The sequence below is a fragment of the Elephas maximus genome, chromosome 7, assembly GCF_024166365.1.
Source record: "Elephas maximus indicus isolate mEleMax1 chromosome 7, mEleMax1 primary haplotype, whole genome shotgun sequence".
NCBI classification, from domain to species: Eukaryota; Metazoa; Chordata; class Mammalia; order Proboscidea; family Elephantidae; genus Elephas; species Elephas maximus.
Window position 1 is genome coordinate 30,293,822 of NC_064825.1, and position 144,179 is coordinate 30,438,000.

Consider the following 144,179-nt stretch of genomic DNA (forward strand, 5'->3'; position numbering starts at 1 on the left):
GTACTATTTTCAAACCTCAGATGTTTTGAAATTAAAAGGAAGAGTTTTAATTAAAATATATAATAACGTCAGTCCTAAGTTTCTTAGAATTTTTGTATTTGTTTTGTCTGTGGTTGATGTGGTATTAAGAATTTACATTTGAGTAACACTGGTAACAGAGTTCTATTCTGTATGCGAGTAGAGTTTTATTTCACATACTATATGATAGTGTGTGTGTGCCAAATGGTGTTATATCTGTAGAATTTCTTTGTAGTTATCTTTTTTCCTTTCAATATTAAAATTTATGTTACAAATATAAATTCTGTCTGCAGTATAGTAAAATGGCACCCTCTAGAGGGTACCTAAGTCTTCTATAAAGTTCTTGAAGCTATCAACTGCAGGAACTTTTGGTTTGAGCATTTATTGGGCTTCAATAAGTTGGCATGAATACAAATGGCTTCTATTAAGCCCAGGTCACTTCTCTTCTTTCCTGATCCAAGGTTATTATTACCCGACCTCTGGGGCTTCTGAGCATGTGTGCATTAACAGAGGTTGCTTGTTACTCCTATTGTCTTGGGCTAAATTTAGGTCTACTTATTTTCTAAGCTCTGCCCATCCCATAATCAAAGCCTTAATAGGCATATTATAACTAACCCTCACAACAAGTATTGATTCAAAATTTGCACCTTCAGCCAGTTGGTATACCTCCTTCTCTATACCACAGAAGTGCCAGAATATTATGGAAAATATTCTCCCTAGTAAATCTGTTCAGGATGAGGCTATGACATTGTTATCATCAAAAATAAGCATTAAATCTTGGCATTCTTTGTAAATATTCAGGATAGCTCTGAGACTCATTAGTATCAGAGATCTTACCTGTTTCAGTTCACAAAAGTCTTTTAAATAGTCGATAAATAAAAGAAGAAAATTTTATAGCGTCTGTTTCCTTCAGACACTCCTTGCTTTGTTTATAAACCTACATATAATGTATCAGCAATAACTGATACTTCATATTTTATCTGCATTATATTTCAGAGTCCATTATCATTGCTTATTTGAAGTCATCATTTACAGGCCTTAGTAAATGTGTAATACCTGAAGAAAATGTATATAGAAATAACATTCCCAATAATGGTTACTACAGCAAGCACAAAAGAATCCATGTGGTCTTACAAAAGCGTTGCCTGGATTTTTAAAACAAGGCTTTTGGCTCAGCCTTTCATGGATCTGGTAGTTTGAGAATGAGCATATTTGACTTTTTCCTGGAGGTCTCTTATTTTAAAAACTTTTTTGGTGATTTCTTCAGAGCTCTTGGTTGCTAGACACAGTTTGGGGTAGCTTTGGCAGCTATGAGAACTTCTCTGTTAAAATGGTAACTATTGCTTTTCTTACCATTAAAAAACAAAACCAAACCCATTGTCACTGAGTCAGTTCCAACTCATACAGACCTATAGGACAGACTAAAACTGCCCCATAGAGTTTCCAAGGAGCACCTGGTGAATTTGAACTGCTGACTTTTTGGTTAGCAGCCATAGCACTTAACCACTCTGCCACCAGAGTTTCCTTCATACCATTAGGGGCTTTGAATTTTCCACTTTTTAAGTAACAAGAAACTGAGCTTCATCTGCTCTGGATGGAATCAAGGATTCTGCAAAGATTGACAGAAAAAAAAAAAAAAGCTCTGAGTAGGAAGATGAAGAGATGAGCTCTGGGTGATGTTTAAGAATAAGAACAGATTTTTTTTTTTTTTTTTAAACATAAGAATGAAAAATGTATCTTAGTGGATTTTACGTATTTGGTTTCTTTCTGCAAAAAATTCTTCTTCATTCTGTTCTATTTATTGCTCTAAGACCTGGCAGTACGGCACATTGTATGATTTCAATAAATGAATGAATCAAAGTATGAAACTTCAGCTGAACTTAGAAAAACACTCACCTACTTTTTTTTCCTGGACTCATGGAATAAGTGTGAGAAACTGAGCTTTCTTTTTCTGAGAACTTGTCTATTTCCTTGCATTTGCAATGCATGTGAATAAAGTCATTATCTACCTACCAGATTGTTAAAACCAGATCCTTAAATTTCTTAAAGAACTGTCTACCAAGAATTCTATGTCCAACAAACTGTCCTTCAAGAACGAGGGAAAAATTAAGACATTTTTCAGATAAATAAATGCTAAGGGACTTCATGGTGAATAGGCCCAGCCTATAAAAGACAAAGCTAAAAATGGAGTCCTTCAGATAAAAAAGAAGTGACGTTAGACAGTAACTCAAAGACCTCTATATATTTAAAAAAAAAAAATTCCTTTAAAGGTAAGTTCATGACCAAATATAAAGGCCAAATCAAAAACTAACCCCCCTTGCCGTTGAGTCGATTCTGACTTATAGTGATCCTATTTTTTTTATAGGGTAGGGTAGAACTGCCTCACAGTTTCCAAGAAACACCTGGTGGATTCAAACTGCTGACTTTTTGGCAGATGTAGCTCTTAACCGCTACGCCACCAGGGTTTCCAATATAAAGGCCAGTTATATGGTATTTTGGGTTGGTGTATCTAGTTATGCCTTACATACTTTATAACGATAAACACATAAAAATAAGTATAAATTTATGCTATTGGACATATGATATATAAAGACGTAATTGATGATAACAGTATAAACTGATGAGCGGTGGGGAGCAATAGCATTATAGAGTTTTTGTATGTTATTGAATTTAGTTGATATCAATTTAAATTAGGTTGTCATAAATTAAGGACCCTAAATATAATCCCCACGGTAATCACAAAGCAAATGTCTTTCAAAAAGTACACGAAAGGAAAGGAGAAGAAAATGAAAATGCTCACCACAAAAAATCAACAAAACACGAAAGATGACAGTATTGGAAAAGTGAGGGATGAAAATTATAGGGCTCACAATAAAGTAGCAAAATAGCGGAAGTTTTTCATTATCAGTAATTACCTTAAATATAAATGGATTAAACTCTCCAATCAAAATGAACAGACTGGCAGAATGAACAACAACAAAAAAAAAAAAAAACATGGTCCATCTATATGCTGTCTACAATAGACACAATATACTGAAAGACACAAATAGGTTGAAAGTGAAAAAGTGGGAGGATGGCTATACTAATATTAGACAAAATAGACTTTAAGTCAAAATCAGTTACAATGGACAAAGAAGGGCACTATACAATGATAAAAGGAGTAATTCATGAAGAAGATATAACAATTATAAATACATGTACATCTAACATCAAAGCCCCAAAATATATGAGCAAACTTACAAAGCTGAAAGGAGTAATCAAAAGCAGTAGACATTTCTACATCACTTAAATACATGACTTTTAATAATGGATAGAACATCTACAAAGAGAAATAATAGTAAATGGAGGATTTGATCAAGATTATAAACCAACTAGACCTAATAGACATATATAGAACTCTCCACCCAGCAACAGCACAGTGTACATTCTTCTCCAGTACACAGGAATCCTTCTCTAGGACACACCATATGCTAGGTCACAGGACAAGTCTCAATAAATTTAAATAATTGAAATCACAAAATGTCTTCTCTGACCACAATGGAATGAAACTAGAAATTAACAGCACAGGGAGAATTGATAATCACACAAATATGTGGATATTAAACATCACACTATTAGGCAACCAATGGATCAAAGAAGAAATCAAAAGATCATAAAGTGAATGACTGATCATGAAAGTACAACATACCAAAACTTAGGGGATACATCAAAGGCAGTGCACATAGAAAAATTTATAGTGGTAAATACCTATGTTGAAAAAGAAGAAAAATCTTGAATCAATACCTAACTTTACAACAACTTGATGGACTAGAAGACGAAGAGGAAACCAAGCCCAAAGCTACTAGAAGGAAGGAAAACACAAAGATTGGAATAGAAATAAATGAAAAAAATAAAAAGAACCAGAAGTTGGTTCTTTGAAAAAATCAATAAAATTGACAATACAACTGTATACCAACAAATTGGATAACGTAGATAAAGTGGACAAAGTCCTAGACACACATAAACTACCTAAATTGACTCAAGAAGACATATAAAATTTCAACAATCCAGTAACAAGGTATTGTATCAGTTATTAAAAGCCTCCCACCAAAGGAAAGTCTTGGATCAGATGGTTTCACTAGGGAATTCTATCAGATGTTTAAAGAATTGACACTAATACATCTTAAACTCTTCCAAAAAATAGAAGAGGAGAGAACACTACCTAGCTCATTCTATAAGGCTGGTATTACCCTGTTTCTAAAGCCAGGAAAATATAGTGCAACAAAACTACAGATCAATATTGCTTATGAATATAGATGCAAAAATCCTCAGTAAAATGCAAGCAAACTGAATCCAACAACATATTAAAAAAATAATACACTATGAACAAGTGGGATTTATTCCAGGAATGTGAGTGATTCAACATAAAAAAAATCAGTCAATACAATACACCACATTAACAGTAGAAAGAAGAAACACATGATTATCTCAGTTGATGCAGAAAAGGTATTTGACAAAACCCAACACCTTTTCAAGATAAAGACATTCAACAAACTAGGAGTAGAAACAAAATTCCTCAATATGATAAAGGACATTCATGAAAAACCCACAGCTAACATCATACTCAATCGTTAACAACCAAAAACTTCCCCATAAGATCAGGAACAAGACAAGGATGCCTGCTTTCATCATTGCTATTTACTGGAAGTTCTAGTAAGAACAATTACAAAAGAAAAATAAACACACCTACTCCTCACTTACCGACTGTCTTGTTATCTAACATTTCGCATTTATAAAGATAGTAAAAAATCTACTATTCTACTATTTTGCACATTAGTGACATACATCTGGCAGTATTGAACACTGAGGTACTAGAAGAGAATAATGCTGGCTGTGATGGTTAAAGCTATGTATCAGCTGGGCTGGGTTATGATATTCAGTGGCTTGACAGTTATGTAATAATGTAATTTTGTTGTTATATAATGATACAATTTGGCAGTTATGTGATGATGTAATTTGGCAGTTATGTAATGGTGTAATTTTGTACTTATGTAATGATATAGTAATCCTCCCTTTTGTGGTCATCCTCCATTTTTTCATATTGCTGATTTTCAAATTACAACCTGGTCTTTGAAACCTACCTCTGTCGATAAGTGAGGAGTGGCTGTAAAGAGTATCCAAAGTGGAAAAGAAAAAGGGAAAGTATCTCTATTTACAGAGGACATAATTTTATATACAGAAAATCCCAAAGAATGCACAAAAAAGCTAGTAGAGTTAATAAGTGAATTCAGCAAAGATGCAAGTAAAAGATCAACATACAAAAATTAGTTGTGTTCTTAAACACCAACAATAAATCATCTGAAAAAGAAATTTTAAAAACCATTCCATTAAAATAGCATCTAAAATAATAAAATATCTAGATATAAATTTAACCAGCGAGGTAAAAGACTTGCTCACTGGAAACTGTAGAACATTGCTAAAAAAAAAAAAAAAAAAACCTGTTGCCATTGAGTCGATCCTAACTCATAACAACCCTATAGGACAGAGTAGAACTGTCCCATAGGTTTTCCAAGGAGCAGCTGGTGGATTCAAACTGCCGACCATTTGTTTAGTAGTGGAGCTCAGGGAAGTGAAAGACTTGTTCACTGAAAACTATAAAAATTGCTAAAATAAATTAAATAAGACCCCAATAAATGGAAAAACATCCTACGCTCATGGAGGGGAAGACTATTTTGTTAAGATACCAATACTACCCAAAAAATGTGTAGATTCAGCACAATCCCTATCAAAATTCCAAAAGCTTGTTTTGCAAAATGGAAAAGACAATTCTCAAATTTATATGGAATTGCAAACAATCCCTAATAGTCAAAGCAATCTTTACAAAGAAGAGCAAAGTAGGAGGATCCACACTCCCCAGTACGAAAGGTATCTGTCTTAGTCATCTAGTGTTACTATAACAGAAATACAAGTGAATGGCTTCAACAAACAGAAGTTTATTCTCTCACAGTCTAGTAGGCTAGAAGTCCAAATTTAGGGCACCAGCTCCAGGGGAAGTCTTTCTCTCTCTGTTGGCTTCTGGAGAAAGGTAACTTGTCATCAATCTTCACCTGGGTTAGCAGCTTCCCAGCCCAGAAACCCTGGGTCCAAAGGATGCACTTTGCTCCCAGCACTGCTTTCTTGATGGTATGTGGTCCCCCTGTCTCTCTGCTTGCTTCTTTCTTTTATATTTCAAAAGAAATTGGCTTAAGACACAATCTTGTAGATTGAGTCCTATCTCATCAACATATCTGCCACTAATCCCATCTCATTAATATCATAGTGATAGGATTTACAACACATAGGAAAATCACAGCAGATGACAAAATATTGGACAATCATACAATACTGGGAATCATGGCCTAGCCAAATTTATGCACATATTTTGGCAGAGACACAATTCAATCTGTGACATTATTATAAGATATAGTAATCAAAACAGCCTGCTAGTGGTATAAGGGTAAACATATAAATGAATGATATAGAACAGAGAGTCCCATACATCTATGTTCAGCTGATTTTTTTTTTTTATAATAACTTTTATTAAGCTTCAAGTGAACGTTTACAAATCCAATCAGTCTGTCACATATAAGTTTACATACATCTCACTCCCTACTCCCACTTACTCTCCCCGTCTTGAGTCAGCCCTTTCAGTCTCTCCTTTCTTGACAATTTTGCCGGCTTCCCTCTCTCTCTATCCTCCCATCCCCCCTCCAGACAAGAGTTGCCAACACAATCTCAAGTGTACACCTGCTATAATTAGCTCACTCTTCATCAGCGTCTCTCTCCCACCCGCTGACCAGTCCCTTTCATGTCTGATGAGTTTTCTTCAGGGATGGTTCCTGTCCTGTGTCAACAGAAGGTCTGGAGAGCATGACCGCCGGGATTCCTCCAGTCTCAGTCAGACCATTAAGTTTGGTCTTCTTATGAGAATTTGGGGTCTGCATCCCACTGCTCTCCTGCTCCCTCAGGGGTCCTCTGCTGAGCTCCCTGTCAGGGCAGTCATCGATTGTGGCCGGGCACCAACTAGTTCTTCTGGTCTCAGGATGATGTAGGTCTCTGGTTCATGTGGCCCTTTCTGTCTCTTGGGCTCTTAGTTGTCATGTGGGCTTGGTGTTCTTCATTTTCCTTTGCTCCAGGTGGGTTGAGACCAATTGCTGCATCTTAGATGGCTGCTTGTTAGCATTTAAGACCCCAGACGCCACATTTCAAAGTGGGATGCAGAATGATTTCATAATAGAATTATTTTGCCAATTGACTTAGAAGTCCCCGCAAACCATGTTCCCCAGACCCCCGCGCTTGCTCCGCTGAGCTTTGAAGTGTTCATTTTATCCCGGAAACTTCTTTGCTTTTGGTCCAGTCCAATTGAGCTGACCTTCCATGTATTGAGTGTTGTCTTTCCCTTCACCTAAAGCAGTTCTTATCTACTGATTAATCAATAAAAAACCCTCTCCCACCCTCCCTCCCTCCCCCCGTCGTAACCACAAAAGTTTGTGTTCTTCTCAGGTTTACTATTTCTCAAGATCTTATAATAGTGGTCTTATACAATATTTGTCCTTTTGCCTCTGACTCATTTCGCTCAGCATAATGCCTTCCAGATTCCTCCATGTTATGAAATGTTTCAGAGATTCGTCACTGTTCTTTATCGATGCGTAGTATTCCATTGTGTGAATATACCACAATTTATTTACCCATTCATCCGTTGATGGACACCTTGGTTGCTTCCAACTTTTTGCTATTGTAAACAGAGCTGCAATAAACATGGGTGTGCATATATCTGTTTGTATGAAGGCTCTTGTATCTCTAGGGTATATTCCGAGGAGTGGGATTTCTGGGTTGTATGGTAGTTCTATTTCTAACTGTTTAAGATAACGCCAGATAGATTTCCAAAGTGGTTGTACCATTTTACATTCCCACCAGCAGTGTATGAGAGTTCCAATCTCTCTGCAGCCTCTCCAACATTTATTATTTTGTGTTTTTTGGATTAATGCCAGCCTTGCTGGTGTGAGATGGAATCTCATCGTAGTTTTAATTTGCATTTCTCTAATGGCTAATGATCGAGAGCATTTTCTCATGTATCTGTTGGCTGCCTGAATATCTTCTTTAGAGAAATGTGTGTTCATATCCTTTGCCCACTTCTTGATTGGGTTGTTTGTCTTTTTGTGGTTGAGTTTTGACAGAATCATGTTGATTTTAGAGATCAGGCGCTGGTCGGAGATGTCATAGCTGAAAATTCTTTCCCAATCTGTAGGTGGTCTTTTTACTCTTTTGGTGAAGTCTTTAGATGAGCATAGGTGTTTGATTTTTAGGAGCTCCCAGTTATCGGGTTTCTCTTCATCATTTTTGGTAATGTTTTGTATTCTGTTTATACCTTGTATTAGGGCTCCTAGGGTTGTCCCAATTTTTTCTTCCATGATCTTTATCGTTTTAGTCTTTATGTTTAGGTCTTTGATCCACTTGGAGTTAGTTTTTGTGCATGGTGTGAGGTATGGGTCCTGTTTCATTTTTTTGCAAATGGATATCCAGTTATGCCAGCACCATTTGTTAAAAAGGCTATCTTTTCCCCAGTTAATTGACACTGGTCCTTTGTCAAATATCAGCTGCTCATACGTGGATGGATCTATGTCTGGGTTCTCAATTCTGTTCCATTGGTCTATGTGTCTGTTGTTGTACCAATACCAGGCTGTTTTGACTACTGTGGCTGTATAATAGGTTCTGAAGTCAGGTAAGGTGAGGCCTCCCACTTTCTTCTTCTTTTTCAGTAGTGCTTTGCTTATCCGGGGCTTCTTTCCCTTCCATATGAAATTGGTGATTTGTTTCTCTATCCCCTTAAAATATGACATTGGAATTTGGATCGGAAGTGCGTTAAATGTATAGATGGCTTTTGGTAGAATAGACATTTTTACTATGTTAAGTCTTCCTATCCATGAGCAAGGTATGTTTTTCCACTTAAGTATGTCCTTTTGAATTTCTTGTAGTAGAGCTTTGTAGTTTTCTTTGTATAGGTCTTTTACATCCTTGGTAAGATTTATTCCTAAGTATCTTATCTTCTTGGGGGCTACTGTGAATGGTATTGATTTGGTTATTTCCTCTTCGGTGTTCTTTTTGTTGATGTAGAGGAATCCAAGTGATTTTTGTATGTTTATTTTATAACCTGAGACTCTGCCAAACTCTTCTATTAGTTTCAGTAGTTTTCTGGAGGATTCCTTAGGGTTTTCTGTGTATATAATCATGTCATCTGCAAATAGTGATAACTTTACTTCTTCCTTGCCAATCCAGATACCTTTTATTTCTTTGTCTAGCCTGATTGCCCTGGCTAAGACTTCCAACACGATGTTGAATAAGAGCGGTGATAAAGGGCATCCTTGTCTGGTTCCCGTTCTCAAGGGAAATGCTTTCAGGTTCTCTCCATTTAGAGTGATATTGGCTGTTGGCTTTGCATAGATGGCCTTTATTATGTTGAGGAATTTTCCTTCAATTCCTATTTTGGTAAGAGTTTTTATCATGAATGGGTGTTGGACTTTGTCAAATGCCTTTTCTGCATCAATTGATAAGATCATGTGGTTTTTGTCTTTTGTTTTATTTATGTGATGGATTACATTAATGGTTTTTCTGATATTAAACCAGCCTTGCATACCTGGTATAAATCCCACTTGATCAGGGTGAATTATTTTTTTGATGTGTCGTTGGATTCTATTGGCTAGAATTTTGTTGAGGATTTTTGCATCAATGTTCATGAGGGATATAGGTCTATAATTTTCTTTTTTTGTAATGTCTTTACCTGGTTTTGGTATCAGGGAGATGGTGGCTTCATAGAATGAGTTGGGTAGTATTCCGTCATTTTCTATGCTTTGGAATACCTTTAGTAGTAGTGGTGTTAACTCTTCTCTGAAAATTTGGTAGAACTCTGCAGTGAAGCCGTCCGGGCCAGGACTTTTTTTTGTTGGGAGTTTTTTGATTACCGTTTCAATCTCTTTTTTTGTTATGGGTCTATTTAGTTGTTCTACTTCTGAATGTGTTAGTTTAGGTAGGTAGTGTTTTTCCAGGAATTCATCCATTTCTTCTAGGTTTTCAAATTTGTTAGAGTACAATTTTTCATAATAATCTGAAATGATTCTTTTAATTTCATTTGGTTCTGTTGTAATGTGGTCCTTCTCATTTCTTATTCGGGTTATTTGTTTCCTTTCCTGTATTTCTTTAGTCAGTCTAGCCAATGGTTTATCAATTTTGTTAATTTTTTCAAAGAACCAGCTTTTGGCTTTGTTAATTCTTTCGATTGTTTTTCTGTTCTCTAATTCATTTAGTTCAGCTCTAATTTTTATTATTTGTTTTCTTCTGGTGCCTGATGGATTCTTTTGTTGCTCACTTTCTATTTGTTCAAGTTGTAGGGACAGTTCTCTGATTTTGGCTCTTTCTTCTTTTTGTATGTGTGCATTTATTGATATAAATTGACCTCTGAGCACTGCTTTTGCTGTGTCCCAGAGGTTTTGATAGGAAGTATTTTCATTCTCGTTGCTTTCTATGAATTTCCTTATTCCCTCCTTGATGTCTTCTATAACCCAGTCTTTTTTCAGGAGGGTATTGTTCATTTTCCAAGTATTTGATTTCTTTTCCCTCGTTTTTCTGTTATTGATCTCTAGTTTTATTGCCTTGTGGTCTGAGAAGATGCTTTGTAATATTTCGATGTTTTGGACTCTGCAAAGGTTTGTTTTATGACCTAATATGTGGTCTATTCTAGAGAATGTTCCATGTGCGCTAGAAAAAAAAGTATATTTTGCAGCAGTTGGGTGGAGAGTTCTGTATAAGTCAATGAGGTCAAGTTGGTTGATTGTTGTAATTAGATCTTCCGTGTCTCTGTTGAGCTTCTTACTGGATGTCCTGTCCTTCTCCGAAAGTGGTGTGTTGAAGTCTCCTACTATAATTGTGGAGGTATCTATCTCACTTTTCAGTTCTGTTAAAATTTGATTTATATATCTTGCAGCCCTGTCATTGGGTGCATAAATATTTAATATGGTTATGTCTTCCTGATCAATTGTCCCTTTTATCATTATATAGTGTCCTTCTTTATCCTTTGTGGTGGATTTAAGTCTAAAGTCGATTTTGTCAGAAATTAATATTGCTACTCCTCTTCTTTTTTGCTTATTGTTTGCTTGATATACTTTTTTCCATCCTTTGAGTTTTAGTTTGTTTGTGTCTCTAAGTCTAAGGTGTGTCTCTTGTAGGCAGCATATAGATGGATCGTGTTTCTTTATCCAGTCTGTGACTCTCTGTCTCTTTATTGGTGCATTTAGTCCATTTACATTCAGGGTAATTATAGATAAATAAGTTTTTAGTGCTGTCATTTTGATGCCTTTTTATGTGTGTTGTTGACAATTTCATTTTTCCACATACTTTTTTGTGCTGAGGCATTTTTCTTAGTAAATTGTGAGATCCTCACTTTCATAGTGTTTGACTTTATGTTAGTTGAGTCGTTACGTTTTTCTTGGTTTTTGTCTTGAGTTATAGAGTTGTTATACCTTTTTGTGGTTACCTCATTATATACCCCTATTTTTCTAAGTAAAAACCTAACTTGTATTGTTCTATATCGCCTTGTATCACTCTCCATATGGCAGTTCAATGCCTCCTGTATTTAGTCCCTCTTTTTGATTATTGTGATCTTTTACCTATTGACTTCCATGATTCCCTGTTATGTGTATTTTTTTTTAATTAATCTTAATTTGTTTGTTTTTGTGATTTCCCTATTTGAGTTGATATCAGGACGTTCTGTTTTGTGACCTTGTGTTGTGCTGATATCTGATATTATTGGTTCTCTGACCAAACAATATCCTTTAGTATTTCTTGTAGCTTTGGTTTGGTTTTTGCAAATTCTCTAAACTTGTGTTTGTCTGTAAATATCTTAATTTCGCCTTCATATTTCAGAGAGAGTTTTGCTGGATATATGATCCTCGGTTGGCAGTTTTTCTCCTTCAGTGTTCTGTATATGTCGTCCCATTCCCTTCTTGCCTGCATGGTTTCTGCTGAGTAGTCAGAACATATTCTTACTGATTCTCCCTTGAAGGAAACCTTTCTTTTCTCCCTGGCTGCTTTTAAAATTTTCTGTTTATCTTTGGTTTTGGTGAGTTTGATGATAATATGTCTTGGTGTTTTTCTTTTTGTATCAATCTTAAATGGGGTTCGATGAGCATCTTGGATAGATATCCTTTCATCTTTCATGATGTCAGGGAAGTTTTCTGTCAGAAGTTCTTCAACTATTTTCTCTGTGTTTTCTGTCCCCCCTCCCTGTTCTGGGACTCCTATCACCCGCAGGTTATCCTTCTTGATAGAGTCCCACATAATTCTTAGGTTTTCTTCATTTTTTTTAATTCTTTTATCTGATTTTTTTTTCAGCTATGTTGGTGTTGATTCCCTGGTCCTCCAGATGTCCCAGTCTGCATTCTAATTGCTCGAGTCTGCTCCTCTGACTTCCTAGTGTGTTGTCTAATTCTGTTATTTTATTGTTAATCTTTTGGATTTCTACATGTTGTCTCTCTATGGATTCTTGCAACTTATTAATTTTTCCAGTATGTTCTTGAATAATCTTTTTGAGTTCTTCAACAGTTTTATCAGTGTGTTCCTTGGCTTTTTCTGCAGATATCCTAATTTCATTTGTGATATCATTAAGCATTCTGTAAATTAGTTTTTTATATTCTGTATCTGATAATTCCAAAATTGTATCTTCATTTGGGAAAGATTTTGATTCTTTTGTTTGGGGGGTTGGAGAAGCTGTCACGGTCTGCTTCTTTAAGTGGTTTGATATGGATTGTTGTCTCCGAGCCATCGCTGGGAAACTAGTTTTTCCAGAAAATCCGCTAAAAAAAAACAGCAGTCAGATCCCTATCAGAGTTCTCCCTCTGGCTCAGGCTATTCAGATGTTAATGAAGCCGCCTGGGGAGGGTGGGGGAGGGAACAGAGAGATAGGAGAGTAGCACCTCAGAATATAGCCAGAGTTGCTTGTCTTGCTTGGAATGACTATTATATCTGAGATTCCCGCGGGCGCGTCGCCTATGTGTGCTGGCTGTGTGGAGATTGCCCCCAGGGAGTCTGGCCCGCTGGAGTCACGGTCAGATCCTCCGCTTCCAGCCCCACGCCCAGCGTCAAGGCTTCCCTACTGGGACGGTGCACTCTCGACTCCAAAATCAGTCGCTGCCTCCCGGGGACTTCTCGTCCCTCCAGCCGCGTGGCCGTGCCGCCCCCGTGAACCAGGTGGGCCCCCTCCCGGGGTTAGTTCAGATGGGTGGAGTAGCTCCCCGTGCTTGTGCTGCGACCGAGTGTCCCGGCTGGAACGCTGTTCTCCCCGCTCCAATACCAGTCGCTGCCTCCCGGGGACTTCTCCTACCGGCTGCGTCCCACGCCGCCCGCGCGACCCGGCTGGTCACCTTCCCGGGGTTAGTTCAGGGGGTGGAGCAACTCTCCGTGTTTATGGCGTACCTGCGTGCAGTCCAATTCTCTGCGGGATGGTTCCCCGGCTCGGATGCTGCTCTTTCTGCTCCAAGATCAGTCACTGCCTCCCGGGGACTTCTCCTAACGGCTGCGTCCCACGCCACCCGTGGAACCGGCTGGTCCCCCTCCCGGGGTTAGTTCAGGGGGGTGGAGCAGGTCTCTGTGCTTGTGCCGTACCTGACTGGTACGCTGGCTCCAGGCTCTGGAAACAATCGCTGCTTCCCCGTATTAGTTCGTTCTCCGTCTCTAAATCTGTGTTTGTTGTTCAGGGTTCGTAGATTGTTATGTATGTGATTGATTCACTTGTTTTTCCGTGTCTTTGTTGTAAGAGGGATCCGAGGTAGCGTCTGCCTAGTCCGCCATCTTGGCTCCGCCTCCTATGTTCAGCTGATTTTTAATAAGTTTGCCAAATCCATTCGATGGGAATGAAATAGCTTATTCAATAAACAGTCTATGACAAGTGGCTTTCCACATGCAAAATAATGAACTTGGACCCATACTTCACACAAATATACAAAAATTAACTCAAGATGGATCGGTGACCTTATTATAAAACTAAAAGCATAAACTCTTAGAAGAAAACATAGGGGTAATGCTGCAAAACCTACTTTTCAACAACGGATTTTTAGATGTAACACAAAAATCATGAGCAACAAAAGACAAAATAGATAAATTTGATTTCATCAAAATTAAAAACTTTTGTGCATCAAAACACTTTACCAAGAAAGTGAAGAGACAACGCACAGAATGAAAGTATTTAATAACCATATATCTGGTAAGGATTTAATATCCAGAATAAAAAAAAAAAAAAAAACACTGATAGCACAACAACAAAATGACAAACAACCCAATTTAAAAATGGCCAAAGGCCTTGAACAGACATTTCTCCAAAGAAAATGTACAAATGGCTAGTAAGCACATTAAGAGGTGTTTGATGTCATTAGTAATTACAGAAATGTAAATCAAAGCCACAATGTGATACTACTTTATAACCATTGGGATGGCTAATATTAGAACAATGGAAAATAAGACGTCCTGTCCAGGATGTGGAAATATTCCTAACGAAAAGTGCTGTTGAGGATGTGGAAATATTGTTGGTGAGAATATAAAATGGTGCGGCCATTGTGGAAAATAATTTGGCAATTCCTCAGAAAGTTAAACATATAATCACCATAGGAAACAGCGATTTCACTCCTAGGTTTATACCCAAAAGAACTAAAAGAAAGAACACAAACAGATACTTGTACACAAGCGTTCATTGCAGCACTATTCACAATAGCCGAAAGGTGCAAACAAACCAAGTGCCCATTAACAAAGGAACGGACAAATTGTGGTACGTACATACAATGGAATATTGTTCAGCCATAAAGAGAAATGAAGTTCTACTACATACTACAACTTGGATGAACTTTGCAAACATTATTCTAAGGGAAATAAGCCAGATACAAAAGAACAAATGCTATATGACCCCACTTATATGAAATATTTACAATATACAAATGCATTGAAACAAAAGTTTATTGGTGGTTGTTAGGGGCTAGGGTGAAAAGGGAAAATGGGGAGCTATTACTTAAGAGATTCTAAGTTTCTCTTTGGGAGACAAAAATATTTGAAAAAGTGATGATGGTTGCACAACATGGTGAATGTAATTAATGTCACTGAATTGTACACTTAAAAATGATTAAAATAAGTGTTTTATTATAATAAAAAAAAAAAGGAGGGAGCCAATGGAGCAGCTTTCCAGGGTACTTCTTGTTGTTTCTAAAATGTCATTGCAACAGTGATGATGCCTTTAAATAAAGCAACAACTCTGAGTAAAACTTAAAACCAAGAAGCAAACAAAGCAAAATCATTTTCAAAGACCTCTTTTCTAAAACAGACCAATTCCAGGAGGAAATCCTTGATATTTTTGCATTCCAACTTTTGAATTCCAATCGCCAGTAATTATCAATGCAGCTTGGTTGCAAGTATGATCAATTTCAGACTTAGAAGTTGGTAAAAATCTTCAGTTTCATCATCTTTGGCCTTAGAGGGTGATATGTAAATTTGAATAATAATCTTATTAACTGGTCATCCTTGAAAGTGTATGGATATTATCCTATCACTGATAGCATTATACTTCAGGATAGATCTTAAAATGTTTTTGATGATGAGTGCAACACAATTCCTCTTCAATTTGTCATTCCCTGTATAGTAGACCATATGATTGTCCTAGTCAAAATGGCCAGTATCAGTCCATTTCAGCTCACTAATGCCTAGAACAACAGGTATGTCTTAGTCTGGAAGCTCAGCTGAAACCTATCCACCATGGGTGAACATGCTGGTATTTGAATACTGGTGGCATAGCTTCCAGCATCACAGAAACAGAGAAGAAACCTAACACAACAAACTGACTGACTGACTGCGAAAGTTGGAAACAAAGAAGGATCAGCAGCTAGAAAATATGGCCTTGGTGATAGAAATGTTGCTGGAGATTGCACAATAGAATTTTGCAAGACCAACTACTTCTTCATTGCAAATACGTTTTTTCAACAACATAAACAGCCACTACACACATGGACCTTACCAGATGGAATACATAGAAATGAAATCAACTACATGTGTGGAAAGAGACAATGGAAAATCAAAATCTTCAGTCAGAAAAGGTGAGGGGCAACTGTGGAAGGACCATCGATTGCTCATATGCAACTTAAAGTTTAAGCTGAAGAAAATTAGAACAAGTCAACCAGAGCCAAAGTAGGGCCATGAGTGTATCCCACCTGAATTTAGAGATAATCTCAAAAAGGGATTTGACGCATTGAACACTCATGACCGAAGACCACATGAGTTGCAGAATGATATCAAGGACATCATATATGAATAAAGCAAAAGGTCACTAAAAAGAAAGAAAAGACCAAAATGGATGTCAGAAAAGACTGAAATTGCTCTTGAATGTCAAGTAGCTAAAGAAAAAGGAAGAAATGATGAAGTAAAAGAACTGAACAGAAGATTTCAAAAGGCGGCTCGAGAAGACAAAATAAAGTATTATAATGAAATGTGAAAAGACCTGGAGTTAGAAAACCAAAATGAAAGAATATGCTTTGCATTTCTCAAGCTGAAAGAAGTGAAGAAAAAATTCAAACCTCGAGTTGCAATAGTGAAGGATTCTATGGGCAAAATAATGAACGATGAAGGAAGCATCAAAAGAAGATAGAAGGAATACACGGAATCACTGGACCCAAAAAAAAAAAAAAATTGGTCAATGTTCAACCATTTCAGGAGGTAACATATGATCAAGAACTGATGGTACTGAAGGAAGAAGTCCAAGCTGCACTGAAAACACTGGTGAAAAACAAGGCTTCAGGAATTGAAAGAATACCAGTTGAGATGTTTCAACAATTGAATGCGCACTGGAAGAGCACACGTCTATGTGAAGAAAATTGGAAGAGAGCTATCTGTCCAAATGATTGGTCGAGATCCATATTAATGCCTATTCCAGAAACAGATGATGCAACAGAATACAGAAATTATTGAAAAATATCACTAATATCACACAGAAATAAAATTTTGCTGAAGATCATTCAGAAGCAGCTGTGGCGGTACTTCAACAGAGATTCAGAAGTAGTTCAAGCCGAATTCGGTACTACAAACTGGATTCAGGACAGGACATGGAACAGGGGATATCACTGCTGATGTTGGGTGGATCCTGGCTGAAAGCAGAGAATACCAGAAAGATGTTTACCTGTGTTTTATTGAGTATGCAAACTGTTTCGACTATACGCGTTATAACAGACAATGGAATAACACTGAGAAGAATGGAAATTCCAGGATACTTATTTGTGCTCATGAGGAATCTGTACATAGACTAAGAGGCAGTCGCTGGAGCTGAACAAGGGGATACTGTGTGGTTTAAAGTGAGGACAGGTTTTCTTCAGGGTTGTTTGCTTTCACCATACTAATCTGTATAATGAGCATATAATCCGAGAAGCTGGACTATATGAAGAAGAACAGGACATCAGGAGTGAAGGAAGACTTATTAAGAACCCGTGTTATGCAGATGACACAATGTTGCTTGCTGAAAGTGAAGAGGACTTGAAGCACTTACTAATGAAGATTAAAGACTACAGCCTTCAGTATGATTGCACCTCAACATAAAGAAAACAAAAATCCTCACAACTGGACCAATGAGCAACATCATGATAAATGGAGATAAGTTTGAAGTAGTCACGAATTTCGTTTTACTTGGATACACAATCAACACCCATGGAAGCAGTAGACAAGAAATCAAACGACATGTTACAATGGGCAAATCAACTGCAAAAGACCTCTTTAAAGTGTTCAAAAGCAAATATGTCACTTTGAGGACTAAGGTGTGCCTGACCCAAGCCATGATGTTTTCAATCGCCTCATATACATATGAAGAAAGACCAAAAAAGAATTGACACCTTTGAATTTTGGTGTTAGCAAAGAGTATTGAATATATCATGGAATGTCAGAGGAATGAACAAATCTGGCTTGGACGAAGTACCTCCAGAATGCTTCTTAGAAGCAAGGATGGCAAGACTTTGTTTCATATACTTTGGACATATTTATCAGCTGGGACCTGTCCCTGGAGAAGGGCATCATGCTTGGTAAAGTAGACGGTCAGTGAAAAAGAGAAAGATCCTCAAGGAGATGGATTGACACAATGGCTTCAACAATGGGCTTAAGCATAGCAATGGTTGTGAGGATGGTGGAGGATCGGGCAGTGTTTCCTTCTGTTGTACACAGGATTGCTATGAGTCAGAACTGACAACAACAATATTCTTGGTACAGGGTTACACAGTTCCCTTAAGCTAAATTCTGAAAGCAAATAAACACATACTGCTCTTTAGTTCAATTATGTGCTTTACTCTATTATCTATATTTTAAATCTTTAACGCACTTTCCCAGAAGATGACATTTTTAAAAATCCATAATTGAAAATGAAACCTAGAAGTAGATACACAGAAAAGAGGAAAATGTTTTACTTTTATAGAAAAATCTGTCATAATTAATATAAGTAGTGAAAACCATGCGGAAACTTTCAGATGAGCAATGAAAAGTATCATCAAAACTTTATGTTCAGGAGGTTTATTATTATACTAGAGAATCTATTAACTTTTTACATCTATTTTTAATAAAGGGAACGAGAGTGGGCACTAGTGCATGTGCAGAAAACCCATTGCCATCCAGTCTATTCCGATTCGTATTGACCCTACAGGACAGAGTAGAACTGCCTCATAGGGTTTCCAAAGGCTGTAAATCTTTAAGGAAACAGACTGCTAGATCTTTCTCCCATGTAGCAGCGGGTGGGTTTGAACGGCCAACCTTTTGGTTAGCAGACAAGCGTATAACCACTGAACCACTCAGGTTCCTATATTAAGGGTTATTTCTTCTTAAATCTCAGAAGATAGGGGTTACTAATATAAAATACCAAAATATGTCATATTTTAAATATTTGGCCTATATAATTTAAATGAAAAAATTCCAATGGAAGCAGCTAATCCATTTGAAATTTTACTATTTTTATGTTTCTGAAAAGGAATAGCAAAAATATTATAAAACAAAAATATTCACGATGGATTTCTTCTTAAAATACTCCTTGAGAACAATTAACATTCCATTTTTATTGTATGAATAAAAATTTTATAAATTTCCAAAAAACTGCATAGAATTACTTCTTTGGTTACTTTTAGTTATACACACACACACAGACAAAATCCTGGTTACTATTTTTGTGTAACAAACCACCCCAAAATGTAGTCACACAAAACAACTATTCTACTTTACTTTTAGATTCTGTGAGTCAGGACTGCAGGAAGATCTCAGCAGAGATGACTTGACTCTCTACTCTGTGATATCTGCATCCTTTGCTATGATGACTCCTTGGCTGAAAATGACTTAATGACTGGGCCGTTGGATCCATCTGGCAGCATCTTCATTCACATGTTTAGTAAACATGTTGATGTTGGCTGTTATTAGGAACCTCAGCTGACTCTTTCAACTAAAACACGTGCATGTAGTCTCTCCACGTGGCTCAGCTTCTTAGAGCATGATGGTTAAGTTCAGAGATGGGGCATGATGAGAGGGAGCTTCTGGAAAAAAAAGGACCCAATGCAAGTACATGACCTTTTCTGAAGTCATATGACATTATTACTCCTTTGGTTAAAGCAGTCACAAATCATCTCAGATGCAAGAAAAGAGGCCATAGATTTCATTTCTTGATGCAAAAACTGTTAAAGAATTTGTAGACTATGTATTAGAACCACCAGAGTCACACTATTGGAATGTACGTATTTATTTTTCTTCTTTCCATTCTTTCGCCATCCCAGGAATACAAAATTCCCATGTACCTGAACAGTATATTTTTTACCCTGATAATCTTGTTCTCTCTGATACTCCACCAAACTTGTAAATTTCTTTTAATGACCTAATATTATCTTGAAAGTGACCCTCTTTCACAACATGGAGGGATGCTCAATTTTCTCACCTTTTATAATTTTAAGTCCTCTCGTTTTTCCCTGGTGGCGTAGTGGTTAAGTGCTATGGCTGCTAACCAAAGGGTCGGCAGTTCGAATCTGCCAGGCGCTCCTTGGAAACTCTATGGGGCAGTTCTACTCTGTCCTATAGGGTCGCTATGAGTCGGAATCGACTTGACGGCACTGGGTGTGGTTTGGTTTGGATATTTCATTTTAAAGTTTTCTATTTCTTTGTAGTAACCAAGCGTCTTAACTAACTAGTTCCAGGACTTCCTTGGTTCTTTGACTTCTAGACAATCCTCACATGGTGTCTTTCTTACCTGTGTGTGTGCTTGTCTTTGTGTCTAACCTGTTCTTCTTATAACTCAGAAGTGATTCAGTTTAGGAAAACCCCTACAATGGTATGGGCTCATTAACATAAAAAAAATCCCTGTTCCCAAATGGGATTACATCCACAGGTATAGGGATTAAGACTTCAATAAGTATTTTGGGGAGACACAATTCAATCCATAACACCAAGTAAGGATCAGAATGAACAATTATTGACATTAATTCAAGCACATAAAATTTAATTGAGTTAATAGTGGTCTGACAGAGACTGGAGAAAACCCAAGAGTATGGCTCCCAGACACCCTTTTAACTCAGTACTGAAATCACACCTGAAGTTCACCCTTCAACCAAAGATTAGACAGGCCTATAAAACAAACAATAACACACATAGTTCAACCATGTATATAAGACTAAATAGGCACACCAGCACAAAAGCAAAGACAAGAAGGCAAGAAGGGACAGGAAAACTGGACAAATGGAAATGGGGAACCCGAGGTTATGAAGGGGAGAGTGTTGACACATCATGAGGTTGGCAACCATTGTCACAAACAGTATGTGTATTAATCGTTTAATGAGAAGCTAATTTACTCTGTAAACCTTTACCTAAAACAAATTTTAAAAAAATCTAATTGAGTTAAAATATCCACATAATTGGGAATGAGTAATCAGTATTGTATCCTTGAATTACTGAAATACTAGTTTTGGTTTAACAATTTATGTTGTTCTCATAATATATACATGAAATTATTTTTATAAATGCATGTAGATAACATAGATACTTTCTTTCATTTTTATGCCTGGGAGTTAAAAAGCTTGAGTGAGAGTGGCCCTGAAAAGTTTTGTATAATTAAACATTTTGTACAAAAAAATAACCTATAAGTTTCATTAATAAGGTTATTATTTGAAACAGTTCTATGTAAAATTTCAAACTCTTTGATAGAGTGAATCAATTGTTAAAACATGTTTCAATAATTAAATTTTAGTATTTTCATTTCGCTCACTGAAAAGTAGACCAGAATTTGTTTAACATCAATGCCATAATCATGTACACTCTATGTATGTTATTTTAGATGTTTGCATACATTGATGTCTTTTGTTTGGGGTAAGATATCAAATGCCAAAGGCCAGGTAATCTATTTTGCATAACACTATGTGTAGGAAGATAATTATTGCTTTTTGAACATGATGGATAATGATTATAATTACTGCAATGGGAATCATAATTAATATTTTGTGTAACACTATAAAATACACATTAAGCTTCACTAATTAAGGTCATGACTCAACAAATAAAGATTCAAGTTTTATAATCCAAGATCATGAGTTAGATGAGCCTAAGACAAATAAATTTTAATAACCCGTTGCCATACAGTCGATTCTGACTCATAGCAACCCTATAGGATAGAGTAGAACTGCCCCATAGAGTTTCTAAGAACCACCTGGCGGATTCAAACTGCTGACCTTTTGGTTAGCAGCCATAGCTCTTAACCACTAAGCCACCAGGGTTTCCATAAAAAGCATAGGTGTGCTAATTATTTAATGAACATATTCAATAATAGAGGTTCAAAAATTCTTTGAGAAGGTCTTTGCAATTTATAGGTGAGTCAGGTAGATAAAATGGGAATAGGCTGTGGGTTTTCTCCCTCTCTTCTTCCATGCCTTATCACATGGATAAAATAAAGAAAGCATTTAGAACGGATGCTGGAGATTAATAAAGTGAATTATAGTTGACGAGAAAGCAAATGAGGTCCAAGATTCCATTTGGAAAACACTTCAAAGAGTTTGGAAAGTGGAGCAGATTGTGCATGCTAGAAGGGCCAAGCCAAAAAAAAAAAACCAAACCCACTGCTGTCGAGTTGATTACGAATCATAGCAACCCTCCAGGACAGAGTAGAACTGCCCTATAGAGTTTCCAAGGAGCACCTGATAGATTCAAACTGCCGACCTTTAAGTTAGCAGCCGTAGCACTTAACCACCACGCCACCAGTGTTTCCAGGAGATCCAGTGAGGATGGAAATAAATTGAAGGTCTTTTTCAAGACTTGGCTCAAGTGTCTCTTACCACCTTAGGCTCTACCAAGTGCCTCTTCTAGGTGATAATTTAGCTCCCAATATATACATCTCTCCAGAGTTGGATCAAGATATGTGGAAACTTGGTGTCTTAGTTTGGATACCACTAGAAGCAGTGTCTGAGGATAGGATACTAATGCAAATGGTATATGTGGGAGTTGCAGGTAACATTGGTACTAGCTTAATGAAGTGAGGTAAACAAGGGAAGAAAGTGAATGAATGGTACATGATAAAGCCAACTAGCACTGTGTAACTGGAGCTTAATCCTATGGGCAAACCACTGGAAAATCATTGCAAAATTCACCTCTCAGAGTTATTGTACAAGGGCAATCATCACAGGATATTTATACCCTAACATCTCTCAGTCATTGGTTGTGTCCTTTTTGTAGATATAAGCACCTCTGATTTTTGGCCTGTTTGAAAGAAAGCTTTCAGGCACAGAGATGGGTATCCTGGCAGAGGGAATAGGCTATACACACTGAAGTAAGAAGTCATGATGGATATGGGATGGGCACTGATAAAACCTGATGCACCTTTGCAGGCTAAAATTTATTTGAATGAAAATTTATAATTTACTCCTTTTACTCATTTATTCACCTTTTTTTTTTTTAACAAGAGTCTAATGTATGCCAATGCTGTACTTTCTTCTGAGACTCAAGATGTGAACAAAATAAGTAAAGTGCTTGCTATTGTTAAGTGGGCGTATGCAGGTTGTACCCCATTGTCTAGAATACGACATGGTACTTAGCAGGCCGTATGCTTGTAGAATGACTGAATGAATGAGAAAGCAAATAATAAATCCATAAACAAAAAATAAATAAGTTAACTGTAATAAGAGCTGTAAAGGAAAACAAAACAAGCAAAAACAAACAAATAAAAAACAGGTGACGGAAAGGTGACTAAATGGGCAAGGTAACTGTGGATCCAGTGATTGGAGAAGACCATATTGAAGTAAGACATTTGAGTTTAGACTTTGTTAAAAACTCGCCCAAGTTAACTTGGCCATAAACAGTTATTCAATTATTTTTGGCTATTGGTACCTATCAAGATATAGATACAGGTGAGTGCTAGTTACTTCATCTCAAACTTTCTACCTGATCAAAATAAAACCAAGTCTCAGTTCCTATTCTATTACATAGAGTTGAATGCCAACTTTCCAAATACCACCAGCATAACAGGGGTAACATTGCTGATGTCAGATGGATCCTGGCTGAAAGCAGAGAATTCCAGAAGGATCTTTACCTGTGTTTATTGATTATGCAAAGACATAATCTGTGTGGATGATAACAAACTATGGATAACACTGCGAAGAATGGGAATTCCAGAACACTTAATTGTGCTCGTGAGGAATCTTTACATAGATCAAGAGGCAGTTGTTCGGGCAGAACAAGGGAACACTGATTGGTTTAAAGTCAGGAAAGGTGTGCGTCAGGGTTGTATTCTTTCACCATACCTGTTTAATCTGTATGCTGAAAAAATAATACAAGAAGCTGGACTATATGAAGAAGAACGGGGCATCGAGATTGGAGGAAGACTCATTAACAACCAGTGATATGCAGATGACACAACCTTGCTTGCTGAAAGTGAAGAGGACTTGAAGCACTTACTAACGAAGCTCAAAGACCACAGCCTTCAGTATGGATTACACCTCAACATAAAGAAAATAAAAATCCTCACAACTGGACCAATGAGTAACATCATGATAAATGGAGAAAAGATTGAAGTTGTCAAGGATTTCATTTTACTTGGATCCACAATCAACAGCCATGGAAGCAGCAGTCAACAAATCAAAAGATGCATCACATTGGGCAAATCTGCTGCAAAAGGCCTCTTCAAAGTGTTGAAGAGCAAAGATGTCACCCTGAAGACTAAGGTGTGCCTGACCCAAGCCATGGTATTTTCAATCACATCTTATGCATGTGAAAGCTGGACAATGAATAAGGAAGACTGAAGAAGAGTTGACGCCTTTGAATTGTGGTGTTGGTGAAGAATATTAAATATATCATGGACTGCCAAAAGAACAAACAAATCTGCCCTGGAAGAAGTACAACCAGAATGCTCCTTAGAAGCAAGGATGGCGAGACTGCATCTTACATACTTTGGACATGTTATCAGTAGGGATCAGTCCCTGGAGAAGGACATCATGCTTGGCAAAGTACAGGGTCAGCGGAAAAGAGGAAGATGCTCAACAAGGTGGATTGACACAGTGGCTGCAACAATGAGCTCAAGCATAACAACGATTGTAAGGGTGGCGCAGGACTGGGCAGTGTTTCGTTCTGTTGTGCATAGGGTCGCTATGAGTCAGAACCGACTTGACGGCGCCTAACAACAACGACAACCGAGCTTAATTTATTTCTCACCTCGGTAAAGGAGAACTCACCTCCTCTACAAAGCTTCCCCAGTATCTTGAATAGAAAAAGGCAGCTCGGATTTTATTGAGAACTTGAAGTTTTGTTAAGGCAAGTCTTTCAATGCAAGGATGGGGCTAGGAGCATTTTGAGGAGAAAAGATGATATGAAGTTAAATCTTAATATTTGTCCATTTTTTTTTTTTTATTTACAGGAGAGTATCTGCATAGTGGAGTCCCTAGGTGGTACAAATGGTTAACACACTTGGCAGTTAACTGAAAGGTTGGAGGTTTGAGTCCACCCAGAGTCACCTCTGAAGAAAGGCCTAGCAGATCTACTACCAAAAATCAGAAAATTCTATGAAGCACTATTCTATACTGACACATATAGTGTTGCCATGAGTCAGAATTGACTTGGGCTACTGGTATCTGCATAATATAGGGGAAGGTGTGACGGAAGAACACTTGTGGTTGCCCTCAGCCTCTTCTCCATCATTCAGACGAGTTTGTCTCTGGAACCTGATATGTATGCTTACACCCCAATTTAGAAGCCATTCAGTTCAAATAATATTCCTGTTGGCGGTCTTATCTCCACTCCTTTGGCTTATCAAAGCGTTTCTTCCAACTACCTTAATAGGTGGATTGACACAGTGGCTGCAACAATGGACTCAAGCATAACAACAATTTTAAGGATGGCGCAGGACCAGGCAGTGTTTCATTCTGTTGTGCAGAGGGTCACTAGGAGTTGGAACTGACTCGACAGCACCTAACAGCAACCTTAATAGTGACTCTGACTGGATGTACTGGTAAGTACAATGTTTTTATGCTTCTTATATTCTCAGAGGTGTTTTAACACTCCAGGTAGTTTATTTCCCAGTGCAGACTGATATCCCAGGGAATTTCCTGTCTCTTAATTTTTTTTTTTTAATTTAGGTTTGTCTCTCTCTGCAGTCACATTTTTTGCTTGACTCTCATTGCCTTTAAAATAAGCACTCTTCCAGAGTAAAGATTATCTCTTACTCATATTTATGGTTTTTACTAGAATGCAGTAGATTCTCAAAAAGGGCTTGCTGCACAGAAACACTCATTCAGGGAAAAATCAGTAGAAGGAGAATAGGCATAAGCAATTTGGTTAATTCAAAGAAAAACAATCATATTTAAAGCATTACACAGTATAATAACTTATTGGTTGTCTGAAGTTTTCCTTTTGTTCAGCAGAATTTGCTTGTGTGTATGGCATTTAGCCTAGCTCTGATTCAAAATTGAAGTCTGTGGGAGCTATAACCATGGTGGAACTAGAGTCTGATTCCAGCTGGGTTATAATTGGCACCGCTCCTGATTGACTTTGCTCCTCTGTGAGAGACAGACTGAGAGTCACTGCTGACAGCCAAGGCATTAGTCTGGGGAGCAGTAAGGATGATATTGACAGAAAGAGAGCAGGAAGATGGAAGGAAACTGGCACAACTGATTCTTGATTGATGTTCTCAGCGGAGCTGTGGGCAATATATTCCCAAGGAAATGTGGGTAATTCAATACCTCTCTTAGACCAGAGAAACAGCTTAGCACCATTTGACATCTTGCCAGACTACTCAGTAGGGCTTGAATAGCTCTGGGCACCATGTTTTAGCAAACTGGTAGGTCGTAGGTTTTCAATGAAAAGACAAATGTAGCTGGTATAGAATTAGTCATTTCCTTATTCCTGTATGGAAGCCCTGGTGGCACAGTGGTTAAGTGCTAGGGCTGTTAACCAAAAGGTCAGCAGTTTGAATCTATCAGGTGCTCCTTGGAAACTCTGTGGGGCAGTTCTACTCTGTCCTATAGGGTCAATATGAGTTGGAGTCGACTCAATGGCAACGGGTTTTTTTTTTTTTTTATTATTATTATTCCTGTATAGTCATAGTAACTACCAAAAGACTTTTACATAGTAGGTGTTCAACAAACACATGTCATTTCTTGTTCTCTTGCAAACCTAAATCTTACCTTTTCCAAGAGGTCTCTTGATAACTTTATTGTCTTTGTAACTCTGCCACATGCAATGTGAGCCTTTACGAATGAGTTTATAGTGCTATTATAGTGTTATACACATACATAATCACATAGAGGGAGAGAGAGAATACTTTCTCTGTGCTACACATTCTACTAAGCACTTTGCTTGTATTATTTTGTTTGTTATTATAAAATCTCTATGAAGAATGTGTTATTCTATTCATTTATAGATGATAAAACAGGAATGAAGATGGTAACTAACATGTCTGAGTTTATACTAGTAATAGGCGGTAGAATCTGAATTTGAACGAAAGCACCCTGACTGTGGATCCCTCATTGTTTTTCTTATGTAGTGATCATTTCCTTACATATCTGCCACTCTTTCTGTCCCCTCCGCATTTTCTTTATGCCTATAATCTACCCTGAAAACTAGCTCAGGATTCTTGGTGAAAATCCCTGGGAATTTATCTGGGGTCTTTATCTAACCCATCCCCCATTCCAGGTTTGGAGTCTTCCACTGAGATCCAAGCTTGCATTTGTGTCTTTTTTGTCCTACAGAAAGCTTTGGTGCAAATAGAAAAAAAAAAAGTCCCATATAGGCGAATGTAGTAAAAGACACTCACGTTGGGTTACCTAAACACAGGGCTTACTGCCATAAAACATCCATATACAAATTTTGGTAGGGACCTATATTTTAATTGGAAACCCTGGTGGCATAGTGATTAAGTGCTACAGCTGCTAACCAAGAGGTCAGCAGTTCGAATCTGCCAGGCGCTCCCTGGAAACTCTATGGGGCAGTTCTACTCTGTCTTATAGGGTCGCTATGAGTCGGAATCGACTCGACGGCAGTAGAGTGGTCATATTTTAATTGCTCTGGGATATATAACTAGGAGTGGTGGTGTTGGATAAATGATAACTTCATGTTTAACTTTCTGAGGAATTGCCAAATTGTTTTCCAGGGTTACTGTACCTTTTACATTGCACCTCCAGCTTTGTTAGAGAGCACTGATTTCTCCACAGCCTTACTTGCTATTATTGGCTTTTTAATTTTTATTCTAACCAGTTGCCATCAAGTCAACTACAACTCATAATGAACCCATGTGTATCAAGTAGACCTGTGATCCATAGGGTTTTCAATGGACAATTTTGCAGAAGTAAATGGTCAAGCCTTTCTTCCAAGGTGCTTCTGAGTGCACTTGAACTTCTAACCTTGGCTAGCAGCTGATACCATTAACGGTTTGCACCACCCAGGGGCTGTACTCATTCTAGTGAGTGTGAATTTGCATCTCCTTGAGGTTTTCAATTTGCGTTTCCCTGATGACAAATAATATTGGACTTTTTTATGTGCTTATTGGTCATTTGGTAATCTTCTTTGGAGAAATGTATATTCAGACACTTTGTCCAATTTTTGTTAGGTTACTTGTCTTTGCATTATTGAATTTTAAGGGCTCTTTATATATTCTATATACAATCCATTATCAGATACATAATTTTCAAATATTTTAGTCTGTTCCGTGGGTATTCTTTTCACTTTTTTTTTTATTGTACTTACATGAAGTTTACAGCTCAAGACAATTTCTCATATAAAATTTGATACACATGTTATGCGACATTAATTGCAATCCCTAAAATGGGACTGCACACTCCCTCTTTCCACCTCGGATTTCTTGTGTCCCTTCAACCAGTTCCTGTCCCTTCCTGCCTTCTCATCCTGCCTCCAGAAAGGAGTCGCCTGTTTGGTCTCTTGTACCTGGCTGAACTAAGAAGCACACTTTTCACAAGTATTATTTGTGTTTTACAGTCCAGTCTAATCTGTCTGAAGAGTGGGCTTTGGGAATGCTTTCAGTTCTGGGTTAACAGAGTGCCAGGGGAACATCCTTTCAGGGGTTCCTCCAGTCTCTGTCAGGCCATGAAGTCTGGTCTTTTTATGTGAATTTGAGTACTGCTCCACACTTTCTGGCCACTCCGTCTGGGCCTCTCTGTTGTGTTCCCCGTCAGGGCGGTCATTGGTGGTAGTCAGACACCATCTAGTTCTTCTGGCCTCAGGCTGATGAAGTATCTGATTTACGTGGACCTTTTGTCTCTTGAGGTAATATTTTCCTGTGTCTTTGTGTCATTCTCCTTTGTTCCAAGTGGGTTGAGACCATTTGAGGGATCTTATATGGCTGCTCACAAGATGAAGATCAAAGATGACAGCCTTCAGTATGGATTACACCTCAACATAAAGAAAAGTCCTTACAACTGGACCAATGAGCAACATCATGATAAATGGAGAAAAGATTGAGGTTGTCAAGGATTTCATTTTATTTGGATCCACAATCAACACTCATGGAAGCGGCAGTCAAGAAATCAAAAGACACATTGCATTTGGGCAAATCTGCTGCAAAAGACCTCCTTAAAGTATTGAAAAGCAAAGATGTCACCTTGAGGCCTAAGGTGCACCTGACCCAAGACATGATGTTTTCAATCTCCTCATATGCATGTGAAAACTGGACAATGAGTAAGGAAGACTCAAGAAGAATTGATGCCTTTGAATTGTGGCCTTGGCAAAGAATATTGAGTATATGGTGGATTGCCCAAAGAAAGAACAAATCTGTCTTAGAAGAAGTACAACTAGAATGCTCCTTAGAGGCAAGGATGGGGTAACTGCATCTCATATACTTTGGACAGGTTATCAGGAGGAATCCTTCCCTGGAGAAGGACATCATGCCTGGTAAAGTAGAGGAAGACCCCCAGTGAGATGGACTGACACAGTGATTGCAACAATGTGCTCAAGCATAACAACAATTGTGAGGTTTGCACAGGACTGTGTTGTACATACTGTCACTATGAGTTGGAACCAACTCAACAACACCTAACAACAATAACAACAACAATTTCACTCAGCATAATGCCCTCTAGATTAATCCGTGTTGTGAGATATTTCCCGGATTCAGCATTGTTCTTTATTTTTGCTTAGTATTCAATTGTGTGTATGTACCATCATAACTGGAAGCCCTGGTGGCGTAGTGGTTAAGTGCTACGGCTGCTAACCAAAGGTTTGGCAGTTTGAATCCACCAGGAGCTCCTGGGAAACTCTATGGGGCAGTTGTACTCTGTCCTATAGGGTCACTATGAATCGGAATTGACTCGACAGCACTGGGCACTGGGTTACCATCATAATTTGTTTACCCATTAATCTGTTAATGGGTACCTAGGTTATTTCTAACTTTTTACTATTCTGAACAGTGTTGCCATGAACAGGGATGTAAATGTATCTATTCCTGTGACAGCTTTTACCTCTCCAGGATGTACTCCAAGGAGTGAGGTTGCCGGGTCATATAGTACTTCTATTTCTAGCTTTTTAAGGAAGTGTCAAATCATCCTCCAAAGTGGTTGTACCATTTTACATTCCCACCAGCAGTGTGTAAGTGTTCCAGTCCCTCCACAACCCCTCCAACATTTATTTTGTGTTTTTTGGATTAGTGTCAGACTTGTTGGAGTGAGATGGTACCTCATAGTTTTGATTTGCATTTCTCTAACGGCTAATGATCGTGAGCATTTCCTCATGTGTTAGCCACCTGAATGTCTTTGGTGAAGTGTCTGTTCATATGCTTTGCCCATTTTTTAATTGAGTTATTGGGCTTTTGTTGTTGAGGTATTGCAGTATCTTGAAGATTTTAGAGATTACACCCTTATTGGATATGTCATAGTCAAAATTTTTTTCCCAGTCTGTAGGCAGTCTTTTTACTCTTCTGGTAACATCTTTTGGTGAGTATAAGTGTTTGATTTTTTAGAAGCTCCCAGTTATCTAGTTTCTTCTGTTGCTTGAGCACTGTTAGGTATGTTTTGTATTCTGTTCATGACATGTGTTAGGGCTCCTAGCATTGTCTCTTTTTTTTCTTCCATGATCTTTATTATTTTACTTTTTATATTTAGATCTTTGATCCATTTTGAGTTAATTTTTATATACAGTGTGAGCTATGGACCTTGTTTCATTTTTTTGCAGATGGATATCCAGTTATGCCAGCACCATTTGTTAAAGAGACTGTCTTTTCCCCATTTAATGGACTTCGACCCTTTGCCATATATCAACTGCTCATCGGTGGATAAATTTACATCTGGATTCTCAATTCTGTTCAATTGGTTTATATACCTGTTGTTGTACAGTACCAGACTGTTTGAACCACTGTGGAGGTATAACAGATTCTAAAATCAGGTAGTATGAGGTCTCCCACTTTGTTCTTCTTCTTCAGTAATGCTTTACTTATCCTAGGCCTCTTCCCTTTCCGTATGAAGTTGGTGGTTTGTTTCTCCATCTTGTAAAAAAATGCTGTTGGAATTTGGATTGGGATTGTATTGTATCTGTAGATCACTGTGGGTAGAATTGACATTTTCACAATGTTGAGCCTTCCTATCCATGAATGTGGTATGTTTTTCCACTTATGTAGGCCTCTTTTTGTTTCTTGTAGCATTGTCTTATAGTTTTCTTTGTATAGGTCTTTTACGTCTCTGGTTAGATTTATTCCTAAGTATTTTATCTTCTTGGGGGCTACTATAAATGGCATTGATTTGGTGATTTCCTCTTTGAAGTGCTCTTTGTTGGTATAGAGGAATCCAACTGGTTTTTGTATGTTTAGCTTGTATCCTGATACTTTGCTGAAATTTTCTATTTGTCCCAGTAACTTTCTTGTGGATTCTTTGGGGTTTTCTGTATATAAGATCATATCATCTGTGAATAGGAACACTTTTACTTCTTCTTTACCAATTTGGATGACTTTTATTTGTTTTTCTTACCTTATTGCTGTGGGTGGAACCTCCAACACAATGTTGAATAAGAGTGGTGATAAAGGGCATCCTTTTCTGGTTCCCGCTCTAAAGGGAAATTCTTTCAGACTCTCTCAGTTTAGGATAATGTTGGCTGTTGGCTTTGTGTACATGCCTTTACTATGTCAAGAAGTTTCCCTTCTATTCCTATTTTGCTGAGAATTTTTATCAGGAATGGGTGTTGGACTTTGTCAAATCTCTGTTCTGCATCAATTGATAAGATCATGTGGTTCTTATCTTTTGTTTTATTTATGTGATGAATTGCATTGATTGTTTTTCTAAAGTTGAACCATCCCTGCATACCTGCTATAAATCTCACTTGATCTTGATGTATTATTATTTTTTTTTTGATATGTTGCTGAATTCTATTGGCTAGAATTTTGTTTAGGATTTTTGCATCTATGTTCATGAGGGATATTGGTCTGTAATTTTCTTTTTTTTGTGATGTCTTTACCTGGTTTTAGCATCAGAGTTATGTTGGCTTCATAGAATGAGTTTGGGGTATTCCATCCTTTTCTACATTCTGAAATACCTTTAGTAATAGTGGTGTTAACTCTCATCTGAAAGTCTGGTAGAATTCTCCAGTGAAGCCATCAGGGCCAGGGTTTTCTTTGCTGTTGTTGGGAGTTTTTTGTTTTTTTTTTTTACCTCTTCAATCTTTTGTTTATTTATTTATTTTTTATTTCTGTTTGTGTTAGTTTAGGTACGTAGTGTGTTGCTAGAAATTTGTCTACTTCCTACAGGTTTTCAAATTTGGTGGAGTACAGTTTTTCATAGTATTCTGTTAAAATCCCTTTTATTTCAGTTTGGTCTATTTTGATTTTGCCTGTTTTGATATCTCATTTCTTATTCAGGTTATTTGCTTTCTCTTCTGTTTTTCTTTTGTCACTTTGGCCAATAGTTTATCTATTTTGTTGAAATTTTCAAAGAACAAGCTTTTGGTCTTGTTGACCCTTTCGATTGTTTTATTTCTCTGTTTCATTTATTTCTGCTCTAACTTTTATTATTTGTTTTCTTCCAGTGCCCGAGGGCTTCTTTTGCTGCTCTTTATTTGTTTGAATTGTAGGACTGAGGTTTTGATTTTTGGCCCTTTCCTTTTGGATGTGTGCATTTATTGCTATAAATTGACCTCTGAGCACTGCTTTTGCTGTGTCCCAAAAGTTCTGGTAGGATATGTTTTCCTTCTCATTTGATTCTATGAATTTTTTATTCCATCTTTGATTTCTTCTATAACCCAGTAGTTTTTGAGCAAGGTGTTGTTCACTTGCCATGTATTTGATTTTTTTTTTCTCCCTTACTTTTTCTGTTATTGATATATATTTTTATGGCTTTATGGTCAGAAAAGATGCTTTGTAATATTTCAATGTTTTGGATTCTATTTAGGCTTGCTTTGTGGCCTAAAATGTGGTCTATTCTGGAGAATGTTCCATGTGCACTGGAAAAGAAAGTACACTTGGCTGCTGTTGGGTGGAGTGTTATGTATATGTCTATGAAGTCAAGCCAGCTGATTGTAGCATTTAGATCTTCTGTGTCTTTATTGAGTTTCTTTCTAGATGCTCTGTCCTTCACCAAAAGTGGTGTATTGAAGTCTTCTACTAATATTTTAGAGCTATTTCTCTTTAAATGCTGTTAGTTTGTTTTATGCATTTTGGAGCCCTATTTTTTTTATAGTTGGGTGTGTATGTATTTCTCATGGTTATGTCATTATATAATGCCCTTTCTTATCCTGTCTGGTGGATTTTGCTTTAAGTCTATTTTGTCAGAGATTAATATTGCCACTCCTGCTCTTTTTTGGTTGTTGTTTGTTTGATATACTTTTTTCCATCCTTTGAGTTTATGTCTGTTTTTGTCTTTGAGTCTAAGATGTGTCTCTTGTAGGCAGCATATGGACAGATCATGTTTTTTTTAATCCATTCTGCCACTCTCTGTCTCTTTATTGGTGCTTTTAGTCCATTTACTTTCAGCGTAATTATTGATAGGTATTTTGGTGTCATTTTGATGTGTTTTTGTTGTTGTTGTTTGTTTTTTGTGCTGGTGACAGTCCCTTTGTTCACGTAATTTTCTGGGCCGAGTCATTTTTCTTTACATATTTTCTTTTCATCTTTTTCATTATTGTTGATTTTGTGCTTGCTGCATCTTTTTTTTTCTTCTTTTTTATTTTGATGGGTGGATTTGTTAGTTTCCTTTGGGGTTACCTTAAATTTTACCTCTATTTTTCTAAGTTTAAAGCAGTCTTTATTTCTTGATATCACCTTAACTTCCTCTACATATGAAATTTCTAGGACAACACTATTTATTCCTTCTTTTTTTTTTCTTAATGTTGTCATCATTTACATAATGCTCTTTCCCTATTTTCAGTCTTTTAGTTTTGACTTATTTTTGCAGCTTTCCTGTCTGGGTTGATATCTGGTTGTTCTGTCCTGTGTTCTAATCTTGGGTTGTTGTTTGACATTGTTGGTTCTCTAGTCTCTGGACTCCCTTTAATATTTCTTGTAGTTTTGGTTTGGTTTTTATAGATTCCCTTAACTTTTCTTTATCTGGAAATGCCCTAACTTCACCATCATATTTGAGATGCAGTTTTGCTGGATATATAATTCTTGGCTGGCAATTTTTTTTTTTTTCTTCAAGGCTTTATATATGTCATCACATTGCCTTCTTGCCTGCCTGGTTTCTGCTGAGTAGTCAGAGCTTAGTCTTATCAACTTTCCTTTGTAGGTGTCTTTTCGTTTATCCCTAGCCACTCCTAAAATTCTCTCTTTATCTTTGGTTTTTGTAAGTTTGATTATAGTATGTCTCGGTGACTTTCTTTTGGGATCTACCCTGTGTGGTCGTCAATGAGCTTCTTGGATAGATAGCTTCTCATCTTTCATGATATCAGGGAAGTTTTCTGCCAGCAAATCTTCAACAATTCTCTCTGTATTTTTTGTTATCCCCCCTGTTCTGGTATTCCAATCACTCATAGGTTTTTCCTCTTGATAGTAACCCAGATAATTCTTAGAGGTTTTTTTTTTTTTTTTTTTTTTTAAAAAATTCTTTTATCTAATTTATCCTCAAATAAATTGGTGTCCAGGGCTTTACTTTCAATCTCACTAACTCTGACTTCCATTGCCTCAATTCTGCTCCTATGATCTTCTGTTAACTTGTATAATTTTGAAATTTTATTGTTAATCTTTTGGATTTCTATTTTTTTTATCTCCCTAGAGTTTCTCACAGCCTGTTAAATTTGTTGTTGTCTTCTTGTATTGTTTTCCTAAATTCCTCAATTGCTTTGTCTGTGTGTTCCTTGGCTTGGTCTGAGTTTTGCTCGAGCTTCTTCCCAATATCTTGAAGAGCACTGTATATTAATCTTTTAAATTGTAACTCCAGTAATTCCAAGACCATCTCTTCCTCCAGAAAGTTTCTTGCTTCTTTGTTTTGGTTGCTTGTTGGAGCCATCTTGACCTGCTTCTTTATGTGATTTGATATTGACTACTGTTTCTGAGCCATCAATAAGTTATTATATTTATTTGTTGTATGTTTACTTACCGTGTCCTACCTTTTTGCTTTGTTTTGATATACACAAATAGGCTGGGCATGTGAGTTACTTTGGTTATTGGAGTCTTTGAAGCTCTCACATCCTGTTGCCAGGCGGCTGAAGCTCCTACTAGGTGCGTGAGCCTAGGAGTTTTTTTTATTTTCTTGTACAAATTCAGCTCAGGTGTCCAGGTCATCAGTCACAAAGTATGTGGTGCTGACTCTCACCTATAGTCTTAGATGGGTAGGGCTATGTAGGAGTGATTGGGGCATGCACAGATATCTGGCTATCTGGCTGCAGTAGGCAGCTACGTGCTGAGCAAGGTAGGGGGATAATGGCTGCTCCTGAGAGCCTAGGTGGAAGGAATGTCCTTGTCCCCTACTGCATGTAGGTGGGTGGGTTTTGCAGCCTGAATTTGGGCATCCAATGCTGTTGGCTGTAAGGACTAGGAGGCACCACTTGCTCTTGGACCCCTGTCGTGGATGGCTAGGTGGAATGGATGAAACCACCAGTCCTCAGGTCCTTGAAGTGAATGGGTGAGTGCCTTGCTTAATGGGCTGGTGGTGTCAAATGTCATGAGTCTGCAACCCACCCTTGGCTGCTGCAGTTGAAAATAGGCTTCAGGTATATATCAGTTGTTCTATGCTAATGAGGCCCTACACTGTTGAAATGGCCCACAAGTTCTAGGCAGGAGTAAAGGGCATTTGAAGTCCATGGACCCTTTATGCCGGTGCCTAGGCAAAGGGTCAATGCCTGCCTTGAGTTCTCAGCTTAGGGGGCATGGTGATTTTTTTAAGCCGCGGGGCTGGTTTGGGCACAGGAAATCCTGGGCCGCTGGCTTAGAGGGCTTGGCATTAATGAGGACCTGCAATGTTGAATCAACCCACACAGGTCTAAGGGTGAAGGGTGTTACATGTATGTGGACCCCTTATTCCAGTGCCTAGGCAAAAGGGCAGTACCTGTCCTGAGTTTCCAGCTTAGGAAGCATGGTGATTTTTTTGAAGCTGGGAGTCTGAGTTCCTGAGTTTTAGGCTTAGGGAACTTGGTGTTTTTTTTTTTTCCTTCTTCTAAAGCCAGGAGACTGGCTTGGGCTCAATAGCGGCTATTTCCAGCTTAGGGGGTGTGGCAACTGTTGAATACTGAGCGGGGAGGGGGGTGAGTGGAAAGCACCACTTCTCTGTTCCAGAGAGGGAGGAGCTCTTTTGACCACTTGTGGTAGGTTAGATGCTTACAGTTAACTTTTGCCAATCCAGCACCACTTCCCCCTGGCTCCAGAGGCTTGTGGAAACTCTCTAACATCCGGTCTCTTCCAATGTGATGAAACGTGTCCCAAGCACTGCTGCTTGCCTCAGCCCACATGTGCCAGCTGACCCAGCCCACAGAGTGCCAGCTACCTCAAAATTGGCACTTCTTTGCTGCTTCTGAACTATCTCTCCCTTCCCCTTCCACTCAGCCTGACTCCTCAACTTTCTCTTTGATGATCAGGGCTCCTAGATTGTCATATGTAACTGATTCACTTGGTTTTTCAGGTCTTTGTTGTAAGAGAGACCACAGGAAGTATCTGACTATTCCACCATCTTGGTCCCACCTCCCTCTTTTCACTTTCATGATAATGTCCTTCAAGCACAAAAGATTTTAATTTTGATAAAGTTCAATTTAGCTATGCTTGCCCAGCCCCACCCCAATTAGTTGCTTATACTCTTGGGTTACATCTAAAAAACCATTGTCAAATGCAAGCTCATGAAAATTTACCCCTGTGTTTTTTCCTTAGGGTTATATAGTTTTAGTTCTTACATTTAGGTCTTGAGTCTATTTTAAATTAATTGTTGTATATTGTGTTAAGTAGCAGCTCAACTTTTGTTTATTTAATTTAAAAAGTGTATCCTGGTATATCATTTCCCATCGTCAGTCCAAAAAGACAGGATACACTGTGTTATTAACACAAGCATAAATGTTGAAGAAGAGAATTTACATTTATCAAAACCTTTCTCTTATTTTTTTTTTTACTTTGAAACCTAAATGACCTGGATTTGAACTACACTTTCACTACTTATCAGCTTGATGACTTTGTAAAAATTAGGTTATTTCTCTGAGTTTAAAATTTTGCCTTTAAAATGTAAATTATAATAAATATATCGTAATATCACAATGAGAATTAGAAGAGGTATTTTCTGTCAAGAATGAAGCACAATTTCTATAAATAAATGTAAATATGACTATTTCTCATTTTCTACCCCATTTCTTGTTGTTAGTAGTTCCTATTCCACTTGCCTTAGATCCCTATTTGATTTGTTGCGCCAGCATCTTGCCTGCATGGCCAATCTTTGCTGACTCCCTCCTCACAGTTCTGATACATTTAATGTTCTCACACATGAATAGTGAGGTTAAAAATGTATATATATATATATATATATATATATATATATATTATTAACAACAAAGAAAAAGAAACTTCATAACTTCATAAAAAATGAAAATACCAAGATAAGTTGTCTTGAGAATAGAAGCAGAAATCCAATGACATGGCTTGGGAAAAGAGTATAAAACAAAATCCTAAACTGAAAACTAATCTGTTTTAATTCAATTCACATATGTTGAGCTCTCACGATGTTCCAGACTCTAGTAAGCACTGGTCATACATAATAAACAAAACAGGCGTGGTTCTTGCCCTCCTGGTACTGACACTTATTGCAGTGGGATTTTCCATCTAAATGATGGGTAGTTGGAAGTAGCATTTCCCAGCTCACTCTTATATCTCAGTTGTCTCTAGTGTTTTAAGGAATCTTGAGAAACAGACTGTTTTCACAACATAAATTCCTTGATGATCTAGAACCTTAAAAATAACCATGAGTAATTAAGTCATGTTGTTATTGCTAGGCACGGTCGAGTCAATTCCAACTCATAAGGACCCCATGTGACAGGGTAGAACTGCCCTGTAGGGTTTTCTTGGCTATAGTACTCATGCAAGTAAATTGACAGTGCTTTCTCCCATGGAGCTGCTGGCTGGGTTCTAACCACCAACTTGGGCAGTTAACAGCAGAGCGCTTAATCATTGCACAACCAGTTCTCCCTTAATTAAGTCATAAATAAGCAGAAACAGGTTATTCAAGTACCCTGTTACTCGGACAGGGAGCTGAGATGGTCAATGTGAAATTTCTAGTGTTTTCCTCTTATTACATCAACTCATAAAAGTCTGTGCTTCTCTCCCCATTCCCAGAAACACACACACTCAAACACACATGTAGCCACAACCTAAAAGAAATCACAAAAAAGAGGTTGAATTTCTCATTTAAGTTAACATAGAGCAATGAAAAGAGAGTAGCAGTGGGGCGAGATGAAAGTTAGGTCAAGAGCTCCATAGGTACAGGAGCTCGGAGAACATAAGACACTCTGGATTTGTAAACATATTCGGGAAGGAATAGGGATTTGTAAGAGATACAAGATAGAGCGTTTGAACTTTTAATTTTCAGAGGCTACTATGATTTCAGAGGAAGTCTGTTCAATCACTACCATTTTAAGCTTCACTTTTACCATCATGTTCCTTGGCCAGCAGGTTTTTATATTCTGCCTGTTATTCTCTGACTCACTGAATACCAGCAATGAGATCTCTGACTGAGACCACGTGCTCTCCACAGCCTGGCACTAGGAGGGAAGATAGAACGTTTTCACCACAGGTGTAAGACTCTTTAGAACTTACTTTAGTAAGTAAAAGTAATTACTTATTAAAGGAATCTTTATAGCCAATAATAATTAACATTGCTTAGAATTGTATCTGGTACTTGCTGTCTTCCTGTAGATTAAATGGAAGCTTTTTTGCTTTATTCACATGTTGTAAAAGTGAAGGCAATAACACATACATCTAGCATCATGATCTTTAACTGCTGCACCCAATAAATCCTTGCTTTCTCTATATGACTAAACTCACATGTATGTTAAGTAAATGCAAAGGAAGCAAGGACATGGTGGAGGGGGTTCTTCCTAAAAGGGGACTTGAATTGTTCATGAGTCACTGCCAACCAGTCTCCTACTGGACCCTGCAGGGACAGTGGCAGATGAGAAATTCCACCAGGCCTGATTTTTTGACATAGAAACTGAGAAAACAAGCAGCCTGGCATGGTGGAATGAGCCCTCTGGAGCCAGAGTAACAGAGCTTGAGTTCAGGCTCCACCCCTTACCAAATGTCCAACCTTGTGTAACCTGGTTTTGCCTCCATTCTCTCATCTCTAAAATGGGTATGTCAGTACTTTCTTCAAAGGCTAACTAAGGATTAATAGAGATAACACATATAAACCTACAGTATGATATTCTACATATAGAGTATTTTTCCTCTTTTTCTTAATGCATATCCTCTCCCATCCAATACAATTGAAAAGCCAAATATGGTGAGACCAAAATATTCAGTTGCTTTGGCTCTCTGAACACCTCCCTGCTAGCTGCAGAGTACAAGTGGTTTCTGTTTCTCACTTATCCACACTCATCACTTAGGCTCTATGAGGCCAAGTGAATCTTGGTTGTGCCTGATATATATACTTACAGTAGCAAGTTCAGGAAAACCAGTATGTGCAGAACCAAATTTAGAGGTGAACCATGGGAAAAACAAATGGAGTTATTTGGTTCCCACAACCACAGTTTGCTTTCTATGTATAAATATGTATATCTGCTTATTTGGCATTATTATTTATCTTATTGAAGTATTTGCCTGTTCACATACAGTGTACTTTAACTTAACCTGACAAGTCCTGTCAAGCCATAGAGAACTGTTGGGAATTACACTGGTACACATTTCCTTTGGAACAGTAAAACCATTTTCTGTATATTCATGGTTGGAAAATGCTTCTCTTAGCTGTGAAAGATATGCACTAAAGAGAACAACACCAAGGCTATCAGTTTTCAAGCTCTCAAAAGCTAAAAAATAAAATACCTGGTAGCAAGTATTCTGAGGACCCATTAAAACCAAACCTATTGATACCGAGTTGATTCCCACTCATAGTGACCCTATAGGGCAGAGCAGAACTGCCCCATAGGGTATCTAAGGAGTGGCTAGTGGATTTGAACAGCTGACCTTTTGGTTAGTAACCATAGCTCTTAACCACTGCACCACCAGGGCTCCATTGTGAGGACAGCCACGTGCATTTGCCAGGAAAAGTGTTTATGAATTAGCTGTGGTAGATATAAAGCCACTAAAGAGATCATTTAGCTTTAGATATTAATACTCCAAGGGATTTTATGATGAGACGTGATCTTGCTATCATGACCCGGGTATCTAATTTAACACTGGGACTTGAAAATCCTGAATTGTATAAACCTCTGTAAATTTTGCATATGGGTATTGAGGACTTGCTTCATTCTTGCTTGTGGAAATATAAAAATTGATACATGGCAAAAATACAATATGAACATTTCAACTACAAAATAAAAAAGGATTTAATTACCAAGTCTCTAGTCAAGAACACACCACAGATGTTCATCTAAAAATGCATATCTTTAAATTAGAATTTTCTACAAATAAAAGTGATTCATCTTCTACCCCAGGTCTTAGACAAATTGTTCCACTTTGTACATGATAATCAGCCACCATTTTAATTAGAAGTTGTCATTCATCCCAGCACACCAATCTCTGGAAAAGATCAAGTAACAGTTTTTACAGCTGCTCCCATGCTTTGCCTGTCGTCTTTGGCCTGACTTTGAATTTCTCTCCCCTACCTTTTCCCCTCCTTTAGCTAATCCCCCTCCTCCTTTTCCTCACTCCCACTGAGCTGTTGAGAGTCAAAGTACTCTGATAAGAAATCATTGCCTCTATGGCTCTAAAAAAAGGAGAGCTTACACTAGATTTTGATCAAAAGGAATCATTTATAAGATAGAGGTAGCACAAAACCTCAGGGAGAGGCTTTCCCCCCACCCCACCCAAACCATCAGGTTTATGTGAAATAACAAAGACAAAGAAACATTTTTTAAACATTTTCTTTCACCTAACTGCATGATTAAGGTTTATACTGTGCGATGTTTATCATTTTTTGCCTTGCTATTCAGCACCTCATATAAACTAAGAACATATAGCTCCAGTAAAAATGGGAAGGATGAGGGGTAGAATAATTACAGCTTTCACTTTTGTGGGTAACAATGGTTGGAGAATGAAAAGAAAGCCATGACTATTTTGCAGCGAAAGGAAGGGCTCAGGAGGAGACTTATAAGTTTGCCATCATCAGGTGATAATGAAAATTGGAACGACTTCTTAGCTGTTTTAAATTCTCCTTGCTGTCACTCTTACAAGGATGCATTTATGTTGTGCCACATCTTATTACAATCTTTTCCCCTAGAGTAAAACATGCAGTTGCTCATGTCCAGGTGAGAGAAGCAGGCCACTGCTCTCTGCCCTTTAAGGGAGGCTGTACAGTTACTAAATCCCTTCGTAGTCTTTGTTGTGAACACTTAAGTGAAAGCCTGCACACTGAGGTCATAGCCCTATCAAGACCCTATCCACCACTTTCCATGTCGAGCATCAAATATTAAAATTCTAATGCTTCCTTCACTTGTCAGGGTTATAACAATCAGAGAAAATGGCACAGAAAATCTATTTCCCAGAAGTGATGATAAAGAGAGTAATGGAAGCACTGGCCCTTTTTATCCTGAGTTTTTATGTAACACTCCTGTTGTCTTTATTGAATGTCGAAGGTGACATTTTAAAAATGTGAAGAATGTAGTTTGCATAATGGCACTCTGCACCCAGATTTAAAAATATTTATTTATATCCTGGTTTTGAACATTCCCTCAGTCTCTGGGCACATATACAGGAAATGATACTTTCATTTATAATTTATTCATTTAATTTTTTTTTAGTTTTATAAAAACGCACCCATTGTCATGGTCTCTGGGTGAATATCAAGCATGAAGGATACCATAACAAAGACCAAGCCAAATGATAAAAGTAAATTACAGAAATGTTATGGCTTTGAGATCTTGAAGGCCAAGGAGCTAAGATATTTTCAGATTGATAATATAAAGGCAGCAATATAAATTTCTACTTAAAGATTTTAAAATATATGTATTGAATCTAGGCTGAAAGCAAAGAAAGGAGGTAAGTAAAAGGAGACAGATGACTAGTAGGACGAGGAGAGGAAAGCCAGAGAAGTTGTTAAAATATGTAGACTTGGAAATTATCTAGTTTCTCCAACTTTGCCCTGTGTTTTTTTTTTTACTGGAGTGGGTTTGTCTGCATGCTCCAGATAGGACTGTTTTAAACATGTTAATGTAGGAGTCTGTGGGGCAGTTCTACTCTGTCCTATAGGGTCGCTATGAGTCGGTATCGACTCGACGGCACTGGGTTACTTCTGGGTTAATGTAGGAGTAAATCTGATTGGGGTGAGGTGCGGACCATGGGGAAAGAACTGGAGCGTGGGCTTCTTTTAAGAGACCACTCAGAGTACCACAAGCCATGGGGGACAACCAGGGCCAATTTGGATGAGAAAATTCAACGTTCAATCACTGGGGAGTGCAAGTCAAAATGCAAAGTTGACTCCATGCTGGAATCATGTTTGAGATCACAGAGCCAAGTGAGAACAAGATTTAGTAGAATAGGGAACTATGTCTGTTTTCTCACCAGCATTTTCCCAGAAACTAATAACTTGCTCAATATTTATTTCTAAATGAAAATGGATGGACTGTGAAGGTTGGTAACTCTTCTTTGTATGCCGGAAAGTTTCTGTTTTATAAATGGTTCAAGTAGAATTAAAGTGCTAAGGACAAAATATCCAAAGGCAAAAGTTTGAAGAGTTATAGCAGTTTAAAAAAATTGATTAGATTCAAAAATTAAAGACGTATGTTGGAGATGTAGGTACACAAATCTGTTCCAAAATGCAAAACAGTAAAGAGGCTATATGGTGATATATACACATTTTAGGAGATGAATACGTATTTTCTTAAAGTTTTGTTCCTGACTAGTATTATGTCCAATGATATGTGTTATTTCTCTTTACATATTGTTTTGCCCGAGGAAGAACCTTACACTTTAGTGGTGGGAGTGCAATTTGGATGGGGTCCCTGGGTGGCACAAACAGTTCTCGACTACTAGCCCAAAGGTTGGCAGTTAGAACACATCCAGAGGCTTCTGGTAAGACAGGCTTGGCAATCTACTTTCAAAAGGTCACACCCTTGAAAATCCTGTGGAGCAGTTCTACTCTGCACACATGGGGCTGCCATGAGTCGAAATTGACTCAACAGCAATTAACAACAACAACAATAAGAGTCACTGAGCCACTGCAAGGAATTTCTGCAAAGCTCAGCACTATTGTCCTCAGGGAGATAAAAGTAGCTGGCCTGAGATTAAGACCTAATATGATAATAAGAATACAGCATTACGAAAACACTACCAGATAGAAGTCAAAGTTGTTGTAGAGGTCACCCACTATCCTCCTATGCACTGCCTCCCAGTGGACCTTGGGCCCTGTCCTCTTTCACGGTCCAAAGAACAAAATAAAAGTATGTATTGGGGAAAAAAAGACAGCAAACTATTTTGTCAGTATTTTTTCAGAATATCAAGGCTCTTTACGTAAAACTCAATAACGGTATGTGTTTTATCGAGAGAACAGAAGAGAAGGATTCAGGCTAAAACTGTAAAATAGAAAGGTGAATTTTATAGCCATAAAGATTATTGAATGCTAAGTGATTAGTCAAAAGAGTATACAGAATAGCTTTCCTTAAATATCTTTACAATGATTTGTTTTGTCTTAATACTTCAAAAATAGTTTTGGATATAAGAAAATACTGTTAGTTGCCATCGAGTCTCTGACTCGTGGTGATCCCAAGTGTGTACAGTAGAACTGTTCTGCAGGGTTTTCAAGTTTGTGACCACTCAGAAGAAGATTATTATGTCTGTCTTCCAAGGTGATTCTAGGTCGGTTTGGACTGCCTACTTTTTGGCTAGCTGTGAATATATATATGTGTATATAAACACACATGAATATTATGAAATTACAGCAATTATCAATAAGTTAGTAGAAAAAAGTATCTATGATAAAACCTCTCAGAAAACTAGGAACAGAAGGAAACATCCTCCACTTAATGAAAGGTACCTACAAAAACCTGCATCTAATATAGTTAGTGGATAAACATGGAATGCTTTCTCCATAGATGCTACCACTTCTATTCAGTATTGTATCGAGGGCTGTAGATGGTGCAATAAATAAAAAAATATAAATTTAAAAATTAAATAGATTGGAAAGGAATACATAAATCTTAATTTGCAGATGACATGATGGTTTAAATAAAAATTCTGAATATTTTACATAAAAGCTATTATAATTAATAAGAGTATTTAGGAAGGTTACAGGATATTGAGATAAATACAGAAAATTATTTGTATTTCTATATGTCAGCAATGAACAATTTAAAATTGACTTAAAATAACAAAATTGCTGATAAATTTAACAAAATAAACATGTATGCTAAAAACAACAGAACATTCCTGAGAGAAATTAAAGAAAAAGTCAAGAGATATACTTTGTCCATGGCCCATCCTAAACAATATTGTTAAGATACAATTACCCAATATTGTCAAGCTGGCAAGCTGATGTATGAATTCAACTCAGTTATTATCAAAGTAATGTATTCACAGTTATATTACAATATCTACTGGAGCTAGGAGATATTGCAATATAAGTTACAGATAACAGAGATGAAAGGATGGTGGCCAAAGATGAAGCAATTAAAGATTTTTAGCAACTTCCACATTCTGATACTGATCAAATATACAATCAAAATGTATTGATAATTACTGGTGATTGGAATATGAAAGCTGGAAACAAAAAAGAAGAATCTGTAGTTCGAAAATACGGTGCTGGTGATAGAAATGACAGGGAGATTGCATGATAGGATTTTGCTAGACCAATGACTTTTTCATTCCAAATACCTTTTTTCAACTACATAAACAATCACTAGGAGTTACTAGGTGAAAAGCTCATTAAAAAAAAAAAAAAAAAACTATTGCCGTCAAGTCGATTCCAACTCCTATAACACAGAGTAGAATTGCCCCATAGGGTTTCCAAGGAGTGCCTGGTGGACTCGAACTGCTGATCTTTTGGTTAGCAGCTGTAGCTCTTAACCACTACACCACCAGCATTTCTAGACAGAATACACAGGAATTAAATCTACTACATCTGTGGAAAGAGGCAAAGGAAGAACTCAATATCATCAATCAGAACAAGACCAGGGGCTGCAGAACAGACCATTAATTGCCAATATGCAAGTTCAAGTTGAAGTTGAAGAAAACTTTTTAAAATCCACAAAAACCAAAGTACAACCTTGAGTATATCCCACCTAAATTTAGAGACCATCTCAAGAACAGATCTGACACATTGAACACTAATGTTAAGGACTAGAGAAGTCGAGGGATGATATCAAGGATATCATAAATGAAGAAAGTAAAAGGTCACTAAAAAAAAAAGAAAAGAAAATACCAAAATAGATGTCAGAAACGACTCCAAAATTTGCTCTTGAACATAGAGTAAAAAGAGTAGCTAAAGCAAATGGAAGAAATGATGAAGTAAAAGAGCTGAACAGAAGATTCCAAAGGATAACTCGAGAAGAAAAAGTAGTATAATGAAATGTGCAAAGCTCTAGAGTTATAAAACCAAAAGGGAAGAATATGCTTGACATTTCTCAGGCTGAAAGTACTGAAGAATAAGGAAAAAAAAAAACTAAGCCTTAAGTTGCAATAATTAAGGAGTCTAAGGGCAATATACTAAATGACGCAGGGAACATCAAATGAAGATGGAAGGAATACGCAGAGCTACTGTACCAAAAACAATTGGTCCGATGTTCAACCATTTCAGGAGAGAGCATATGATCAAGAACCGACGGTACTGAAGGAAGAAATCGAAGCTTCACTGGGGACATTGGCAAAAAACAAGGCTCCAGGAATTGACAGAATACTGAGAAGTTTCAACAAACAGCTGCAACACTGGAAGCAATCACTCATTTATGCCAAGAAAATTGAAAGACAGCTACCTGTCCAACTGATTGGAAGAGATCCATATTTATGCCCATTCCAAAGAAAGGTAATCCAACAGAATACGGAAATTATCGAACAATATCATTACATACAAGTAAAATTTTGCTGAAGGTAATTCAAAAACGGTTGCAGTAGTACATCAACAAGGAACTGACAGAAATTTAAGCTGGATTCAGAAGAGGATATGGAGTGAGGGATGTCATTGCTGCTGTCAGACAGATCCTGGCTGAAAGCAAAGAATACCAGAAATATGTTTGCCCATGTTTTATTGACTATACAAAGGCATTAGATTGCGTGGATCATAACAAATTATGGATAACGTTGTGAAGAAAAAGAATGGGAATTTCAGAATGCTTAATTGTGTTCACGTTGTTGTTGTTAGGTGCCGTTGAGTCGGTTTCGACTCATAGGGACCATATGCACAAGACAACGAAACATTGCCCAATCCTGCACCATCCTTACAATCACTGTTATGCTTGAGCTCCTTGTTGCAGCTATTGTGTCAATCCATCTCATTGAGAGTCTCCCTCTTTTCCGCTGACCCTGTACTTTGCCAAGCATGATGTCCTTCTCCAGGGACGGATCCCTCCTAATAACATGTCCAAGTATGTAAGACGCAGTCTCGCCATCCTCGCTTCTAAGGTGCATTCTGTTTGCACTTCTTCCAAGACAGATTTGTTCATTCTTCTGGCAGTTCATGGTATATTCAATATTCTTTGCCAACACCACAATTCACAGGCATCAATTCTTCTTTGGTCTTCCTTATTCATTGTGCAGCTTTCACATGCATATGATGAAATTGAAAATACAATGGCTTGGGTCAGGCGCACCTTAGTCTTCAAGGTGATATCTTTGCTCTTCAACACTATTGAAGAGGTTCTTTGCAGCAGATTTACCCACTGCAATGCATCGTTTGATTTGTTGACTGCTGCTTCCATGGCTATTGATTGTGGATCCAAGTAAAACGAAATCTTTGACAACTTCAATCTTTTCTCCATTTATCATGATGTTACTCATTGGTCCAGTTGTGAGGATTTTTGTTTTCTTTATGTTGAGGTGCAATCCATACTGAAGGCTGTGGCCTTTGATCTTCATTAGTAAGTGCTTCAAATCCTCTTCACTTTCAGCAAGCAAGGTTGTGTCACCTGCATAACGCAGGTTGTTAATGAGTCTTCCTCCAATCCTGATGCCCCGTTCTTCTTCATATAGTCCACCTTCTTGGATTATCTGCTAAGCATACAGATTAAATAGTTATGGTGAAAGGATACAACTCTGATGCACACTTTTCCTGACTTTAAACCAGTCAGTATCCCCTTGTTCTGTCTGAACAGCTGTCTCTTGATCTATGTAAAGGTTCCCCATGAGCACAATTAAGTGTTCTGGAATTCCCATTCTTTGCAACGTTATCCACAATTTGTTATGATCCACACAGCCGAATGCATTTGCACAGTCAATAGAACACAGGTAAACATCCTCCTGGTATTCTCTGCTTTCAGCCAGTTTCCATCTGACATCAGCAATGATATCCCTGGGTCCACGTCCTCTTCTGAACCTAGCCTGAATTTCTGGCAGTTCCCTGTTGATATGCTTCTGCAGCCACTTTTGAATGATCTTCAGCAAAATTTTGCTTGTGTGTGATATTAATGATATTGTTCTATAATTTCCACATTTGGTTGGGTCGCCTTTCTTGGGAATAGGCATAACTATGGATCTCTTCCAGTCAGTTGGCCAGGAAGCTGTCTTCCATATTTTTTGGCATAGATGAGTGAGCAACTCCAGTGCTGCATCCATTTGTTGAAACATCTCAATTGATATTCCATCAATTCTTGGAGCCTTATTTTTCACCAATATCTTCAAAGCTGCTTGGACTTCTTCCTTTAGTACCATTGGTTCCTGTTCATATGCTACCTCTTGAAATGGTTGAACATCAACTAATCCTTTTTGGTATAATGACTGTGTATTCCTTCTATCTTCTTTTATGCTTCCTGTGTCAATTAATATTTTCCCCGTAGAATCCTTCACTATTGAAACCCGAGGCTTGAATTTTTTCCTCAGCTCTTTCAGCTTCAGAAACGCCAAGCGTGTTCTCCCCTTTTGGTTTTCTATCTCCAGCTCTTTGCACATGTCATTATAATACTTTACTTTGTCTTCTCGAGACACCCTTTGAAATCTTCTGTTCAGTTCTTTTACTTCATCATTTCTTCCTTTTGCATGACATTCGTGAGCAAGTTTCAGAGTCTCTTCTGATATTCATCTTGGTCTTTTCTTTCTTTCCTGTCTTTTCAATGACCTCTTGCTTTCTTTATGTAGGATGTCCTTGATGTCATTCCACAACTCATCTGATCTTCGGTCACTAGTGTTCAATGCATCAAATCTATTCTTGAGGTGGTCTCTAAATTTAGGTGGGATATACTCAAGGTCATATTTGGCTCTCATGGACTTGCTCTGATTTTCTTCAGTTTCAGCTTGGACTTGCGTATAAGCAATTGATGGTCTGTTCCACAGTCGGCCCCGGCCTTGTTCTGACTGATGATATTGAGCTTTTCCATTGTCTTTTTCCACAGATGTAGTCAATTTGATTTCTGTGTGTTCCATCTGGCTAGGTCCATGTGTATAGTTGCTATTTATGTTGGTGAAAGAAAGTATTTGCAATGAAGAAGTCATTGTTCTTGCAAAATTCTATCATTCAATCTCTGGCATTGTTTCTATTACCTAGGCCCTATTTTCCAACTACCGATCCTTCAGTTTGATTCCTATGTGGTCCATCTGGCGAGGTCCATGTGTATAGTCACCGTTTATGTTGGTGAAAGAAGGTATTTGCAATGAAGAAGTCGTTGGTCTTGCAAAATTCTATCATTTGATCTCCGGCTTTGTTTCTAGCACCAAGGCCATATTTTCCAACCACTGATCCCTCTTCTTTGTTTCCAACTTTCACATTCTAATCACCATTAATTAATCAATGTATCTTGATTGCACATTAGATCAATTTTAGACTGCAGCAGCTAATAAAAATCTATTTCTTCATCTTTGGCCTTAGTGGTTGGTGCATAAATTTGAATAGTCATATTAACTGGTCTTCCTTGTAGGCATATGGATATTATCCTATCACTGACAGCATTGTACTTCAGGATAGACCTTGAAATGTTCTTTCTGAAAATGAATGCAACACCATTCCTCTTCAAGTTGCCATTCCCAGCATAGTAGACTATAAGCTTGTCCTATTCAAAATGGCCAACACCAGTCCATTTCAGCTCACTAATGCCTAGGATATCAATGTTTATGTGTTCCATTTCATTTTTGATGATTTCCAATTTTCCTAGATTCATACTTTGTACATTCCAGGTTCTGATTACTAATGGATGTTTGCAGTTGCTTCTTCTCATTTTGAGTCGTGCCACATCAGCAAATGAAGGTCCCAAAAGCTTTAGTCCATCCATGTCATTAAGGTCAACTCTAATTTGAGAAGGCAGCTCTTCCCCAATTGTCTTTTGCGTGCCTCCCAACCTGGAGGGCTCATCTTCAAGCACTATATCAATGTTCCGATGCTATTCATAAAGTGTTCACTGGCTAATACTTTTCAGAGTAGACTGCCAGGTCCTTCTTCCTAGTCTTAATCTGGAAGCTCAGCTGAAACCTGTCCTCTATGGGTGACCTTGCTGGTACTTAAATACTAGTGGCATAGTTTCCAGGAACATGCAAGCCCCCACAATATGACAAACTTACAGACGTGTGTTCATGAAGAACCCATATATACACCAAGAGACAATCATTTAAACAGAATAGATATTTCGTAGTTTAAAATTGGTTGTATATTTCACTGTATTTATTCAATCTGCATGAATAACCAATAATCAGAGAAGCTGGGCTGTATGAAGAATGAAGCATCGTGACTGGAGGAAGACTCCCTTAAAAAGCTAGAAATGGAACTACCGTATGATCCAGCAATCCCACACCTTGGAATTTATCCTAGAGAAATAAGAGCCTTTACATGAACAGATATATGCACACCCATGTTCATTGCAGCACTGTTTACAATAGCAAAAAGATGGAAGTAACCAAGGTGCCCATCAATGGATGAATGGATAAATAAATTATGGTATATTCTCACAATGGAATACTACACATAAATAAAGAACAGTGATGAATCTGTGAAACATTTCATAACATGGAGGAATCTGGAAGGCATTATACTGAGTGAAATTAGTCAGTTGCAAAGCAACAAATATTGTATAAGACCACTATTATAAGATCTTGAGAAATAGTTTAAATAGAGAAGGAAATATTTTTCAGTGGTTATGGGAGAGGGGAGGGAAGGAGGATGAGAGAGGGGTATTCACTAATTAGATAGTAGAGAAGAACTACTTTAGGTGAAGGGAAAGACAACACACAATACAGGCGAGGTCAGCACAAATGGACTAAACTAAAAGCAAAGAAGTTTCCGGAATAAACTGAATGCTTCGAAGGCCAGTGTAGCATGGGCGGGGGTTTGGGGACCATGATTTCAGGGGACATCTAAGTCAATTGACATAATAAAACCTATTAAGAAAACATTCTGCATCCCACCTTGGAGACAGGCATCTGGGGTCTTAAACGCCAGCAAGTGGCCATCTAAGATGCATAAATTGGTCTCAACCCACCTGGATCAACGGAGAATGAAGAACGCCAAGGACACAAGGTAATTACAAGCCCAAGAGACAGAAAGGGCCACATAAACCAGAGGCTACATCATCCTGAGACCAGATGCCCAGCTACAAGCGATGACTGCCCTGACAGGGAACACAGAGAGAACCCCTGAGGGAACAGGAGAGCAGTTGGATGCAGACCCCAAATTCTCATGAAAAGACCAGACTTAATGGTCTGACTGAGACTAGAAGGACCCCAGTGGTCACAGCCCCCAGACCTTCTGTTGGCTGAGGACAGGAACCATTCCCAAAGGCAACTCTTCAGACAGGAATTGGACTGGACAATGGGTTGAGGAGGGATGCCGGTGAGGAGTGAGCTACTTAGATCAGGTGGACACTTGAGACTATGTTGGCATCTCCTTCCTGGAGGGGAGATGAGAGGGTAGAGGGAGTTAGAAGCTGGTGAAATGGACACAAAAAGAGAGAGTGGAGGGAGGGAGTGGGCTGTCTCATTGGGAGGAATCAATTGGGAGTATGTAGAAAGGTGTATATAAGTTTTTGTGTGAGAGACTGACTTGATTTGTAAACTTTCACTTAAAGCACAATAAAAATTTTTTTAAAAAAGGAAAGGAAATATATGTCTATAAACATAAAACTTTCTTTAGAAAAAGTATAAAAATGATTTTGACACTTTTGTTTGGATGATGAAGGTAACACCTGGCCAGGGAATAAAAAGTAGAAAGATGTGTATTAATTTACTATGTGAATAATTTTAGCATAGATTCTGGCTTATACACTAAGACGACACCTTAAATTGAAATGGTATTTAAAAGACCATCCTTATCACCATATGGTTTTTGGCCTTGGTCAAAATCAAACGTGCACCTGGTTTGTGATTGTTTTAATTACTTTGTTTTTAATAAAGAATGAGATGTAATTTTCAAGATACCAATAAAAATCAGACCAAGAGTCTGGTGCAGTGAGTCACTTTTATAGCATTTTTAGCCATTGTCTTTTAACTTCCACAAAATGATTGGCTGGGACTATACAAATTGTGAGACTTAGGGTCCACTGAGGGGACTAGTCAGTTTGTGTTCCTGTTGGGAGGACCATGCCTTGACATTGACAAGAAGAAGGCTTACATAAGGATCAGTCCAACGAGATTGTGGGGACCTCACTATCATCAAGAAGAGCCTAGAGCAGAGTGCTTCCTTTGGACCTGAGGTCCCTATGTTGAGAACCTTCTAAACACAGAAGAGAGAGCTATAACATTGAAGACAGGGCAAGGTAGCAAGAGACAGTGGTAGTCGGATTGTCTGCCCTTGGAGAGAGGTGACTGTGGTGGGCTTGGGGCCACAGAGGTGGCTACGGTGGTCAGCTGGCTCACAGAGCAAGAGTTGAGCACCTCTGGGTAGGAGGCTTGCCAGTAGAACTAGAAGAGCAGTAGCACTTGGCCATGCAGGGCAGAGGCCTGAATGTATCTCATGTAGGGGTTGCCTAGAAGGACTCTCTGCAGGGGTCTTCCTACAGGAGGGTGGAGCCAGATACCTCTGGGCAGGAGGCATGGCAGTGGAGCTGAAAGAGCTGTAATGCTTGCTTGTGCAGGGTAAGAGAGGCCTGAGTGTGCCCTGTGCTGGGGTTGCACACCTCCCCCCTCCCCCACCTCGGGGCAATGTGAGCCTCCGTAGTGTGGCTACAAGAGCCCTGCAGGCTCAGATAGTGTGGGTAGCTTGGGTAGTCAGCAGCAGAAGCCATTGAGACCCAGAGGCAGAGCAGAAGCCTCTGGAGCTGTGCAGGCTGCATGAGCTGTATGGTGGTAAACCGAGACAGTGGTGACATGAACACAATATCTGTCCTAAACCATGGCATGCCAGCCCAGTGACATAAGAATACCCAAAAACAAACCCATTGCTGTTAAGTCAATTTCAAGTAATAGCAACCCTACAGGACAGAGTATAACTGCCCCATAGGATTTCCAAGGAGCAGGTGGTGGATTTGAACTGCTGACCTTTTGGTTAGTAGCCAAGCTCTTAACCACTATGCTACCAGGGCTCCAATATAACTATGAACCTAGGTAATTTGGGGAAGGATAAATGTTTCCCCTTGAAAATCTGTTGTTATTGTTTACTATTTGCTTTCTATAAATAATAATGATGGCTTTCACTTTGCCAATACTGTGTGTCTTATGTGTCTGGCTCGATTACAGATGAATGTAGCACCCGTGAAATGGTTGATGCCACTGGGTTGTGTCTGCACGTGCAATGCTGATAGACAGACATGTACATACACAGGGTTTTACTACTGCTTTTTTCTTTTCTCTATATAAAACAATATTTTGAAACAGTCAGAAATTATCCATAAAAGTTTTAACTATCACATGCAAGGAATTTTTTGTTTGCTTGTTTTCAGTTTTATTTTAGCTTTTTTTTTTCTTTTCTTTTATTCAAGTGTCCTGGCACTACCGGATCAATTGAAGTTGAATGGGGCAGAGGGCAGATAAGGTACTTTGTAAAGGTAATCGTCTAGCAGCCAACTTCTGGGGTGCTAGGAGAAGGCAATTTTCTAAGGGGGCAAAGAATGCTCTACACTTTAAAAATATTTCCCCTATGGCAAAATGAGGGGTTAATATACTAGTCTTTGAGGTGTAATTTGATTCCCTTCTCCTTTCTTTGAGTTTTGAGCAAATTGAGAAATAAGAAACAATAAAAGAGCTAGAGACCAAAATATTGATCAAAATACTGCTAATAAGGCTGAACTGGAGAGTATAGCTTGGCCTGAAGTTAGAGTTGGTCTCCTTCATATTTCTCAGTGAAGCAAATTAATCCACCCAGACCTCAGACTGCTTCTGTAGAGGCAGAGTATTCCAGAATAAACTTAAAAAATGGAAGAGGAGGGAATGTGTCAGTTGTGAGGAGGAGCTGCCTCCAACAGTCAGAAAAATCACTCCTTCTCCCTTGGGAGGAGAGAAAAGGGGTGGACCCCAGATGCCTCTCATACTCTCCATTCTAGGAAATAGAAGCTACTTCTGACAACTAATTGTAAAGAGCTGGGGATATGTACTGCCTGCTATGCTATGAAGTATAGTTGATCATAATTTTATTCCCTTTTCCTTTTCTGTTAGTAGTAATATTCTATGGCAAGAAAACAATGTTAGATACAAAGACTTCCTGCAGGATCTCTGTGTTACATACTCTGTGTGTTGCAAAATGTGTAAAATTTTAAATGTCTGAAGGATACTAGACTGTCTTATTTAGTTAGAAGGTATTAGTTTCATCTTTGTTTATTTCTAAGAGAAAGGCACAAACTCGTTAATTTTACGTCAGAGGGCTTTTGTATGGTCATAAAACAAAACTTGATCGAAGATCATTCAAAACAGTCTACTCCTACACTTCTCCCAAAGGACACACATATACAGTAAAACCTGCGCAAGCTGAAACCTCTGTAAGACGGAAACAGGTCAGAGAGAATTATCACACTAAAACAAGCTATAGAAAAGTGGTAAGACTGCACCCTGTCAAAGGCAGAAAATTTTCAAAGAACTGGAAAAACAAAGCAGCCCCATTGAGTTCCTGCTCTCACAGGTTTCACTGTACATTGGAGAGTAGCTCGAAAAACCGTACCTCACACTTCATTCTCATTCATGGTATCCAGAATATTCTTCTCCATCTTTCCTTTCCTAGAGACCACTAGGGAAACTGTATCAATCTCTCCTGGATTCAGTATTTTGTTTCTGATGCTATTTTTTAAATTATTGCTGAATATTTTATGTTTGTAAAAGAAATTGAAACTTTGTAAATCTATAGTAAATACAGAAAATGCAGAGGAAATATTAAAATTTTTTCAATAATTCATTAAAAATTTACTGTGCTTCAGCTATGTCCCAGATACCATGCTGGGGAAAAACAATGAATAGGACTGAAAAGACCAATAGCTTACATTCATCAATAATATACCATTCCTATATTTTATTTGAAATATTAATTAATTTTAAGTAAGTATTATTATATTTATAAGGAGATCAAGCAGTGCAATGGTTAAGCTCTTGGCTGCTAACCTAAAGGTCAGTGGTTGGAACCCACTAACTGCTCTGTGGGAGAAAAGACCAAGTGATCTGCTCCTGTAAAGATTAAAAAAAATACCCGTTGCCATTGAGTCAACTCTGACTCATAGGGACCCTGTAGAACAGATTAGAACTGCCCCATAGGGTTTCCAAGGAGTGCCTGGTGGATTCGAACTACCAAAGTTTTGGTTAACAGCCAAGCTCTTAACCACTTCACTACCAGGGCTACAGCCTAGGAAACACTGTAGGACAGTTCGACTGTGTCTTATAGGGTTACTATGAGTCAGAATCAACTCAACAGCACGTGATAACATTATATTTATGATAATATTTTTTATATTTTAATTGTGTACATCTCTCCTCTTAGTGGCAGTAACTTAAAAAAATTATAAACCTTTCAGTTAATTTGAAAGCAAGCCCCTCTTCTTATTTCATTTGGTTTTCTATTTTAATTTGATTGGTTGTATTTAATAGATGTTGTTACCTTCCCAGAGTTACCAGTGGCGAGATAACAATATCCATTTTTACTTCTTTATTATCAGTACCATTTTATGGTGGCTTTATGTGCCCAGACAAAAACATTTATTTTCCAAGACTCTCTTGCATCTAGGTGTGGTCATATAATTCTACCCCATGATCCATAACATTAAGCCAGATTGTGAGAATTTCTTGGAAAGCCTTTGCTTCCCTTGTACTGGTTCCACTCCCTCTTCCTTCTCCCTCCCTCCCTCTTCTTGCCTAAGTGTGGACATGAGGCTGAGGATAGAGTAGTCCTCTTGAGATTCAAACGCAACAAACATCAAGACAACAACACACACTCTAATGGCATGCATAAAATATTGAAAGAGCTTCGGTTACTAACGATATCCTTGCTTTACCAAGATCTGGCCTCTTTGTTCTGTAAGATGATAAAGTTTAAGCACTTGTTTTGGAATTGCTTACTATTAGCCAAGCACATCTTGACAGATAACCCATCATTCAGATGTGTGCAATTCAGTTTCAAGTCAGGAAACAGCAACCTTTATTTAGTATGCATAATGTAAAACCAAAAAACCAAACTTGTTGCCGTGAAGTTGATTCTGACCTATAGGACAGAGCGGAATCACCCTATAGGGTTCCCAAAGAGTGCCTGGTAGATTCAAACTGTCGACCTTTTGGCTAGCAGCCATAGCTCTTAACCACTACACCACCAGGGTTTCCTCATACTATAGATTATCAAAATTAATTGGAATAATATTTAAATTGAGAATATAGTAAGTTGTGGCTAAGATAAATCTACTTGTTGCATAAAGTAAAACAAGAAGTCATCCCTTTTTTTTTTTTTTTGAGTCATCACATTTAAGGGGTTAGACTCTGGGTGCAAGACCAACAGCTTGGCTATAAATGGGATTCACTATACGTACATACAGGAGAAAGATGTGGCAGTCTGCTCCAGTAAAGATTACAGCCTTGGAAATCCTATGGGGCAGTTCTACTCTGTCCGATAGGGTCTCTATGAGTAGAAACTGACTCGATGGCAATGCGTTTGCTTTTTTTTTTTTTTTTTGGTATATGTAAAAAAAAAAAAAAAAAATTTTATATAAGGCACCCTTGGAACCAAAAGGTAGTGGGTAGGAATGAGCTTATTCTCAGGAAGGAACTGGATCTAGAAATCTGAAAGCCATCAGTCTTTTTGTTACTCAGATACATATATGCCACGTAATTGCTTCAATGCTCTTCTCCTACAAACTGATGCAAACTGTTACTTTTTAGTCCACATGGCATAAAACAGCCATTCCTCAGCTCTTGGAATATAGATATTACCATCTGGCCACTCGCAGAAATTGATTCAACCTTTTAAATTGATTGAAATTTCTGGGAGATGGTCATTTGGGGTCAGATGTCCATTCTGGTTCAAATACCCGTAGTTGTAGTCAAGTTTTAGGAGAGAGAATCTCAAAAGTTAAACCAGAAAACAGCAACAATAAACAGGAAACAAATTGTTGACTTAGTGACTAGAAAACATCACAAAAATTTTAAGCATACAATATTGAGGGATCACTATGCCCTTATTTTTAGTTTCCTACAGTAGAACTTCAGAATTATGCAAAGTAACACTACTAACCTTCCTCCCCACATCCTACTCATGCCTTCTGAAAAAAGAAGTGGCTTACCTGATCAAAAGGAATAGAAGGAACCGAGCTGTTGTTGTTAGATGTCATCAAGTTTGTTCCAAATCATAGCAACCTTTTGTACAACAGAACAAAACACTGTCAGCTCCTATACCATTGTCACAATCTTTTTTATACTTGAACTCATTGCTGCAGCCACGGTGTCAATCCATCCCGTTGAGGGTCTTCCTCTTTATTGATGACCCTCTACCAAGTATGACATTCTTCTCCAGGGACTGGTCCCTCCTGATAACATGTCCAAAGTATGTGAAATGTAGTCTCATCATTCTTGCTTCTAAGAAGAATTCTGGCTGTATTTCTTCCAAGACAGATTTGTTCATTCTTTTGGCGCCCATGGTATATTCAGTATTCTACTCCAAGACCATAAATCAAAGGCTTCAATTCTTTGGTCTTCCTTATTCATTGTCCAGCTTTCACATGCATGTGAGACGACTGAAAACACCATGACTTGGGTCAGGTGCACCTTAGTCTTCAGTGTGACTCTATTCCTTCTGGGCTCTCTTTTATGCATCATCCAGAATGTAAACTGTCTGTGTCCCACTCTGCTTCCGCTTCACTGTAGCAAGAATATTTGGGTCACAACTGAGACCTGACTTTTAAAGGCATTTTCATGGTTTCATTTCTCACTGCCCTTGTTTAGAGATTTTAATGGATGTTTTTAAGGCAATAAGGCAACAATTTCTGTTGCTGTTTTTATGTGTCTGTTCTGCTGTGTCAGATTATGTTCAATTGTAAGTATCAGATGCAATAAAATAACAGTCACTTAAAACAAACAACAACAAAAAGTTTCTTTCACACACAAAAATTTGGAGATAAGCAATCTAGCTCTCATGGCAACCCTGCAACCTTAAGAACTCAGAGAATTGTTCTCCTTGAAGGTCATTATTTGCAATCCCAAAATGTATGTCTTATCTACCTAAGCCAAAATGGGAGTTTCAGTTCCTGCTGTTATATCTATATTCCAAGAATATGGGCAAAGAAGGGTCAAGGAAGAGATAGGAAACAATTTCTTGAATCTGTTATGGAACACTTCTATTTTAAGCCATTCGTTAGCATGTTGTTACCTGGTCACATCTGCTTAGAAAAGAAATTAGAAAATGTAATATTTATTCCATATTTCTTTATTCTTGATAACCATGTACCCAGCCAAAACCTGGAGATGTTATCACTAGGGGAAAAGGGAAGAATAATAAAGAGACACAATCAGCAGTCCGAGGTCCAAATCTCTCCCAAATAGTTACATTTTCCAGAGAGGGAAGGGAAAGAAGGAATTATATCCAGTCTTAACCCTTTCAAGACCCTATTTATTTTCTGCTTTGAATTTTTTTTTTTTTTTTGATACCATGTGTTTTCATTAGTGGAAGCTACTAAGTCATGGAGTGTGTTTAAATTTTTTGTTGGTAATTTGATATTATTTGGGGATATGTGGAGTCCACAAGCCTTGGGGGGTTCTCAGGAAACAGGATTTGTGGGTGCCCATGTGTCCCACTGGTCACAAGTGGCAGGATTCAGTGAGACACACACACACACAAAAGCCCCACCTACAAAACCCACCAAGGCTCCCTAACTATCACAAGGCATCCATACATATGCTAACAAGGATTATTTAGCTGTACAAAAGCCAAAAGAGACAAAATTTTGCTCAATCACACTTACTGGATGCACTCCCTCACGTAAGGCTGATACCCCAGCTATTTTGCTTCAATAACATTTCTTTCACCATTCACTGCTACAAAAGTCCCCACTGGAGGGCAGCAAATACTTTTAGTGGGAAAAATAGAGTCCCAAGAAACCAGAAAGCTAGAAAAAGTGGGTGGGATACCATATGTCCCACAAGTCATATTAATATAGGCTGATTGCAAATTCAACATTTTCATCAATCCAAGAGTGCCATCAGAGATATTTTGATTCCTAACAAATGCCTGTATATATCCACAATTTGGTTATAAACTCAGAGGACAAAGAAGTATGACTTATCAACCCTCTAAAGCCACAAAAATATTAAAAAAGTAATAATAAAGAGATCATGAAAGAGCAAAAGTACACATATCTAATATTTATGTCTCTTCGGCACTGTATTGTGTTAAGATAGGTCATAAATAAAAATAGGTTATTAATTAAGCAACGTTTTTATTGGATGTCTGTTAATTTAATAGTTCATTATTATGAAAATATTCACCCCTCAGCAATTTTTATTAAGCATCTACCATGTGGCAGATACTGTGTTCGGCTCTGAGGATATAACTTTGAATTATTCACTATTATGTCCCTTGAGGGTCTTAAATTCTAGTATTTATTACTGTCCTACATTCTTTATAATTGCTCAGATCAGCCTTCAGGGATCATTTAATTTTAATTTGTTTTAATTAAGCAAATTAAAAATTAGATTCCCATACTGTCAAAACGCCTATTTTCTTTGACTTTTTCTTTTCCTTTGCATTCCATATCCATTGGTAGAAATCCAAACACACAAAATGCTTAGCTCTCATGTTTCGAAAAAGAGCAATATTGGTTCCTATGACATTTACTTGGGGAATGCACCCAAAAAAATTACCAAGAAGCCTCTGGGGGATAAAATTCATTATCTTGATGAATTTATTAAGCTTCATATCTGGTCCTGTGTTTTGCTGGCTCAGCAAACTGATTTTGTCAGCACATCATGAGGGTATTAATATCTCAGAGGTAGATACACATAAAGTAAGCTCTTAAGACACTTATAAATTCAGAATGGCAAGCGATTAATTCACAACGAAAAATATAACTGTAATAGAAAAATAACACTTGCATCCCTCATAATCAGCCCATTTTCTTTCTCTCTAGGTAGACTGACATTGCCTGTCAAGTTATATTCTGAATGCCAACTTATCTTTTTATAAAACATAATTATCTCAGTTACCATAATTTATATGGTTTCTATGACCAGAAATTATATTTGATATGACACATCTAAGTGGACAAGTAACAGCCTATTTATGAGACAACACAAGGGCTGGGATGATTTCTCTTTTTTTTTTTTTTTTGATTATATAAAATAAAATTAAAAAATGTCCTCTGTGAATAAATACTATAAAACAAAGCAACAACAAAACAAAGACAATCTGATAGAATTAAGCATACCACTTTTTGCTTACTGTTTTATTCTCCGAAAGCAGGATTTAAATTGTGTTCACCTTTCTATCTCCAGCACCTAATAGAAAGCCTGGCACATAAATACTCAAAAATATATATTAAAAACATGTTGTAAAAAAGGGTGGCATTGAGGGTGTAGAAAGATATGGCCCCCCCGAAGCAGGACCATAAAATTGTAGAGTGAATAGACTCGATGTAAAGCTAACAACAAAAAATGTGAAGACAATAGCCAAAGATGTAAAGAGGCCTAGGTAAATACTGAAAAATTGCAAAGAAATTAAACATCTCGTGTATTTGGAGTACTCAAGCATATATTATCTATAAAACACTTGTTTAAAAATACATATGTATTTATGTAAAATATTAAAAATATACATTTGAAGATTTAATCTAGTTAACTGAGAGATACATGATCTTAAGACAGGAAAAACAGTACATAGAAGAATCATCAGTTACAACAGTAAAACACAGGCTAACCCTAGGCAAGTGCTAAAAACAGGGCTGCAACTTGAATGGGTACGATAAAAATTATATTCTTAAGAGAAGACATATAAAGGAGAATAATTTAGTAATAATGAGGGTCCATAGAGGCTTTTTTTTTAATTGAAGATTCAAGAGTAGGTGGAGAAATAAAAGGGTTCCAAATTCCCCCACTTAATATAGTAGAAAAGAATTGAGAAATATGATTCAATTTTGACTTTGATAATTTTAGGGTAAAAAAATCTCACACTGGGGTACCATTTTCCTGAGGCCATTCCCAATGTGATTCACTAGAGGCCTTATATCAAAATGCTGTCTTTCTGAAAGGACTTGATTCAGTTCGTGGTAGGTGAAGTGTGTCATTTCATTTCTGCACTCCTGATTGTTTCAGAGCTAGCTGACAAGAAGGGGTTTACTTTAGTGGTCAGAAGCACGAAATTTTGATCAGAGAGTAGAAGACTCAGGTTGCAGTTCCTCTAGCTGCTTAACCTTAGGCAAATTACTTAACCTCTCTAATCTCTAGTTCTCATATACAAAAACAAAATACAAATAACTCATGCACTCAAATTGAAGATTAAAGTAGAAAATGTTTTTTTTAAAAGTAGAGAGCAATGAACCTGGTACTTAAAATACTAGCCATGAAAAGCAAGGAGGAAGAGGAGGAGAAAGAGAGGAGGACAAAAAAAAAAAAAAAAAAAACAGAAGAATAATGTGATGATGATGTTGCCACTTAAAGAAAAGCAATATTTTTCCATTAAAACTTCCTTGATGTTCTTCACTCCCACAACAGCCAATGTTCATTTGTCTTCCCATTTGGGTTCTTTTAACATCAGTACTGGCTAGCTGCCATGGCTGCGCATCATTCTACTTTATGTGCTCGGTAGCTGATTTCAAAGTAGACAACAGACATTAATTTTTTTCACTGATCAGCGCCATTATTTTCTTTCCCTTTCTGGGTGTCCCTTTTTTTTTTTTTTAATTGCAACAATAAATGCTTATTTTTTCAATTCAGAGCAATTTCTTTTTTTTTTCCTTTTTCCACTAAACAATTCATATTCTCTCCTTCGGACAACTCCTTCAACCCACAGTCATAGTAGTTCTTTTGTTTTGTTCTCAGTTGTTTGGTACTTTAGTTTATATTTCAATGTGATATATATGTGTTTTCTCGGATTTATAAACAATCGTAGCTTGTAAGGGCCCAGAAAAAGCTGACATGCATACAGTGAAAAGTTATAATATCTCACAGACGATAAAGTAGGTACTGAGACAACAATGTAATGTTAATCACTTTGTAATCCTGTGACAGAGATGCTCCTCTACTCAAATAAGATAAACAGCCTGTCTGCACACCTCCCCAAGATGCAGTTTTCTCACCCAATAAATGAGGGTAACATTTTCCTAAATTACCTCAGAGATTTGATGTATCTAACAAGGAAATAGAATGATAGCTCTTTGGAAAGAATAAAGCACTTCTGCTATGAGTTTGGGGAATTATTAATTATTGAAATTATTAAGCCTAATTAGGAACTTACCCTAAATAATTTATCTAATTCTATAGATTATGTTCCTTGAAATGCTCTACAGTTCTCTTAACAACCAGTATAATTTGTTTTATGACTGAAGCAAGAATGTTTTCAAGAGTATAATTTAAAATTCTTGCTATGAAGAGCATTTTCTTTGAATACAAATTAGTCTTTGAAATTAATACTCAACATGAGTCATCTCTGCATGGGAGCAGGTATTGTTTTAAATATTCATTGGAAAATTATATATGACATTAAAAAAGTAAAAAATTCAATCCTGCCCATATTTTATTACCCTCTAATTAATGATTTTTGAACAAAATTTTGATTTATCTTACCCATTGATGCATTAATATATGTTACACTTTTCTTCTATATTTTTATAAAAAAATTTAGTAATTCTATTTGAGGATTCCAAATATGATAGCGTCTGTTTAGAACATGTCTAATGATGAGATACAATTAGTTTTTGATGGAGAAAAACCTAATTAAATCCCTTTGTATAGAATAGCCTTTTCAAGGCCAAGGGATATATATATATAATCTATTACTAGCGTATATACATATATATCATATATGTATATATCATATTGGAGCCCTGGTGTTGCAGTGGTTAAGAGCTTGGCTGCTAACCAAAACGTCAGCAGTTCGAATCCACCAGCTCCTTCTTGGAAACCCTGTGGGGCAGTTCTACTCTGTCCTATAGAGTCAGTATGAGTTGGAATGGATTCAGTGGCAATGGGTTTGGTTTAGCTTATACATGTATGTATATATCATAACACATAATACTATATAACACTTATAATGTTCAATCACTGTTGTAAGTGCTTTAATGCATTAACTCATATAATCCTTCCTGACGACCTGTTCAAAGAAAGGGAGCTAACGTCTCACCATCCTCACTTCTAAGGACCATTATGATTGTATTTCTTCTAAGATTGATTTTTTTTTTTCCTGAAAGTTGACAAACCAAAAAACCAAACCCAGTGACGTCGAGTCGATTCCAACTCATAACGACCCTATAGGACAGAGTAGAACTGCCCCATAGAGTTTCCAAGGAGCACCTGGCGGATTCAAACTGCCGACCCTTTGGTTAGCAGCCATAGCACTTAACCACTACACCACCAGGGTTTCCGAAAGTTGACAGTATATTTAATATTCTTTGCCAACACCACAGTTTAAATGCGTTAATTCTTCTTCAGTCTTCCTTTGTCATTGCCCAGCTTTCACATGCTTTTAAGGCAACTGGAAACCCTATTCCATTGCCATTGAGTCGAATCCAACTCATACAGGGTTGCAATGAGCTGAAATCGACTCAACGGCGATGGGTGTGGTATATGGTATGGAAACACCACGGACTGGGTCAGGTCTACCTCATCAAAGTGACACCTTTGCTTTTTTTTAACTTTGAAGAGATCTTTTGCAACAGATTTGCCTAATGCTATATGCCATTTAATTTTTTGACTACTGTTTCCATGGACGTTGATTGTTGATCTAAGCAGACTAAATCATCGACAACTTCAACTTCTTCTTCATTAATCAGGATGTTTATTGGTCCAGTTGTGAGGATTTTCATTTTCTCATGTTCAAGCATAATCCATACTGAAGGATGTAGTCTTTGGCCAGGCATTTTCATTTCTGGCAACCAAGGCTGAGACATCTGCCTATCCATTCTGACTGAGGTAGATCTCCAGTGTTCCCAGCTTGACCTCAGTATCTCCATTGCAATCTTAGCCCCATAGCAACTGCTGTCTGGTAAACATGGGTAGTCTCACTCTGAGCATGCAAACCCAGCTTTCAACCAAGTGGTCAGAGGAAACTCTCGCTCAGAATGTTGCACACCTTCTTCTTTAGTGACCTGTTCCACCAACTCTGTCCCCTTCAGTAGCCCCAAATGCTAATCTCTAGCTCTTCAGCTCAGCAGGAATATCATGTTCCACTTGGACCCCAGCTTGCTGCATCCACCGGGAAACTTTCTACAGAGAGCCAGGGTGATCATGAGGTTTACCTCAAAATTCCCTTTCTGCTAGGAATAGCATTCTTACTGTGTTTTGTCCAATGATTGTAAACAGTCGTCTCACAAATTTTGTTCAAATTTATGATTGTTGACAGTATTAGGGCAAAGGAATTACCAACTATTCTGCCGCAGCCAGAAGATAAAAGCTGGTATTCTTAACCAATGTAACATATTACCCGGACTAATTTAAATAGATTTTCTGAGTATCAAATGAGATTACATGTGGAAGAATCTTAGAAACATATTAAAACAATAAATAGGCATTTTATTATATATTTTAAAGAAATAATGTAATTAAAATATGCATCAGTTTAACATAATATTATATATATGCTTATACACATAAACCAAAACCAAACCCACCGCCCTTGAGTCGATTGCAAGTCATAGCGACCCCATAGGGTTTCCATGGCTATAAATCTCTACAGAGGCTTACTGCCACATTTTTCTCCTAAGGAGCTGCTGGTGGCTTCGAACTGCCAACGTTTTGGTTACAGTTGAATGCCTTAACCACTGTGCCACTAGGGCTCTTGCTTATACATATAAAGCATGTTATGTGCATATATGTGTATTTGTGTATATATTATGTAACCTAAGTTTCCTCCTTTTCTTATCTGTTTTAATCAAGATTATTATATTGGAAAAATTTCAATGCCCCAGTTCAGTAGTCACACTATTTTTCATTATATCCCTTGAAGTGAAGTTGTCTTCCAACATTGAAAATATATTTTATTTTCTCCAATATGGTATTTTCCTCTAATTTCTCTCATATATGAGTGCTTCTCTAATTTCAGTGGATTATCAAGTTTGTCAAAATTTCATGTAATATTACAAAAATAAATCACCCAAACCTTTGAAAAATATGCTCTTTAACCAGTAGCCTATTTTGATTTTCCAAAATCTGTCCCTAACTTCCCAAACCCTGGAGTAGTAGAACACTACGAAATTGCTGAAAATCAACTTCAGATCAAGTAAAAGAGTTAAATAAGTTGGAATGCACATTCATTTTAGATGCCTTTATCAAGTAAACACTTCCTCTATTAAGTCCTTTTGCCCATAATTGAAGATAGAAACTATGTTTACATATTCTATGAGATAAGTGGTTGTTACACTTTCCCAGGAATGCAAATCAATTTTCCCGTATATGTAATACAGTCTTGCTGCAACTTTTGACAGTATTGCAATCCTAATTTATACTTCAGAAATATTGTATCTGTAGGTAATCATTTTGAGGATTAGCAGCCTCAAAACCTATAGAGTTTGTAAAACTTCAGGTCATAAATATAACTTTATTTTTAAAAATAAGTGATAAAAGAGATCATTTCTATATCCAAAACTATATTTCTTATACTCTCTGTCAAGCAAGTAATATCCCAGGTGCTGAGTCTGCAGGAAATTTATTTTAGTAAATTGTATGTAATACAGTAATTTTCACCAAGTCTTTGAGTTTAACTCAGATGTTTCTGTGTGATGTGTATACAATATCCAGTTACATGGCAGTATAAATTTTCTATAATGATACTATGTCTCTGAGCTTGCTTTGGTGGATCAGAGTAAAAATCTTTTGTTGTACCTTTTTATCATCATGCCTTATGTGAAGTATATTGTCCTAAGGGGTTGCAGAATTTTTACAATACCCAAACCATCATTTTCCTGTTCCTTCAGAAGACACAGAATAGTTTTTCCTGCAGCCATAAGTAGGCCCAAACTTCCTAGCTTAGTCCCACAGGATGTAAGCCAGTTTGGATGAATTAACTGTGACTTCGGACAGTGCAATGGGTAATGGCCCAAAAGGATATCACAAGCAGGGAAAATGTACATTGCCAAGTTTGGAAACACATTCACCTCATGGGTACTGAATTGCAAAGTCATCTTGAACGTCTAGGGATTTGAGATGAGGTTTTCTTTCTTTGCTTCTCCCAAGAAAAACTGGTTTCTCATTTACAATAAAGTGGGTACCAAAAGGATTATAAAATAGGCCAAAGTACTTCAAGGATTTGAAATAGCTTTTCCAGAGTTACATTTCTGGGACTCGAATGTAGCTGTTAATCAAACTCCAAAGACATGTATATACTCCTTTGTCTAATAAGCACCATATATAAAATAATGCTGATGAGGAGAGAATTTCTTCTCTTCATTCCTCTTACCATTCTTATTTGAGGCCTTGATCTACAGTAAACAAAATTAGATATATGTTTTCTTTTAACTTTATGCATTGAAGAACAACTAAATTAAGATAAAAGTGAGTGGAAAAAAATGGGCTATTCAGGGGAAATTCCCCTCAAGGCTTGAAGTCTTTTTTCAAATTACCTCCTCACCAACCTAATTAAATTGTACTCTCAAATGTTCCCAATCTTCTTTCTCAAAGTTGTCTTTCCAGAGGGTTTTTAATCTATAAAAAACCTTATTTGTTCGTTATATTTACTTTTTTGTCTTACTATGTAAGCATCACAAAAAAGGTATTTTCATCTGTCTTTTCACTGATTGTGGAGAGAAAATTCTCCATGGGTCATTTTTGTTTCTGCACATCTTAGAAGCAGAGCCACTGACAGCTATTTTCTCTGGACTACTGAGGTGCAGTGAGTTACCTAATTTGGCCCTTCTAGCCATAGTCTTTGTGACTCCCACATAATGATTGGGTGGGGCCATGCAAATAAGGTGCTTGTGGCCCACCAAGGGGATTGGACAGCTTGCTACTAATACAGATAAGGTGTATGGAACCCATGATGGTTAAGGATATGTGTCAACTTCACTAGGCCATGATTCCCAATAGTGTGTGGTTGTCCCCCATTTTGTGATCTGATGTAATTACCCTCCATTTTGTGATGTGTTGTAAGTTCTCTATGCCTGTGGTTATGGTCCCATTTGGAAGTGTGGTGTCAGTTATGTTAATGAGGCAGGATTAGGGTAGACTGTATCTTTAGTCACTACTTTACTAAAGGGTGTTACTCAAGTCACCACCATTACCACAGTCACCACCCTTGCCACCCTTATTCACGTCAGGGGAGTTTCCTTGAGGGTGTGGTCTGCATATAAATGCTCTGGAAAAGTTCTTTCCTTTTCTCTGGATCCTGTATCTGGCCCATCATCATCTGACATCTGGTTCTTCGAACTTGAGCCAGCCGCCAGCCATCTGACCTGCAGATTCTGGGATTCATCATCTTCTGCAGCCCTGTGAGTCATTAGCCTATCATCTGATCTTATTCACCAGCTTCCACAGCCTTGTGAGCCAGCAGCCTTTTGTCTGAACTGCTGATTTGGGTTCGTAAGCCTCTGCAAACATGTGATTTAAGAGAAGCCTCCAGCCTAATGTCAGACCCATGGATTTGGGACTTGCCAGCTTCCATAATCAAGTGAGCCATTTCCTTGATGGTTTGTGAGCTCTGTGACACATTGCAGAAAATTATGGGACCCAAAGATGGGAGGAAGAGTACTGAGGGGAGGAAGACTAGTTGATGTTAGAGATGGTGGAGTGGTATAGCATTTTGGAAAAGTTAGAAATTTAGGACATCCTTAACCTCCGCCTCATAAGAACCAACTTTGTGCTGATCCTTCTTTTTTTATATATATAATTTTTATTATGCTTTAAGTGAAAGTTTACAAATAAAGTCAGTCTGTCACATGTAAGCTTATATACACCTTACTGCATACTCGATCTACTCCCCCCCTCAATGAGTCAGTCCGCTCCCTCCCTCCAGTCTCTCCTTTCATGACCCTTTTGCCAGTTTCTAACCCTCTCTACCCTCCCATCTCCCCTCCAGACAGGAGATGCCAATACACTCTAAACAGTCACCTGATACAAGTAGCTCAAGCTTCATCAGCATCTCTCCCCAGCCCACTGTCCAGTCCCTTCCATGTCTGATGAGTAGTCTACGGGAATGGTTCCTGTCCTGGGCCAACAGAAGGTTTGGGAACCATGACCGCCGGGATTCTTCTAGTCTCAGTCAGACCATTAAGTATGGTCTTTTTATGAGAATTTGGGGTCTGCATCCCACTGTTCTCCTGCTCCCTCAGGAGATATCTGTTGTGTTCCCTGTCAGGGCAGTCATCAGTTGTGGCCGGGCACCATCTAGTTCTTCTGGTCTCAGGATGATGTAAGTCTCTGGTTCACGTGGCCCTTTCTGTCTCTTGGGCTCATAGTTATCGTGTGACCTTGGTGTTCTTCATTCTCCTTTGATCCAGATGAGTTGAGACAAATTGATGCATCTTAGATGGCAACTTGTTAGCATTTAAGATCCCAAATGCCACACTTCTAAGTGGAATGCAGAATGTTATCATAATAGAGTCTATTATTCCAATTGACTTAGAAGTCCCCTTAAGCCATAGTCCCCAAACCCCCACCCTTGCTCCGCTGACCTTCGAAGCATTCAGTTTATTCAGGAAACTTCTTTGCTTTTGGTCCAGTCCAGTTGAGTTGACCTTCCGTGTATTGAGTATTGTCCTTCCCTTCACCTAAAGTAGTTCTTATCTACTAACTAATCAGTAAATAACCCTCTCCCACCCTCCCTCCCTCCCTCCCCACTCTCGTAACCACAAAAGAATGGGTTCTTCTCAGTTTACACGATTTCTCAAGAACTTATAATAGTGGTCTTATACAGTATTTGTCCTTTTGCATCTGACTAATTTCACTCAGCATAATGCCTTCCAGGTTCCTCCATGTTATGAAATGTTTCACAGATTCATCACTGTTCTTTATCGATGCGTAGTATTCCATTGTGTGAATGTACCATAATTTATTTAACCATTCGTCTATTGATGGACACCTTGGTTTCTTCCAGCTTTTTGCTATTGTAAACAGTGCTGCAATAAACATGGGTATGCATATATCTGTGGGTGTAAAGGCTCTTATTTCTCTAGGGTATATTCCTAGGAGTGGGATTTCTGGGTTGTATAGTAGTTCTATTTCTAACTTTTTAAGAAAACGCCAGATAGATTTCCTAAGTATTTTATCTTCTTGGGGGCTACTGTGAATGGTATTGATTTGGTGATTTCCTCTTCGATGTTCTTTTTGTTGATGTAGAGGACTCCAAGTGATTTTTGTATGTTTATCTTATAACCTGAGACTCTGCCAAACTCTTCTATTAGTTTCAGTAGTTTTGTGGAGGATTCCTTAGGGTTTTCTGTGGATAAGATCATGTCATCTGCAAATAGAGATAATTTTACTTCCTCCTTGCCAATCTGGATGCCCTTTATTTCTTTGTCTAGCCTAATTGTTCTGGCTAGGACCTCTAGCACAATGTTGAATAAGAGCGGTGATAAAGGGCATCCTTGTCTGGTTCCTGTTCTCAAGGGAAATGCTTTCAGGCTCTCTCCATTTAGAGTGATGTTGTCTGTTGCATAGATGCCCTTTATTATGTTGAGGCATTTTCCTTCAATTCCTATTTTGGTGAGAGTTTTTATCATGAATGGGTGTTGGACTTTGTCAAATGCCTTTTCTGCATCAATTGATAAGATCATGTGGTTTTTGTCTTTTGTTTCATTTATATGGTGGATTACATTAATGGTTTTTCTAATATTAAACCAGCCTTGCATACCTGGTATAAATCCCAGTTGGTCATGGTGGATTATTTTTTTGATATGTTGTTGAATTTTTTTGAGGATTTCTGCATCTATGTTCATGAGGGATATAGGTCTGTAATTTTCTTTTTTTGTGATGTCTTTACCTGGTTTTGGTATCAGGGATATGGTGGCTTCGTAGAATGAGTTAGGTAGTATTCGGTCATTTTCAATGCTTTGAAATACCTTTAGTAGTAGTGGTGTTAACTCTTCTCTGAAAGTTTGGTAGAACTCTGCAGTGAAGCCGTCCAGGCCAGGGCTTTTTTTTGGGGGGGGGGGGAAGTTTTTTGATTACTGTTTCAATCTCTTTTTTTGTTATGGGTCTATTTATTTGTTCTATTTCTGATTGTGTTAGTTTGGGTAGGTAGTGTTTTTCTAGGAATTCATCCATTTCTTCTAGGTTTGCAAATTTGTTAGAGTACAATTTTTCATAATAATCTGATATGATTCTTTTAATTTCAGTTGGGTCTGTTGCGATGTGGCCCTTCTCATTTCTTATTTGGGCTATTTGTTTCTTTTCCTGTATTTCTTTAGTCAGTCTAGCCAATGGTTTATCAATTTTAATTTTTTCAAAGAACCAGCTTTTGGCTTTGTTAATTCTTTGAATTGCTTTTCTGTTCTCTAATTCATTTAGTTCAGCTCTAGTTTTTATTATTTGTTTTCTTCTGGTGCCTGATGGATTCTTTTGTTGCTTACTTTCTATTTGTTCAAGTTGTAGGGACAGTTCTCTGATTTTGGCTCTTTCTTCTTTTTATATGTGTGCATTTATCAATATAAATTGACCTCTGAGCACTGCTTTTGCTGTGTCCCAGAGGTTTTGATAGGAAGTATTTTCATTCTCGTTGCATTCTATGAATTTCCTTATTCCCTCCTTGATGTCTTCTATAACCCAGTCTTTTTTCAGCAGGGTGTTGTTCAGTTTCCAAGTATTTGATTTCTTTTCCCTAGTTTTTCTGTTATTGATTTCTACTTTTATTGCCTTGTGGTCTGAGAAGATGCTTTGTAATATTTCGATGTTTTGGACTCTGCAAAGGTTTGTTTTATGACCTAATATGTGGTCTATTCTAGAGAATGTTCCCAGTGCACTAGAAAAAAAAGTATACTTTGCAGCAGTTGGGTGGAGAGTTCTGTATAAGTCAATGAGGTCAAGTTGGTTGATTGTTGTAATTAGGTCTTCCGTGTCTCTATTGAGCTTCTTACTGGATGTCCTGTCCTTCTCCAAAAGTGGTGTGTTGAAGTCTCTTACTATAATTGTGGAGGTGTCTATCTCACTTTTCAGTTCTGTTAAAATTTGATTTATGTATCTTGCAGCCCTGTCATTGGGTGCATAAATATTTAATATGGTTATGTCTTCCTGATCAATTGTCCCTTTTATCATTATGTAGTGTCCTTCTTTATCCTTTGTGGTGGATTTAAGTCTAAAGTCTTTTTTGTCAGAAATTAATATTGCTACTCCTCTTCTATTTTGCTTATTGTTTGCTTGATATATTTTTTTCCATCCTTTGAGTTTTAGTTTCTTTGTGTCTCTCAGTCTAAGGTGTGTCTCTTGTAGGCAGCATATAGACAGATCATGTTTCTTTATCCAGTCCGAGACTCTCTGTCTCTTTATTGGTGCATTTAGTCCATTTACATTCAGCGTAATTATAGATAAATAAGTGTTTAGTGTTGTCATTTTGATGCCTTTTTATGTGTGTTGTTGACAATTTCATTTTTCCACTTACTTTTTTGTGCTGAGACGTTTTTCTTAGTAAATTGTGAGATCCTCATTTTCATAGTGTTTGACTTTATGTTAGTTGAGTCGTTATGTTTTTCTTGGCTTTTATCTTGAGTTATGGAGTTATTATACCTCTTTGTGGTTACCTTATTATTTACCCCTATTTTCTAAGTAAAAACCTAACTTGTATTGTTCTATATCGCCTTGTATCCCTCTCCATATGGCAGTTCTATGCCACCTGTATTTAGTCCCTCTTTTTGATTATTGTGATCTTTTACATATTGACTTCAATGATTCCCTGTTTTTTTTTTTTTTTTTTTTGATTAATCTTAATTTGTTTTTGTGATTTCCCTATTTGAGTTGATATCAGGATGCTCTGTTCTGTGACCTTGTGTTGTGTTGGTATCTGATATTATTGATTTTCTGACCAAACAATTTCCTTTAGTATTTCTTGTAGCTTTGGTTTGGTTTTTGCAAATTCTCTAAGCTTGTGTTTATCTGTAAATATCTTAATTTCACCTTCATATTTGAGAGAGAGTTTTGCTGGATATATGATCCTTGGCTGGCAGTTTTTCTCCTTCAGTGCTCTATATATGTCATCCCATTGCCTTCTTGCCTGCATGGTTTCTGCTGAGTGAGTAGTCTGAACTTATTGATTCGCCCTTGTAGGAGACCTTTCTTTTACCCCTGGCTGCTTTTAAAATTTTCTCTTTATCTTTGGTTTTGGCAAGTTTGATGATAATATGTCTTGGTGTTTTTCTTTTTGGATCAATCTTAAATGGGGTTCAATGAGCATCTTGGATAGATATCCTTTCGTCTTTCATGAGGTCAGGGAAGTTTTCTGTCAGCAGATCTTCAACTATTCTCTCTGTGTTTTCTGTTATCCCTCCCTGTTCTGGGACTCCAATCACATGCAAGTTATCCTTCTTGATAGAGTACCACGTGATTCTTAGGGTTTCTTCATTTTTTTAAATTCATTTTTCTGTTTTTTTTTTTTTTCCAGCTATATTGGTGTTAATTCCCTGTTCCTCCAGATTTCCCACTCTGCGTTCTAATTGCTTGAGTCTGCTTCTCTGACTTCCTATTGCGTTGTCTAATTCTGTAATTTTATTGTTAATCTTTTGGATTTCTACATGCTGTCTCTCTATGGATTCTTGCAACTTATTAATTTTTCCCCTGAGTTCCTGAATAATCTTTTTTAGTTCTTCAACTGCTTTATCAGTGTGTTCCTTGGCTTTTTCTGTAGATTGCCTTATTTCATTTCTGAGGTCATCCCTGATGTCTTGAAACTAAAAAACATTCTGTAAATTAGTTTTTTATATTCTGTATCTGGCAATTCCAGGATTGTATCTTCATTTGGGAAAGATTTTGATTCTTTAGTTTGGGGGGTTGTAGAAGCAGTCATGGTCTGCTTCTTTATGTGGTTTGGTATCGACTGCTGTCTCCGGCCACCACTAAGATATTGTAGAGATTTATTCTATATTGAGTCTTATCTTGTTTTGTTTTCTTTCAATATACGCAGATGGGCTACTAGATTGCACTGTCTTGATTGTTGTAGCCCTTGACTCATTTATGACCTATTACCAGCTGGTTTTTGGGCTGTTACCAGATATATATGCCTGAGTCCATTCACTAATCTCGAGTAGAATCTGATTTTGGGTTATCAAGTGTGTGATGCAGACTGTCACCTATCCACCTAGAGAAGTAGTGGTGATAGTTGTGTGCACCAGATTCTAGTAGCAGCTGGGGTTCACACTCCGGGGGGGGGGGCAGGATGCTGACAGGCTTCCCCCAAGTGTCAGTAAGGTAGGTGTGTCTCTATTCGTAAAGCACCTTGGTGGGTGGGCTCTGCAGCTGTACCTTAGGTTCCCAATGCAAGTACCTCTACAGATTGGTAGGTGTCACCCTCCTTAGACCCCTAAGGCAGGAGGCTAGGTGGTCTGGGGGGAGCTTCAGCCCTCAGTTCCCTGTTGTGGGTCAGTGAGGGCTCTGTTTAATACGCAGAGATATCAGACCTGGGAAACTTGTGTTTCCGTAAATCCGCTAAAACGATTGCAGTCAGATCCCTATCAGAAATGCCTTTGCATTATAATAGCCACCTTGTTCCCTGTAGGGATGAAAGCCCAAGACTTTGGATCACATATGCTTGGCTGGAGCTGGTTCTGTGTTTTTAGTCCAATTAGGGAAGGATTTTTGGTCCCTGGGTTTTTTTAGTTGCTTCTCTCAGGCCAGGAGAATGGGTTAGGAAAAGACCAAAAAAAAAAAAAAGAGAGAGAAAAAGAAAAACCACAGAGCAGTTCACTCTCTGGCTCAGGAAATTCCAATGTTAATGAAGCCGCCTGGGAAGGGGAGGGGAGGTTTCAGATAAATAGGAGAGACTAGCACCCCGGAATATAGACAAAGTTACTTATCTTGCTTGGGATGGCTGTTTTACCTGAGATTCCTGAGGGGCACGTCGACTGTGTGCCCTGGCTGGGTAGAGATTGCCCCCGAGGGTCAGCCCTGCGCCCTGTGCTTGCGCTGTCTCAGAAGCTGTGGTCAGTTCCTCCGTTCCCAGTCCAAAGCCCAGCGCCAAGGTTCCCTGGCTGGGACGCCTCACTCCTGGCTCCAAAACCAGTCACTGCCTCCCGGTGACTTCTCCTCCTGTCAGTCGCATCACTGCGCTGCCTGCGAGCACTGGCTGGGCTTCCCCCGATGTCACTTCAAGGGGGCTAGGGCTGCACCCCATGTTTGCGCCGTCTCAGGATCCCGTGCTCAGCTCCCCTGCATCCAGTCCAAAACCCCGCACCAAGGTTTTCTGACTGGGACGCTGGCTCCAGGCTCCGAAAGCAGTCGCCACTTCTCTGTGGTTGCTCATTCTCTCGTTAGCCCCGTCAGTGCACAGCCTGCTTGAGCTGGCTGAGTCTCTATGGAGGTTAACCCAGGGGGCTAGTGGTTAGGGCTGTGTCCTGTGCCTGCCCTACCTCAGCAAGCCGCAATCAGCCTTGCCACTCGGCACCAGGGAACTGCCGGAGCTCAAGGCTGTGGGGTGGGTCGCAGGTTCCAGAAGCAGTCGTTGGTTCAAGATGCAGCTTTTTGCTCACGTGTCACTCAGGTCAACTCTTTAGATCTGTGTTTGATGGTCAGGGTTAGTAGATTGTCATGTATGTGATCGATTCACTTGTTTTTCCAAGTCTTTGTTGCAAGAGGGATCCAAGGTAGCGTCTGCCTAGTCAGCCATCTTGGCCCTCTCCGGAAAACCTGTGCTGATCCTTCTAAAAGAAATTATTCATTTAACTACCTTTTCAAGGATGTTTGTATATTGAACAGTCTGAATGGCCTCGACTCCAATTCTTCTCCTGCTATACCTCCATGACAAACAATATCCCTCCCATCAGCTCAGGATGTCAGATGCTTTTTCTGGAATGCACAGATGCCCTTAGGGGAAAAGTGGTCCCAAATAGTGAGCAACCTTTCTAGGTTTCCTTCTCTTGTATCTCAGTCCTGTAATTTTTAGCTGCTTGTTAACTCTCCAGTACCTTCAAACACAGTTCAAGATAGAAAAACTGTTGATAGATAGATGGCTAGATAGATTGATAGCTATAAATAGTTACAGGTTCATATACAGATATAGGTATCTCCCATATTTTATAGCCATTTTCAGTAGATGAATTGCCATTACTGGAAGTCCCAATGCACTCTAAATTCTACCACTGGAACTTGCTGTTTGGATGAAGCTAAGGATCTCAGTGAGCAACTAAGATAGGGGACAATTCTTAAAACATAAATTACTTACATTATTCTATAAATGTCTGAGTTGCCTACTATAACACCTGTAACTGTATTTATTATGCATACCATCATGTAAGAAGGAGAACAACTGTAAACAATAAGAACCTTGAAAAATTACTGGAAACGTAATTTTCTTGGATTCAAACCTACAACTAATCTGGACAAAACAGAAACCTTTAGAAATAAAGTAAATGATTATCAAGTAAAGGAGGAAGAGAACTGATTAATTTCTAAGGCTTTTATGACTGAATGAAATGGTACACTGAAAGCTCTAAACTGTCAGGTAACCATGAGTTATCTGGATAGGACAAATATGTGTTACTCTTACAAGAATTAATTTTGTAGAATAAGCATATTTTAGAGTTCCTGAGTGGTGCAAATGGTTACTGCACTTGGCTACTGAACGATAGGTTGGTAGTTTGAGTCCACACAGATGCACCATGAGAGAAAAGCCTGGTGATTTAGTTCCAAACATGAACCATTGAAAACCCTATGGAGAGAGTTCTACTCTGACACTTTGGGTCGCCGTGAGTTGGAGTTGTTCTATTTTATACATATATTTTAAAATCTAATTTAATGGTTACAAAATTACACACGTGTCTGATAGAGAAGGTAATTTATAAGAAACTTGTGGATACAGACCAATGTATCTAAACTCATTTAGAATACCACTTAATATTAGGAAGATGCGTGAATGAGATGTGTGTCATTGGATCCTAAAGCAAGAAACATGGAACTTTTTTTTCTTTTTTGCAACTGTTTATAGAGAAATCTTACTAAGCTCTATATTAAATAACTTTACATGTCTACCAGTGAATAACCTTTATTGACATGAATACAATGAGAGCAATAGGAAAAGAACTGAAAAGTTGAATCCATGCCACTGTTATCTCAGGGAAAGATTTGAGATGTTTATTTAAATCATAAACTCAGTAGTCACTGAATATGACTGATCAGTGCAGTAGAACTTCTTCCTGAATCTGTATTTAAATTTCTCATTCATGTATAAAAGACCAAAACCAAACCCATTGCCTTCAAGTCAATTCCGACCCATAGCGAACCTATAGGTCAGAGGAGAACTGCCGCATAGAGTTTCCAAGGAGTGCCTGGTGGATTTGAACTGCTGACCTTATGGTTAGCAGCTATGGCACTTCACCACTACGTCACCAGGGTTTCTCATTCATGTATATGCAGTAAAAAACAAGAGACTCTCAAGATTTCCCTCTTGGACTATATTTTCTATTGGGCAAATCCAGTATGTTTCAAAAGATGTGTACACTTTGGAAATCTATTTGGCACTTCCTTAAAAAGCTAGAAATAGAACTACCATAGGATCCGGCAATCCCACTCCTCGGAATATATCCTAGAGGAATAAGAGCCTTTAAACAAACAGATATATGCACACCCATGTTTATTGCAGCACTGTTCACAATAGCAAAAAGATGGAAGCAACCAAAGTGCCCATCAAAGGATGAATGGGTAAATAAATTATGATATATTCAAACAGTGGAATACTACACATCAATAAAAAACAGTGATGAATCTGTGAAACATTTCATAACATGGAGGAACATGGAAGGCATTATGCTGAGTGAAATTAGTCAGTTGCAAAAGGCTGAATATCGTATAGGAACACTATTATAAGAACTTGAGAAATAGTTTAAACTGAGAAGAAAACATTCTTTTGTGGTTATGGGGGGGGAGGGAGAGTGGGAGAGAGGTATTCACTAATTAGATAGTAGAGAAGAACTACTTTAGGTGAAGGGAAAGACAACATGCAGTAGAGGGGAGGTCAGCACAACTGGACTAAACCAAAAGCAAAGAAGTTCCTGGAATAAAATGAATGCTTCGAAGGCCAGTGTAGCAGGGGCAGAGGTCTGGGGACCATGGTTTCAGGGGTCATCTAAGTCAATTGGCATAATAAAATCTATTAAGAAAACATTCTGCATCCCACTTTAAAGAGTGACGTCTGGGGTCTTAAACACTAGCAAGCAGCCATCTAAGATGCATCAATTGGTCTCAACCCACCTGGATCAAAGGAGAATGAAGAACACCAAGGACACAAGGTAATTACAAGCCCAGGAGACAGAAAGGGCCACATGAACCAGAGACTACATCAGCCTGAGACCAGAAGAACTAGATGGTGCCCAGCTACAACTGATGACTGCCCTGACAGGGAACACAACAGAGAACCCCTGAGGGAGCAGGAAAGCAGTGGGTTGCAGACCCAAATTCTCATAAAAAGACCAGACTTAATGGTCTCACTGAGACTGGAAGGACCCCTGTGGTCATGGCCCCCAGACCTTCTGTTGGCCCAGGACAGGAACCATTCCTGAAGCCAACTTTTCAGACATGGATTGGACTGGACAATGGGTTGGAGAGGGATGCTGGTGAGGAGAGAGCTTCTTGGATCAGGTAGCCACTTGAGGCTATGTTGGCAACTCCTGCCCGAAGGGGAGAGAGAGGGTAGAGTGGGTTAGAAGCTAGCAGAATGGACACGAAAAGAGAGAGTGGAGGGAGAGAGCGGGCTGTCTCATTGGGGGGAGAGTAACTGGGAGTATGTAGCAAGGTGTATATAAGTTTTTGTGTGAGAGACTGACTTGATTTGTAAACTTTCACTTAAAGCACAATAAAAATTATATAAAAAAAAGATGTGTACATTTGGCACTCACTCCACTGTGAGCATACAGTAAGATTCATGGACTGATTTATTTCCATTCTTAGTGAAGTGGAGATAATTTTTTTTTTTTTAAATAAGATAAGAATATGCATGTGATGGCTAAGGTTATGTGTCAATTTGACTAGGCCATGATTCTCAGTGGTTTGGTGGATATTATGTAATCATCGTCCATTTTGTGATCTGATGTGAGCAGCCAATCATTTGAAATGGGAGTTTCCTTAGGGGTGTGGCCTGCATCCAATATATATGGACTTCCTGGTAAATCTCACTCACCCTTGATGCTGCATTCGATTCTGCATTCACCTCATCATCCTCTGACTACTGGTTCTGGAGACTTGAGCCTGCAGCCTGTAGCCTGACCTGCAGATTTTGGGTTCATCAGCCCCAACTACCATGCAAGTGAGGAGAAGCCTCCAGCCTGCCACCTGACCCATGGATTTGGGAAGTGCCAGCCTCCACAATTGCATGAGCCGTTTCCTTGAAATAAATCTCTCTATATACATCTATACATATGCTTCACTGGTTTTGCTTCTCTGTAGAAGTCAGCCTAAGACAATATATTTTTTTTTAATTTCTGTAATACATGACATTTGTCTTAGTTGATCTAGAACACCTGTCATCGATTGAATTATGTCTCCCCAAAAATGTGTGTATCAATTTGGCTGGGCCATGAATCCAGGTATTGTGTGATTTTCTTACATGTTATAAATCCTGCCTCTATAATGTTAATGAGGGGTGATGGGCAGCAGTTGTGTTAGTGAGGCAGGACTCAATCTACAACACTGGATTGTGTGTTGAGGCAATCTCTTGTGAGATATAAAAGGAGAAATGAGTAGAGAGACATGGGGACCTTGTACCACCAAGAAAGCAGCACCAGGAGCAGAGCACATCCTTTGAACCTGAGGTTCCTGCACTGAGATGTTCCCAGACAAAGCGAAGGTTGATGAGAAGGACTTTCCTCCAGAGCCGGCAAAGAGAAAAAGTCTTCCCCTGGAGCTGACACCCTGAATTTGGACTTGTAGCCTACTAAGCTGTGAGAAAATAAATTTTTCTTTGTTAAAGCCATTCACCTGTGGTATTTCTGTTATAGCAGCACAGATGATGAAGACAATACCCCTGCCTGAAGTGTGGATTAAAATTTGTTACAGAAGTAATGAAAAAAGGGAGAAATAGTACTAAGCAGCTGACACACCAAACAAAAAAAAAATAAACAAGTAACTTTGGAATAAGATAATAGCCAAGATACCATTTTGAGAAAGAGTATATGTGTGATCTATCCTGGAATCTCAAACTACAGAGTCCCTTAAACCTAATTTAAAATACCTATTTTTTTTCTTTTCATTAAGGCTTAGCCAGAAAGTTAGAGTAAGGGGAAGGCAACATTCAGTTCAGGAGGTATTATGGATTGAATTGTGTCCCCAGATAATCTGTATTAAATCCTGGCCCCTACACCAGCAAATATGATCCTGTTTGGAAATAGGGTTTTCTCTGTTACATTCATTAGCCCATACCTAAGTAGGGTGGGTAAATAATCAAATCATTTATGAGTTATAAAAAGAGTAAAATCAATGCAGAAATACACATGGGAGAGGAAAGATGCCTCATTAAGACTACAAGGTTCCTACAAGTCAAGGAAACAAGGAGCACCCAGGGCTACCAACAAGGAAGTAATCAATATTAACTGAGAACCTGATTTGGACTATTAGGCAGTAGAACTGTGAGAAAATAAGTTTTTGTTCTTTAAAGTTACCTACTTGTAGTATTTTTGTTAGAGCAGCACTAGGTGACTAAGAATGCCCCCTCTTTCTGGCTTTGGAGAATTGTGGAAAGGGAGAGAGGGACCAGCAATGATCCTGATTCCTTTGAGGACAGAATGACTTGGTGACAACACAGGATATAACCGCATCAACTAGGCCTTAGTAAATCTCTTCCTTTTATTCCATAAAGTTGTTTGTGGAGTGTGGATCTGGGAATTCAAGTGAAATGAATGATAATTCCTCTCTCAGTTAACTAATGCCTATAGGAACCCTGATATAACCAGACCAGGACGTTGTCATTTGTGATGGCATATATCTCTTTCTCTTATAGCCTCCTAAAAGAAATAAAAAGATTTTTGTTTTTTTTGTCCAACTTGCTCCATGATGAGCTGCCTAAGTGGATCTCTGGAACGATACTTGAGGATCTGTGTAATTAAATGAGGAAGAGAGAGAGTTGGCATCAGCTCAAATGTGTCAAGGAAATCACAGCTTATTTGGAACCCATAGCCAAGTAAAAGAAAATAAGAAATCACAATTGGAAATGAAGAGAAATAAAATGTGAAGGCAGGGGCTAGGTTATAAGACTACAAACATGCATATCTAGACCAGCATCACTATCTAGCATTTAGCTTATAAAAGCAGAGCTCATAAAACAATCGATATCCCAAAGCCACTAGAATTGAATTATGCCTTAATCAACAGCTCTCCCTTCTCTCATCCAACTTGATTAAAATTCTATGACTGTGGCTGCTGTTTGGAATTAGGAATCATGGGTCTCAAACTTAAAATACATGAATTTAAAGAAAATCCAGCTATGTAGCTTCACCGTCTAAATCCACAGCAATCTCCAGAACTCTACTGCACTTAGTTATAGAACAAATTATTATAAAACCTTCCCTCCAAAATAATGATTCAAACACTATGTAGTTTCACAAAATTAATACAACACATTTTTTGTTTGTTTTTTAAGCATGACTAATACATTTAGTGCAGTCTGAGTCAGAACACTAGTACAGTTTTTAGGACCCACTAGATGAGAATAGTACAAAACGCTAGTGGTTTGAAAAATACCCAACAAAATGTCTGGAAATAGAGCTTCAGAACAAACATTATCTATTCTGACTTCACAATATATAAGTGTAACATAACCATATCACATTGAATTTCATGCATATTTTTTAGTCATGGCAACAACATAAATGTTTCATTTTGAGTTTTCTATTGGCTCAACCAAATGAAATGCAGAAGTACAATATTTATATTACAAAAATACATATCTAAGGAGGAGATGTGCAAAGGTGAGCAACACTATCTGCCCACATGGACCTCACAGCTAGCTTAATGAGACATAATTAATAACTCATAAAAAGGTTGTGTATCAGGGTTGTATCCTTTTATAATACTTAATCTGTATGTTGAGCAAATAATATGAGAAGATGGACTATAGGAAGAAAAATGCAGCTTCAGGATTGGAGGAATACTCATTAACAGTCTGCAACATGCAGATGATACAACCTTGTTTGCTGAAAGTGAAGATGACTTGAAGCATTTCCTGATGAAGATCAAAGACTATACAGCCTTCAGTATGGATTACAACTCAACATAAAGAAAACAAAAATCATGACAAGTGGACTAAAATGCAACATCATGATAAATGGAAAATATTGATGTTAACAAGGATTTCATTTTATTTGGATCTAAAAAAAAAAAAAAAAATTTTTTTTTTTTTTTTACCACCAATACCCATGGAAGCATCAGTCAAGAAATCAAAAGATGCGTTGCATTGGGCAAATCTGCTGCAAAAGATCTCTTTAAAGTGTTAAAAAACAAAGATGTCGCTTTGAGGACTAAGCTGTGACTGACCCAAGCCAGGATGTTTTCAATCACCTAATTTGCATGTGAAAGCCAGACAATGAATAAAGAAGACTGAAAAAGAATTGATGCCTTCAAATTATGGTGCTGGTGAAGAATATTGAATATATCATGGACTGCCAGAAGAACAAACAAATCTGTCTTGGAAAAAGTACAGCCAGAATGTTCCACAGAAGTGAGGATTGTGAGATTTTGTCTCACATACTTTGGACATGTTATCAGGAGGAACCAGTCCTGAAGAAGGACATCATGCTTGGTAGAGGGTCATCAAAAAAAAGGAAGATCCTCAATGAGATTCATTGACACAGTGGCTGCAACAATGGGTTCAAGTATAACAACTGTGAGGATGGTGCAGGACTAGGTAGTGTTTTGTTCTGTTGTACATAGGGTCCCTATGAGTCAGAACTGACTCAACGGCACCTAACAACAACAGAACACTTTCTATACCTTCTCTATCCCTTAACGCCCTTGTTTTTGTTTTGTTTTTCTCTTTATGCTATACTATAGATAATTAATTATGGCTTATTTTCCACTTTATTAATTCTTTAGCTCTTTCTAACTTGCTACTATATCCTTTATTTTTTTTTCACAAGAAACAGATGAGGAAGTATTATTGCTATTTCCATTTTACAGATTACATAACCAAGATGTACCTTGCCTGAGCTGTTGTAAGTGGTAGAGCTGGCATAGGGCCTCCATGGCTACCTCGAAACATGTTTTTAATCATTCTAGTATATTCTTACAATCCGTAAAAGAGTTCAAGGAAGGCTCATTTATCACTTGTTTCAATAAAATATGCATATAGGCATATAGGAAGTCTGGTGGCTTAGTGGTTAAGAGCTCAGCTGCTAAACAAATGATCAGCAGTTCAGATCCATCAGCCACTCCTCGGAAACCCTATGGAGCAGCTCCACCCTGTCCTATAGGGTCGCTATGAGTCAGAGCTGACTCGATGGAACATAATGACAACAATATAGGCATATCTGGCTTATTGAAGGGAGCAGAGAGGGAAGCATGGTAACCACTTCGGGAGGCTTGAGTGCTAATACTGTGTTTATTACAGCTTCAAAACCCAGGCTAGGTTAAAAATAAGACCTAATTTTCATAAAATTGGAAGCAATCACAGAGATCATTAAGCCCTATATCTATCAAACTTTTTAAAATATTTTTTTAAATATTGGAATGCAATAGAATGTTACAGTAATCTCATAAATAAAAAACATAATTGTTGATAAAAGTGATGATAGGGGTTAAATATTTGTCTCTACTCTCATCCACACCATCTCTGTTTAATAACTCTCACAATAAATGTGTTGGCGAAGAATACTGAATATACCTTGGACTGCCAGAAGAAGGAGCAAGTCTGTCCTGGAAGAAACACAGCCAGAGTTCCCCTTGAAAGCAACCATGGTGAGACTTCATCTCACGTACTTTGGACATGTTATCAGGAGGGACCAGTCCCTAGAGAAGGACGTCATGCTTGGTAAAGTAGAGGGTCAGCGAAAAAGAGGAAGATCCTCAATGAGACAGACTGACACAGTGGCTCAACAATAGGCTCAAACATAGCAATGATAGCGAGGATGGCGCAGGACCAGGCAGTGTTTCGCTCTGTTGTGCACAGGGTCGCTCTGTGTCAGAGCCGACTCGACGGCGACAAACGACAACAAATGTATTGAGTATCTACTATATGCCAGGAAATGTAAAAAAAAAAAAAAAAATCAGAGAAAAAGTCAAAAGAGTGCATAAAATCCTTCCCTCAGGAAGCTTCCATACTAGACGGTGGCTCAGATACCCTTCTTGGAGCCTCAAAGATTCCACAAAAATCAATCCAGATCCTACAGAAGAGATGAGAAAATCGAAGCTTCAGAGAAGGGAAATACTTGCTTTATGTCAAACAGCTGATTTGTGGCAGATTCAGCACAAGAATCTGTACGCTCCAACTGGTAAACCGAGGGTTCTGACCAGCGCACGCTAATACAGCATTTGTAAACTATTGTAATAAACATTATAAACACCTCCCTTGTTTACTTAGGATTGTTGTTGTGAGAATGAAAAAGGTGAAGAGGCTTTGAGCATTCCTTTAAAGCCTTCATTTTTAAGATTTTTAATAATATACCTCTACCACCAAACTCATATTCACTGCTTCATTATTATCATTATTTCTGAAACATGAGTTTACCAGTCTTGGGTTATGCCTCTATCAGGCATGTCTACAGAAGGAAAAAGCAGTCAACAATTCAATTAATCCAGTAAAGTGTTTGTTTAGTGTCAATTGATCAAAATTTTTTTTCAGTTACATGGCATTTTTACCACCATTTTTTTTTAAGTAATATTCCTCCCACCACCAAATATAACAAGAATTTTACAAAATGAATTCTTTTTACATTTCTAAATTATTTTGGTAATGGTACACAGTCTTCAGAGTTTAAGCAGCATGATTCCATGAAGTGATAAAGTGCAAACACAGAAGATTTTATGTTAAGTAAAACAAGTTATATTTCACACTTGGATTTCAGTCAGAATTAATATAAAAGTAAATACTCCATTAAGACTTCTATTTAACTAGCATGACAGGTTTATACTGTAACTACTCACTTTGTCAAGAAACAATTAAATGAAGATAATATACTTATGAAAAATAATTCTCATCTTTGTATAGTTATCTATAACTCTAAACATAAATATAAAATTATGAGTATTTCCAGGAATCGCCCCATGCACATTTCATATTTTAAAAGAATCTTTTAGTTATCGAAGTGTTAGGTATGGTACTGAATGCATCATAATTCCTGATGTGTATTCTCTTAAAATAAAAGAACAAGGGTTCCCCAGGGATCTCCAGGAAACTATAAATTGTTGATGACCAAAAAGGCAGTCCAAGTGGTCAGGAGAATAAGGTAACTGAGAAAGAGAGTGTGGCAAGATTTTTAAGAAGCATTGACTACATTTATGATCACCCATAACAACTGTGGTCATGAGTGTTAGAGACTGACCAAATATAAATGTGAATTTATTATCCACAAGACCATAAAAGAATACTACCCCAGTAAAAGCACTGTGTAATCTTGATACACAGATATATTTTTCTTTCAGTAATTGGAATTCTCTTCAGCTATTGACCGAAGCACGAATTCAGGCTGGCTATTAAAAACAAAATCTAGTATGGCAATCACTTGGTGTGGGATGGACCTAGTGAGTGTACCTAATTTATCCAATTAACCCACACCAGAAAGAATTCCTCATGCTTTTATCCAAACATTCTAAAGGTTTCCTACTAATTATAGGTTATAGAGACAGCCTGTATCCTCAGAATCAGACCTTTTACGTTCCCTTGGGCTCTTCGGCTGAGGAGTTATGACCTACATTTTTGTGAGAATTTTGTTAATGCAAGTAGTCCTGGTGGTGCAGTGGACAAAGTGCTCAGCTGCTAGCCAAAAGGTCAGCGGTTGGAACCCACCAGCTGCTCTGCAGGAGAAAGATGTGGCAGTCTGACTGTAAAGATTAAAGCCTTGGAAACCCTATGGGGCAGTTCTACTGTGTCCTATAGGGCTGTTATGGGTCGGAATCGGCTCGGCAACAGGTTTTTTTGTTAACACAGATCTATGTCACTGTTCTGGTAATGCAGTGGTTAAGAGCTCACCTGCTAACCAAAAGTTTGGCAGTTCGAATCCAGCAGCTGCTCCTTGGAAACTCTATGGGGCAGTTCTAGTCCGAGTATATGGTTGCTAAGAGTCAGGATCAAACTTGATGGTTTGGTTTTGGCTTTTTTATGTTACTGTCAGCATTTCTCCCATAAACCTAACAATATAAGCATATAAAACTACTCAAGCAAATTCAATGTCTAGACTACTACAGATAGGCTTTAAAATCTGGGTAGTTCATAGTGGCTTAGTGATGTTATTGAAGCCCACAGTTGAAAGCCCAATCTGTATCTGCACGTTTTTACTTCTGTTTCTTAGCAAATACAGACACAGACCCTGAAAAAGATGTATTGAATTGTTAACTCTCAGAACGTGCTTTTGTTTTAATGTGTTCTCCATCCATATGGCATGCATTGTCCTCCTCTCTGCACTTCTGAATTTTATTATTTCATTGAGCCACATTACTGCTATTATATAAGACACTTAAAGGTCCAGTGATTTAACCCAGCTATGATGGCTCAACCAAATGAATTCCCTATTTATAGATTAAATTTGGAAAAAAAAAATTGAACTTGGGTTATAAATGCTTTGTTGTTTTTAAATTGTGCTGTGGCCATCAACCTCAATGACATAAACACATTATACAGTATTCTTCTATTTCTCTCTATTCTTTCTTTTCCTTTTCCAACATAAATAACATTGCCTGATTCATAAAACTTAATTTAAGAACTGATCTTTGTTTTATAAAACTATCCATGAAGAATTTAACACAAAATCCTGTGGGAATTTTATTCATTAATATGAATATTATTCTTTCTCTTATAATTTTCATGTAAGAAAACGTGAGCTGCAAACAGAAGCAGTCCTGAAAACAGTCAAAAAGAAAAAGAAAGAAAGGGAAATCATTCCTGAAAAGCAATAGGGTAGAGATGTTGATTTATGAAAAATATTTTGGTGCACTGGTTAATGTCATCAACAGTGCTTGATTTTACAATGACATTCGAAAGCAAATGGCACAGGCATTGCCAGGAACAAATAAGATGACTGCTATATTAAGGTGTCTGAGCTATGTACTCAAAGAACTTCTTTGTGTCCGCTGGTCCTGCTTGGACTTAATCCCAGATGTATCATTTCCATTTTATCATGGACTGCTTCTGAGACCACCTGACTTTGTGACGTGGCAAACCCAAACCAAACCTTTTGCCATCAAGTCAATTCCCACTTATAATGGCCCTATAGGACAGAGTAGAAACTGCCCCATATGGTTTCCAAGGATCAGCTGGTGGATTCGAACCGCTGACCGTTTGGTTAGCAGCCATAGCTCTTAACCACTGTGCCACCAGGGGTCCTGTGACTTGGCAAGTGTATCGAAATCCATAGGGTATCCAAGGCTATAAATATTTACAGAAGCAGACTGTCATATCTTTCTCCCACAGAGCGGCTCGTAGGTTTGAACCACTGACCTTTCAGTTAGCAGCCGAGCACTTAACCACTGTTCCACCAGGGCTCCTAGATACACATACGCACACACACACACCCCTTGTCTGTTCACCGAAGAATACCTTCTTTGTAATGGTCATGCTATTTTAGAGGATCAAATCAAAACACAACGTATGTCTCATCTTCACAAAAGACTGAATAAATAAATGAAAGAATATATGCAGAAAGTGAGAATGTGCTCGGTTTTGATTGTGAATGTGGCTTCATTGGGGTACCTTTGGTATTAGATTTGGGCAGAGCTAAGTGGTAGAATGACCACTCATTAAACGAGAAACAGGTTCAAACAGTGGGACTTTGAGAAAGAGATACAGAACACTAGCTCCAGTGCCTACTGCTTGAGGAAAGCTTTCTCCTGTGTGCCATGCAGGTTTAACAGGCCTGACTTCCAACCAAGACTTTGTAGTATTTAAGAAACAACAACCTTAGGGAAGATACCTGGGCCCAACATTCATACATTGTGCCAATAATTCAATTTAGTTATTATTCAGTCTCTTACTATGTGTTGGCCACTGTTCTAAGCTATTTACATGTGTTAGCATATTCAGCTTTAACTAATTAAAATCTCTTAGCAAAATATCATGGGTCTAAATGCATATTTGTATTGATTGAGAAAAGGTTCTATCTTTATGAGAGGGATCTCTTTCTAAAATAGACTATCACTATACTCAATAATTAATTAAAAAATTACCCATCATTTATTCTTATCAGTGCCTAGCCCAGTGATATCCATCTCCTTCCCCAATCTAATTAGACTGTCAGTGATCCAAAATCACCATTTTTTTAATACATCATTGAATTTTTACCCTAGATGGTTATTGTTTATTGTGCTCCATGAAAGGCTGCTTTTTTTAAAGTAGAATGCCAGGCCTTTCTTTCAAGGTACCTCTGGGTGGCTCTACTCTGACACATATGGGGCCACCATGAGTCAGAGCCAACTTGATGGCAACTGGTTGATTATTATTGTTTATGACTTGTAAGGACAAGTCAAACATCTACACATCTCCAGTGTCAGTCAGGATAGTGCCTGGCTCTTAGAACGTGCTCAGTAAGAGCTGAGTTTGTCAGCTAACAATCTGTTAGCTTTGTGTGATAAAACTCTTCAGTAGCAATAACCTATTGCCGTTGAATCAATTCTGACTCCTAGTGACCCTATAAGACAGAATAGAACTGCCGCCTACGGTTTCCAAGGAGCAACTGGTGGATTTGACCTGCCAACCTTTTGATTAATAGCCAGAACGCTCAACCACTGCACCACCAGGGCTCACATTAACACTAGGATAAACCTCAAACTCTAAACGTTATGACAGGGTAATCACCATCCACCCTGATTTTATGCTGTACCTCACCTCCTGCCGCTCTTCACTTCAGTCAGCTGTTGTTAGGTGCCGTCAAGTCGCTTCTCACTCATAGTGACCATATAGGACAGAGTAGAACTGCCCCATGTGGTTTCCAAGGAGCAGCTGGTGGATTTGAACTGCCAATCTTTTGGTTAGATGCTGAGCTCTTAACCATTACACCACCAGGGCTCCCACTTCACTCTAGTAACATGAAATTTTCCATTTCCTTTTAAAAAATAAGATGTATAAGTATTTGTCTGCATAGAACAAAACTCCGTACTTATTTGGATTTAAAGGTCAAGTAGCTAAATTAGTACCAAAAAAAAAACAAAAAACTGCTGAAGTTTTTCCTTGGCATTTGTATACATGCAATTACTTGGCTCACTTTTCAACGTCTCAGTGCATTGTGATGTGATCCAAGTAGAGTTTTAGACTATGTAGTCATTTTTTTTTTTTTAATGTCTTAATGATTTTACAGAGATTGTTTGAGACTTTAAAGAAAAAAAAAGTAGCACATCACCTACTAAGTCCAGGAACAGTAAATATGCTACATAGGTCATTCTACTGTCTTTCTTGTGCCAAAGACTGCATTGCAATGGGATCCTAGCTCTCGTTTTACTTTTTCACTGATGCTGGACAAATTCATAGACTGCTAAATGAAATCACAACCAAATTATTAAAAATGAATATATTTTACTTATCAAATAGGACTTACCTGAGTAATTAAGTACAGAGTTAAAAAAGATTTCAGATTTGACCATATAACAGCTAACTAATTACAGGTGTGTACTTGTGTGTGTGTGTGTGTGTATACATATATAACTAAAAAATCAATTATAAAATTAACCACATTCTAAAAACTGACTAGAAAAATGCTAATAATAAATGTGATAAAGACGATTAACAACTATTATATGCATGTCATATTTTAACAAAAAATCCCTGTAAGTAAATAAACCAACACATGACAGAAAGGCAATATAATTAACAAAATTTGAAAAAAAAAAAATTCTACCACATTAATAATCAAAGAAATACATTGTAAAATATCTCATTTGCATATTTTTGTCAATTAATGAGAAACGTGCATTTTATATGCACATGATATTGCAGCTACAATAAAATATTCATTGCTGATCGGAGTGAAAAATTGTCATGGTAGATTATTTTGTTATTATAAAATATTGCTTATTGAAGCTGATCTAGAATATACAAAGAGGATAAAAATGTCAAAATTTAGATCATGTAAAAGAAATTGAAATCATTCATAATGTAATTATACAGATATACTCTCAATTAATATTTGGAGAAAAATATTGTCCTGGCTCCACACATAAACATGTATATGTATATATGAACATGTGTATTTGTATCCGCATAGATGTAAATGTATCTACCCCCACCAACAACAGTTACCACCCAGTTAGCTCCAACTCAGGCTCACTGATGTGTGTCACATAGAATGTGCTCCACAGGGTTTTGAATTGTTGACTTTTCAGACGTAAATCAGGAGGCCTTTCTTCTGAGGTGTTTCCTTATATAAGTAACATAATATATTGTATATGTATATATATATATACACACACACAAGTAAGATTCATGTATTTATATGCATAAAGCGTCTAAATCCATAAACAGAATTAAAAATATAGCATATGATATATACAAAAAAACCCATTGCCGTCGAGTCGATTCCAACTCATAGCAACCCTACAGGACAGAGTAGAACTGCCCCATAGAGTATTTTGCACCAATACATGCATTTATATACACAAATATATATATATATGCTTATATATAGGCGTACAAACATATTTATAGATATTACATATTTTAAATGTTATCGTATTAGACATATTTCATCTGGTCAAGTTGTAATTGTTGGATAGCTACGAGGATTAAACATGATTTTATAAGATTGCTAGCTATTTGTACTTCTTTTGTAAATATCTTCCTCCTGTTCTCTTTCCATTTGTGTATCTTTTTAGTTGATTTGTAAGAATTCCTTGTATACTAAGAAAATGATTTTATATTCCAATAAAATTTTTGCAAACATTTTTCCAAGTTTGCTATTTGCCTTTCTATTTTTGTGGCTTTTCTTTTGATGTTTGGAGCTATCGCTGTTATTTTGATTGCAGTAAAACCAATGAAATCATAAGCTTTATACTTTCTGCCCTTGTTCTTTGGTTTAGAAAATGCTTTCCCACTGAATACTATTCAAATTATTGCTGTTATTTTCTTCTAAGGCATTTTGATTTCATTTATTATATTTAAATATATAATCAGTTTAGAATTTATTTTAGTTTAAGGGCTGAAATGGGATTTTTTTTTATCCTTGTTTTATCAAAATGTTAAATAAAATTGGCATAGATCTTTGATAATGTAATTTGGCAAGATTCAAAAATACATTAAAAGGTTTATGAATTTTACTATAGTAATTCCATGGACACTTATCTCAAGAAAAAAATATTCAAAGGAAGGAAAAAGCTGTAGAGTTATATAATGACAATAGCGTAAACTACTAAGAATCCATTACATTCTGGCAACTGCATTAGGCCTATGATCTCGTATAATCAGTAGTTAGCATAAGAGGTAGCTGAGGAGGCAAGGCTTTTATACACATTTTGCAGATGAGGAAATAGAGGCTCCAGAGGTTAAGTGGCTCTGGGATTTTTGTCTGTAGGATTTATACTATGATTGCAACTATTAAATCCAGGTGTAGCAGGTCATTGTATGTTTAAAGATAAACCAGAAAGGATGAAAGAAAGGCGGGGAGGAAAGAGGAAGGAAGGAAGGAGGAGGGTGGAAGAAAAGGGAAAGGAAGAAGTAGACGGAAGCAAGCAATGAATACAAAAAAAATGAATACAAGAAAAAAAAAATCCCCTAATTACACATTCTGTATGATGTATTTGGACAATAGAGGGAAAATGATAATCAACTCTTTTTAGAGTTGTGGTGTTTGAGGAAGTCATTCCACCCATTACTGTTTTCTGTAATTTTTTTCTCTTTCTCTCTTTTTTAACAATAATTAAATGAAAAGGGAAAAAAGACTCGATATCCCCTTTATCCCAAGTTAGCTGGCAGAGACAGCTTTTTTTTTTATCCTTTTTTAAAAAGAGCACCTCCTGACTTTCCTTTGTACTTTACCCGAACAGGCTGAAGGGCCCCTGGAGTAAGAGTGGTTTCTAGACAATATAATGAGTTCAATAGAGCCTGGTACATTCAGTTTGTTTTTTTTCTAAATACCTGGTTGCCAATTTTGTACACACTTCCCTGATATGCCTTACACAATAGCTGGGCTAAGAGAAAGAAAGCCCATTGCTGCCAGCCATCTGTGTATTGTGGCCATGTGCAGAGGCTCATGGTCCTCAAGCGGAAGGCGTGCTGGGCTGCTGCACAAGTAGGGGGAGAAGAGGTTAGGAGGTCCCAGGCTTGCAGTTGCAACACATGGTTTGGCTCCAGAAGGAAGGATAGCAACGCTTTAAGATCAGGGCTATGTGTGCAATGCACGATAGAGAATGAACCAATGGTTTAGGACCTAAATTACTTAGGTAATTATACCTCCACTCTTTCCCTCACTAGATCCCCCATCTTTACACCAATAAAACTCCATGCCCGCCTCATAATGACACTAATACCGCTGTATTCTAGCTACTGGTTCTTTGCCAACCCTCCCCCTTCTCCCCCGCACTTTCAGGAACACTTCGAGTACAGAGACTTTTTCTTATTAATTATTCTTCAGGTCTTAGAACCTACCAGAGCCTGGTGCATAGTACATCCTCAATAAATATAGGTTAGTTAAAGTGATTGAATGTGAATTTCTGTAGGGGTTTTAACTTTATCTAAATTGATACTGGAGAGTTTCTAGGGGAAGATAGCTGAACGAGGCTCTAAACAGACATATCTAATGCAAATAACCATTACGTCATGGGGCTATCTGCCCTCTAGGAACTATACATAACAAAGTTGAAAATATATCTGGTTGGAGCTATTTTCTTCAATTACTGTAAGTTGTGAAAGTCTTTTTAAAATTATTTTCTAATATTATTTTTACTTACTTTTTTGAAATAGCTTTGCCATTTTAACCCCTATGCCTCATGATACGATAGCTATTTCCAGAAAACAAAGCCTACTACTCAAGGAAAACAAAACAAAACAAAACAAAAAATCCTGCTAGTTAAACAATTGGATTCTTCCTTCCTGCTAAGGTCTGCTAAATTTTGAAATAGCCAAAATATACCATATTTATTGATTTTATTTTATTTTTTCCATTTTAATTTACCTACTTCTTTTCCCAAACTAACTCTGAGTGAGTGGTATTTCTTTTAGACCCCATGCATTATTTGGAGCAAACTGGAGGTACTTTAGTTTTTGCAGATTGCTGATGTGCAGTCAGGCATGTTTCCTTCGCTAGGTATGTTTGCAAAGCCTGGTAGTAGTGCGCTAACGAGAAAAATCTTTTCCCACCAAGTGTTTTTCTAAAGGCCAAAGCAGCCATGCATAGATCTAGTTCAACAAACAGGAAATAGCTTGTTAACTTGTAAAAATCTATTCTTAGTAGGGAAAATTAATATATGAGTGCTCAGCAGCTTTATGCTACATAAACCAGTACCAGTTGCCATCAAATTGATTCTGACTCATGGAAGCCCCATGCGTGTCAGAGTAGAACTATATTCCATAGAATTTTCAGTGGCTGACTTTCCAGAAGTAGATTGTCAGGGCTTTCTTCTGAGGTGCATGTGGGTGGATTCAAACCACCAACTTTTTGATTAGCAGTTGAATGCATTAACCTCTTGTACCACTCAGGTACTCCTTTATGCTACCTAGTTTTCCTATAAGAATATTTTCAATTAGTCCTTCATTCAGCTCTCCACTCAAGAACCTATGTGAGCACTATGCATTGAGCAATGCATTAGATATTGGAAATAAAAAGATAAAAGTCATATTATGTCCTCTCAAATAATTCACAGACTAGTAGGAAAGATAGACTAAGTAATAAAAGATCGTGTGCTAAGCACTGGGATGCATGTCAAACATTTAATGTGTTGTTGGAAGACACAGAAGGAAGCTGGAAAAAGAGCAGTCGGTTTAGTGTATGGTCATGGAAGATATTAGAATGAATCAGCACACATTTCCAAAACAAAAGGACAAGTCAATTCAGTTCTAAAAGTGATATGGGGTTTAACTAGGTATAAGAGAGAGAAGAAATATGCTAGAGAGAGGAAGCAGCATGGGCAGATAGAGACGCCTAAGAGAACAGAAAACACTTGAGGACCATCTGGTAAGGATTTTTTAAAGCTAGAAGGATCTTACACTAAAGCTTGAATTTTGGAGATGAAGCAAAAGATTAAGTATGAGAGTGGCATGACAGAGTTTATATTTATAATGATCAAAATAAATAAGGCAAGAAATAATGAGACATACTAACCATCTGGTCTAAGGAAGTGGGAAAGCCTAATACTATGCTTAGTTCACAGTTGCTGTTGAACCTATAACTGATGCATCAATGAATCTTTAAAAGGTGGGAAAACAGAGAGTGACATATTAAATGATTTGTAGAAATTAGAAATATAGAGTGGAAAGACCTTCATGAACCTTTGGATATGAGGGTTGATTTTCAAGTTTCTTGTTTATATGAATATGGTGATTGAGTAGTATTTCACTGAATTAAACAAATAAGTATGAGAAAGAGATTCGCAGAGGTAAGTTATTTTTACTGTGGTGCTTGTTGAATTTGAGGTGCTTTTAGTACATACAAAGGACTGAATTTAAATTGTAGGCTTGGAAAACATCTGCATTTAGGAAGCAGAGAGATAAAACCCTGGGAGATTTCCTCCCATTGTCCAGGAAGGAAGCTTAGTATAACAAAAACAAAAACAAAAAAAGGCTGAGTATAGAATTCTCAGATAAGCCAATATTTAAATGGATGGAGAATGTTGTTGATACTGTGCTGCTGAGCTGATTCTGACTCTTAGTAACCCTATAGGGAAGAGTAGAATTGATCCATAGTATTTCCTAGGCTTTAATCTTTAGGAGGAGCCCTAGTGGAGCAGTGGTTAAAGCTAGGCTGCTAACCGAAAAGATCAGTGGTTCAAATCCACCAGCTGCTGTGCAGGAGAAAGATGTAGCAGTCTGCTTCCGTAAAGATTTACAGCCTTGGAAACCCTATGGGGCAGTTTTACTCTGTCCTGTACGATCTCTATGAGTCAGAATGGACTCTACAGCAATGAGTTTTAACCTTTATGGAGATCACCAGGTATTCTCTCTCACAGAGTAGAGCAGCTGGTGGGCTTGAACCACTAACCTTTTAGTTAGCAGCCTCGTGCTTAATCATTACACCACCCGGGATGGAGAATGATATACCTCCTATAAAGAAGCTGAGAAAAAGCAACAAATGAACTATGAGCAAAACTAAGACAGAACAGTGTTGGAAAACAAGAAGAGGAGAGAATTCCAAAAGGAAGGGAATAATTTAAAATGCACGTGTCTAAGAATTGAGATTAATTCAACAGAACTATATCACAGGGTCTTGAGAAAAGGGTAGGGTTCCCTTATGCATAAGACTAGAAGGAAGAAAAAAAGAATGGGTCTGTGTACACAAAGTTTGGGTGTGAGAGGGCTTGTAAAGGCAGGAAATTTAGTTGTTCAAGTTGAATATCTCCGTTCTTTATTTTAGGAAGAAGATAACATCATGTGTTAAGGAAAACAAGAGTTAGGAATGGGTCTTTGGCAGACTTGAGAATTATAGAGCAAAATGATCACAGCCAAATAAAGGACGCACTGGTTATTCCTAAAGGTCCAGATCCAATAGAAAGCCAATTACAGTGACACAACCAAAACCCAAAACCTTTTGCCCTTGAGTTGATTCCAGCTCATGGTGACCCCATGTGTTAGAGATTAGAGGTTTTTGTGGCTGTAACCTTTACAGAAACAGATCATTAAACACATTGTTAAAAAGGAAAGAAAAGACCAAAATGGATGTCAAAAAATACTCTGAAACTTGCAAGTGGAAGAAATGATGAACTAAAAAACTGAGCAGAAGATTTCAAAGAGTAGCAGGAGAAAGCAAAGTAAAGCATTATAATAAAATGTATAAAGGCCTGGAGTTAGGAAAGTAAAAGGGAAGGACAAGATTGGCCTTTCTTAAGCTGAAAGAACTTAAAAAATTCAAGCCTTGAGTTGCAATACTGAAGGATTCTATGGGGAAAAATTGAATGATGCAGGAAGCATCAAAACAAGACGGGAGGGATATACAGAGTCATCATACTAAAAAGAATTGGCCAATGATCAACCATTTTAGGAGGTAGCATATGTTCAAGAACCATGGTACAGAGGAAAGAAGCCTAGGCTGCACTGAAGGCAGTAGTGAAAAACAAGGCTGCGGGAATTGACGGAATACCAATTGAGATGTTTCAACAAATGGATGTAACACTGGATGTAGTTTATGGCAAGAAATTTGGAAGAAAGCTACTTGGCCAACTGACTGGAAGATATCCACAGTTGTGCTTGTTCCAAAGAAAAGTGATCCAATGGAATGTGGAAATAATATCATTAATAGTGCATGCAAATAAAAATTTGCTGAAGATAATTCAAAAATGATTGCAGCAGTACATTGACAGGGAAGTGCCAGAAATTCAACCCAGACCCAGAAGAGGATGTGAACTGAGGGATATCATTGCTAATGTCAAATGGATCTTGGCTGAAAGCAGAGAATACCAGAGAGATGTTTATGTGTATTTTATTGACTATGCAAAGACATTTGACTCTGCGGATCATAACAAATTTTGGATAACGTTGTGAAGAATGAGAATTTCAAAACACTTAATTGTACTCATGCAGAACCTGTACATTGACCAAGAGGCAGTTGTTTGAACAGAACGAAGAGATATTGCATCATTTAAAATCAGGGAATGTGAGAGACAGGGTTGTATCTTGTCATAATACTTACGCAATCTGTATACTGAGCAAATAATCTAAGAAGCTGGACGATACGAAGCATGCTGCATCAAGATTGGAGGAAGACTCATTAACAACCGGCATTATGCAGATGACACAACCTTGCTTGCTGAAAGTGAAGATTTAAAGTACTTACTGATGAAGATCAAAGACCACAATTTTCAGTATGGATTACACCTCAACATAAAAAAATACAAATGCTCGTAACTGGACTGATAAATAGAGAAAAGACTGAAGTTGTCAAGGATTTCATTTTACCTGGATCCACAGTCAACACCCACAGAAGCAGCAGTCAAGAACTCAAAAGACGCACTGTACTGGACAAATCTGCCACAAAAGATCTCTTTAAAGTGTTAAAAAGTAATGATGTCACCTTGAAAACTAAGGTGCTCCTGACCCAAGCCATGGTGTTTCCAGTTACCTCATATGCATGCAGAAGCTGGACAATGAATAAGGAAGACTGAAGAAGAATTGATGGATTTGAATTACTGTGGTGGCAAAGAATACTGAATATACCATGGACTCCCAGAAGAATGAACATATCTATCTTGGAAGAAGTACAGCCAGAATGCTTCTTAGACGCGAGGATGGAGACACTTAGTTACACATGTACTTTGGTCATGTTATCAGGAGGGATCAGTCCTTGGAGAAGGGCCTCTTACTTGGTAAAGTAGAGGGTCAATAAAGAAGAGGAAGATCTTCAAGGAGATGGATTGACACAGTGGCTGCAAGAATGGACTCAAACATAGCAACAACTGTGTGATTGTGAGGATGGCACAGAACCAGGCAGTGTTTCTTTCTGTTGTATATAGGGTAGCGAAGTCAGAATCGACTGAATGATGCCTAACAAAAACAATGACACTAGAAAAAGAAGTGACTTCTCTCTGTAAGTACTGTTTTTTGTTTGTTTGTTTTAATGCCCTGGTAGTATTTTTTTTAAAAAAAAAGTATTTGAGTTTATCAGAGAAATATGGTGCAAACTTGCTTTTCTAGTCACAGATCAATTGATCATAATTTGAATAGGTAGCTCAGAGAGAAATGGACCTTTGTCCAATATATTGACATAAACATTCACATACATTTGCTTAGAAAACAATATTCCCTGGGACCTTTAAGATAACACAATGAAGGTCATTTTTTTACTCTCCTTTTCCAAGAGATCACGCTGCACCTTGCTCATACTTCTCACAGAAGCCCCCTAAATTATCTACTATATTATCTTGGAGTTAAATAATTGTTGATTGATTGAACAGATACAATGATCAACTGGCTGTGAAATGAAACAATCAACATTGTCTAGGATTTAATGAAACAAATACATGGTTAACTGAAAATTCATTCATAGCATCTTAACTGCTTCCATAAGTTGGTACTCCCTACTAAGCCCAAGATGTAAATGAAAATTTAGTGACTGAAGAATGTAAGCATGTCTGAAAACAGTTGATATATGTACACATAAGTCTCTATAATTTGGCAAAATCCCATGAAGAAGAAGTCTCATTATTTGTTCACCACTCTCCTCCAAACCCTGAAACTGGAAGGAACACATTTCTTCTCATCTGAATTCTAAAAGTTTTATAGAAAATTCTACCTAGCTTCTTATGTTCTCTGATGACTTGAATAGTGAACTGGAAAAAATTAGAACAATTTTAGAATTCCTACTATAAATGGGTCAGGATAAATGTGTCTTTTTAGTTGCATTGCAAAATGGGGTGGAGAAATACAAATTATGGATAAGCAAAAGTTCGGACTTCAAGTAGTGAAATGAGGTTTGTCAACCTTTTAAAATTTTAATGGCTTATGTATCCTCCATATTAGTTTGTCTTGTCTGAAAACGCCGGTGGCATAGTGGCTAAGTGCTACGGCTGCTAATCAAAAGGTCAGCAGTTCCAGTTCACCAGGCATTCCTTGGAAACTCTATGGGGCAGTTCTACTCTGTCCGATAGGGTCACTATAAGTTGGAGTCGACTCGGCAGCAACGGGTTTGGTTTTTGGTGTTTGTCACTTGAACCTGTATAAACCCTTGAAGCCTGGAGATTTCGGATAGTTAATTGTAAGAAAACAAGGAGGGAATGGCCTGAGAGCAAGCCATAAATTATTATCACAAATTTGGCAATAGCAAATATAACAGAAGATTTTACAGCTACATCTGAAATTTTAAGCTGTTTGATAATTTATAAACTCTTTTGAAAGAGGTATTCTCATGCAACGTTTTCTTATTATATACCAGAAAGAAGAATGTCTGAAGAAAAATGAAGGAAAGAAAGCTTACCTTTTCTTTTTTCTTCCTCCCATTTTGGGTTTTTGCATACATACTGTAGAACTGGAAACCCTGGTGGCGTAGTGGTTAAGTGCTATGGCTGCTAACCAAAAGATCAGCAGTTCAAATCCGCCAGGTGCTCCTTGGAAACTCTGTGGGGCAGTTCTACCCTGTCCTGTAGGGTCTCTATGAGTCAGAATTGACTTGACGGCAATGGGTTTACTGTAGAACTATGTAGGAAATTAAACTGAAAAAAAAATCAAGAGTCTGTAGAAGTTTCTTAAGGTGAGTTTTTATCACAGAAGGTAAAATCTAGGTGTGTCTGCTTTTGCATATATCTCTAGATCCATCTGTGTATACACAATCACACAGACAAAGCATGTATATCAGTCTCTGTTTAAAATACTTAATTCCATAAGGACTAAGTCACGTCTTGTATCACAAGAAGGTAAGACTAAAACTCCACATTTTTCCTAATTTTTTTTTCAAAACATAAATTGTAAGCAGAAGTAAGTGTATTTAATTTAGTGTACTATAACCAACTTCTGTCTTTGTTAAAATTAAAAAGACCATTCACTCTTGAATCTGATTTTAAGCATAAAATTTAGACTATCTGAGAAGTGAAAAAGACTGAATAATTGGTTGGAAAATTTATTTGTTCATCCACAAATAGACACAGAATCACATTTTATCTTACAAAAGTGAAAATCTTTGTGGTGTAACAGGATCCCAGACTAACAGAGGACAAACTCAAAAGCAGGTTTATGTGAAAGAAGAAAATCCCATACTCTATTAGGAGTGAAAGAAAAAAGAGTTTTATTGAGGAATAATACAGTTCCAACCGGGCAACGCTAAGTAAAATACGAAGCTTTTTGCAGCTCAATCAGAGTGATGGGTCTATATACATAGAGAACAAAGGAAAAGTAGGAGGTTAATGATCGATTATAGATAAAATCAACTTCAGCTTGAAGTCCTTTGAAATGTAAAGGTCAGCTACTTGGATAGGAGTGAGTTACCACCTAGCTGAGCAGTGCCAGCTGGTTCGGTTATACATGATTGTAGTCATGAACACTTTTTTCCCAGAACAAATTGTTTATATCATGACACACTCTTCCCATGAACAAATGATTTACATCTTGACCCTTTGCTTCCTAGGAGTGCATGTTGGCCCTGTCATTATTACGTCTGACACGAGTGCCTCCAGTCTGAAACTTTTTTGTTTACATTTATAAGGTTTGGGTAAGGCTAAGGGAAACCAAAAAGGAATGGGGTAATATCCTGGGACTAGGTACAAAGAGAGCCTTTTCCTTACCTAGTCTTGAAATGACAAGGGAGGGAGCAATATCTGAGTTTGTGGTTTTAACTGTGATAAAAGGTTACCTTACAGGAGCTGTGGCCCTTAATAGAGAAACACAGAAACTCCTAACTTGAATCCCAACAGAGGTGAAGCTGAGGAAAAAAAATAACCCGTGCTCACTCTCCTTCCATCCTCCAGTCTCCTGCCTGTATCTTCTATTGTCTTAGTCCAAGTGGAGGCAAGCTGGCAAGTTAGCCTATGGATACAAATCATTAAGATGATTTTCTAGGCCACAGAGCATGATTGAATATGGTGAGTAGATCTGGTGAGACAAATGAGAATATCCATCACTGCAATGGACTGAAATTATATCTATCTGCTTGTCTTTTTAATCAGATTTTTACCCTCCCAATCCAAAACAATACATAACTACCATTTGCCAATCAATATATGCTTGCTGAATATGCATGAATGACCGGGGACCTATTTTATTTTTAATTTTTATTGTACTTTAAGTAAAAGTTTACAAATCAAGTCACTCTCAGAGAAAAATTGGTATAAACCTTGCTATATACTCCTAACTGCTCTCTCTCTTATGAGACAGCACACTCCTTTCCTCCACTCTCTATTTCCATGTCCATTAGGCCAGCTTCTGACCCCCCTGTTCTCTCATCTCTCCTCCAGAAAGGACATACCAACGTAGTCTCATGTGTCTACTTGACCCAAGAAGTTCATTCTTCACCAGTATTATTTTCTATCCCATAGTCCAGTCCGATCCCTGTATGAAGAGTTGGCTTTGGGAATGGCTCCTGTCTTGGGCTAACAGAAGGCTTGGGGAACATGACCTCTGGGGTTCTTTTGTTTTATTTATTTGATGGATTACATTAATTGTTTTTCTAATGTTGAACCATCCCTGCATACCTGGTATGAATCCCACTTGGTCATGGTGAATTATTTTTTTGATATGTTGTTGAATTCTATTGGCTAGAATTTTGTTGAGGATTTTGCATCTAAGTTTATGAGGGTATAGGTCTGTAATTTTTTTTTTTTTTTTTTTGGTGTTTTTAGCTGGTTTTGGTATCAGGGATATGGTGGCTTCATAGAATGAGTTTGGGAGTATTCCATCCTTTTCTATGCTCTGAAATACCTTTAGTAGTAGTGGTGTTATCTCTTCTCTGAAAGTTTGGTGGAGCTCTGCAGTGAAGCCATCGGGGCCAGGGCTTTTTTTTTGTTGGGAGTTTCTGATTACTTTTTCAATCTCTTCTTTTGTTACGAGTCTATTTAGTTGTTCTACCTCTGTTTGTGTTAGTTTAGGTAGGTAGTGTGTTTCTAGGAATTCATCTTTTTCTTCTAGGTTTTCAAATTTGTTAGAGTACAATTTTTCATAGTAATCTGATATGATTCTTTTCATTCCAGTTGGGTCTCTTGTAATATTGCCCACCTCATTTCTTATTCAGGTTATTTGCTTCCTTTCCTGTTTTTCGTTTGTCAGTTTGGCCAAAGGTTTATCAATTTTGTTGATTTTTTCAAAGAACCAGGTTTTGGTCTTGTTAATTCTTCAAATTGATTTTCTGTTTTTGACTTCATTTAGTTCTGCTCTAATTTTTGTTGTTTTCTTCTGTTGCCTGGGGGTTTCTTTTGTTGCTCTCTATTTGTTCAAGTTGTAGGGATAATTCTTTCATTTTGGCCCTTCTTTTTTTTTAATAATTTTTATTGTGCTTTAAGTGAAAGTTTGAAAATCAAGTCAGTCTCTCACATAAAAACTTATACACACCTTACTACATATGCCCAGTTACTCTCCCTCCCATGATACAGCCCACTCCTTCCTTCCACTCTTTCTTTTTGTGTCCATTTTGCCAACTTCTAAGCCCCTATACCCTCCCATGTCCCCTCCAGTCAGGAGATGCAAACATAGTCTCAAGTGTCCATCTGATGCAAGTAGCTCACGTCTCACCAGCATCTCTCTCCAACCCATTGTCCAGTCCAATCCATGTCTCATGTGTTGGCTTAGGGAATGGTTCCTGTCCTGGGCCAACGGAAGGTCTGGGGGCCATGACCACTGGGATCCTTCTAGTCTCAGTCAGACCATTAAGTCTGGTCTTTTTTTAAGAATTTGGGATCTGCATCCTACTGTTCTCCAGCTCCCTCAGGGGTTCTCTGTGTTCCCTGTCAGGGCAGTCATCGATTGTGGCCGGGCACCATTGACTTCTTCTGGTCTCAGGATGATGTAGTCTCTGGTTCATGTGGCCCTTTCTGTCTCTTGGGCTCATTATTACCTTGCGTCCTTGATGTTCTTCATTCTCCTTTGGCCTAGGTGGGTTGAGACTCATTGATGCATCTTAGATGGCCGCTTGCTAGCATTTAAGACCCCAGATGCCACTCTTCAAAGTGGGATGCAGAATGTTTTCTTAATAGATTTTATTATGCCAATTGACTTAGATGTCCCCTGAAACCATGATCCCCAAACTCCTGCCCCTACTTCGCTGACCTTCAAAGCATTCATTTTATTCATGAAACTGCTTTGGTTTAGTCCAGTTGTGCTGACCTCCACTGTGTTGAGTGTTGTCCTTCCCTTCGCCTAAAGTAGTTCTTGTCTACTATATATTTAGTAAATACCCCTCTCCCACCCTACCTGTCTCCCCCCTCTTGTAACCACAAGACAGTGTGTTCTTCTCAGTTTAAACTCTTTCTCAAGATCATATAATAGTGGTCTTATACAATATTTGTCCTTTTGCAACTGACTAATTTCACTCAGCATAATGCCTTCCAGGTTTCTCCACGTTATGAAATGTTTCATAGATTCATCACTGTTCTTTATTGATGCATAGTATTCCATTGTGTGAATATACCATAATTTATCCATTCATCCGTTGATGGGCACCTTGGTTGCTTCCATCTTTTTGCTATTGTAAACAGTGCTGCAATGAACATGGGTGTGCATAATCTGTGTAAAGCCTCTTACTTCTCTAGGATAAATTCTGAGGAGTGGGATTGCTGGGTCATATGGTAGCTCTATTTCTAGCTTTTTAAGGAAGTACCAAATCGATTTCCAAAGTGGTTGTACCATTTTACATTCCCACCAGCAGTGTATAAGTGTTCCAACCTCTCCAGCATTTGTTATTTTGTGTTTTTTGGATTAATGCCAGCCTCGTTGGAGTAAGATGGATCTCATTGTCTTGATTTGCATTTCTCTAATGGCTAAAGATCAAGAGCATTTCCTCATGTAACTGCTAGCCACCTGAATGTCTTCTTTAGTGAAGTGCCTGTTCACATCCATTGCCCATTTTTTAATTGGGTTGTTTGTCTTTTTGTGCTTGAGTTTTAGCAGAGTCATGTAGATTTTAGAGATCAGGCACTGGTCGGAGATGTCGTAGCTGAAAATTTTTTCCCAGTCCGTAGGTGGTCTTTTTACTCTTTTGGTAAAGTCTTTAGATGGACATAGAAGCTCCCAGTTATCTGGTTTCTCTTTGGCATTTTTAGCAATGTTTTATATTCTGTTTATGCCACGTATTAGGGCTCCTAGCACTGTCCCTATTTTTTCTTCCATGAGCTCTATCATATTAGATTTCATGTTTAGGTCTTTGATCCACTTGGAGTTAGTTTTTGTGCATGGTGTGAGCTATGGGTCCAGTTCCATTTTTTTGCAAATGGATATCCAGTTATGCCAGCACCATTTGTTAAAAAGACTATCGTTTCCCCAGTTAACTGACACTGGGCCTTTGTCAAATATCAGCTGCTCATATGTGGGTGGATTTATATCTGGATTCTCAATTCTGTCCCATTCGTCTATGTGTCTGTTGTTGTACCAGTACCAGGCTGTTTTGACTACTGTGGCTATATAATAGGTTCTAAAATCAGGTAGAGTAAGGCCTCCCACTTTGTTCTCCTTTTTCAGTAATGCTTTACTTATTCGGGGCTTCTTTCCCTTCCGTATGAAGTTGGTGATTTCTTTCTCCATCTCGTTAAAGAATGTCATTGGAATTTGGATCAGAAATGCATTGTATATATAGATGGCTTTTGGTAGAATAGACATTTTTACAATGCTAAGTCTTCCTACCCATGAGCAAGGTATGTTTTTCCACTTATGTAGGTCCCTTTTGGTTTCTTGCAGTAGTACTTTGTAGTTTTCTTTGTATAGGTCTTTTACATCTCTGGTAAGATTTATTCCTAAGTATTTTATCTTCTTGGGGGCTACTGAAAATGGTATTCATTTGGTGATTTCCTCTTCAATGTTCTTTTTGTTGATGTAGAGCAATCCAACTGATTTTTGTATGTTTATCTTGTAATCTGATACTCTGCTGAACTCTTCTATTAGTTTCAGTAGTTTTCTGGAGGATTCCTTAGGGTTTTCTGTGTATAAGATCATGTCATCTGCAAATAAAGATACTTTTACTTCTGCTTTGCCAATCTGGATGCCGTTTATATCTTTGTCCAGCCTAATTGCTCTGGCTAGCACCTTAAGCACTATGTTGAGTAAGAGTGGTGATAAAGGGCAGCCTTGTCTGGTTCCTGTTCTCAAGGGAAATGATTTCAGGCTCTCTCCATTTAGGGTGATGTTGGCTGTTGGCTTTGTATAAATGCCCTTTATTATGTTGAGGAATTTTCCTTCAATTCCTATTTTGCTGAGAATTTTTATCAGGCATGGGTGTTGGACTTTGTCGAATCTCTGTTCTGCATCAGTTGATAAGATCATGTGGTTTTTGTCTTTGGTTTTATTTATATGGTGGATTACATTAATTGTTTTTCTGACATTGAACCATTCTTGCATACCTGGTATAAATCTCAATTCGTCATGGTGGATTATTTTTTTGATATGTTGTGGAATTCTATTGGCTAGAATTTTGTTGAGGAGTTTTGCATCTGTATTCATGAGGGATATAGGTCTGTAATTTTCTTTTTTTGTGCTGTCTTTAGCTGGTTTTGGTATCAGGGTTAAGCTGGCTTCATAGAATGAGTTAGGGAGTATTCCATCCTTTTCTGTGCTTTGAAATACCTTTAGTAGTAGTGGTGTTAACTTTTTTCTGAAAGTTTGGTAGAACTCTGCAGTGAAGCATCCAGGCCAGGGTTTTTTTTTGTTTGGAGTTTTTTGATTACCTTTTCAGTCTCTCCTTTTGTTGCAGTCTATTTAGTTGTTCTACCTCTGTTTGTGTTAGTTTAGGTAGGTAGTGTGTTTCTAGGAATTCATCAATTTCTTCTAGGTTTTCAAATCCGTTAGAGTAAAATTTTACATTGTAATCTGATATGATTCTTTTCATTTCAGTTAGATGTATCGCGATGTGGCCCATCTCATTTCTTATTCAGGTTATTTGTTTCTTTTCCTGTATTTCTTTAGTCAGTCTGGCCAGTGGTTTATCAATTTTGTTAATTTTTTCAAAGAATCAGCTTTTGGCCTTGTTAACTCTTTCAATTGTTTTTCTGTTCTCTAATTCATTTAATTCTGCTCTAATTTTTATCATTTGTTTTCTTCTGGTGCCTGAGGGTTTCTTTTGTTGCTCTCTTTCTATTTGTTCAAGTTGTAGGGATAATTCTTTGATTTTGGCTCTTTCCTCTTTGTATATATGTGCATTTATTGATATAAATTGACCTCTGAGCACTGCTTTCGCTGTGTCCCAAAGGTTTTGATATGAAGTGTTTTTAGTCTCATTGAATTCTATGAATTTCTTTATTCACTCCTTAATGTCTTCTATAACCCAGTCTTTTTTGAGCAGGGTATTGCTCAGTTTCCAACTATTTGGTTTCTTTTCCCTTGTTTTTCTGTTATTGATTTCTACTTTTATGGCCTTATGGTCTGAGAAGATTCTTTGTAATATTTCGATGTTTTGGATTCTGCAAAGGCTTGTTTTATGACTTAATAAGTGATCTAGTCTAGAGAATGTTCCATGTGGACTATAAAAGAAAGTATACTTGGCTGCTGTCCTGTATAAGTCTATGAAGTCAAGTTGGTTGACTGCAGCAATTAGATCTTCTGTGTCTATATTGAGCTTATTAGTGCATGTCCTATCCTTCACTGAAAGTGGCGTGTTGAAGTCTCCTACTGTAATTGTGGAGGTGTCTATCTCACTTTGCAATTCTGTTGAAGTTTGTTTTATGTATCTTGCAGCCTTGTCATTGGGTTCATAAATATTTAGTATGGTTGTATCTTCCTGGTAAATTGTCCCTTTAATCACTATGTAGTGTCCTTCTTTATCCTTTGTGATGGATTTGACTTTAAAGTCTATTTTGTCAGAAATTAATATTGTCACTCCTGCTCGTTTTTGATTGTTGTTTGCTTGATATGTTTTTTTCCATCCTTTGATTTTTAGTTATTTGTGTCTCTAAGTCTAAGGTGTTTCTCTTCTAGGCAGCATGTAGACGGATAGTGTTTTTTTTATACAGTCTGCAACTCTCTGTCTCTTTATTGGTGCTTTTGGTCCATTTACACTCAGCATAATTATAGATAAGTATGAGTTTTTTTTTTTTTTTTTATGAGTTTAGTGCTGTCATTTTGATGCCTTTTTTTGTGAATTATTGACAATTTCATTTTTCTACTTACTTTTTTCTGGTGATTTTTTTTTTTTTTTTGTAGATTGTGCTTTCCTCATTTTCGTAGTAGTTGAATTTATTTCTGATGAATCGTTATGTTTATCTTCATTTTTATTTTGAAGTATGGAATTGTTAGACCTCTTTGTGGTCACCTTAATATTCATCCCTGTTTGTCGAAATAAAAACCTAACTTGTATCACCCTATATCGTCTTGATTTCCTCTCCATATGGGAGATGCATGTCTCCTGTATTTAGTCCCTCTTTTTTGCTTATCGTAATCTTTTACATAATGACATCAATGATTCCCTGATTTGAGCAATTTTTTTTTAATTAATCTGATTTTGTTTTTGTGATTTCCCTATCTGAGTTGATATCAAGATGTTTTGTTCCGTGACCTTGTGTTGTATTGGTATCTGATATTATTGATTTTCTGACTAAAGAATTTCCTTTAATAATTCTTGTAGTTTTGGTTCTGTTTTTGCAAATTCTCTAAGCTTGCATCTGTCTGTAAATGTCTTAATTTCACCTTCGTATTTGAGAGTTTTGCTGGATATATGATTCTTGGGTGGCAGTTTTTCTCCTTCAGTGCTCTGTATATGTCATCCCATTGCTTTCTTGCCTGCATGGTTTCTGCCAAGTAGTCCAAACTTATTGACTCTCCTTTGTAGGTGACTTCTCGTTTATCCTTTGCTGTTTTTAAAATTTTGTCTTTATCTTTGGTTTTGGCAAGTTTAATTATAATATGTCTTGGTGGTTTTCTTTTGGGATCTATCTTGTATGGGGTTTGATGAACATCTTGGATATATATTCTTTCATCTTTCATGATGCCAGGGAAGATTTCTGCCAACAGATCTTTAACTATTCTCTCTGTATTTTCTGTTATCCCTCCCTGTTCTGGAACTCCAATCACACGCAAGTTATCCTTCTTGATAGGGTCCCACATGATTCTTGGTGTTTCTTCATTTTTTTTTAATGCTTTTATGTGATTTTTCTTCAAATATATTGTTGTCAATTGCCTTATCCTCCATCTCCCCAACTCCTCATTCCAGTTCCTCAATTCTGCTCCTCTGACTTCCTGTTGAGTTGTCTAATTCTGTAATTTTATTGTTAATCTTTTAAATTTCCAGAAGATTGGTTGGTTCTTTGTTTTAGAGTTTGTTGAGGCAATCATGGCCTGTTTCTTTATGTGACTTAATATTGACTGTTGTCTCCAAGCCATCTATAAGTTATTGTATTAGTTTATTTTATGTTTGCTTACAGTATTCTAGCTTATTGCTTTGTTTTGTTTTAATATACCCATATGGGTTACTTGAGTGAGTTAGCTTAATTATTTTCACCTTTGAAGCTCTGATGTCTTGTCACCAGATGGGTAGAGCTGTTATGAGGTTTATCAGTCTAGGAGTCCTTTCACTTTTCTTGTCTGAATTCAGGTCAGGTGTCCAGGTAGCTGATCCCATGTGTGGTACAGGCTCTGTCCTGCAGTCTTGGGGGGCAGGGGTGATTGGCGTAGGTACCAGTATCTGTTTGCAGTAGGGGGTCACACTCTGAACAAGGCAGGGGGCTGAGAACCATCTCCCAAGTGTCTGTAAGGAAAGTGTGTCCCTGTTTCCTGGTGCATACAGGTGGGTGGGTTCTGCAGACAGACCATGGGCACCCAAAGTTTTTTGTTATGAAAACTGGGAGGTAGCAGTTATCCTTGGACCTCTACCATGTGTGGCCGAGTGACCTGAGTGGAGCCACCAGTCCTTATATCCCTAATGTGTGTAGGTGAGGATCCTGTTTAATAGGTAAAGCAGTGTCAAATATCAAACACCCACCTCTTCACTGCACAGCTGAAACTGTTGCAGTCTGCCAACAAGGTCCTATTCTCCTGAAATGGGCCCACATAGGTCCATGCAGGGGGGGAAAGGTATTCAAAGTCCACGGACTGCTCATGCCTGGACAGGATCTGCTTCTGCCCTGAACTCCCGAGGTTAGTGGAGTTGGCAAATTATCTTTTCCCCCAACTGTGAATTTATTCCTACTCTAAGGCAGGGAGGTGTATATATGTTACATGTATTTATGTGAAATATTGATACAATTTCAAGAGGCTTCTTAGACCATTGAACCCCATTCAGAGAGCACTAAGGATCCATAGACTTAAGGTTAAGAAAAAGCTCTCCTTTACAACACAAACATTCTACTAAGTATAGTATTCCATAGAATCTGGCAAATCTTCAATTCAATTTAAATTCAGCTAGAAAATTAAATGCATTCCAGAGTTCAGAAGGCAAGTATGAAAATATGTGGAAATTTCATTAAGAATCATCTCCTGAGAACATATTTTTATACTGTTTTAGTATTACTTTGGTCTTTTAGGAAAGACACAGATTAGGAACTTATACTGTCCCAAGCAAGGTTGTTAAGAAATTCTTTCACAGGCATCTTGGAAAGACAATCTAGTCCAAATCATGTATTTCACATATGAGGATACCAAGGTTTCTATATTTGCAAATATCACATCCAACATCTGGGAAAAAAAAAAAAAAAAGGACTGGAAACCAATTCTTCTGATTCCCATCTGAGTGCTCTTTATTAACTTTGTAATTCTTGTCTAGGCTCATTAAAAACTATCCAAACAAACGCAGCATAAACATCCATTCATTCACTCATTTTGTAAAAAGATATTTGAATGTTTACTACACACAAACCTCTGGGCTAATAAATATCCAGTCTGGTGAATAAAACAAAACACAGTGGATCTCAGTTTGCCATCCTGTAAGGTAATAAACAATAAAAAAGTAAATATATAATTATAAATCTTTGATACATTCTATTAAAAAAAAAAACTCACAAATACTAGTGTTTGAAAATAACTAACCAGTTGCTCTCCAATCTATTCTGACTCATGGCAACCCCATGTGTGTAGAGTAGAATTGTACTCCGTAGGGAGTACTGGCTGATTTTTTGGAAGTAGATTCCCAGGCCTTTTTTCCAAGGTGCCTCTGGGTAGACTTTAACAACTGAGTGAGCATGTAAACTGCTTCCAACAGGGACACATACTATGTGGAAGTGCTCAGAAAAGGCCTTCTTGAAGAACAGACATTTAAGTCCAAACATCAAGGATAAGAAGAATAGTCACATGAATTGTTAAAGAAGAGTTTTCTAGACATAAGGAAGAATATAAGAGAGCCTATGGAAGGAGAAAGGCCTAGGAATTTTTTTAGGAACTGAATTGAAGCTAGGGCTGCTCTTTTGCACAGTTAGCACGGTAGGAAAAAAGGAGATTGAAATGACTCAAAGATGAATACACAGGTTGATGTCCCATCATGGGGGCCTGTAGAGGGCATTTACCAAGCACTTAATACCTAAGATTCGGAATCGACAGTGACGGGTTTTTGGTTTTAATTATCTCCTGGAACTCTACCATGTGTATTTCTCATAGTAACCCTTTTGAAGTAGGTGTTATTATTCTGGGTTTCAAAAAACCAAAAAAAAAAAACTGGACTAAACTAAAACCTATTGCTGTCAAGCTGATTCCAACTCATAGTGACCCTATACGTTAGAGTAGAACAACACCACAAGGTCTTTCAGAAGCAGCTGGCAGATTCAAACTGCTAACTTTTGGGTCAGCAGTCGACCTCTTAATCACTGCACCACCAGGGCTCCCTTCTGGGTTTAGAGGCAAGTAAACTGAAGTCTGCCCAAGGGCAAAGGCAGAGGTAGGACTCAAAACCAGGTCTTTCTGAATCAAATAATGCCTTTGCTTCTAGGCCTTACATCGTGCTCAAGTAGGGTGACCTGCTTTTATTTTGCCTACCTTATTTAGTAAAAGAGAAGTAATTTATTTATACATTTAATATTCATAATTAAATAATTTAATTCATGAATACATTGTACCCTACACCGTCTAGAAGTGAGTTCCTTAAACACATATGTATAGGGAGAAAGTATGCATGTGTTGGAGAAAGCATGTTATGGTGCTATCAAGGATGCATTTTTTTTTCCTGTGTCTAACTTTTTCATCCCCTTTGTCTTTTCCCTGCCTACGGAAATACACTGGCCTTTCGAATACTCCCAAATAAATTCCCCTTTGATAACTCTTCCCATCTCCCAGTGTTATGGATTGAATTGTGTCCACCTGAAATATGTGTTGTAAATCCTAAACTCTATGCCTTCTCCTCACTTACAGGCTATCTCATTATCCAAAATCGAGCATTTCCGACAATAGTAAAAAATCTACTACCTGACTATTTTATGCATTAACAGCGTACGTCTGGCAGTAAGGAATGCCGAGACGTGAGTTGAAAGTAATGGTGGAAATGAGGATTAAGGTTATGTGTCAACTTGGCTGGACCATGATTCTCAATGGTTTACTAGTTATGTAACGATGTAATTTGGCAGTTATGTAATGATGTAGTCATCCTCCATTTTGTGATCTGATGTAGTCATCCTCCCTTTTTGCATAACACCAATTTCTCACAGTCACCTGGTCTTTGGAATCTAACCATGTCTATAAGTGAGGAAGGGTTGTAATTCCATCTGCGAATGTATTGTCTTTGTTATGTTAATAAGGTTAGATTAGTGTAGGTTGTATCAGGACTCAATCTCTTTTGAGATATTAAAGAGATTAAATAAGCAAGCTAGGAAGTAGAGATGGGGGAATAGAGATGCCAAGCCACAGGGGCAAAAAAAGCTCAGAAGAGACAATCTTCTTCCAGAGCCAACAGAAATAACCTTCCACTAGGCCTGGCACCCTGAATTTGGACATCTAGCCTCCTAAAGAGTGAGAAAATAAATTTCTGTTTGTTAAAGCCATCCGCTTGTGGAATTTTTGTATAGCAGCACTAGATAAATAAGACACCCAGGGACCCAAGATAGTTCATTTTCCCCCTATAGAATCTGAATTTTAAAAGCAGCAATGAATTTGCTGGATAGATTTAGCCAAATATGTATTAAAATACTTCGGAGACATAATAAGAACATAAATTTGTATTTGCAATGTGCTTTGAAGACAGAACATCTCTTGTAAGATTTAATTATTTTTTATATTCACTGGTGAAATCAGGTGGAAATAAAATAGAAGGTGTAAAAATTATTATGATATGTCTGTGTCAGCATCTGGGTTGCAGCCAAACTCAGGACCACACTTTACAGTTGAGCAAGGTTGACAATATACCTTTAGTGTCTAATGGAATTTTTAATTCAGCACAAAAGATAAATGGATAAAAGTAAAGAATTTTATCAACTATTTGGCTGTATTTCCTATGTAATATCAAACAGTTTATTTAAAAGTTATTTGTGTCCTTTTCCCCATATGTCACGATACTTTCCTCCTAAGGTCTATGAAACTTAAATTATAATCAAGAACATGACAGAAATAGCTAAATTAATCAGTGTGGTAGAGAAAGGAGCAATGAACTTGGAGGAACGTGTCTTTATTTGAGGTCTCAGTTTTTTTCCTAAATTTCAGTAAGATCTTGGGCAAGTCTCAGTGTCTATGGACCATAATACCTTCATGTGTATAATGAATGAGTCTGTGATATCACAACTTCTGGGTTTCATGCATTAGTAAGACTTAAAAATATAAAATAGGGTGACTGACATTTATAGATTAACTCACTCTTATTTTTGCCAAGTAAATCTACCTTATTTAATAAAATAAAAGCTATTTATTTGATCATTTAATACACACCTCTTAAGCAATTAATTATAGCAAACAATTCTTTAAATTTAATATATTAAACTTTATCAAGAAATTAATACTATACTTTCTCTATTTTTCTCATTTCACTTCCATTATCATGGACTACCCTTACCTTGTGGAGTTTAGGAACCACTGGGTGATATAATCTTTACTCTTTCTTCCAACTCTAATATTCTTTGAATCTATGAAGCCAATGAAATAACAAACAATTGCTACATACCTAAACTTCTATTTGTATGTTCTTGTTTCTGCAACTTCTCTCAAGTAGGAGGTAAGATTTAGCATGTGCTTTGGGAATAGGTGAGGCTTTAACTCAAAGTCAGGGAAAATGAACAGTAAGCAAGGGGGATCATTCTTGGTGCAGGATATAATTATTTCAGTGGTTTGTTTCCAAAAAACTTATTAACATTGAGAAAGCTGATAATGTCAGCATAGACAAATTAAATATAATAGACATTGGTTTGGCAATATTATCACATAGTACTTAAGAGCAGGTGCTATGGTGTAAGATAGCTAGAGGGCCTTGTGTAATAAAAATCATCACTCTCTGCCTTAGTTTCCTCATCTTCAAAATAAAAGAAATAGTGCTCAGGACTGTTCCGTGGATTAAAATATAAGGTGTTAAACACATATAGTTCATAGAAGGAGCTCAATAAAAATTGACTATTATTTGTCAATACAGTTATTTCAATTAGCTACAGCTCTCAATTAGCCTGATAGGCTAGAAGATGTTAATCTAAAACTAAAATAAGTAGAGCTGCCCACATCAAACGATTTAGTTTAAAATAAGCTCTGTCTAAAGACATCAAATGAGCTCAACAGAAGATTTTGAAAACCAACTCGAGAAAACAAAGTAAATTATAACGAAATGTGTGAAGACCTAGAGTTAGAAAACCAAAAGGGAAGAACATGCTCAGCATTTACCAAGCTGAAAGAACTGAACAAAAATTTCAAGCCTAGAGTTGCGATATCGAAGGCATCTGTGGGCACCATACCAAGAAGAATTGGTGGATGTTCAAACATTTCAGGAGGTAGCGTATGATAAAGAAACAAGGTTATTGAAGGAAGAAGTCGAAGCTTTGCTGAAGGCACTGGAAACAAGGCTCCAGGAACTGACGGAATACCAATTAGATGTTTCAACAAATAGATGTAACACTGAAAGCACTCACTCGTCTATGCAAAGAAATTTGGAAGACAGACAGTTGGCTAACCAACAGGAAGAGATCCGTATTTGTGCCCATGCCAAAGAAAGGTGACCCAACAGAATGCGGATATTATCAAACAATATCATTAATATCACACACAAGATAATTCAAAAAAGTTGCAGCAGTACATCTACAGGGAACTGCCAGAAATTCAGAAGAGGATGTGGAATGAAGGATGTCATTGCTGATGTCAAATGGATCTTGGCTGAAAGGAGAGAACACCAGTAAGATGTTTACCTGTGTTTTATTGACTATGCAAAGGCATTCAACTGTGTGAATCATAACAAATTATGGATAACATTGGGAAGAATGGGAATTCCAGAACACTTAATTGTGCTCATATGAAACCTGTACATAGACCAAAAGACAGTCATCTGAAATGAACAGGAGATACTGCATGGTTGAAGATAAGGAATGATGTATGCCAGGGTTGTATCTTTTTACCATACTTGTATAAGTCATGTGCTGAGCACATAATCCAAGAAGCTGGACTACATGAAGAAGAACATGGTATCGAGGTTAGAGGAAGATTCATTCAGAACCTGCAATATGCAGATGACACAACTTTGCTTTCTGAAAACAAAGAGGACTTGAAGCACTTAGTGATGAAGATCAAAGACTACAGCTTTCAGGATGGATTATACTTTGACATAAAGAAAACAAAAAATCCTCACAACTGGCCCAATAAGCAACATCAGGTTAAACGGAGAAAAGATTGAAGTTGTCAAGGATTTCATTTAACTTGAATACACAATCAACATCCATGAGAGCAGCAGTCAAGAAATCAAATGACATATTGCATTGGCAAATCAGCTGCAAAAGACCTCTTTGAAGTATTAAAAAGCAAAGATGTCACTTTGAGGACTAAGGTGCTCCTGAACCAAACCAGGGTATTTTCAATCACCTCATATGCATGCAAAAGCTAGACAATGAATAGGGAGGACAAAAGAAGAATTGATGCATTTGAATTACGTCGTTGGCAAAGAATATTGAATATACCATGGACTGCCAGAAGAAGAAACAATCTGTCTTGGTAGAAGTACAGCTAGAATGCCCCTTAGAAACAAGCATAACGGGATTTCATCTCATATACTTTGGACATATTATCAGGAGGGACAAGTCCCTGAAGAAGGACATCATGCTTAATAAAGTAGAGGGTCAGTGAAAAAGAGAAAGGCCCTCAAGGAGATGGATTGATACAGTGGCCGAAACAATTGGCTCAAACATGGTAACAATTGTGAGGATGGTGCAGGACCTGGCAGTGTTTTGTTCTGTTCCACATAGAGTAGCTATGAGTCTGAACCGACTCTATGGCATCTAACAACCACAAAGACATTGAGTTTTTACTCTATTATAGACATCATGCTAGTTGTTTTTTTTTTTTTTAAAAAAAAAAAAAACTTTCTATGAAGAGAAACTTATTTTTATTTTTTATTGAAAGTTTAAAATTCAAGTCGGTTTCTCATACAAAAACTTATGCACACATTGTTAAGTGACCCTAGTTGCTCTCCCTACAATGTGACAGCACACTCCTTCTCTCCACCCTGTATTTCCCATGTCCATTCAGCCAGATCCTGTTCCCCTCTGCCTTCTCATCTTACCTCCAGACAGGAGCTGCCCACATAGTCTCATATGTCTGCTTGAGCTAAGAAGCACACTCCTCAGCAGTATCATTTTATGTCTTATAGTCCAGTCTAGTCTTTGTCTGAAGAGGCGACTTTGAGAATGGTTTTAGTTTTGGGCTAACAGAGAGTCTGGGGGCCCTGACCTCTGGGGTCCCTCCAGTCTCAGTCAGACCATTAAGTCAGACCATTAAGAATTTGAGGTCTGCATCCCACTTTTCTCCTGCTCCATCAGGGATCCTGAAGAGAAAGTTTTTGTGCACATTTTACAGATTAGGACACTGAGGCATAAATATTTCAAGTAACTTGTTCAACACTGTATGTAAAAGAAGTCACAATTTCAACCCAGATCTTCTAATCCCAAATCCTTTCTTCTTTCGATACTTATTGCTGATTCTGAACGGATTTGTCTAACCTAGCTACAGAGACCAAATCATGTGTTCTCCCCTGATCCCACCTTTTTTTCTCCATTTTTAAGTGCTCAGCTGCTAACTGAAAGGTCAGTGGTTTGAACCCACCAGTGGCTTTCCTGGGGAAAAGACCTGGCGATCCACTTCCCTAAAGGTAACAGCCTGGAAAACCCTATGGGGCAGTCCTACTCTTCTACTCTTTCATACAGTTTCACTATGAGTCAGAATTGACTCAACAGCACATAATGAACAACAACAATGGTTTTCAAAGAGGTTACAGCTTTTGTTGGGTGAATTCAGCTGAGAAGGACAGCTGACAGAAAAGGAAGGCAGTCTCAAATGTTCAATCAAAATCAAAGAAAGTTCATCTAGTCTTCAGTCTGTCTTCCACACAACTCTTCTCTTGCTCATTTTTTTTTTCTTTCCTCACATACTTCTTCTTTGGTTATCATACCTCCAGTCAGATGTGCAAATGTGAGAGATCTTACATATTATAATACTTTATACATTCAGAGAAATTCAAGAAAAGCAGCCTTTGATTTTAGTATAATAGTAGTCATTTCTTAAGCTAACTATTCACTTGGAAGACCAATACTCCAAATACCATGTGCTTATGCAGTTCACTCTACTTGTGCTCATGAGGAACCTGTACACAGGCCAGAGGCAGTCATTTGAACAGAACAAGGTAATATTATGTGGTTTAAATTCAGGACAGGTGTGTGTCAAGATTGTATCCTTTCACCATACTTATTCAATCTGTATGCTGAACAAATAATCTGAGAAACTGGATTACATGAAGAAGAACTGGGCATCAGGATTGGAGAAAGACTCATTACAACCTGTGTTATGCAGATGACACAACCTTGCTTGCTGAAAGTGAAGAGGACTTGAAGCACTTACTGATGAAGATCAAAGACCACAGCTTTCAGTATGGATTACATCTCAGCATAAAGAAAACAAAAATTCTCACAGCTAGACCAATAAGCAACATCATGATAAGTGGAGAAAAGATCAAAGCTGTCAAGGATTTCATTTAACTTGAATCCACAATCTATACCCATGGAAGCAGCAGTCCAGAAATCAAACAAAGCATTGCATTGGGCAAATCTGCTGCAAAAGACCTCTTTCAAGTGTTAAAAAGCAAAGATGTCACCTTTAGGACTAAGGTGCTCCTGACCAAAGCCATGGTATTTTCAATTGCCTCATATACATGCAAAAGCTGGGCAATGAATAAAGAAGACTGAGGAAGAATTGATGCATTTGAATTATGGTGTTGGCAAAGAATATTAAATATACCATGAATTGACAGAAGAACAAACAAATCTGTCTTGGAAGAAGTACATCCAGAATACTCCTTAGAAGTAAGGATGGCAAGACTTGTCTCACATACTTTGGACATATTATCAGTAGGGACTAGTCCCTGGAGAAGGACATCATGCTTGGTAAAGTGGAGAAGGACATCATGCTTGGTAAAGTAGAGGAAGACCCTCAATGAGATGGATAGATACAGTGGCCTCAACAATGGGCTCAAGCATAACAATGATTATGAAGATGGAGGACCAGGCAGTGTTTCATTCTGTTGTACACAGGGTGTCTATGAGTCAAAACCAACTTGATGGCACCTAACAAAAACATGAAGTACTATAAATATAGTTAATATACTCTCAATTCTTTTACAGTTTGAAAGTACATTTTTAAGAACTTTATGATCTATTTCACTTGACTGAATGTACAGGGAAGTATTTTGATTTCTGTGAAACATTCACCCAGCCAAATCTCTTGCTCAACCACAGAGAAGAAAAGAGTTAAGTTTGAAACAATTAACCGAATACCATTTGTAGGGTGTATCCGAGTCATGTATTTACACTTCCAAGTTCATAAGCCAGCTGAAGCCATTGATCTTGTCAGGGAAGAGTCAAAACTTTACGAAAGGGTTATTCAAAAGATAAAATATCTCCTTTAATTCTAAACTGTTTCTAAATATTCAAAGAACTGTGAAAGCATGTTACTTGCTGAGACAATCTTATACTGTTTTTCTAATTATAAATCATCCATTTTTTCATGAAAGTTTTTTTTTCTATTTTAACAAAAATATTTTTTAAATGGTACAATATTTTTAAATGGTATCTTTTAGATTTTGTACAGAGGAATGAAATGGGCTTGAAGATTCATTTGGTCCAAGCGTTCTAAACAACACTTAAAGAATTGTGGTATCAGTCTGGCTGCATCAGAATTACCTAACTGAGCTTCTTAAAAGTACATTCTCAAACCCTAGCCCTGTCCTACTGAGTCAGACTCTACCAGGATAGTGCCCGGGATCCCTGTTTTAAACAAATCCTGTGGGCAACCCTTATGCTTAGCCAAGTTTGGGAGCCACACGTTAAGTCGTGGGTTTCTGCCTGACAATAAGGCACAAAAACTATCCCACAGAAAAGTGGTATAACCTTGTTTTTAGAAATCATACCTATCATATATTTCCTGGTAATCTGCTTCTAAAAGATCAGTCAGAAAATTCCAAAGATCCCAGGTAGGACAGTGGTTAAGCTCTCGACCCCAACAAAAAGATAGGCGGTTTGAACCCACCAGCCACTCTGAGGGAGAAAAATATGGCAATCTACTTCCATAAAGGTTTACAGCCTTGGAAACCTATGGCGGCAGTTCTAGTCTGTCCTTTAGGGTCACTATGAATCAGAATCGACTCAGTGGCAATGGGTTTGGTTTTTTTGAATGAAAGCCCTATGAAATTCTGTTCTACTCTGCAACACATGGTGTTGTGATGAGTCACAATCAACCAGATGGCAACTGTTTTTTTCCCCCCTAATATTTTACAATTTGTGGACTTCATTTATTTTTATGCTTCTTTACTGCAAGATATTAGCCTTATTTTTTTCTTTGACACAGCCATTATGTACACACATACAAGTTTATATAAATCCATTTTCCTCGTAATGCACTGCTGAGAGGCAGCACTGAGCCTGTTGCCATGACCTACATAAGCCTCAATTATTTCCTCCTCTTTTCCTACCAGCTTCCTTCTCCTGAAATGCTTCGTCTCTTTTATACTCCCCTTCTCCTTCTGTGCCAATCTTCTTTGTCCCAGCTCCAGAAAGGTCACTTTCCCCTTGCTTATATACAGCCTTTCTCTTCACCATTGAGGGAAGCCTACACTTAACTTTGTGTATTGCAATACATACCATTTTTTTAATGTTCTTTTTTACCACTTTTTCATATGTGTTTAATCTACTTATATATTCTGTACAATTCTTATAGAGGGTATTTATATATTTTTTCTTTACATGCTTTTTTAGTTTATTGACTTAAAATGTACAAACAATAAAATACACAGATTTTAAGTGTACAGCTAGATGAGTTTTGACAACTATCTCTACCACCGTAACTACCTCCCACAACTATCTCTACCCACGGAACTACCTCCCAAGACAAGATAAAGAAATTTTCTATCAGCACAGAAAATACCCTCAGGCCTTTTGTAGGCAGTGCCTATACCCAGATGCAATGACTGCTTTTATTTTTAAAAAAGTAACTAATTTTACCAGTTCTAAGATTTCACATAAATGAAATCTAACAATAGCTTTTTTTGTCTAGCTTCTTTCAGTTAATATGTTTTTGATATTCATCCTTTTTTGCTTAGTGTATCAGAAACCCGTTTGTCCTTTTTACCGTGAGAAGCTTTACACGTACGACACACTTTGTTTATTCATTCACCTTGGACAGATGCTTAGGTTGTTTCTCATTTCTACGTACGATTATTTGCCCTATGCACTATGATCATTTTAGTACAAGTCTTTGTGCACATACATGTTTTCATTTATCTTGAGCAAATAATTAGAAGTGAAAGTTCTGGTTCATAACGTAACTGTATACGTAACTTTAAAGAAACTACAAGAGTTTCCAAAATGGCTGTATACTTTTACACTATATAAAACAATGTATGAGAATTCTAATTGTTCCATAATTCTCAATAATATATGCTATTATCAGTATTTTGTTTGCATATTTGTTTTTGTTTCAGCCATTCTAGTGGTAGTGAAGTAGTACCTGAAGGTTATTTAGTATGTAGTTAGCTGATGACAAATGACAATGAGTGCTTTTTTCTGTGCTTATTAGTCTTTTCTATATCTTCTTTAATAAAGTGCCTATTCACATATTTTAAATGCTAATTTTCAGAAATTCTCTATAAATTCTGAATATATATGTATTCAGAATTTATATATATGTATATTCAGAATTTATACACATGTGTACATATATACCCAGTGCCCTTGATATATGTATATATAAAAATACTTCTAATCTGTGGCTTACCTTTTCATATACTTAAGCTACCTTTGGAAAAGAAATTTTGAGTCTTGATAAAGTCCAATTAGTAATTTATTTTTATTTTATTATTATTTTTTCTTGTCCTGTTTTTGTTTTTTTTTTTTATGTGATCATTAAGGTTGTGTGTCAACTTGGCTGGGCCATGATTCTCAGTGGTTTGGCAGTGATGATGCAGTTTGGCAGTGGTATGATGATGTGATCACTTCTGTGATAAGATTTGGTATAATATGGTCACTCCCATGATGGGATCTGCTGTGAGTAGCCCGTCCGTTGAAAGGGAGTTTCCTTAGGGTTGTGTCCTGCATCCAATATAAGTGGATTTTTCTGGCAAGACTCCAAGGCTTTTACTCTCTCTGGATCCTGCAGCTGACTAAGGTGCAAATGACCCAACCCATGGTTTTTTTCAATTGCCTCATATGAGTTCAAAAGCTGGACAAATGACTAAGGAAGACTGAAGAAGAATTGACGCCTTTGAATTACGGTGTTGGCGAAGAATATTGAATATATACCATGGACTGCCATAAGAATGAAGAAATCTGTTTTAGAAGAAGTTCAGCCAGAATGCTCCATCCGTAGGGGCAAGGACGGCAAGACTACGTCTCACATACTTTGATATGGCATAACAACGATTGTGAGGATGGTGAAGGACCAGGCGGTGTTTCATTCTGTTGCACACAGCGTGGCTATGAGTCAAAACTGACTCGATGGCATTTAACAACAACAATATATGCTCAGCATTTCCAGCGCTCTCAAAATGTTCTTTCTGTAGAATTTAATTGCAGAGTGGTGCCATTTTTCTTCCGCCTAAAGAGAGTTATTTAGGTTTTTTTTTTCTTTTTTTCCTTTGGTTATTATTTTTGTTTTGCCTTTTTTGTTGTTTGGAGTATGGATCTGTTGATAGCAAGTTTGACAGGCTTTTAGTTTTCCTGAGCAAGTCCTTATTTTGAAAGATAATTTCACTAAATATAGAATTCTGTATGGAAAGAATTCTTTCAGTACTTTAAAATTTCTATGGCTGTTACAGTCTGTTGTTTAAAGTTATTAAAGTTTCTAAAGTCTGACTTCCACTATTCCAATGAGAATTCTATGTTACATATTATTGTTTCTTTTTATATAATGTGTCCTTTTTCTCCTGTTGCTCTTAAGATTTTTTTTTTCTTTATTTCTGCATTTCTGCAATTTGAATATTACCTGCTTATGTACGATTTGGATCCCTGGTGGCACAGTGGTTAAGCATTTGTCTGCTAACCAAAAGGTCAGCAGTTCAAATCCATCAGCCACTCCTTAGAAATCCTATGGGGCAGTTCTACTCTGTCCTATAGGGTCACTATGAGTAGGAATGGACTTGACAGCAATGGATTTTTGTTTATGCACAATTTGCTTTGTACTTGCTTGATGCTCACTGAGATTCTTGGCCTTATAAGTTCTGGTTTTGATCAAATTTAGAATAGTTTCAGCTAATATTTATTAAACTTTTTGTTTTTTCTGTAATTGCTCCTTCTGGTATTCCAATTATATATTTACTAAACCACTGCATAGTGTCTCGTCAACCGATGTCTCTATTTTTTTCCTCTAGGTGATACCTTTCGACCTGTCTTCTGGTCACCGATACTCTGTTTTATTGTGTCCAATCTGCTAATTTTTTTGATATTTTGCATTTTTTCATATAGGATTTCCATTTATTTAATTTTTACAGTTTCTATTTCCTGAAATTCCCATTTCTTCTCTAATTATATCCATCTTATATATACACTTTAACATATTTATTATAGTTATTTTAAAGTTAATTCCAACATCTAGGTTGACAGTGGGTCTGTTTCTATTGATTAAATTTTGTCTTGACTATTTGGTGGTGTAGTGGTTAAGTGTTACGGTTGCAAACCAAAAGGTTGGCAGTTCGAATCTGCCAGGCGCTCCTTGGAAACTCTACAGGGCAGTTCTACTCTGTTTTATAGGGTTGCTATGAGTCAGAATTGACTCGACAACACTGGGTTTTCTTTTTTTATTGATCACATGGATCCTTGGTGGCTCAGTGGTTAAGAGCTTGGCTGCTAACTAAAATGTTGGCTGTTCAAATTCACCAGCCTCTCCTTGGAAACCCTATGGGGCAGTTCTACTGTGTTCTATAAAATTGCTGTGAGTTGGAATGAAATAGATGGCAATGGCTTTTAACTGGTTTTTATTGATCACATATTCCTATTTTTTCACATGCCTAGTATTTTTTTCTTTTTTAACTGTGGTCTGGAAATTATGGATGATACATGGTTGAGACACTGAATGTTGTTATTGTCTTCTACCAAGTATCGAGTTTTCTTCTATTAGGCAGTTAAATCACTGCAGATCACATTAAATTTTCGTGGTTTGATTTTACATTTTGTTAGCGTAGAGGCATGTTATTTTTGCTTTGTGTTCTAGGATGAACTTATTATTGTTGACTTTACTCCTAATGCTTTACCAGAATTTACTCTGAATGCTTGGCCCTTTTCCACTTCAAGGGAAAGTCTAACATGTTTAAAAGTACCTCCACTTTTGCTGGACTCAAACTCCAAATTCTTCTACCCTTGAAGCAGGCAGCACCTGTAATCTGTATTCATTTCTTTCAGTCTTCTAGCTATTGTTGCTTTCTCATATCCTTCTAGGGTTACCTGCACATGCCTAAGTAAGTTTCAGCCATGGATTTAAGGGGAATTAATTTGCAGATTTGGGGTTCTCCTTCTTGTTGCTTCCTTCTTTCCTGTATTTCCCACTGCAATTTCCAGCTCCTCTGGCCTCTACCTACTCTGTCTTCTGACTTCTAAGTTCAATAATACTTCAGCTATCTCCTTGAGTCCTAGCTGTTTAACATCATGTAGACTGCCATTGCCCTTTGGGGGATAGCCATATACAGATGAATCTCATCCAATGCAGCCTTCTTATTTCAAATGTCAAATCCCCTCCAGTTTCTACCTGTTTTTGGTTACTTTCCTGTGCCCCTTGTTTTGGTGTTTGTACCAGGGTTTAGAATTGTCATCTGTGGAAACAGTGATTTTATATTATATTAAAACTCTGAATTCAAGTGTGTATGTGTGTGTGATGTATACACACACACATATTTGCTTCAAACTTCATTTTACCTATGATTACTTTTTATACATTTCTATTTTAAAACTGCGTTTCACAGTTGATGCTACTTTACCATTTGAGAAACATGTTACAAATGCAGTTTCCAGAGAACTATCCTGGAATCTGATAATATTTATCTATTAAGCTCCCCAGGTGATTCTGACATATACCCAGGTTTGGAAACCACTGTTTCTTATAACATATCCATATTAGGATACTTTCACCCAATGGCCTAATAAATTTTAATTTACCAACTATAGTAAGCAAAGGAATATTTTCTATGTCCACTTCCTGGCTTTATGTTCCAAAGCATCTTTACCCTTGAGCTGGGAGACTTTGGTATCCCTAGCTCTCATATTTTACAAAATTACATGTCTCAGTAATGCCTTAAAATTTTTATGGAAAACTAAATAAACTAAAAATAAAGCACACAAAATCATTCTTTGGCCATCAATTATAAACTGGAAGAATAAAATATGACAAATAATAAGCAATTCATACTTTTTTTTTTAAGGAATGCCTTAACCAATTTATTTTACTTACATTACTTATTTTATTTATTTTTGTTGTTGTTGTTGAGAATATGCACAGCAAAACATACAATTCAACAGTTTCTACATGTACAATTCAGTGACATTGATTACATTCTTTAAGTTGTTCAACCCTTCTCAACCTCCTTTTCTGAATTGCTTCTCTCCCATTAGCAAAAAGCCCCCTAAGGTTCTTATCTAAACTTTTGAGTTGCTGTTGTCAGTTTGATCCCACATAGATAGCTCTTAAAAGAACATAATTCTCAAGGCAGACTTTTTTTTTTTTTTTACTAGTTTAGCTAAACTATTGTTTGGTTTTAAGAAGACTTCAGTGGATATTTTTTGTTTAAAGAAGATTATTTCAGGGCAATAGTTTCAGGGGTTCATCCAGCCTCCATGGCTCCCAAAAATCTGGATTCCATGAGAATCTGAAATTCTGTCTGACATTTCCCCCTTTTTGATAAGGGTTCCTCTATAGAATTCTTGATCAAAATGTTCAATAATGGTAGCAAGGGACCATCCAGTTCTGGTCTCCTGGCAAAGGAGGTAGTGGTTCATGGAGGCAATTAGCCACACATCCATTTCCTCCTTCCATTCCTGGCTCTCTTTCGTCTTCTGTTGCTCCTGTTAATTAGGCTAGTAATATATTTAGTTCTTCTGTTCTAACAACTCCTAGTTCTTTATGAAGTGACTGTGGCCCTACAAGCTAGCAAGAAATCATCCAAGGAACAATAATTGGTCTCTGTTCACCCTGAGCAACAGGAGAAGAAGGGGAATCAGGAATAGCAGTAGGAAATGGAATATATGGCTAATTGCCTCGATGAACAACTGCTTTCTTTGCCATGAGAGCAGAAGAACTGGATGGTGCCTGGTTACCATTACTGAACACTTTGATCAAGAGTTCTATGGAGGAATCCTGATCAAATGGGCAGAAATGCAAAACAGAATTACAATTCATACATTTTGACAAATGATGATTAAGTTAGGTTTCATTTAATAAATACCTACACTGCATTTGCTCGTCTTCACGTTGGAGAATAAGATGACATGAAAGAGTTCTTAATCTAAAAGAGCTTTCGTTCTATTAAGAGAATGCTTATGGTACTAAATAAGGAAAGGAATGTGTCTGTTATTCCTTACCTCTTTTCCCTATAATGCTAATCTTCTTAGCCGCATTAAGTAAACATAGTAAAAGATACTTCTCTCTCTCTGTCTATATATATATCTGTAGGCTAATTTTAAAGACTAAGACAACTCCACAGCTTTCTTATATGTAGATGAGAGAGGGAAATTGAGTTGAAAAGGCATGCTCATTAATAAGAAGGACTTTTTTTTTTAGTTTCTTTGCTTTTTTTCCCATGATTTTCTCTACACTATGGAAAAAATTCTCTTTCCTGCCTCTCTGTGTATTTCTTTGCTGGAATCAAAACCCTGTTAAAATAACAATTACATTTAAGTTAGATATGTTTGGTAAAATTTTTGTGTTTCACAAAAAAAAAACTAGACAATGAGAGTGGCAACTGTTTCTTTCCCTGAACTCATTCTGCCGAAATTGACATCCTCTTCTGAGACTCAGAGAAGGAGGTGTCGTTTGATTGATTGCTGGCTAAAGAACTTTGAAGGGAAAGTCTGATGGTGAGTAAGGGAATTACACCAGAAAAATTAGAATGGGAGTCTCAAAAATTATTAGAGCAATTCATGCCAGGAGGCACTAGGGGACCTAGAGAAATAATTATATCAGAACCTTTCCTTAACAGCAGATAATCAGATATTTAGCCAGACTTTGAGCTTTTGTTAATGCCTGCAAAAATATCACAGTTCCATAGATGCCCTCTCTGTGGGATTCAGTTATAGAAGGATGCATACAGAATTTCAAAGGGTGCATATAAGATGGAGTTGTCAAATATTACTTTTTTTGAGATTACACTAGATTAGCTGGATCTATTTCTTGAGAAACAACATTATAGGTAATACTTCAGTTTTCTATAACACTTTTTCTTTCAGGAAAACTTCAGGGGTGTTAGTTTTAATTCAGAATGTAGACATAATTGACAAAAGTCTAATAAATCTCTTATAGCCTTGATCAAGAAGGCTCTTGATGACTGACTGGAAGCATCAGAGTCCTCTCTCTAATGAAACTAAACACTCATGAGAGAGCTAGGTCTTTATAGTGCATCACTGAAACTGTATGACTCTCGAAAGTATGCTAAACTTTTAAATCTTAATGTTAATATTATTTTCAAGGGATTCTGACACTATAAATCTTTAATATGCTAACAGGCATGCAATATTAGAATGACCATGATAAATTAATTTAAAAAATCTGAATGATTATTTATATTATTTCTCATGACATAAAATAAACTTCTTTAACAAGAAATAAGGTCTGTGGTCTAAAAGAAGATCAAAAGCAAGTGCTGCTATCAATAACCTTAAAAAAATGTTCGTTTAAAAAAATCTCTTCTGAAGAAAACATTATTTGATGGTTAGAAATGTGTGGAGGGAGGGAGGTATTTAACTAGAGAGTAGATTAGAATTATCTTAAGTGAAGGGAAGGACGATGCACAATACAGGGGAAGTCAGCACAACTGGACTAAACCAAAAGCTAAGAAGTTTCCAGAATACAACCAAACACTTCGAGGAACAGAACAGCAGGGCAGGGGTCTGGAGGCCATCGTTTCAGGGGACATCTAGGTCAGTTGGCCTATGAAAGTTTATTAAGAAAATGTTTTGTATCTCACTTTGGTGAGTGGTTTCTGGGGTCCTAAAAGCTAGCAAGTGGCCATCTAAGATACATCAATTGGTCCCAGCCCACCTGAACCAAAGGAGAATGAGGAATACCAAAGACACAAGAAAAATATCAGCCCAAGAGACAGAAAGGGCCACATAAAACAGAGGCTCCATCAGCTTGAGACCAGAAGAACTAGATGGTGCCCAGCTACCACCAATGATTGCCCTGACAGGGAACACAACAGAGAGTCCCTGACAGAGCAGGAGAAAAATGGGGTGCAGAACTCAAATTTTAGTAAAAATACCAGACTTAATTGTCTGACCAAGACTGGAGTAACCCTGGAAGACATGGCCCCCAGACTCTCTCTTAGCCCAGAGTTGAAACTATTCCCGAAGCCAACTCTTCAGATGAAGATCTGGCTGGACTATGAGATATAAAATGATACTCGTGAAGAGGCTGCTTCTTAGCTAAAGTAGATACATGAGACTAAACGGGAAGCTCCTGTCTGGAGGCAGGATGAGAAGCCAAAAAGGGACAGGAGCTGGCTGAGTGGACACAGAAAACCGGGGTGGAAAGGAGGGATGTGCTGTCACATTATAAGGAGAGCAATTAGGGTCACATAACAATGTGTGTATAAATTTTTGTATGAGAAACTAACTTGAACTGTAAACTTCCTTTTAAAACACAATGAATAAATAAATAAATAAACTCTTCTAAGAAAGTCCTGGCCCAGATGGCTTCACTGGAAAAGTCTACCAAGCATTCAGCTCAGAGCTTACCCCAGTATCACTCATACAATTTCAGAACATAGAAAAAGAAGCTATACTTCCAAATTTATTCTAAGAAGCCAGCATAATCCTGATATGAAAACCAGGCAAGGACACAGCAACAACAAAAAAAAGACAATTACAGACCACTATCTCTCATGAATATAGATGCAAAAATTCTCAACAAAATTTTAGCCAATAGAATTCAGCATCATGTCAAAAAAAAAAAAAAAAACCCATAACCAATAAGGATTCATATAAGGTATGCAAGGATGGCTCAATATTAGAAAATCAATCAATGCAATCCACCACATAAATAAAATAATAGAGAAGAATAACAAGACCATGTAAATCAACACAGAAAGGGCATTTGACAAAATCCAACACCCATTCCTGATAAAAACTCTCAATAAAAATAGGTATAAAGGGGGAAATTCCTCAACATAAGAAACGGCATCTATGCAAAACCAACAGCCAACATCATTCTTAATGGAGAGAGGCTAAAAACATTTCCCTTGAGAACAGGAACAAGACAAGGATGCCCTTTATCACCACTCCTATTTAACATTGTGCTGGAAGCCCTAGCTAGAGCAATAAGGCAAAAAAAGAAATAAAGGCATCCAAATTGGTAAGGAAGAAGTAAAATTGTCCGTATCTGTGGATAATATGATACTGTACATACAGAACACAAAACACTTCATGAGAACACTAATGGAACTAATAGATTCAGCAGAGTAGCAGGAATCAGATAAACATACACAAATCAGTTGGATTCCTATACACCAATAAAGAGAATGATGAAAAGGAAATCAGGAAAATAATACCATTCATAACAGCTCCTAAAAAAATAAAATACTTAGAAATAAATCTAACCAGAGATTGTAAAATACCTCTACAAAGAAAAGCACAAAACACTACTGCAAGAAACCAAAAGAGAGCTACATTAACGGAAAAGTATACCATGTTTATGGATAGGTAGAATCAATATTGTGAAAATGACAATTCTCCCCAAAGCAATTTACAAATACAATGCAATCCCAATCCAAATACCAACAATATTCTTTAAAGAAATGGGAAAATTAATCATTAATTTTATATGGAAAGGGAAGAAGCCCCAGATAAGTAAAGCACTATTGAAGGAGAAGAATAAAGTAGGAGAATTTGCACTATTTGACCTTAGAACCTACTATACAGCTACAGTAGTCCAAACAGCCTGGTAGTGGTACAATGACAGATACATTGACCAATGGAAAAGAATTGAGAACCCAGATATAAATTCATCTACCTATGGTCACCTAATCTTCAACAAGGGCCCAAAGTCCATCAAATGGGGGAAAAGACAGTCTTTTTAACAAATGGTGCTGGAAAAATCTGATGTCTGTCTTCAAAAAAAATGAAACAGGGCCCATACCTCACACCATATACAAAAACTAATTCAAAATGGATCAAAGACCTAAAGATAAAACCAAAAAGTATAAAGTTCATAGAAGAAAAAATAGAACAATGCTAGAGGCCCTAATATATGGCATTAACAGGATACAAACTGTAACAACAACATACAAACTTCAGAAGATAAGGTAGATAACTGGCAACTTCTAAAAATTAAACACTTATGCTCATCAAAAGACTTCACCAAAAGAGTAAAAAGAGAAACTATAGACTGGGAAAAAAAAAAAATTGGCTATTACAAATCAGACAAAGGTCTAATCTCTAACATTTACAGGAAAATCCAACACCTCTACAACAAAAAGACTAATAATCCAATCAAAAAATGGGCAAAGGGAATGAACAGACATTTCTCCAAAGAAGACATTAAAGTGGATAACAGAAAAATCAGGAATGCTCACGACCACTAAGCATCAGAGAAATGCTGAACAAAACCACAATGAGAGACCATCTCACCCTGGCATTACTGACATGAATCAAAAAAACAGGAAATAACAAATGTTGGAGAGGCTGCAGAGAGATCGGAACTCTTATGCACTACTGGTGGGAAAGCAAAATGATACAACCATTTTGGAAAATGATATGCGCTTCCTTAGAAAGCTAGAAATAGAAATACCATATGATTCAGTAATCCCATTTCTAGGGATATATCCTAGAGAAATAAGAGTCATCACACAAATAGACATATGCACACCCATGTTCACTGCAGTATTGTTCACAATAGCAAAAAATGGAAACAACCTAAATGCCTATCAACAGATGAATGGGTAAACAAACTATGGGACATACACACAATGGAGTGCTACGTAATGATAAAGAATGATGATGAATTTGTGAAGCATTTCACAACAAGGATAAACTGTATTGAGAAGGGCATTATACAGACTGATGTAAGTCAATTGCATAAGGACAAATATGGCATGAGACCACTACTGTAAAAACTCATGAAAATGTTTACATACAAAAAGAAACAATCTTTGATGGTTACCAGGGTGGGGAGGGGTGGGGATGGAAAATACTAAATAGACAATAGGTAAGTGGTAAATCTGGTGAAGGGTAAGGGAGTACACAATACTAGGGAAGCCAGAACAACTTGTACAATGCAAGGTCATAGAACCTCCATAGACACATCCAAACTCCCTGAGGGGCCAGATTGCTGGGCTGAAGGCTGTGCGGACCATGGTCTCAGGGAACATGTAGCTCAACTGGCTAGGTTAGATTATAAAGAAAATGTTCTACATTCTACTTTGCTGAGTAGTATCTGGTGTCTTAAAAGCCTGTGAGCAGTCATCTAAGATACTCCACTGGTCTCACCTCTTCGGAAGCAAGGGATAATGAAGAAAACTAAAGATACAAGGGAAAGATTAGACCAAAGGACTAATGGACCACAACTACCATGGCCTCCACCAGACTAAGTCCAGCACAACTAGATGGTGTCTGGCTACCACATTGACTGCTCTGACAGGGATCAAAATAGAGGGTCCTGGACAGAGCTGGAGAAAAATGTAGGACAAAATTCTAACTCACAATAAAAGACCAGACTGCTGGTCTGACAGAGGCTGAAGAAACCCTGAGAGTATGGCCCCCAGACACCCTTTTAGCTCAGTAATGAAGTCACTCCAGAGGTTCACGCTTCAGCCAAAGGTTAGACTGGCCCATAAAACAAAATGAGACTAGAGGGGCACACCAGCCCAGAGGCAAGGACTAGAAGGCAGTAGGCGACAGGAAAGCTGGTACTAGGCAGCCCATGTACAAGAAGGGAGAGTGTTGACATGTCATGGGGTTGTTAACCAATGTCATAAAACAATACGTGTACTAACTTTTTAATGAGAAACTAGTTTGTTCTGTAAACCTTCATCTAAAGTACAATAAAAAAGGAAAAAAATTAGAAAAAAAAAGTTTCCAGGCTGTGAAAAAACAAACAACAAAAACCTCTTCTAAATAAAGTGATCCAAAGTCTAACATTAAACAAATAACAAAAAAAACACCCAAAACCCATGACTGTCGAGTTGATTACAATTCATAGTGACCCTATAGGACAGAGTAGAACTGCTCCAAAGAGTTTCCAAGGAGTGCCTGGCAGATTTGAACTCCCAACCTCTTGGTTAACAGTCATAGCACTAACCACTACACCACCAGGGTTTCCATTAAATAAATATTAAAGTTAAATTAAGTAATATTTAATTTATTTTAAAAAATCCAGGATTTAATATATATATTTTAATATTTACTTTAATATTTGCCTTTTTAATGGGCCATAGTATCGGACAAAGCACTTTTATTATTACCACTAGGATAATATGTTGTTAAGAGAAAATGATCATTTTGACTTTTATTATTGTTATCTGTCAGTGGATGTCAGAATGCAAAGCTGTGATTTTAGCATTTATCATCCTAAACATTGCCTAATGAATGGCTATTTAACAAAATTCAGTTGGGATAAAAGGTTGAGAAATGCTTTGCTTAATCATTAAAATTATATTAATAGTGTTTTCTATAAACAAAAGTGAAACTAAAGTTAACCAATGGAATACTATTAAAACTAATAGCTTAGATTCATTCAGGCAGCTCTTTATTCTGATTTAAGACAGTTTTGACCTAAAAGAAGACTTTTTTTTTTTCCAGCCTCGTTTTTCAATTGTGGTAAGAATATATAATAACAAAACATTTGTCATTTCAGCAGTTTTCACATGTACAATTCACTGACATTGATTATGTTCATCATGGTGTATAACAATCACCACTATCTGTCTCCACATTCTTCTATCTCCCTTAACAGTAACTTAGGGTCCCTAAAGCAATGACTTCTCTATCCCTGTCCCTCCTATCTCTAGTAACCACTAATAAACTTTGGTCTCTATACATTTGCCTATTCTAGATATTTCATGTAAGTAGGATCACACAATATTTTTTAACTGACATATTTTACTTTACATAAGGTTTTCAAGAGCAAGTTTCAGAGTGTCTTCTGACATCCATTTTGGTCTTTTCTTTCTTTCCTGTCTTTTTAATGATCTCTTGCTTTCTTCATGTATGATGTCCTTCCACAGTTTATCTGGTCGTCAGTCATTAGTGTTCAACATGTCAAATCTATTCTTTGGATGGTCTCTAAAAAGTGGATGTCAGAAGGCATCCTGAAACTTGCTTTTGAACGTCAAGTAGCTAAAGCAAAAGGAAGAAATGATGATGTAAAAGAGCTGAACAGAAGATTTCAAAGGGCAGCTTGAGAAGACAAAGTATTACAATGACACGTGCAAAGACTGAGAGACAGAAAACCAAACCGAAGAACATGATCAGTATTTCTCAAGCTAAAAGAACTGAAGAAAAAATTCAAAACCTGAGTTGCAGTAGTGAAGTATTCTAAGGGGAAAATGTTAAACAATGCAGGAAGCATCAAAGAAGATGGAAAGAATACACAGTCACTGTACTAAAAAGAATTGGTCAATGTTCAACCATTTCAGGAAGTAGCATATGATCAGGAACCAATGGTATGGAAGGAAGAATTCCAAGCTGACCGAAGGCATTGGTGAAAAACAAGGCTCTAGAAAATGACAGAATACCAACTGAGATGTTTCAATAAACGGATGCAGCACTGGAAGTGCTCACTCATCTATGCCAAGAAACTTGGAAGACAGCTACCTGGCCAACTGACTGGAAGAGATCCATATTTATGCCTATTCCCAAGAAAGCTGATCCAACCAAATGTGGAAACTATCGAACAATATCATTATTATCACACGCAAGTAAAATTTTGCTGAAGATCATTCAAGAGTGGCTGCAGGAGGATATTGACAGGGAACTGCCAGAAATTCAGGCTGGATTCAGAAGAGGATGTGCAACCAGGTATATCATTGCTGATGCCAGATGGATCCTGGCTGAAAGCAGAGAACACCAGAAAGATGTTTACCTGTGTTTTATTGACTATGCAAAGGCATTTGACTGTGTGGATCATAACAAATTATGGATAACATTGTAAAGTATGGGAATTCCAGAACACTTAATTGTGCTCATGAGGAGCCTGTACACAGATCAAGAGGTAGTCACTCAAACAAGACAAGGGGATACTGCGTAGTTTAAAGTCAGGAAGGGTGTGTGTCAGGGTTGTATCCTTTCACCATACCGATTCAATATGCATGCTGAACAAATAATCTGAGAAGCTGGACTATATGAACAAGAACGGGGCATCAGGATTGGATGAAGACTCATTAACAACCTGCATTATGCACATGACACAACCTTGCTTGCTGAAAGTGAAGAGAGCTTGAAGTACTTACTGATGATCAAAGACCACAGCCTTCAGTATGTGTTACACCTCAACATAAAGAAAACAAAAATCCTCACAACTAGACCAATAAGCAACATCACGAAAAATGGGGAAAAGATTGAAGTTGTCAAGGATTTCATTTTACTTGAACCCACAATCAATACTCGTGGAAGCAGCAGTCAAGAAATCAAAAGACACATTGTGTTGGGCAAATCTGCTGCAGAAGACCTCCTTAAAGTGTTGAAAAGCAAAGATGTCACCCTGAAGACTAAAGGTGCCTAGCCATGGTGTTTTCAATTATCTCATATGCATGCGAATGCTGGACAATAAATAAGGAAGATCAAGGAAGAATTGATGCCTTTGAATTGTGGTGCTGATGAAGAATACTGAATATAAAATTGACTGCCAGAATAATGAACAAATCTGTCTTGGAAGAAGTACAACCACAAGGCTCCTAAGAAGCAAAGATGACGATACTATGGCTCATATACTTTGGACATGTTATCAGGAGGGATGAGTCCCTTAAAAAAAGTAAGCCCCTCAATGAGATGTATTGACGCAGTGGCTATAACAATGGGCTCAAGCATAATAATGATTGTGAGGATGGTACAAGACTGGGCAGTGTTTCTTTCTGTTGTATGACTAGGCCTGTATGTAGAAGGCTCTTATTAAATATTTTTTTAAGTGAATGAATGAATTAAATAATTTAATAGAGATGGAATCTATAAAAGAGCAAAATGGAAAATTTCTAAAGTATTTGTCTTTCTTCCTGGGGAAGTAAGTGTGAAGATCCTTTAGAACATAATGTCAGAGGCTTGACTTAACAGTTTAAGAATGTACACCTAGGCAGTCTTATCCATCAGCCCTGTCTGCTAAATACTATTTTTAAAAGCCTGCAAAAATTTTAAATTACTTGAATTAATATTAACTTGAAATAATTTGAGCCAAACGTTCAGCAAAATCACATTTCTTCTGAAGTGGAAGTCATCCAAAAAAGAAAATATTCAATGAAAACCAAATTCAACGTAAGTACCCTTAAGCAAACTAGCCATTTTTTAGATCTGGTTTTAATTTTGGCAATTATAGGTCCAACTTCTCATGAAGAAATATTTGACAAATGAAAAAAATTTTGAGAGTCATTTTCATTGAGAAACACACACAATTATTTCTTGAAATGGGCCCAAGAATGGATAATACTGGTGGTTAGATAAATATTATTCCAACAATGTATTTTCATTAACTCTCTATTTTTTATGTTTAATTGTGTGGTACATTGATTAAATTAGCTCTCATTGTCTGGAAAAGGACACTTTGGTTGTTCAATTTAACTGCTACAACACAGTTTAAGCAGTTAACAAAAGGGGGGAGACAGAGGATTTATTGTATGCAGTAAAAACCACTGAATTTCTGCAAGTTTTAAGCTTTATTATTTATATTCTTGTCTCCAGAATTCTGACAGATCTTAGCAATTTTTACACAGGTACTTTCAGCCAGTATCCCTAGGTGGTACAAATGGTTTGCACTTGATTACCAACCTAAAAGTTGGCAGTTTGAACCCACTCAGTGGTGCTGTGAAAGAAAGGCCTGGTGATCTGCTTCCATAAAGGTTACAGCCAAGAAAACCGTATGGAGCAGTTCTACTCTTTAACAGACACAGTCACAATGACTCAGAATCAACTCTATGGCAATGTTTTTTGTTTGTTTATTTTTACCCAGTATATATATTGGTACATATTATATTGCAAACTACCTTATATGAGCTTGAGCTGATGGCAAGTAGTAGTTTTACATTAGAAACATCTTGAGCATAGATCACACAGAAGGAAAAAACAGATAAAAAGGAATGTAAGTTCAAATTAATTCATTAAACCATTACAAGCTGAAAATTTAATAGTTCAGGATAAGCAAACAATGGCCCCATGGGCCAAACCCAGCCCACCACCTGTTTTTGTAAATAAAGTTTTATTGGAACTCACCCATATTCATATGAATTGCCTATGGCTGCTTTCTCTATACAGCAGCAGTATGAGTAGTTGTGACAAATACCATCTGGCCCACAAAATCTAAGATACTTACTACCTGATCCTTTAAAGAAAAACTCGCATTTCCTGTGATTGTCCAATACTTTCACATTGTAATAAACAGCACTGGGTGCTAAGATAACTTCCTCAGTTAATAATTCTCCATGAGCTCCATATATTAGAGGGCTCCAAAAATAAACATAAAGAATTTTAGGTGAAACAACTTCTCCCATTTCTTGCACTCAGACAGCCATTGACTAAATGGTACCTAAATTAACCTGAAAGATTTCATTTTTTCTCAAAAGGCCTATTCTAACTTTTCTGTGTATATGACTACACTTGCTCTAGAACGGTGGTAAAACAAAATAATTGGGTCAGGGATAGTTGACAGTACATTAAAATGAAAATTTCTGCTAAGTGGGAGTTTAGCAAGCAAAAACTGAGGGCTTCGCAAATTCCCCATACTCAAAAGGATAGTTTGGAGAGAACAATAAAACAGACTCATGTATAGACTGGAAGCTAGGATAAAAAGCGCCTCAGAAATTGCACATCCAGGTGAGAATAAACCACCCTAAAGGGAAGGTGAGGTCAATGGCTCACCATTCAGGAAGTTGACCTAGAAACAAGAGGATTACAGAAACAAAAGGCAGGAGACTCGGGGAGGGGAAAAAGATGGAAGGTACCAGAGCAGATCTATTTTGTTACTCAGGTTTCTTTTATGGAAAAGCCAAACAGCTTGGCCAGGAGCTTAGCACAGCAAGTCTCTGTGCTGATCAGGAGTTTTCTGAACAGCATTCTCGCTTTGTCCTTACCACATTCTCTCAGCCTTGACTAGCAACTCTATCAGACCCTGCCTGTTTTAATCCTTACTTATGTTCTTTCCCATTCTTAGAGTAAACTTCCCTTGAATTAGCCCGCCAGTCACTTGGAGCTTCTTCTTGTACCTGACTCCAGTGGGGTCAGAATGACATTTTGTCTCTTCGCTCTAATTTATTTCAGTTCTTCTTCTGTCCAGTATTCTGACTTGAATTCTCACTTGAATACCCTAATGATGTGATGTGCATATGCTTGTTTTTGTCTTTCATTTTCCTACTCACTTCACATATAACAGCACTGCTATTATCAATCCTATCAGGCCCAATGTCCTTCTTTAATGACTTTGTCATGTAAAGTCCCTTTCATTATCCTAATGGAATTCTCAGAAAATATTAAGCTCTTATTCATATTATTTGAAAATAAATATAATGCCCTAACAGTAATCTACAAGAGAAATAAAAAATAATAGTTTATTATTATAATTATCATTCAATATGTAAATGTTTTGGCAAGGTTACATTTGAAGATGTAATGAAATGGGCATATATTTGCTTCTATAGATAGAATTACTATTAATGAATGAATCACTTATCAATTCAAATTGATGGTTTTATTGATGACTCCAATATTTATAAGTGGCATTGCTATCCATAATGTAATTTTTCTAAATGCTGAACAGCTCTTGGTAATATTCTAAACAAAATAAAATAAGTATCCCATCTATTTACATGATACTAGATTCTTTAAAAATTTAAATAAATTAAAAACTATGAATAACTATAATGGAGTTAATTGACATAGAGATAACCTTTTAAGATGATATTTCAATGGATATGTTCTTACTGTAATAAATATCCACCAATGTATTTGAAAGTTTTGTGGAATGTAGAACAATTTTTAATGTATTTGAAAGTTTTGTGGAATGTAGGACAATTTTTGATAAGTGAGATTGTCCAGAGTACTGCGGAGGACCTAGAATCCTGCCTTCATCATCTTGGCCCATGACAGTAGTGGCTTCCTCATTGTAACAACAAAAAAATACCCCAAGGACATTGTGCCTCCACTGAGACAGAATTAGGAAAATGTGGATTCCCAGTTCAACCCTCCTCTTGACTACTTCCACTTTCTTGCTATAATTTTTGACCCCTAATTAGAAGAGGTTCGAACTGTGGAGAATGAGAGTTCTGGGGAAACTCCAAAAGTAAATGGATGTTTCTGACATCATAATTTATTTCTAAGGCTTGAATTTACCAGGCATCAAAGGTGGAAACAGGGGAGGGGTTAATGGTGACTGAAGGCAGCATATCAGTGGGAAATAGGACAAGTCCAGGACAAAGGGAGGCACGGCAACATGGATTTATAATTATTGCATGTACATTTTACTGACTTCACTAATGGGCTTAGAGTAGGTATTCAATAAATAGTCATTGATAATTTACACTAGTGACTGTAGATAACAGAAGTGAAGTGGCTATTGACAACTTCATTGGTTTGTACTTAGAGTTTTTGTTCAATACATAGAAAATGATACTAAAAACCCTAGTATTTTCCAGTTTATAATCATAATCATAATCACAATCATGTATTTGCCTTTGGTTTAAATGTCAATTAGAAAGTGTCATGGATTGAATTGTGTTTCCTCAAAATATGTGTATCAATTTGGCTGGGCCATGATTGCCAGTATTGTGTGATTGTCCACCATTTTTTCATTTGATGTAATTTTCCTACGTGTTGTAAATCCTACCACTATGATGTTAATGAAATGGATTAGCAGCAGGTATATTGATGATATTAAGATTAGGACAAGATTAGACTATGTCTTAAACCAATCTCTTTTGAGATGTAAAAGAGAGAAGTGAACAGAGAGACAGAGACCTCATACCACCAAGAAAGCAATGAAGGGAGAAGAGTGAGTCCTATGGACCTGAGGGTCCTGCGTTTAGAAGCTCCTAGACCAGGGGAATATTGGTGACAAGGACCTTCCTCCAAAGCCTACAGAGAGAGAAAGCCATCCCTTGGAGCTGGCATCTTCAATTCAGACTTGAAGCCTACTAGATTGTGACAGAATAAATTTCTCCTTGTTAAAGCCATACCCTTGTGGTATTACTGTTATAGCAGCCTTAGATGACTAAGACAGAAAGCAAATGTTAGAAAGTTTATTTCTGGTTTATGACTGAAGCACAGGTGTTATCAGTAGAAAGTGTGGCTTCCTGAGGGGAAATACAAAATGGCAAAGTTCCAACATACTTGTAAATTAAAGAGAATTTTATTTATCACTTTACCTTAAAATCCTGAAATAAAATCATAACACAGACATAACAGAAAAAAGCAAATGGTACGTGAGTTGAAAATCTGAACACAGGATAATTCATGGATCCATTGATGTCTTTCTCTGTCTTTATCCCATTCCTATAAGACTCAACCAATTGTTTTACATTCTGATGGAAACTGACTATTAAAAAAAGGCATGGAGGTGGAGTCTGACCTCCTCTCTCTTCACAAGGGTGAAGGAGTATCAAGATCAATGGCCCAAGGCTGATTCCTATGAGATAGAGGTCGGACATACCTCCACTGTCTGCCATCTTAACCAATTCTGACACCAACCATCCCTCCCACAGCACACTCTACTTCTCTGCTGGGTTTGATAAGTCATTGCAATGGCCACGTAGAACTCGCAGACAATGCTTGTGATTATGGGGTTTGTTAGGGAAGTAACAGGCTTAGGGACACTCAGGGTACAATTTTTCCATCAGGACAGGCTCTTTTCAGCTGTGCTCACAGGTACACCTCTCTCTGGCCCTAGGCCTCTGCCCTGATCAGGCAAGTGTTAAAAAGCCATTTTAGCCTCTTCCAATAAGTCCACAGAGGCACTCCAGGCACTCAGCTTTCTCACTGCATGGGCCAGGAAATCTACTGCACTATCTTCTGGGGTCTCTCCTGCCACCATCCTGCCAGCACTTCTCGTCATCTTCAGGGTTACAGCTTGCTCTCTTTCTTGGTCTCCTGGTTCCAGGAGCTTCTCAGCACTAGGATGTCAGGTCTAAAGGACACCGCTCCACTCCTAGCTGTTCCTCCTTAGTGATGGTGGGATCCTCTCTCTCCCACCTCTAGGATGGCTCACCTCAAGCCCAGCAGGATGGTAAAACTAACCAATCCCTTTGGTGGGCCATGATTACACTATCTGCATAGTCCCTCCCAATTACCTGAGTGAGAGTTACAAGACCATGGCTAGAAAGGACACCCAAAAGTGATCCATTGCACTGCACTGACCAATCTTTACAGTACTCCTTCTACTCCCCTTCCATCTTTATCTTTACCCTATTCACAGATGCTGACACCTAAATATTATTTTGTTTTGATCTTTCTGTGGAAAAAGAAGATTTAAAAGATCCACCAGCTTTACTATTGACTTAGCATTTTTTATTTTTCTCAGTAAAAAGTAATGTCAAACTATCTTGTTTTAAAACTTTCAACCAAAAGAATGTCATATTGAAATGTTAAGAATAAGCAGAGACTGTGAGCTTTAATTTTCAATGCCATATCTCCTCCTAAAAGACCAAAAACAGAACACTCAAGAGAATGTGGCAAGTTAACAGCTGAAATGGACATGTATCATGGAAATTCATGTGGTGGGCACCTGGCCACAGTGTCTCTATATATGCTATGGACTGCCACCTGAGTTGTCCCAGAAAGGAAGGACATATGCAACAATAGAAGCTAACTCTAAATCTTTCAGTCAGACCTGGGATAAATCACTAACACACATATCCATTTCCTCATTTGCAAATTAACAACATGCTTTCTTTCTTCCAGAGAAAAGTAACTAGAAGCTCTTAAGTGAAAGACTTTGGAATTTTATTTTATTAATAAAGTATTATTTTTCTTCTAAGAATAATGAGTCTGGGGCACTTATCCCTCGAGCCATTATCCATCAGGAAAGGAGAAAGCGTTCATAACAGTTTCTTTATGTCAAGTGATTTATTGTTAATACTGAATATGTTTCTTAATGGCTTCAAGCTTGAATAGTGCTGTGAAACCACAAAACTCGATATTTGAGATTTATATTTTTTTTTTGTTCAGATAAAATTTCAAGTATGCTACAAACAAAGTGTGGAAAAGTCTTTGTTCCTGTTTAGACTTTTCATAAGCTTTTATAAATACATCATCATCTCTCCAATGTAAAATAATCTCCAGCCGTGAAACTCAGAATAAAACTGTGAGGACTGGATCAGGTTGAGGAGTTTGCCTGCAGGTATTACCTAAGAATTTTATAAGAGAAAGCACATTTATACCCCAAAATACTGGATTTTGATGAAACTCGCTATATATTAAAAAAAATAGGTATCAATTGTTACCTTGTTTTAGCATAAATATTTTTTAAGCAGATTTTCCATTAGAAAATACTATTTCTTTTGTTTTTCCTACTCCTTGACATGCACATACATACCTTCTTTTGCCATTTGTCTCACTTTGTATCAAAGCTAAAAGCTAGAATATAAGATGCAACTTTGGAAGTAATGAAAGGACAGCATACTTACAAGAGGATTTAGAGAGAAAAACTGGACCTGCAATTCCTCAGTGTGGTTTTTACACAATTTGGAAGGGAGCAAAACCAAATCCCCCCTCCCTGTTCACATGCATTAGACAAATCAAGTCATATCGCCAAGCCCAGAGTCAAAGGGCAAGGAAGTATACTCACCATGCTAAGGTTGTATTAATGGTGTGGATGTGGGGTAGGTAAAAATGTGGGGCAACAGTTCAATATACTATAGGAAGTGTCGTATTTTTTGTATCTTTGTTTCCCCAGAACATAGAACAGTGAAGGACACCTAGCAGGTAAGTAAAAAATGTCTGCTAACCAGAACTTATCTAAAGTAAAGTTTTTTTTTAACACACCTGCATTAGATGTTATTGATTGGAATCAATAGACAATAACTATGGTTAGCTTTTAAAAAATAAAGAATCTGGGAGAAAGATATTATTTAGTTCACAAGATTGATCAGTTAAAAAAATGTGTAAGAAAATAGAGGAACTAGGATAATACCAGGGATCTATGAACAGGAAATATTCAATCAGATCTATCTGTACACTGTTGCTAAAATGATTCAACACGTGAATATTTGTTGAGGTTTTACTTTATGAGGGAAGGAATTTTTGTCTCTTTTGTATATTCACCCAGACCCCTAGAATAGTGCCTGGCATAGCATAGAGGCTTTATGGGCACACAATTAATGAATAAATGTTTCTAATCTTATATTAATCCCTCAATATTAAAGTCCTGGGAGAGAGACTCTTAATGCCTAAATTAGGTCACATGCCCATCAGATGGCTATTAGTTCAACTTGATTTACCGTCTTGTCATACTGCTCACAAGGGTAGAGTAATTCTCCAAAAAAGAAGTGGGATGTTATTACCATAAATTGGTTGATTATAATGACCTAAATACACACACTACACTGATCATGTTACCAGCCTGCTTAAAATCTGATGACTCACGACTGTATTTGTACATACAACAGTATAAAAACATTTTCCATGTGTCTTCAAAACCTAGTTATACCATTTCTTACCAGTTTTAAAAGACACATTGCATTGGGCAAATCTGCTGCAAAGAACCTCTTTAAAGTGCTGAAAAACAAAGACGTCACCGTGAAGACTAAGGAACGCTTGACCTAAGCCATGGTATTTTCAATCGCATCATGTGCATATGAAAGCTGGACAATGAATAAGGAAGACCGAAGAAGAATTGACACCTTTGAAATGTGTTGGTGAAGAATATAGAATATTCCATGGACTGCCAAAAGAATGAACAAATCTGTCTTGGAAGTAGTACAACCAGAATGCTGCTTAGAAGCAGTGATAACGAGACCGCGTCTTACTTGGGACATGTTGTCAGCAGGGATCAGTCCCTGGAGAAGGACATCATGCTTGGTAAACTACAGGGTCAGCGGAAAAGAGGAAGACCCTCAACGAGGTGGATTGACACAGTGGCTGCAACAATGGGCTTAAGCATAACAGCTATTGTAAAGATGGCACAGGACCAGACAGTGTTTCATTCTGTTGTGCATAGGGTCGCTATGAGTTGGAGCTGACTCCATGGCACCTAACAACAACAACTGCCTCTTGAGGCTTCGTACTGTCTCCAAGCATAACAAACCATCTCAGGATTCAGTTGGAGTATAGGCTAAGCTACTATTTCGAGGGGAACAGAAAACACAGCAGATCTAATGAGATATAATTGTATTTCTCTTTCATGTGACAGTCCAGATTTAGGGAAGTAATCCAGAGGGGACAGGGGCCAGGTCTCTTATATTCGCTTGCTTCACCATTCCCTAGTACAAGCAGTCCCCAACTTACAACGGGGTTACATTTCAGTGACTCTGTTGTGAGTTGGTTCTGAGGTACATTGAACACTTCTTTTTCTAGTTTTCATTATTATTGCCATAGCCTACTATGTTTTGAACAGTAAATCATAACATTGAATATTTGCAAGTGAACATCTGAAAATGATAATATCATTGTACTACATACTGTATATGTAGTACATATTACTAACCATAAAAATAAGACGTACAAAAAAAGAAAAACAGTCAGTCATAAGTGTGGCTCGTTGTAACCAGAATATGTCGCAAGTTGGGGACTACCTGTATAGCTCCTTCGTCTTCATGAACAAAGCTATTTCAACTCAACTGCATTTCAATATTGAAAGAACGAATGCAAAGAAACAAAGAACAATTTTCCTTTTAAAGAAAATGACCTGAAGGATGCAAATATTACTTCCTCTTACCTCCTAATATTCTGTTTTTAGCCACATGGCCACACATTGCCAGATAAAAGTATTGGAGAGAAATTATTAAAAGGACAAAGTAGGAATGAATAAGAAGAGGACAGTTAATACTCTCTCCTTCAGGCGCTTTTGTATGTATTATACTTTCTTACTGGGAAGCCATACTTCCTCTTCCCTACCTACTGAACTACTCATTTTTCAATTCTAAATTCAAGTACCATTTGTTCCAGGGAGCCATTCCCAAATTATCCATAGGGAGTTAAACCCGTTGCTGTCAAGTCAATTTTGACTCACGGCAACACTATAGGACGGAGTAGAAATGCCTCATAGGTTTCCAAGGAGCAGCTGGTAGAATTGAACTGCCGACCTTGTGGTTAGTAGTTGAGCTCTTAACCACTGTGCCAGCAGGGCTCTGTTTTAGAACTTGCCACTTATTCCTCCATCTCCCTGAAAGCAAGGAATATAACTTATACATATTTATATTTCCAGACCCTAGCTCAGTATATCTTTTGTTGAAAAATCAACAGACAGCATATTTCAAGAATGTATATTACACTCCCATTTGCTGTCAGATCACAAAATATCCCTCATGCTGAAAATTAAGATGATGGCATAGTGGGAAGCATTTATTATGAATGAGAGCTACTGCCCAACGAATTGTTGCCTTCAACCCCTATCTTTTAAATGCGTTCACTGAAGATTAATTAAGAAAACTGCTTTCTCACAGATATCTCAGGATGCAAACTTCTCTTTTATAAGTCTATTTTAGTATTCTCTATTAAAATTTATACAACACACTGGTGTATTGTTATAGACATTAAATGCAAAAAGCAGTATTATAATGTGTGCTTTGAACACGTGTTACAAATATTTAAAGGACAATATTCATGGTAATTCAGTGTGGAAAGCAATGTACTTCTGAGATTGGTTACATTCCAAAGCAGAGATGAAAGCTAAGATAACTGAAATAGCCATTCTGGTCTCTCCATCCGTCAGTCAAGATTCAATCAGGGAATCAGTACTTCTATGAGTATTATGGAATAAGGGATTTATTATAGAAATTAGATCTTAAACAATTTTAGTAGGAACTACAAAAAAAGGCATCAAATAGGGACCGCAAGGATCAAAGATAAATCACTAACCATCTCTGACAGAGAGGAATGAGTCAGAGCTTGCAGGAAGTTTGGAAGAATAGACATATTCAGCTACTGGAGTGGGATCAAAGAAAGGAAGGGTTAATTTTTATGGCCTGCTGTTTGCCCTACATGGTTCCCACATTTGAGCTTTCAGTAATGTGTGATGGTGAGCCTTGGGTCACTGTGACCAGCAGAGCTAGTGCTCACCAAGGATAACTGTATGTGGAGACGGCAAACGCAGTGAAAAACTGGAACCTTCTGGAAACCACATCTGAAGCTCACTGCCTCTAAACAACATAAAGAATTCAGAACTTACAAGCCTTTGTCTTTCTTATACCTGCCAAATCTCATACAACTTCACTTTTGGACAGTTCTAAATTTAAACGATACAGTGAAGGGGATTCTGGGAAGTGTAGTTCTCAGTAAAATCATGTTCTGCATAGCATCCATTCCAGCAATGCCCAGCATGTGCATCAGTGGTCCCATAAGGTTTTTTTTCTTAAAGGGAAAGCAGCTCTCCTTTGTTTATTATTTCCCCCTAATGGTTTTAAAGACCCCAAACCCAGACTCTTCAGCACTGGACCATGGGTGGGATACAGGCAGGTGAGGCAGAGGACACGGCTATAAGCACAGGCTTTACAGCTTGGTCTAGCAGGCAAAACGCATGTGGTGAGAGTAGCAGTGGGGGCTGCCGGGCCCAGGCTGCTCCTGCTCCTCAGATGGGTGGAATAGCAGGCAGAGCTGGGTGCTCTCCACTTCCTCTCACTTGCTTCCTCTCGCCCCTCTGGCATTGCCACCCTCTCAGGCTCTGCCGCTGCCACTGGATCCTTGGGCCTCAGCCAGCAACTCCAGCAGTAGCAGCAACAGTAGCAACGAAGACAACTGGAAGCCAGCTCCCATAAAGTTTTAATATAATAGGCTTTATGGGGGTTGGTTCATAACTACCAGTTGTACGTAAGTTGGGACGTTTGTAACTAGAGGATTGCCTGTATATACAGTCATGCATTGCTTAATGTCCATGATATGTTCTGTGAAATAGGTTACATGATTTGAACGTTGTGTGAACACCATATTATGAATGTGTTCATAAGTTATGAACGTCTGACTTATGTACAACTCATAGTTACAAACCAATCCCGTAAAGCCTATTATATTAAAACCTTATGGCAGCCTGCTTCCGGTTGTACTCATCGGCCCTGCTGCTGCCACTGCTGCTGCTGCAGGAGCTTCTGGTGGAGGCAGAGGACTGGGCAGTGGTGGCAGCAGTGGCGGTGGGAGCAGAGCAAAAAGAAGTGAGCAAGGATGGAGTCAAGCGCATCCAGCCCCACCCACCATTCCACCCACTTGAGGAGCAGGAGCATCCAGGCCACCCACAGTCCAGGTGGCTGCAGCCCCCCTGCTT